General features: G+C 37.4%; 4 protein-coding genes and 2 long non-coding RNA genes across 9 annotated transcripts; 3 read left to right on the top strand and 3 right to left on the bottom strand.

The window, feature by feature from the left end:
* The first annotated feature begins 36,781 nt into the window (after positions 1-36,781).
* Positions 36,782-38,975, top strand: LOC113114510 (uncharacterized). The gene is made up of 4 exons (XR_003293753.1): positions 36,782-36,914; positions 37,570-37,587; positions 38,029-38,123; positions 38,731-38,975. It is a non-coding gene; the product is annotated as an uncharacterized LOC113114510 (long non-coding RNA).
* Positions 38,976-75,976: 37,001 nt separating this feature from the next.
* Positions 75,977-83,373, top strand: LOC113114038 (alpha-1A adrenergic receptor-like). Its single transcript, XM_026280735.1, has 2 exons — positions 75,977-77,103; positions 81,878-83,373. The coding sequence occupies exons 1-2, from the start codon at positions 76,164-76,166 to the stop codon at positions 82,375-82,377; spliced, it is 1,440 nt and encodes a 479-aa protein (XP_026136520.1). The 5' UTR covers positions 75,977-76,163; the 3' UTR covers positions 82,378-83,373.
* LOC113114041 (eukaryotic translation initiation factor 4E-1A-like) lies at positions 82,797-86,584 on the bottom strand. The gene is made up of 8 exons (XM_026280739.1): positions 86,474-86,584; positions 85,116-85,219; positions 84,934-85,029; positions 84,759-84,822; positions 84,554-84,667; positions 84,304-84,443; positions 83,677-83,806; positions 82,797-83,592 (listed from the first exon to the last, which is right to left on the bottom strand). Exons 1-7 carry the CDS (start codon positions 86,489-86,491, stop codon positions 83,692-83,694), a joined length of 651 nt encoding a protein of 216 aa, XP_026136524.1. The 5' UTR covers positions 86,492-86,584; the 3' UTR covers positions 82,797-83,592; positions 83,677-83,691.
* Positions 86,585-87,021: 437 nt separating this feature from the next.
* LOC113114039 (alcohol dehydrogenase class-3) lies at positions 87,022-90,758 on the bottom strand. Its single transcript, XM_026280737.1, has 9 exons — positions 90,626-90,758; positions 89,967-90,068; positions 89,385-89,526; positions 89,187-89,274; positions 88,501-88,720; positions 88,158-88,418; positions 87,824-87,959; positions 87,331-87,469; positions 87,022-87,225 (listed from the first exon to the last, which is right to left on the bottom strand). The coding sequence occupies exons 1-9, from the start codon at positions 90,641-90,643 to the stop codon at positions 87,201-87,203; spliced, it is 1,131 nt and encodes a 376-aa protein (XP_026136522.1). The 5' UTR covers positions 90,644-90,758; the 3' UTR covers positions 87,022-87,200.
* An 845-nt stretch (positions 90,759-91,603) lies between these two features.
* Positions 91,604-94,661, bottom strand: gar1 (GAR1 homolog, ribonucleoprotein). The gene is made up of 7 exons (XM_026280738.1): positions 94,550-94,661; positions 93,958-94,118; positions 93,690-93,844; positions 93,222-93,281; positions 92,780-92,888; positions 92,461-92,640; positions 91,604-92,095 (listed from the first exon to the last, which is right to left on the bottom strand). The coding sequence occupies exons 2-7, from the start codon at positions 94,106-94,108 to the stop codon at positions 92,085-92,087; spliced, it is 666 nt and encodes a 221-aa protein (XP_026136523.1). The 5' UTR covers positions 94,109-94,118; positions 94,550-94,661; the 3' UTR covers positions 91,604-92,084.
* Positions 94,662-94,692: 31 nt separating this feature from the next.
* Positions 94,693-103,042, top strand: LOC113114042 (uncharacterized). 4 transcript variants are annotated; one of them, XR_003293669.1, is made up of 6 exons: positions 94,693-94,762; positions 98,675-98,756; positions 99,121-99,206; positions 99,304-99,354; positions 101,393-101,584; positions 102,223-103,042. It is a non-coding gene; the product is annotated as an uncharacterized LOC113114042 (long non-coding RNA). The 4 variants fall into 4 exon arrangements; XR_003293670.1 differs by lacking the exon at positions 102,223-103,042 and having other exon boundaries at positions 99,121-99,211; positions 101,393-102,029; XR_003293668.1 differs by lacking the exon at positions 102,223-103,042 and having other exon boundaries at positions 101,393-102,029.
* The last annotated feature ends 41,137 nt before the right edge of the window (positions 103,043-144,179 follow it).

The following is a 144,179-nucleotide window of genomic DNA, read 5'->3' on the forward strand; positions in this document are numbered from 1 at the left end:
ATTAAAATGTATGCCCTTGCCACATCAATTTATTCACAGCTACTTATTTCAGTCAAGGTATCAGAGTTCTTTAAAAATCAGAATTTAATAATTGTCTCCCTTGTCAATTCATGAGCTGGAATTCAAATTGAATAGGCCGTTGAATACTAATATGGATCTAAATGACGGGGATTTTATTAGTCCAGCACATTTTGTGACAAAACATAACAATAACTGAAATTTTAATTAATGTGCCTTTTTCAGTATAGTCATCAGACAGTTTTAGTGTATGCATTAAATTCTGTGAAAATTAATTTAGTATCAAAAAAATACTGAATGATATGTTCATAAATACTTTATACAAGCAGTACTCTACAATCTTTTATATACTTTTATTCAAACAATTTGAAGTACATGACAACTATTTTCATGTACATTGCATTTCAAATGTTTGGGTTCAGTAAAGGTTTTAAATAAAAGAAATGTTTTTTTGTTTTTTTTCAGCAAGGATGCATTAAATGTATCCAAAGTGACAGCAAATTCATTTTTAATGTTACAAAAGATCCCCATTTCAAATAAATGTTGTGCTTTCGACATTTCTAGTTAAAGATTCCTGAAAAAAAGGGATCGTGTGCTGAAAATTCAGCTTTGAAATCAAAGGAATAAATTACATTTTAAAATATTAAAACATAAGTGGAATAAATTGTAATAATATTTAACAGCAGTACTGTTTTACTGTACATTTGATCAAATACAGGCTTGGTGAACATGAGACTTGATTAAAAAAAGAAAAAAATCACCAAATCCCTTATTTAAATCTAAATAGTGTACAAACCTGCAAAGCTAACATTTATGTTGAGCTACATAAATTATATTAAAGGGGGGGTGAAATGCTCGTTTTCACTCAATATCATGTTAATCTTGAGTACCTATAGAGTAGTACTGCATCCTTCATAACTCCGAAAAGACTTTATCTTTCTCTTACGAATATAATAAAACTAGTCTGTACCGATTTTTCCCGGAAAAACACGACCGGCTGGAGGCGTGACGTGTGGGCGGAGCTAAAGAATCACGAGCGCGAGTAAGCTTTTGCGTTGAGAGCGTTTGGAAGCTGTGACACAGATCCAGAGGCTGAAATTTAACAAGAGCAGCATCAGCAATGATGTCTCTATGTGGTATGTACTAAAACAGTATATATTTGCTTAGCGGTTTGGAAAAAGTTCCACTTTATGTCGTCTTTTTTTTTTTTTTTTTTTTAAGCTGTACATGTGGAAAGTGCAGTTTGATGACAACATCGCATGTTGTTTACTTACGCGCCGATAGCTAAGTTAACAACACAGAGATATTTGAAGCAGTTTTACTCACCGCATGCGGTTCCAACACACGGCTGTGACCCTTTTTCGTTGGGACTGCATTATCCTTAAGAAATAAACGATGTGCAAATCCGGCGTCAAACTGGGCCTTGTTTGTAAAACAAGCATCTTCGAAATGCAGGGAACAAACAAAAACACTTGCACAACTCCATTGATGCTCTATAAAAATAAACTCCATCCACAGGTCCCTTAATGTTTTTTTTTTGTTTTTGGTAATCTGTGCAGGGTTGTCTTGCCCTGGCAACCAAAAACACACTTCTGTGACATTTTGCGACGCTCTCGCTCTGATCAGTTAATGTCTGTGCTCAGCCTCTCAGTGCTCTGCTATACTGGAGCGCGCGCTCTTCCGGGAAAAGTGCCCTTAGGACCCATATAAGGAAATTCCGCTCCATCTAACGTCACACAGAGCCATACTCGAAAAAAAACTTTCCGAAACTTATGACAAACCGGAACTCCTTCAAACGTACAAATTATTTTTTGAAACTTTGTCCATGTTTAGCATGGGAATCCAACTCTTTAACAGTGTAAAAAACTCAGTATGCATGAATTAGCATTTCACCCCCACCCCCACCCCCCCTTTAACTACTTTTAACTAATAACTAATTTATTGTACAGTATATGAATGCAATGTAAACAGCCATCAGGACATAAATAGTTTATATGTTGTACCACTGTAATAATAAATAAATGACCAAGACTCACACTGTATGTTTGTACTACTTAAAATTCTCACACATGCTCATATCTATCTGTTAGAACATCTAATTACATTTTACATTCTCTAGGAATCAATCTCAAATGTTAAACACGTCTGTCATGATCCTGCCCTCGTGTCCTTGATTTTTCCTAGTCTTGAGGCAGGATCATGACAGACCCTTGTTTTGTGTACAAGCGCATGGCCTTGTCTTTGGGCCATGTGCTTGTGTTGTCTCGTTCCCTTGCCCCGCCCCCCTTGTTATCCTAGTCGTGTCGTGATTGCCCTATCTGTGTCACCTGTCGTGTCTTAATTGTTCCCCCTATTTAGATCTCCTAGTGTGCTCTGTCTTGCGTCGGTTCATTGTGTTACTTACGTGTTTCTCAGATGTGTTCCACACTTGTGACTGTGATTGTATCCTGTATACCGTGAGTGTTTGTTTATAGTTAGTGTTTAGTGTCTTTATCTGGTCAGCCCTGTCTTGTTTGGTTATTTAGTCCTTACCCTAGCCCTTGTTTTCCCCCTCGTGGGTTTTTGTTTTCCCTTTTTGTATTTAATAAACCCTTTGTTGTTGAATCCTGTCTGCACTTGAGTTCCTCCCTTGCCAAGACCCTGACAGAATGAACCGACCACCAAGGAACTCAGCAGACAGGAGGCAATGCTGGATGGCATCAGCCAGCCAGCGAGATTGTTTTGAGGGCTCTCGCCTTGTGGTGTTCCGGGGGACCAGGGGAGGTCGTTCCGGAGCGAGCGGGCGAGAGGAGGAGCCCCAGAGGTCCCCACCTACCCAGCTGCCAACGGTTCCAGAGGGTCGTATCCTGGCCGTGGCCACTCTGGGGGATCAGGCACATCCCTCACCGAGTCCTGAGGTGCCTCCCACACCCGTCGGTCTCCCCGGGAAGCGAGGGAGACGGTTTATCGTGGGAGTCTGCCTCGGAATCGTCGGAGTCAGCCCTGCCAGAGACCGAACTCCCCCAACCCGCCTCTGACCCAGCTGTGGTCTCTGCGCCGCGCCCAAGGAGGAAGAGGAGGAAGAGGGGGCCTGCCGGTCCTGTGACCCCGTTTCCTCCCGTGCCAGCAGCGGAGAGCGCTGGCGTGCCCGTGCCAGCAGCGGAGAGCGCTGGCGTGCCCGTGCCAGCAGCGGTGGGCGTGCCCGTGCCATCAGCGGAGAGCGCTGGCGTGCCCGTGCCAGCAGCGGTGAGCGCTGGCGTGCCCGACCCAGCAGCGGTGAGCTTGCCCGAGCCAGCAGCGGAGAGCGCTGGCGTGCCCGAGCCAGCAGCAGTGAGCGTGCCCGAGCCAGCAGCAGTGAGCGTGCCCGAGCCAGCAGCAGTGAGCGTGCCCGAGCCAGCAGCAGTGAGCGTGTCCGAGTCAGCAGCGGTGAGCGCTAGCGTGCCCGAGCCGGGAAAGAAAGCTGTATGCAAGTCGGCAGTCGTGAGAGCGGAGGAGAGAGCCGCGGCCGACTCTGCAGCAAAGACTCTTGTACAGTCGGTTTCATCTCATAAGGAGATGCCTATTGTCCTAGCTGCTAAAGCATTTTCTGATTATTTGTCCCGTCTTGTCCAAATTTTAGAAATCCCCGTCAGTCCTGTCTTGTCCCCTGACCCTGTCCCCAGAAGTCCCAAATGTCCAGCCGTTGTCTCCCCGTGTCCTGTTGATGTGGCCCCGTGTCCTGTTGATGTGGCCCCCCCGTGTCCTGTTGATGTGGCCCCCCCGTGTCCTGTTGATGTTGTCCCCCGTGTCCAGTAGATGTTGTCCCCCCGTGTCCAGTAGATGTTGTCCCCCCGTGTCCAGTAGATGTTGTCCCCCCGTGTCCAGCCGATGTGGCCCCGTGTCCTGTGGTCCCCCCGTGTCCAGTAGATGTCGTCTCCCCGCGTCCCGTAAGTGTTGTCCCGCGTCCCTTGTCTGGTCCTGTCATGTCCCCTGTCAGTTGTCCTGAGACCCCTCCCCGCCCCTCACCACCCAGACCTGCCCGTACCCCCCGTCGTCAGCCTTCGTCTTGTCCTCCTAAGATTCCTACCCCACCCCCCCGCCCTGGTCTGTCCCCCATGCACTTTGTGGTCCCGCCCCCTCCCCTTCCCTGTTTGTTTTTTTTGTTATGTCACCCTAACCCTGCCATTGTGTTTTCATGTTTGCCTTTGTTATTATTAGTCATGTCTTGTTGGTTTGTGTCTGTGTCCCAGTCTGTCATGTCAGTCATGTCCCGTGTTTGATGTTCCCTTGAGGAGCGTCTGGAAGCCGCTCCTTAAGGGAGGGGTTCTGTCATGATCCTGCCCTCGTGTCCTTGATTTTTCCTAGTCTTGAGGCAGGATCATGACAGACCCTTGTTTTGTGTACAAGCGCATGGCCTTGTCTTTGGGCCATGTGCTTGTGTTGTCTCGTTCCCTTGCCCCGCCCCCCTTGTTATCCTAGTCGTGTCGTGATTGCCCTATCTGTGTCACCTGTCGTGTCTTAATTGTTCCCCCTATTTAGATCTCCTAGTGTGCTCTGTCTTGCGTCGGTTCATTGTGTTACTTACGTGTTTCTCAGATGTGTTCCACACTTGTGACTGTGATTGTATCCTGTATACCGTGAGTGTTTGTTTATAGTTAGTGTTTAGTGTCTTTATCTGGTCAGCCCTGTCTTGTTTGGTTATTTAGTCCTTACCCTAGCCCTTGTTTTCCCCCTCGTGGGTTTTTGTTTTCCCTTTTTGTATTTAATAAACCCTTTGTTGTTGAATCCTGTCTGCACTTGAGTTCCTCCCTTGCCAAGACCCTGACAACGTCGTTTCTGCTAAACACGCAGTCTGAAACAACAGCCACAGAATCTCATGCTAAAGTTCAGTTTCAGTTGTCCATTTTTTTTGCTCTTATACTCTCCTGTTGGGCCACTGTGGCTAAAGTTGTGCTGTCGCCTGTGGTACCGGAGATTTCCACTTCCCAACCATTAACATTTCAGCTGGTGAGGGACCATGTTATAGCTGCAGGCCAAGAGTGCTGGGTAAGGATCATGATTCTTCAGCAGTATGGCCTTGATTGTTTTCACAACCCTCATTACTTTGGACAAAGTATAGCTACTGGTTATACAGTCTGCACAAAAAGGCTGAAGCTCAATTTATAAGAATTGTGGACCATTATCACGCATTAAAATCTCTGGAGAAAATATCCTTCAGTGGCCTGGATAACACCTTCAGCTATGTGATGTTCCAAAAGTAATAGTCAATGACCGAAAACGGTTGTACTCTTTTAAAGATGACAGCATTACCCTGGACTACCTAGATAATATGGATACAATTATTGGCTCTGTGTAATCAGACTCAATGAAATTTCATGCACAAAAACTTCTTATCTAAAAATCATCTTATATTTGAAACATTCTGCTTCTATCATCCAAAACACTTTGTGTACTACAAAGAGATCTTCAGAATAAGCGAAAGAGCACGTTGTGTTTAGAGTTTGATTTGTTTTCCAAAGTCGTGACAGGACCAGTGTAAGCTGCTCATCATGTTGGGTTTTATCTTTCCACACACTAACAAATCACCCTCCTGGCAGATCACTCCTGTTAGTCCATCTAAGAGTTGAGACATGCATCTCTGGAAGAGTTCTGGACTAGAGCTGGTGCCAAAGGGTAAGAGCAGAGCCAAATGGTGTGATAAACGTTCTCCACACTGTGCCAAATGCTGGACTGTGTATCCAACTTTGAAAAAAGCTTAGTTAGATCAACAGATATTCTATTCTATTTTATTTTTATTTTTTTTATTTTTTTTGGGGCATAACCTGCACACCATTCTATTGGCCATTTTATCCTTTAAAATAATCTCAGTTGTTCTTTATGCTGTAGTTCCTCCTTATATTTTCCTCCAATGCAATTTGTACTCTGCACAGGGATGTGAATGCATGACATCAGTAAAATAAAATAAAAGAAAGAAAGAAAGAAAGAAAGAAAGAAAGAAAGAAAGACACACACCGAGTGAAGGTACATAGTCATCATCACATATCCACCCACGACCTAAACACAGGCTACACTCTTCAAAAGTGAAAACCACAAAAACTCCAACATAACACAACCTCTTAGAAATCTCCAACACACCTGAACAATAAATTCTAACAGCTGTTTCCCTTTACTAAAACAACACTTTCAACATTTACTCCAGGCACATGCAGAATCCTGGGAACTAGAAGCAAAATGGCAGCAAAAATGATTAATGTAGTCACAACACAAAGAGATTAGGTCAACTTCTATTTTACAAATGTAAGTGGATTGGACATAATGAGATATTCAAGAACTGTGTTGCTTTAGCTTGTGCTAATAAAATAAACAAGCAGCAAAAAAAATGGAGTACATAAGAGACCTTGTACTTTCAATTTTTTTTTAATAATAATAAACAAATAAATAATAATAATAATAATAATAATAATAATAATAATAATAATAATAATAATCAACTTCTCTTAAGCAAGTTTCACTATATCTATTCAATACATAAGCTGCAATAATACTGGAGCTAGAAAGTCTCTTTGTTGCTATCATAAGCCCATCCCTCCAGCATTCAAATAGCTTTGTTGGAATAGCTGTGACTGCAGTGCTTATATCTATTTTGAATAAGATAATGTCCCAATTTAGTGTTATATAAGTGTGCCATCCTGAGTTAATGAATTTTTTTTTTTTATTTTTTTTTTTTTTTTTTTTTTTTTCATCAGTGGGCATGATACTGCATCAACATATTTTCTTCAGTCTGTGGAGAAGTGCTCCACCAAAGCATGCTGCTGTTTCATTGTCTCACTCTGTTACACTTGACTGATGCTTCTGTTTAACATTAATTCTGGGTCCTGTTGGAGTTTTCTTCTTTTTTTTCTTTTTTTTTTCTGGAAGTGCCACATCTTTTATTCTAATGACAATGTGATCACATATTTCCATGAAGCTATCTGCTGACTCTCCATGTTCTTGTTTACGCCCATTAAACTTGGACATCTCAAATATGACATTGTTCCTTCTACACAATGTTCATCAACAACAATAGTACATCAGAACATTAACCTGGAACACGTCATCTCTCTTGTTCAGTCTTGATGTGAGACTTTACCTTTCAAAGTGTCTGATTTATCTTGGCCACTGTCTGCCATCTGTGCAGGTAAACTTATCAGGACCACCGATGTGAATATATGAATGTGCACGCTGGTGCATCATCTGCAAGCACAAAACAAATGCATGTAATGACTTTATACTCCATCTCGTCAACTCAAACAAAATGTGTTAGTCTCGCATTATTTAAGGACCACTTCTGACGCAGCAAAAATGTATTACAAAAATATTGTAATAAAAATACTGTCCCCCAATTTTTGAACAAAACTTTGAATATAATTTAAAGGAACAAAAACATTTCTAAAGATGTTAATGCATTAATACTTTATGATTATGTTAATTTGTCCATATAGTACATTTCAGTGTACATACAAAAGTGTACATGTGATATTTCATGTTAAAATATATATGAACACTAACAAAAATGAGACTGAATATATACCTTTAGCCTCTTGGAAAGTTAATACACAAGTTCTGCCTTTGTGAATCTGGAACTGGAACTCTTAAAATGGATAATGCATAATGTTGTGCACATTTTATTTCAGTTGTTTTTGCTTAGCTTTAATATATTTGCATTCCACTATTCATTCATTCTGTAGTTTGTAGCCATTACAGAAACTCAAAACGTTTGCACCGCACCTCTCTGGATTTCTGTATTTGCATGCCACTTAAGAATGCTCACATCTGTGCTGTGACTGGCAGAACCTTTATGGTAAATAGTTACTTTTCATAAACACATGCAGCACTAAATAGCATTCAGCTAAATTACTAGTGTTGCGTTCTTTTATTTATTTTTCTCATGTGTCGTTTTCATTATTTTCCTATATATATATATATATATATATATATATATATATATATATATATATATATATATATATATATATATATTAGTGCTGTCAATCGATTAAAAAAAATTAACTAATTAATCGCACAATTTTTTTTAAATTAATCGCGATTAATCGACGATTTAAACAAGTGAATAGCGCGTGTGTCGCTTTTCCCACTGTTAAGTGTCAACAACTCAACGTGGCCGGAGAAGGTGTGTGAAACTCGTTGTGAGTTATACTAAGAGCAAAATCTTGAGTATTTATTGTCTGATAAACATTAAAAACTGTCTGCGGAGGTTGAGTCGTCCTGCAGCCCCCGCTGGCTGCTCATTGGCTGCAGCATCTTTTTTCTAAGTTCTAAAAAAATACCGTAGACGGCAAGGCACAAATGTAGATATTCATTTATCTAATTAATCTATAGCCTATGCACAAAGACAATATGATCTTTTTGTCCCCTTTTTGTTTTAAAGCTTGATGAAGAGAGAGAGCGCAAGTTGCTGCAGCTGCGAGGAGGACAGTGATACACGCGTACAGGAGTGATTGACAGTTCGCGGCACTGTGTACAGAAAATACTCCGCTACACAATTATTTCATTATTTTCGTTTAAGCTTATTAACGTTAGCGTTACAGAAAGGTCTGATTTACGCACTGTTACAGTCATTGTTTTTTTTTTTTTTAAACAATGACATTTGAGTTCATGATTTTAATGTTGTTGTTTCTTGTGGCAGACTAAATGAAGAGTAATGTTTCTTGTGGCAGACTGAAGAGTAATCCGGCAGAGTTTTATACTGAAACTTTCCGTCTAAAAGTCCTTCATTGGTCTTATCCATATTTCTTTGCACGTTGACCACACATAGGCCACAACTGGAAATAAAAAAAAAAAACTGCAACCGCGTTAATTGCGTTATTTTTTTTTTAACGCGTTAAATATTTTAAATTAATCGAATGCGTTAACGCGCTAATTTTGACAGCACTAATATATATATATATATATATATATATATATATATATATATATATATATATATATATATATATATATATATATATATTCGGGTGTCTGCTCTGTTTTGCTAATGCAGAAAAGTATTTGTCAAACTACATTGCTAAATCCCTATTAAGAAGTACATCGCAAAGAGCGGAAGCCATGTAGGTGTTTGATTCCCCGAGGGCTATGCGATGAATAATATCTCTATAAGATAAAAAGATCATTCGTCACTAAAGTACAAATCGGCTTTGACAGTCTGAAGACAAAGAAGCAAAACCGAGACCGAGAGAATGTGTAACAGGTTGACATAACAGAAACAGAAAAGCAGAGAAGGAGAGAAAGAGATACAAGGTAGATAATGAAGACGGTGTTAATTGGAATGGATACATCGGGGAGGAAAATGAAATAAGACAAGAAAAATTTAAATGAGAATGAGAAGGGGAGCAAGGGAGAGAGAAAGGAGAAATGTTGAGCATTTAGATTTTAAATGAGGCCAGCAGCCTTGACCCAGCACAGCCACCGCTACTTAATGAGGACATACTAAAATTACACACACACATACTTGCATTCTCTCAAATGGCACAGGTTGCAAGGACATTACTAAACTATATTCCAATAAAAATATTCCAATGAAATGTTTGCAGAAAAAAAAACATTTGAACTGCAGAAAATGCCACATATTTGTATAATATCAATTTGACTATATAACAACTGAAAGCTGAATGGAATGTATCGATGAGATCATCTGTATATAAACACTATAAAATGCCTGTGAAAAAAGTTTGTTTAACCAAGCTGAGCTCGCTTTAAATAAAGAAACACAATTAAATAATTCATACAAAGGGAGCAACTTTGACCCTACTTTGTTATAACCGTTGAAGCATATCTTATTAGACCTGTCAATTTAGAAGATATCTTCTTTTCCTCTTTTTCATTCTTATTAATGATAGATTTGGCTTCAGCTGCCCCTTCACTAAATGAAAGCATTGGAGGCCCTCTGGGTTTTAGCAGTGGCACTCTTTTATCATTTGGTTCAATAAGATGCCATGCCATGCATTTCATATCCGAACTGTGCACACTCCTCGCTAAAGAGAATATTTAGCAGTGAGACCATGTGCAGGCACTCGCATGAGACTTCAGAGGAACGTGGCAAGGCGTAAGACTATTTTAAAGTGGACCTAATGCCATATGTGGCCAGTTTTCTTGAGACATCTATTGTTAACCCTTTGTCTTGTGTCAATAAGAAACAAATACAGCAAGCGGAAATTAAAAATTGAGTCCATTATGCATAATATGGCTATATATGGTCTCACCAGATTGTAATTTAAAACTGCAATTAGGGAAATATGGAAATAGACCTATGCATCCCTTATATGATTCATTATAAACAATTGCACCATGCTCAGACTTTTTGGTGAGCATGTAATGTGTTAGTGGAAGTGCTGGTGTGGAAAAAAGGTTTGTTTAAACCCTCAGCAGCCTCCTCCATTAAAAGAGCATTTCACAACATTTTAATACAAGGTTCATTATGTTCAACATTAAAGAAACGCCAGTGAATGCAACAGGGCATGTTTCTGTAGTCTTTGTAGAAAATGGGTTTGTGGATAATGGAAAGGCCTTTCCAAAGTGCCAAGACCCATAACTAATTTAACAGAAAAAAAAAAATAAAAAAAATAATGTTGCACATGAAATCAATTATTCTTAGAACTAATTATAATAAAAAAAGACAGCTCTGAATCTGAAATGATACAACAGTTATGCCCATTCAGATTTCTGAGTCAAGTGGATTTTAAATGCAACTTCCAAAAGACAAAAAATAGCCAAATACTATATATATATTTGATACAGTCACACCGGTGTGATTAGATTGTTCAGTGCAGCACAGCATCAGCTGCTAAATTCAAATTTGCGTTTGCACTCTGACTGATGCTGAGCCAGATACAACCGTGTCTGTAAAGCGCTGCATTAAAACCAATCACTTGCTCAATGACTGAATTATAAACAACAATGTGCAGATGTGCTTAAGAATGTATTAATTTCACAGTGTAAACAGCTTCAGTGATTTAAGTGGGAGTTTCCGAGAGTGCCTTAACTCTGGCTAGGCTTAAGTGAAAATGTTCTTTGGTAATGTAAATCTTCTTTGCTCTCTGTAAAATGAAAATGTTAGCAACTTACAATATTGTTATTAAATCCACATTAAATACAAATCAAATAACAAACTGGTGCAAAACGCATTAACTTACACATTTTTGAGGATCGAGATATTTCCTGATATAACACGTTTGGAAATATATATATATATATATATATATATATATATATATATATATATATATATATATATATATATATATATATATATATATATATATATATATATATATATATATAATACAAATACAAATAAAACTTAAGCCTATATCTGTTATACAGTTCTATTGTGTAACTGATGTAGGCTAGCCCAACAACCCAGTCTATTCTGATTTGACTTTGTTTCTTCTTTTTTTTTTCTTTTTTTTCAATTAGCAAAGCAAAATTAGACAGCAAACTGGCAATATTATGTCTAAATGAAAGTTACTCAATGTGACCATCTCATTTATTGATTCTGTATAAAAGCAATATCTCATCTGCATTGTACCACTGGTCTGAATATCAACAGATGTGATTACCTGTGGTCATTGTTGATATTCATAACACCACATCAAAGTTGTGTGATATTGATTAATTGTATGGTTTTTTTTTTCAACATATTGCTGTAAAAACCAATAAATCTCCTTTATGTAGAGCCTATAAGAAAATCCGTTAACTATGTTAAAACATGTAGCCTCTTGTGACTCTTTGCTTCAACCTAATCTGAAAATGTTTTCATGGAGCACGGGGTAAAAAAAAAATCAAATCAGTTTAAATGTGTTTTTCTCTCTTGACCTCACTTGTAACTTTTGTTCACTGGTGCAAATCCAGTCATTGATTTTAGTAACTGTCATTGCTCAACGAGAATTGCGGATTTCCTAGCAATCAGATATTTTTGTTGTTGTTTTTGCCAATTCTTATTTGCTAATGCCTCGCAGACCAATTACAGAAATTCTATGCAGTATTTAAAAAAAAAAAAAAAAAAAAAAACAGAAATCAATAGTTACTGTGTGACAATTGCCTAAGCTGTGCAGTAGAGCCTGCAAAATCCCTTTGTGTGTCCAGCTGCTGTTGTGGATCTTTAAGGGGTTTTAAGTAGACCTTGCAACATTGTCTTTATCCAGTATTTCAATATGGAGCCTCATACCTGCTTTAGGAAGAGAGTTCTCCTAAAATGGATCTGACTGTTTATTTGAGATGCTGATCCAATGTGGGCAAAGTGTTCTTATGGCAATAAGATGTTTATGGGTTGGAGGTTAGTCTGACAGAGAAAAAAACACTTTCCAGCTCCCTTTCCTTGATGAGTTTCACGTAGTCTTCTTCAAATTACATAAATCAAATGAATTGGTTACATTATAGATCTTACATGTTCTTCAGACTTGAACCTGAAATATATAACAGAGAAAGCAATTTATAGCACTGACACCACTTAAATGAGGAAGAAGAAAAAAAAAAGAAAAAGAAATAAAAAACTCTTTGAAGAGTGATGCTCTCCACTTTATAATTATTCCTTTTACTATTCTCTTTCATCACCCGATCTGTCTCTATCTGCAAAACTGTAACGTTAAGTTGTATTCCATGCCACACTTGACACAGAAATTAACATCATTTTGTGATAATTAACCCTGCAGGCAATTGTTTTGCCTTTGCCTTTCTTGAACAGAATAGACAACTTTCTCTTTCTGTTCTGCTTTCATGGATGTCTCTCTTCCTAAAGGTTATTCATGACATTATTACAATGTCCTTTTTCTAGCTTGTACTTCAAAAAACTGGGGAATTATTATGCTATTTGTTACTATATTACTCAAAGGAAATACTTGTTTCGCCCTCTCTCAAGAGGACAGGTGCGGAGGAATCATTTGTTCTCTCTCACTGAGCATTCTTCCAGTTAAACTTTTGTTTTCTCCTGGGAGTGAAGAAAGAGACAAGGGGAAAAGGAGACTAATTATTTGCAGTGACTATTATCAGTCATTAAAATGCAAAAGCTCAAAGACAGAACATCTGAGGTAACAAAAACAAAAGCCCTTTGCTTCTTTGTAAGACAGGTGCTTGCATTTTACAACCAACACACAGAAAGATACACTATTACGCATTTACAGTAAGCAATTATTGTTGCTCTCCCAGGGTGTACAGATGCCCTCTGAGGAGATTGGCATGGGACTGAAGAGGAGGAGGCCAGAGGCTAACAGCAGTCTGAAGAGAGGAGATGAAGAGAAAAGAGGGAAACAAGGAATTTGCAAGAAAGTCTGAAAAGTGGCAACAAGAAGAGATCAAGAAAATGTACTTTGCTTGCAAAATTACACTCTATACCATTTTTGGGAGATTAAGAGGAGTTATGCTTCAGAGTATGGCTGATTGTATTCTCTACATTTACCAATTTGTTGCCATATGAGATAATTTCAGATTTCAACAGAACATATGAAATTTCAGAAATACATTTGATGCTACTCTTAAAAAAAAAAAAAGAAAAAAAAAAAAAAAAACACTTTTCAGTAAATAAATTCAGTAAATATTCAAAATATAAAATATATGAATAAGAATAAATGGTATACTACATATAGACTTATAAACTTATTTACTTACTAATTTACTTTTAATTCAATCATCCTTCCTTAAATAATTTAACTTTAATTAAGCAAGGATACTTGACAGAAATTGACAGAAAAGTCATGTTACAAAATATTTTTACTTCAAATAAATGTTGTTCTTTAGAGCTTTTTATTCATCCGCAAATCTTGAAAAAAATAAAAAATAAAAATATTAATAAATAATAATAAAAATAATAATAATCATGGTTTCCAAAAATCTATTAGGAAACAACTGTTTGCAACATTGATAATATTAGAGTGATTTCAATCATATGACTGCGTTAAGATCTTAATGCACCCAATGTTTTAATAAGTGTATATATATTATTGGAACCAGTTCCTAATGATAACCTATTCTCTATTCCAAACAATTTTACAGAAAAGGTGTGGTTTTTTTTTTTTTTTTGCTCTCTCTCTCTGTCTCTTCTCTTTCTCTCCACATCTCTTTCCTCCCCTCATTCAGTCACTCTTTCGTTCTCCTCTTTCTTCCCATTAATCATATTTGTTCACATTACCGAGGAGAAGGCAGAGTAACACTGCAGATAGGAGTCTTAATTACCAGGAGCGATCTAACACACAGCACAACCTGTGTGAAGATCAAACAGCCTATCTGCTTACCGTTCAAATATCCCTGTCATTTAGCACGGAGAGCAAATTAGATTTCTCCAGCATTTTGTACCTTTCCCGGTAATTGAATTGTGCACCTCATAACTAAACGTTCCCTCCGCAAATAGGACGCCACTAACACGTTAAACCACTTAATATCATATGTGTTGGCTTGTGACCGAGAGCGTTTAAAGCAGTCATGCATGTTTAGAGGTGTGGACGCCATGGCGACTTCGCAAATGTAATGAACTAAGTGCTCATAAATGATTAGCAGGGCCAATTAATGCTTGACAGCGTATATGTGTGCGCGTGAAAGGCCGTCTTCACAGCCAAGAGAAGTCAGACTGAATTAGAGTTACTAACAGATACACAAATAACTCCGCAATCATGGCAGGGCGTTTCAGCTAGCTAAGATTAGGTCAGCTAATTGGCACACTAACATGATTTAAATAGCTCAAATTAATGTTGGACAAAATTAGTGAGGTCTATTTAAATGAATCCCATTTCAAGCTTATTCCTTTCAGATCCCCCTCTTTTTTTTTTTTTAAGCCTAGATTTCATTCTTCAACTCTCTATCAGCGTCTCCCTCACACACGCACACTTTCGCGACCCTTTATAATAATTTCAGAACATAAAGCCTCTGGTATTCAGTTGATTTAAATATTTCAGTGATTAAGTATATATGTCAACGCTGATTTCTTGAGACAGGAGAAAGGCATGATTTATTTATAGGTGGTGGGAGGAAAGGCACTGTGCGCATGCATCTCTAAAAACAGTCCAATACACGTTTCACTGTTCACATGTGAAGCGTATCTGCATATGTGGCATCCAAACATAAAAGTGAACCTAATGAAAGCCAGAATCAGTCATGCCATATTCTAAATATATTCCCCCGCCTGTACAGCGAGAGCAGGTGACCCGAACTCATACACATCCCGCGAGACTAATTTACCTTCCTCTAAATCAATCACCCGGGCCATCAAATCATCCGATCGCATTGTTTGTTACTCATAGATGCTCACACATGGAACGAGCTTTCATTTCGCTCTGTTTATGAGGCATAATAAAATGTAAAATGAACTGCCAGAGGGAGTAAAGATGGGGAGAGTACTCACATCGAGCTTTATTCAACGATGTTCACAAGATTACGTTTACTCGCGTTTACGTTTAGCAATATCGCAGGAACAGGACCCCCTGGCCACAAATCAAGCGTTCGCAAGTGTATTCAAGGACGTTAGTGCCGCTGAACTGCTTCTTCTGTGAAGTTGACTCTTCACACTATTGTTCTAAATAAAGTGAGTGAACAAATTCAAAGTATCCAAATGGAGGTGTTGAGAGAAATTGGCCCCTTAAGGCGAATCCTCCGTATTAAGGCTGAAGTAGATGATTTCTCAACTTTTGGCTGCTAGGATACACGCAATATTTCTCCGCTTTGATCAGATTTTATTGATTCCAAAGTGAGCGCCGAAAGAGATATAAAAATAATACGAAATCAGGTCTCTTAACTGTAAAACTGGATGATTTTTGAAGTTATAGATGTAAGTTTCCAAAAAATAAACTACACACTTGTCAATTACAATTTATACAGGAAACATTTGTATATTTAGGATTATCTAGTAACTTTAAAATTGCATGTGAAGTGCAGTGCCTTTTGACTGCCATTTTGTAATCCACAGCACAAATCAAACATTAAAGGTATAGTTCACCCCAAAATTCTATCAATTTCCTTGCCCTTGTGTCATCTAAAATCTGTACAATGTTCTTTATTCCATGGGACAATAAAGAAGATATTTTGGACAATATACTTTTGTGGTGCATGACAGCCCCTGGTCAGAATCTTTTTCTGATGTATGAAAAAAAAAAAAAAACAGTGTGGACATTCTATTACACATCTCCTCTTATGTTCCAAAGTGCGGGAAAAAAATCCCACTGGCACGGGATTGGAGAAGAAGATGACAGAATTTTCATTTTAGGGTGAAATATTCCTTTAAAGGTCACATTGTCCCATCCAATACAAATTCAATAACCGTGAAGAAAAAGAAAAACATCTGGTATCTGTTCTTTAATAACCCTTCGGTCAGCCTGTTTTTGGTTGCTTGGTTTTAGAGGGTTTCTGGCCCTGTGTCAGCTGATCAGAAGATTGACTGGGCATCCTGCTGAAATTGACAAATAATAAAATATATGCAATATAAATCATATATAAAAGATAAATCATGTTTAAACCTGTGCAAGTTGGTCTAGCCTTTCTAAAATGGTCTTTAGTTTAGTCTAAGTTGCTTAATGTTTGATGTTGTTTAAGCTAATGCAAAACAGCTTTTGATAATGTAATCACATAAAAAAAAAAAAAAAAAAGATCCCAATAATTTAATGTAAAACAAGTCTAACAACAGCCCTTTTTAGACTATTTCACTATACAAAATCAACCGTAAACTTCCGATCCTTGATATATTAGTTGTGGATACTGTCATGAAACACAAGCGAGCGTGTGTTTTTATTCTCTTCCCATTCACGGTCTCCTATAGCAGATTTACCTCAGATAATAAAAGCGCTCCTCGGATAACCTTGCCATTCATCAAGCCCTGAGAGCTTTTTACCTGTGTCTTCTGCATGAGGCTAGACAGCCCATAAAACATGACTAATTAAATGCTGCTTTGGAGCTGCGCCTGACCAGGTTTGAGCGTTTTCAGAAACTGTCAGCAATGTTCACGTAAGCATTACAATAACGCAACGCTACGATGAAAAAGAAAAGAGCCGAGCCCAAGAGAAGTGTTTATAGTGTAAATTAGTTCACGCCGCTCCTCAGCACCCCGTAAACAGTTGGAGTTCTCTTCCCTCGCATTAATCTTTATGATTATCTCTATTATCATTTCTCTTTATTCTCTTTCCATCCCCTCAGGCTTTGGCAGTTTAACAGGAAAGCAGCAATTAAACTCACTCAGGGGTTAGAGGCCGAGAAGGCCAGCGGGAGCACAAAAGAAATGGAGAGCACAGAGGGAAGAAAGAGAGACACGGAACGAGAATGGGTTTTGCTGTAGCTCTATTACACGAGGCTTGCCATCTCAGGGACCCATCTCGTCAGCAGGGTCACAATCCAGAGAGAATAAAAAGCTCATTTTCTCTTAATGAAGAGATGGAGGAACATTTGCTCTAGGTCGCTCCACCCACTACTAGAGCAACGACGGCTCAGTCTGAGAGAAAAAGCGAGGGCAGGGCAGGTGAGATGCTACTTTTTGCCCACTACTGCAGGGCCAAACCCAGGGAACATGTTAGGTTGGCCACCTCTAGTCCATGACAGATGCGTCGTACCATGAGCAGCCCCACGGCCCTACAGCGCAAAGGCCAGAAAGACGAGGTTGAAAGAGGCTGGAGAGGATCTAGAAAAGACGAAAGAGAAAGAAAGAATCAGCCAACGGATTTGAAGGGATAAAGTCAGGCAGGTGACATAAGGATGCAATTTGGAGCAAAGCTCTGCAGCTGGGCGGTGAATTCAAAGAGGTTTGCTGCTAGATGTTTGTTTTTTTTGGCAGTATATCAAATGTTGAGGGATATATTCAGAAGCTATTTTATTGTCTGTAATCATTTGTAACTGTTTTACAAATCGACTTTCATCTATTGTCATGTCGAAATGTCGCACGTTGTGAATTGTGAGTTCCAGATCAAGATTTATAAAAAGATGCTAAGCTGTGTGGCAGAACAAAGGAAGATTCCAAGCAAATAAATGATCTTTTGTGTGGTGTACATCTGTCTCAGTGTTATGACACCATTTCAAACGACGAGTCTGAAAGCATATCGAGAAAACCTATATTCACCTTACTATCTAAATGGAAACTTCCTATCGACTTCTGCTGTTCTTCTATATCATTCTCTTGTATGTTATGCTTAATATGTTTACTACTGACTAACCCTAAAATAGACTAAATTAAAATGTATATTTTCAAATGACAAATAACAAATAAATGGGCAATATTGCTATTCTATAAAATACTGTAAAACATATAATAATAATTAATTACTATAAATAAAAGCACAACATTTAAAAGTGTTCATATATATAATTAACTGTAAGTAGATGACCACAAAGTTGGTAAAATAGGCAGAAATTATTAAACGTCTGATGTTGAATGATACTGTCTAATATGGACCCAAACCATTGTGACAGTGATTTTCTAGCTAGTATAGCTAGATATTTCATACACACAGAGCCCATTACACTGGCTGAAAGACATGCAGTGAGCATCATAAATGGCTAAATGAGGGCTGGACAATCTCCTATCTGTGTCCAGCATGCCATCCGCTGGCTCCCCAAACACTGGGATTGGACCGTGTCTTGCAATCCCACCCAAAAGAGAAACCCTGACATTTGAGCTAGCCCAAAATCCTGAAAAGCAATAATAGCCAAAAAGCTCAGTTTAGGAATGGAAGATTCATTTAACGCCAGGCCACCCTCACACATAGACACGCTCACACTAACATGCACTTAACCAGAATTAATTCAGTTCTTTTACTTAGTCTAAATCATATAATTTCCCCTTCTCACATACACCTTTTAGACAGCGTCATTTGTGTCATGGCGGCTGAAACTGTTTGAGTTATCATTTGGTTTCATTAGCACATTGCCATTTATCAAGAGATTCAGATAACTTATATGCTACAGACCCACAATGCCCCCTTCTGGCCACTTCTGAAACTTTTTTATTGGTTCCTCAGGAGAATGGCCTATTGTGGACTAGCTACTGCAGTCAAATGGCATCATTCAGAGACCTGCATCTGCACATCCAATGATGACAGATTATACAGTCAATACTGACCCTGATATCATGGCCATAAGGAATCGTGGTAAAGTGATATCTCACACAACATTATGTGAACATTATAGACACATTAAACTCACCATCAGCACATAATGTTTAAAGTTTCATGCTAAAACTAGAGCTTTCCCTATCTAACAGACAGTTACCACCCATTTCACGAAACAGATTGCTTTACTCTCAAGGTTTTGAGCTCCATGAGGGCCTTTTAATTTCCAGTGGTAAGTATGCTAGGGTTGAATATATCTTTTGAAGGTAGCTCTCCTGGTGATACAGCAGTGTTCAAATCTGGAATGGATTTAACCACAGGTTTCAAGCGTATTTCCAATCAGAGATTTGTGTGACACTATGTGTCTTTGTCCACATACTTGACTTTTGTTGCTTTCAAAGTCCCATTAGTCCAAATCACTCTGCTGACCAGAACAAAAAAAAAAAAAAGATATTGCATTGTCCTAACATGTTCTCTCTGTCTCCTTTGTTACTTTGTTATAGTTTTTTTTTTTTTTTTTACTTTTTGCCAGGGTAGGAAAAATGTCACAGCAATGCAAGAATATTTGCCAATGTCTGTGTGTGAGAGAGAGGGGGAAATGAAGGGAAGTGTGTGTGTGTGTGTGTGTGTGTGTGTGTGTGTGTGTGTGTGTGTGTGTGTGTGTGTGTGTGTGTGTGTGTGTGTGCGTGTGTGTGTGTGTGCGTGTGTGTGTGTGTGTGAGACTGAACAGAAGCTTTGATGTTTCACACCTTCTGAAGTGGGCCTTCTTCAGGTGTCTAAAGTGGAGAGGTCCTAGAACTAGAGGGAGAGGCGTACTTGTTCAAAGACTCACTCTCTCACTCTTTCTATCACTCCCTCTCTTTTCCAGGAAAAGAAAAGTATCATTTTGACTATTCACTGTAGCCTGTGGCACATGTACCCAGCAGCAGTTCTGTTCTGTCAAAATATCACCAGGATTGTTAGACTCTTTCACAGTAATTAAAGGTGCAGCTCTTTCTCACTTTTTTATGTTAAAATAGACACAACTAAAACAATTTCGGGACCATGTTTTGGAAGTTTAAACATACTTGTGGTTCCTTCAGACAATCATTGTTGTCAGATGTTTCAATATTCTCCAGCTCAAGAATGATTAGTGAATCAAAAAAAAAAAAAAAAAAATGCAAGGATGTTAAAACTAGTACCTCTGGTGGTTCCTGTGCCATCCATCCAGAAATGGATGTTGAGATGGATGGGATGGATTGCTCTCTCCGGGATGGTTCTATCCAAGTATTACAGAAGTCTTTGAACCAAACAATGACAGTGTTAGGGAAAGCTGTCTAAAAGCAATTAGACATTATATTTGATTTTTATTTTTATTATCATTTTTTATAAAAATAATAGAAAACAGTTATCTTAGTAATAATATATCACATTATCATAATTTTCACTGTATTAAAATTAAATCCTCATTCAATCTCTAAGTTGTGTTCCCTACTCATTTCAACTTTGGACACAGACAACCTCCACTCAAATACTGTGTTCTCAATCCCTTACATCACTCACAAACATGCACCCATTAAATGTGAAGCATGTGATTATGAGATAGATTTGCTTTGTAGAAACCTGTCTGATAGAAATGAGAGCAGAGACGCTAGCTCATAAACAGGCTGGCAGTTTTTTACGCTCTTGAATAATTCATTTCATTTCATGTGTTGCCTGTATATTAACTATAACAAGCCCAAACCTGTCACAGTCAGAATATTTCAAAGACATCACAATGAGCTGTTGAGAGACAGCAACCCAGACTAAATGACTCATCTGTGTGTGTGGCAAAGAACAAAGAAAGAGATCAGATGCAGGTCTCTGTGTGTGACCTACAGCACAGCAGGTCTCTGGTTCTATGGCTGACTGACTTAAACATGTGCCACCTGTGCACACATACTTGCGACCATACATGCTTACACGTTTGCTATCATGGTCAAGACTTTGCTTTGACATCCTACGAGAACCACTAAAATACCGCTGAACCAACATTATACTCCTTGTTACAAGTATGGTAGAACTATCACTTCTACTACAAAAGACGGCTTTGTAAGTAATCTTCTTGATCCATCTCAATTCCTCAGCATATCCAATAGCTCAGAAAAACTTGATGATGTAATGGAAACTATGGACTCTCTCTCTCTTTTCTAGCATTTTAGATACGGTCGCTCCTTTACGCTAAAGGAAGATTAAAGGGGTCATATGATGCGATTTCAAGTTTTCCTTTCTCTTTTGAGAGTTAGAAGCTGATTGTGCATAGATAAGATCCCTAAAGTTCCAAAGACTAAACTCTCAAAACCAAATAGATATTCTTTATCAAAGTTAAGACTCTGCCATGCCCCCTAAAATGGTTCATTCAAACATGCCCCCACATGTCTACATCACGATGTGAAAATATTTGTGTAATGCCACTCAAAACGTCGAGTTTTGTGCGTTGTGTGTGTGTATGTGTTTGTGTGCATGTGAGTGTGAGAGAGAGTGAGAGTATTAAACATGATATTGAATTTCAAATCTTGCTAATTGCTTACTTATAAAAGCCCTGAATGGTTTAGCACCTCAGTATTTGAACAGACACTTATTGCATCATAGTCCTAACCATCTGCTGCATTCTCAAAACTCCGGCAATTTGATAATACCTATAATTTCCAAATCAACCGTAGCATATCCTTTTCATATTTAGCACCCAGACCCTGAAATAATCTACCTAACATTGTTTAAGAGGCAGACACACTCAGTTTAAATCTAGATTAAAGACTCATCTCTTTAATTAGGTAAACTGGACCCAGAAACACTTCCCATAACACCCAGTGTACTTGTTACATTGTTAGAAGAATGTCATCTATGCTTATATTAGTCAAGTTCTTTCTTATTATGTGGTCACCATAGCCACCACATCCAGTCTGTATCCAGATCAGATGGTCACTGCAGTCACCCGGATCCAGTACATATCCAGCCCAGATGGTGGATCAGGACCTAGAGATGAATGTCAGCAGAGACCAGAACAACTAGATGAGCCCCAGAGACAGATCCCCAGTGAAGATCGTGTCTCCTAGACGGCCATCGGGACAAGACCACAGGAACCAGATGAGTCCTCTGAGCCTGGATTCTTTTTCCATTCTGTCACAGATGGAGTCTTGGTTCTTTGCCATTGTTGCCTCTGGCTTGCTTAGCTGGGGAAACTTATTTTTCAGCGATATCGTCGAATTGATTGCAGAGATATTATTTAAAATTAACTGCGCTGGATGATGACATCACTGAATTCAACGATGAACGGTAAAGCTTCTTTGATGCAACCTGTAATTTTAAAAGCGCTACATAAATAAAGGTGACTTGACTTATACTTAATTTTCATACCATCTGAACAATTCAAGCTAGAATTAACGCCTCAATGTGAGTTCACAGTCAGCCCAGCTCCAGCTGCTATTACTGTAATTAAGTTGATATTTAGTGTTTATTAAGCTGTTTTCCTTCCAACATTCCCCACAATAGGCACAGCCTACCACCCCCAACCCCCCCCCCCCCCCCAACCACACACACAAACATGCACACTGCTTTCATCATGAGTCAATATATTCTCTAGTCAATGGAGCTAGATTTGCAGACACAACATATCTTACAATGATGCAGTAAGCTTAAATTCAGTGCTTTATGTATGTGCATATTTGTGTGTTTGTATGAAAAGTGTGTATATTTCAGATTTGAGAGTGGAGATATCGGCCAATTCAATCTGCCAAGACGCATGGCAAACCTGCCAGGCTTGATTAAGTTATCTTATAAATTGCACAATAAGCAACCCAGACATGTCTGAGTTCAGTTAACCCCTGAAACACATGAAGAACTAATATAAACGGAGAACAAATAATATTGACTGCTTAGAGGATGAAAATAGAGATAAAAACAGATTCACATTAGTGTGTAAACAACAAACACGCACAGACCTTGTTTACATATGGTATTAACGCATCAGATTATATTAATGTGTGGATCATTACCACATCATTGCATTGTTGCTGTGCAGCTAGTACAGTGCAGTCACATGCATTTCTGACTACCTCTGAATGTGCTTCAAGTGATCGGACTCCGCTTACACACATATTGGTCATTGTGCACTTGTAATCGGTCCACTAAAGACAAATAGTGAAAGAATAAATCACATAAAAAAGGCAGTTCTGTTCTTATTTATGCCTTTCAAAATAGCTTGGACGTGCTGCACCATTCAGTAACGGTGAATAATGACCATGGCTCTCTCAAACTAAATGACCAATGTATTACAATTTAAATTTCAGTCGGTTTCTCACACAAATCTATTTTATGGCCATAAAAGTCAGTAAATGGAGTGAAACTTGAGTCATATGGACCAATTCTATGGCACTTTTTTATCAATTTTTTAACTTGACAGTCCCTGATCTCCATTCACTTCCATATACAGTAGATGAGATCAGCTTAAACAAACATGTTGCTGACCAAATATATCACCAGATAAACAGCATATTCAAAGGACGAAGCAGAAAACATGGGAAATGGGAGGAACAATTGTATTTGGATAATTCTTAACATATACACTCTTAAAAATAAAGATTCCAAAAAGGAGGTTTCACAGTGATGCCATAGAAGAAAAACATTTACAAAAAGTATTATCTTAGCTTCACAAAATTGTCGTTGAACGACTGATGTCACATGGACTATTTTAATGATGTTCTTATTAACTTTTTTGGGCCTTGAGCGTGTCAGTTGCATTGCTGCCTATGCAGGGTCAGAAAGCTCTCGGATTTCATCAAAAATGTTTTAATTTGTTTCCGAAGATGAACGAAGGTCTTACAGGTTTGGAATAACATGAGGATGAGTAATTCATTACAGAATTTTAACTTTTGGGTGATCTATCCCTTTAAATGTATCTAAATACCTATAATTTTTACTCAGAGGTCCTGGAATATTTGTGTGAACTATCCCTTTAATACCACGTGCGAAAGAGGTCACAGGTTGTCTGGCTCTGTAGAGTTGCTGCTGTCAAACGGCACAGCACACTAGTCATCTCAGAAGAGCGCGAGTGAGAAAACCAAATACAGCATCATATTCAGAGGAAGAGGAAGAAGAGATGAGAAATGGGAGAATAGATTACATGGACAGAGAGATGGAGAACTTTTATCTCTACCTTAAGGGGACTGACATGCTAGGGGCTCCGATGAGACAGCTCCTCGACTGTAGTCCATTTGTCTCCCTGTTCCAGTCTGTCTCTTACCCAGCAGGCACACAACGTCATATGACGTTACTATTAGATTAGATTTAGGTCGCGACGTCAGGTAACCAAAATTCAATGTCAAGCCAACGTCTAATGACAACGTTAAATTGACGTCCAAGACCAACATCATCTGACGATGATATTAGGTTGTTTTTAGGTTGTGTTATAAAATAACCAAAATCTAACGTCTAGCCAACGTCTCAAGCCAACGTCACATTGACATCGAATACTGATATTTAGTCGTCAGGTATGGCAACCAAAATCCAACGTTACCTAGACGTCATAATGGCAACGTCCAAACAACGTCAAATTAAAACATCATTTGACGTTGATCTGTAGTTTGTTTTAGGTTGTGACATTAACTAACCTAAACCCAACGTCGAGCCAACGTCTCAAGCCAACGTCACATTGACATCAAATACTGATACTAAGTCGTCAGGTATGGCAACCAAAATCCAACGTTTTCTAGACGTCCTAATGGCAACGTCCAAACAACGTCAAATTAAAACATCATTTGACGTTGATCTGTAGTTAGTTTTGGTTGTGGCATTAACTAACCAAAATCCAACGTCGAGCCAACGTCTCAAGCCAATGTCACACTGACATCAAAAACTGATGTTTAGTCGTCAGGTATGGCAACCAAAATCCAACGTTACCTAGACGTCATAATGGCAACGTCCAAACAACGTCAAATTAAAACATCATTTGACGTTGATCTGTAGTTTGTTTTAGGTTGTGACATTAACTAACCTAAACCCAACGTCGAGCCAACGTCTCAAGCCAACGTCACATTGACATCAAATACTGATACTAAGTCGTCAGGTATGGCAACCAAAATCCAACGTTTTCTAGACGTCCTAATGGCAACGTCCAAACAACGTCAAATTAAAACATCATTTGACGTTGATCTGTAGTTAGTTTTGGTTGTGGCATTAACTAACCAAAATCCAACGTCGAGCCAACGTCTCAAGCCAATGTCACACTGACATCAAAAACTGATGTTTAGTCGTCAGGTATGGCAACCATAATCCAACGTTTTCTAGACGTCATAATGGCAACGTCCAAACAACGTCAAATTAAAACATAATTTGACGTTGATCTGTAGTTAGTTTTAGGTTGTGGCATTAACTAACCAAAATCCAACGTCGAGCCAACGTCTCAAGCCAACGCCACATTGACATCAAATACTGATATTAAGTCGTCAGGTATGGCAACCAAAATCCAACGTTTTCTAGACGTCCTAATGGCAACGTCCAAACAACGTCAAATTAAAACATCATTTGACGTTGATCTGTAGTTAGTTTTGGTTGTGGCATTAACTAACCAAAATCCAACGTCGAGCCAACGTCTCAAGCCAATGTCACACTGACATCAAAAACTGATGTTTAGTCGTCAGGTATGGCAACCAAAATCCAACGTTACCTAGACGTCATAATGGCAACGTCCAAACAACGTCAAATTAAAACATCATTTGACGTTGATCTGTAGTTTGTTTTAGGTTGTGACATTAACTAACCTAAACCCAACGTCGAGCCAACGTCTCAAGCCAACGTCACATTGACATCAAATACTGATACTAAGTCGTCAGGTATGGCAACCAAAATCCAACGTTTTCTAGACGTCCTAATGGCAACGTCCAAACAACGTCAAATTAAAACATCATTTGACGTTGATCTGTAGTTAGTTTTGGTTGTGGCATTAACTAACCAAAATCCAACGTCGAGCCAACGTCTCAAGCCAATGTCACACTGACATCAAAAACTGATGTTTAGTCGTCAGGTATGGCAACCATAATCCAACGTTTTCTAGACGTCATAATGGCAACGTCCAAACAACGTCAAATTAAAACATAATTTGACGTTGATCTGTAGTTAGTTTTAGGTTGTGGCATTAACTAACCAAAATCCAACGTCGAGCCAACGTCTCAAGCCAACGCCACATTGACATCAAATACTGATATTAAGTCGTCAGGTATGGCAACCAAAATCCAACGTTTTCTAGACGTCCTAATGGCAACGTCCAAACAACGTCAAATTAAAACATCATTTGACGTTGATCTGTAGTTAGTTTTGGTTGTGGCATTAACTAACCAAAATCCAACGTCGAGCCAACGTCTCAAGCCAATGTCACACTGACATCAAAAACTGATGTTTAGTCGTCAGGTATGGCAACCATAATCCAACGTTTTCTAGACGTCATAATGGCAACGTCCAAACAACGTCAAATTAAAACATCATTTGACGTTGATCTGTAGTTAGTTTTAGGTTGTGGCATTAACTAACCAAAATCCAACGTCGAGCCAACGTCTCAAGCCAATGTCACACTGACATCAAATACTGATCTTAAGTCGTCAGGTATGGCAACCAAAATCCAACGTTTTCTAGACGTCATAATGGCAACGTCCAAACAACGTCAAATTAAAACATCATTTGACGTTGATCTGTAGTTAGTTTTAGGTTGTGGCATTAACTAACCAAAATCCAACGTCGAGCCAACGTCTCAAGCCAACGTCACACTGACATCAAATACTGATATTAAGATGTCAGGTATGGCAACCAAAATCTAACGTTATCTAGACGTCATAATGGCAACGTCCAAACAACGTCAAATTAAAACATCATTTGACGTTGATCTGTAGTTAGTTTTAGGTTGTGGCATTAACTAACCAAAATCCAACGTCGAGCCAACGTCTCAAGCCAATGTCACACTGACATCAAATACTGATATTAAGATGTCAGGTATGGCAACCAAAATCCAACGTTATCTAGACGTCATAATGGCAACGTCCAAACAACGTCAAATTAAAACATCATTTGACGTTGATCTGTAGTTTTTTTTAGGTTGTGGCATTAACTAACCTAAACCCAACGTCGAGCCAACGTCTCAAGCCAACGTCACTTTGACATCAAATACTGATGTTTAGTCGCCAGGTATGGCAACCATAATCCAACGTTTTCTAGACGTCATAATGGCAACGTCCAAACAACGTCAAATTAAAACATCATTTGACGTTGATTTGTAGTTAGTTTTAGGTTGTGGCATTAACTAACCAAAATCCAACGTCGAGCCAACGTCTCAAGCCAATGTCACACTGACATCAAATACTGATCTTAAGTCGTCAGGTATGGCAACCAAAATCCAACGTTTTCTAGACGTCATAACGGCAACGTCGAAACATTGTCAAATTAAAACATCATTTGACGTTGATCTGTAGTTAGTTTTAGGTTGTGGCATTAACTAACCAAAATCCAACGTCGAGTCAACGTCTCAAGCCAACGTCACACTGACATCAAAAACTGATATTAAGATGTCTGGTATGGCAACCAAAATCCAACGTTATCTATACGTCATAATGGCAACGTCCAAAAAACGTCAAATTAAAACATCATTTGACGGTGATTTGTAGTTAGTTTTAGGTTGTGGCATTAACTAACTAAAATCCAACGTCGAGCCAACGTCTCAAGCCAACGTCACACTGACATCAAATACTGATGTTTAGTCGTCAGGTATGGCAACCATAATCCAACGTTTTCTAGACGTCATAATGGCAACGTCCAAACAACGTCAAATTAACACATCATTTGACGTTGATTTGTAGTTAGTTTTAGGTTGTGGCATTAACTAACCAAAATCCAACGTCGAGCCAACGTCTCAAGCCAATGTCACACTGACATCAAATACTGATTTTAAGTCGTCAGGTATGGCAACCAAAATCCAACGTTTTCTAGACGTCATAACGGCAACGTCGAAACAACGTCAAATTAAAACATCATTTGACGTTGATCTGTAGTTAGTTTTAGGTTGTGGCATTAACTAACCAAAATCCAACGTTGTTTAGACGTCAAATTGGCAACATCCAAACAACGTCAAATTCAGTGTTAATTTTGACACGAAATTTTAATTTAGTTTTAGTCTTAGTCTTTTGACTATAATTCTTTTTAGTTTTAGTCAAGTTTTAGTCATCTGATTTGTTTTAATTTTAGTCTTATTTTAGTCGACTAAAATTGCTTGGTATTTTAGTCGACTAAAATTGCTTGGTATTTTAGTCGACTAAAATAAGACTAAAATCAATAACAGATTTACTAGACATTTTTTTTACAGCTGGTATAGGAAACAAACTTAACCAAAAATATATAAAACACAAATTTCAACTTTATTTCAACACAACTGTGTCTTTATTTCGATTCAAAAGCTTTTATGCAGCAACAAACACTGTCATGATAATGTAAAACAATAACTAGCTGCCAATTGACGCATCAATAAAAGAAAAATAAGGTTAGGTCCAGGACCTTAAGCTTACAGCTGAGCTGAACAATAAGTGCATACATTTAAAGTAAATATTTAATAAGTTGGCAGCTAGGTGGATAAAAAAAGTAACAAGATTTTATAAGGTATTCATTTGTCTAGCAATATTGTATGTTTTAAATACTACAATATTGCTAGATTTGTATGTATAATGATAGGATGTGAACATTCATGTTTCACATGACTAATATAGAAATATTTCTAGACGTCATAATGGCAACGTCCAAACAACGTCAAATTAAAACATCATTTGACGTTGATCTGTAGTTAGTTTTAGGTTGTGGCATTAACTAACCAAAATCCAACGTCGAGCCAACGTCTCAAGCCAACGTCACACTGACATCAAATACTGATTTAAGTCGTCAGGTATGGCAACCAAAATCCAACGTTTTCTAGACGTCATAATGGCAACGTCCAAACAACGTCAAATTAAAACATCATTTGACGTTGATCTGTAGTTAGTTTTAGGTTGTGGCATTAACTAACCAAAATCCAACGTCGAGCCAACGTCTCAAGCCAACGTCACACTGACATCAAATACTGATATTAAGTCGTCAGGTATGGCAACCAAAATCCAACGTTTCTAGACGTCATAATGGCAACGTCCAAACAACGTCAAATTAAAACATCATTTGACGTTGATCTGTAGTTAGTTTTAGGTTGTGGCATTAACTAACCAAAATCCAACGTCGAGCCAACGTCTTCGCCTGTTTATGTTTTGCCGGGTCTTTGTTCATTCCTCGCATCTCTCCCGTCTGCTGATTTGATTTTCGTCACAGTCTATTTTCGTCTCGTCCTTTATTCGTTGACGATAATGTCAATCAATTTAGTCATAGTTTTAGTCTTCATCAGTGCCTTCTATTTTAGTTCTCGTTTCCTTTTCGTCCGCAAAAATATATTCGTGACGAAAATAATGACGAAAATATTTAGTCAACGAAATTAACACTGGTCAAATTAAAACATCATTTGACGTTGATCTGTAGTTAGTTTTAGGTTGTGGCATTAACTAACCAAAATCCAACGTCGAGCCAACGTCTTAAGCCAATGTCACATTGACATCAAAAACTGATGTTTAGTCGTCAGGTATGGCAACCAAAATCCAACGTTTTCTAGCAGTCATAATGGCAACGTCCAAACAACGTCAAATTAAAACATCATTTGACGTTGATCTGTAGTTAGTTTTAGGTTGTGGCATTAACTAACCAAAATCCAACATCGAGCCAACGTCTCAAGCCAATGTCACATTGACATCAAATACTGATATTAAGTCGTCAGGTATAGCAACCAAAATCCAACGTTGTTTAGACGTCAAATTGGCAACATCCAAACAACGTCAAATTAAAACATCATTTGACGTTGATCTGTAGTTAGTTTTAGGTTGTGGCATTAACTAACCAAAATCCAACGTCGAGCCAACGTCTTAAGCCAATGTCACATTGACATCAAAAACTGATGTTTAGTCGTCAGGGATGGCAACCAAACTCCACCGTTTTCTAGCAGTCATAATGGCAACGTCCAAACAACGTCAAATTAAAACATCATTTGACGTTGATCTGTAGTTAGTTTTAGGTTGTGGCATTAACTAACTAAAATCCAACGTCGAGCCAACGTCTCAAGCCAACGTCACACTGACATCAAATACTGATATTAAGTCATCAGGTATGGCAACCACAATCCAAAATTTTCTAGACGTCATAATTGCAACGTCCAAACAACGTCAAATTAAAACATCATTTGACGTTGATCTGTAGTTAGTTTTAGGTTGTGGCATTAACTAACCAAAATCCAACGTCGAGCCAACGTCTCAAGCCAATGTCACACTGACATCAAATACTGATATTAAGATGTCAGGTATGGCAACCAAAATCCAACGTTTTCTAGCAGCCATAATGGCAACGTCCAAAAAACGTCAAATTAAAACATCATTTGACGGTGATTTGTAGTTAGTTTTAGGTTGTGGCATTAACTAACTAAAATCCAACGTCGAGCCAACGTCTCAAGCCAACGTCACACTGACATCAAATACTGATATTAAGTCGTCAGGTATGGCAACCAAAATCCAACGTTTTCTAGACGTCATAATGGCAACGTCCAAACAACGTCAAATTAAAACATCATTTGACGTTGATCTGTAGTTAGTTTTAGGTTGTGGCATTAACTAACCAAAATCCAACGTCGAGCCAACGTCTCAAGCCAATGTCACACTGACATCAAAAACTGATGTTTAGTCGTCAGGTATGGCAACCAAAATCCAATGTTTTCTAGACGTCATAATGGCAACGTCCAAACAACGTCAAATTAAAACATCATTTGACGTTGATCTGTAGTTAGTTTTAGGTTGTGGCATTAACTAACCAAAATCCAACGTCGAGCCAACGTCTCAAGCTAATGTCACACTGACATCAAATACTGATATTAAGATGTCAGGTATGGCAACCAAGATCCAAAGTTTTCTAGCAGTCATAATGGCAACGTCCAAACAAAGTCAAATTAAAACATCATTTGACGTTGATCTGTAGTTAGTTTTAGGTTGTGGCATTAACTAACCAAAATCCAACGTCGAGCCAACGTCTCAAGCCAATGTCACACTGACATCAAAAACTGATGTTTAGTCGTCAGGTATGGCAACCAAAATCCAATGTTTTCTAGACGTCATAATGTCAACGTCCAAACAACGTCAAATTAAAACATCATTTGACGTTGATCTGTAGTTAGTTTTAGGTTGTGTTATAAAATAACCAAAATCCAACGTCTAGCCAACGTCTCAAGCCAATGTCACACTGACATCAAATACTGATTTTAAGTCGTCAGGTATGGCAACCAAAATCCAACGTTTTCTAGACGTCATAATGGCAACGTCCAAACAACGTCAAGTTAAAACATCATTTGACGTGGATCTGTAGTTAGTTGTAGGTTGTGACATTAACTAACCAAAATCCAACGTCGAGCCAACGTCTCAAGCCAATGTCACACTGACATCAAAAACTGATGTTTAGTCGTCAGGTATGGCAACCAAAATCCAATGTTTTCTAGACGTCATAATGGCAACGTCCAAACAACGTCAAATTAAAACATCATTTGACGTTGATCTGTAGTTAGTTTTAGGTTGTGGCATTAACTAACCAAAATCCAACGTCTAGCCAACGTCTCAAGCCAATGTCACACTGACATCAAATACTGATTTTAAGTCGTCAGGTATGGCAACCAAAATCCAACGTTTTCTAGACGTCATAATGGCAACGTCCAAACAACGTCAAGTTAAAACATCATTTGACGTGGATCTGTAGTTAGTTTTAGGTTGTGGCATTAACTAACCAAAATCCAACGTCGAGCCAACGTCTCAAGCCAACGTCACACTGACATCAAATACTGATATTAAGTCGTCAGGTATGGCAACCAAAATCCAAAATTTTCTAGACGTCATAATGGCAACGTCCAAACAACGTCAAATTAAAACATCATTTGACGTTGATCTGTAGTTAGTTTTAGGTTGTGGCATTAACTAACCAAAATCCAACATCAAGCCAATGTCTCAAGCCAACGTCACATTGACATCAAAAACTGATGTTTAGTCGTCAGGTATGGCAACCAAAATCCAACGTTTTCTAGACGTCATAATGGCAACGTCCAAACAACGTCAAATTAAAACATCATTTGACGTTGATCTGTAGTTAGTTTTAGGTTGTGCGCATTAACTAACCAAAATCCAACATCAAGACAATGTTCTCAAGCGCAACGTCAGATTGACATCAAAATAGATGATATTTAGTGTCCGGTATAGGCAACCAAAATCCAACGTCTACAAAGCATCATAATGGTCAACGTCCAAACAAACGTATAAATTTAAAACATTGTCTTGACTTTGATTCTTTAGTTTGGTTTCCAAGGTTTGTGTTGATGATTATTAAACTAACCTAAACCCAACGTCAAAGCCAACGTCTCAGGCCAACGTCACATTGACATCAAATACTGATATTAAGTCGTCAGGTATGGCAACCATAATCCAACGTTTTCTAGACGTCATAATGGCAACGTCCACACAACGTCCAATTAAACATCATTTTGATGTTGATCTGTAGTTAGTTTTAGGTTGTGGCATTAACTAACCAAAATCCAACGTCGAGCCAATGTCTCAAGCCAACGTCACATTGACATCAAAAACTGATATTAAGTTGTCAGGTATGGTAACCAAAATCCAACGTTTTCTAGACGTCATAATGGCAACGTCCAAACAACGTCAAATTAAAACATCATTTGACGTTGATCTGTAGTTAGTTTTAAGCTGTGGCATTAACCAACCAAAATCCAGCGTCAAGACAACGTCTCAAGCCAACGTCAGGTTGACATCAAATACTGATATTTAGTCGCCAGGTATGGCAACCAAAAGTCATAATGTTAATGTCCAAACAACGTCAAATTCTAACGTCATTTGACTTTGATCTTTAGTTTGTTTTTAGGTTGTGACATTAACTAACCAAAATCCAACGTCGAGCCAACGTCTCAAGCCAACGTCAGACTGACATCAAATACTGATATTAAGTCGTCATGTATGGCAACCAAAATCCAACGTTATCTAGACGTCATAATGGCAACGTCCAAACAACGTCAAATTAAAATACATTTGACGTTGATCTGTAGTTAGTTTTAGGTTGTGGCATTAACTAACTAAAATCCAACGTCGAGCCAACGTCTCAAGCCAACGTCACACTGACATCAAATACTGATATTAAGTCGTCAGGTATGGCAACCAAAATCCAACATTTTCTAGACGTCATAATGGCAACGTCCAAACAACGTAAAATTAAAACATAATTTGACGTTGATCTGTAGTTAGTTTTAGGTGGTGACATTAACTAACCAAAATCCACCGTCGAGCCAACATCTCAAGCCAATGTCACATTGACATCAAAAACTGATGTTTAGTCGTCAGGTATGGCAACCAAAATCCAACGTCTTCAAGACGTCATAATGTTAATGTCGAAACAACGTCAAATTATAACGCCATTTGACTTTGATCTTTAGTTTGTTTTTAGGTTGTGACATTAACTAACCTAAACCCAACGTCGAGCCAACGTCTCAGGCCAACGTCACATTGACATCAAATACTGATCTTAAGTCGTCAGGTATGGCAACCATAATCCAACGTTTTCTAGACGTCATAATGGCAACGTCCACACAACTTCAAATTAAAACATCATTTGATGTTTATCTGTAGTTAGTTTTAGGTTGTGGCATTAGCAAATCAAAATCCAACGTCGAGTCAACCTCTTAAACCAACGTCAGATTGACATCAAATACTGATATTTAGTCATCAGGTATGGCAACCATAATCCAGTGTTTTCAAGGCGTCATAATGGTAACATCCAAACAACGTCAAATTATAACATCAATTTATTTTATTTTTTTTAATTGTTATTTAATATAGTGGTTTCACTTTATTGTTATGGTTCCTTTTGAAATTTATGTTGTTGCGTTGTTGCACCTACAGTCGTGGCCAAAAATATCAGCACCCTTGGTAAATATGATCAAAGAAGGGTGTGAAAATTCATCTGCTTTAATCGTTTTGCACTTTTATATAAAAAATTCACAAAAATGTATCCTTTCATTGGATAATAAGAATTTAAAACAGGGGGAAATATCATTATGAAATAAATGTTTTTTTTTTTTTCTAATACACATTGGCCACAATTAATGGCACCCTTTTATTCAGTACTTTTTGAAACCTCCATTTGCCAGATTAACAGGTCTATTTTTTTTTCTATAATGCCTGATGAGGTTAGAGAACACCTGACAAGAGATCAGAGACCATTCTTTCATCCAGAATCACTCCAGACCCTTTAGATTCCCAGCTCCATGTTGGTGCTTCTTCAGTTCACTCCTCTCATGTTCTGTAAGGTTCAGGTCAGAGGACTGGAATGGCTATAGCAGAAGCTTGGTTTTGAGCTCAGTGACCCATTTCTGTGTTGTTTTCGAGGTTTGTGTTTGGATTATTGTATGGTTGAAAGATCAAAACATGGACCATTATAAGATTTCTAACAGTCACTTACTGATTTTTTATCTGTTGGTATTTGATAGAATCCATGATGCCATGTTTCTAAACAAGATGTCTAGGGCCTCCAGCAGAAATATAGGCCCAGAAAAAAACAAATACAGCAGTATATTTCATTGTGCACATGGGTTACTTTTTTCTCTCTGTGTTCACCTAACCCATCTTGAGTGTTTGCTGCTAAAAAAATCTCATTTTTTTGGTTTCATCTGATCATAGAAGCCATTCACATTTAAAGTTCCAGTCTTGGCTGATAACTGAATTATGCTTTAGTTTGTTTTTGAATGAGCTAGGATAATTTTTCTTGTAACCCTCCCAAACAACATGTGTTGATGTAGGTTCTGTTTGACTTTTTTTAAAAGGTTTTCTGAACCAGAGACTCCGCTATTTGCTGCAGTTCTCCAGCTGTGACCTTTGGCGAGTCTTTAGCTACTCAAACTCTCCTTCTCACCACACATTAGGACGATATAGACAAGTCCTCTTCCAAGCAGTTTTGTAACATTTTATGTTGATTGGAGATTCTTAATTATTGCCCTGATGGTGGAAATGGGAATTTTCACTGCTCTAGCTCTTTTCTTAAAGCCACTTCACCAATTTGTTAAGCTCAATTATCTCAATTATCACATCAGAAATACATTCTTTGGTTTTTCTCATTGTGATGAATGATTAAGGGAATTTGGGCTTTGTTTTCCCTCCTCTTTATATTTCTGTGAAACAGGTAGCCATAGCCATAGCTGGATAATTTCATGTTTATAATCAAGCTTGAGTGCTCAAAATTGTGAATTTGAATGGGAATATACTTCAGAGATATTTTACTCATAAAAATTTCTAGGGGGGCCAATAATTGTGTCCAATGAGCATTTGAGAAAAAAACTTTTCATTTCTTATTATCCAATGAAAGGATACATTTTTGTGAATATTTTTTTAAATAAAATATCAAAAGGATTAACAATGAATTTTCACAACCTTCTTTGGTCACTTTTACAAAGGGTGCCAATATTTTGGGCCACGACTGTACCTGCTTTCATTAGAGTGTTAGAATAAGTTGATGTTCTTGCAAAGTTACTTGTAGTCAGTCAAACATATTCTGGGAGAGCATCAGAATTAGAAATTAAGCAGACAGTCTATTAGTACTATAATGAGAGTTAGTTGACATGTAAGTGCAATACTTATATTGTCAATAGAATATTCAAAAGGGACTATGAAAATAAAGTGTTATGACTTTAATTTGACCCATGACCATTCATGAACCATAACAGTTTATATAAATTGATATCCAATCTGTCACAGTTTTCTGTCTTTCTGTCACAGTCTTATGTCTTTCTGTCACAGTCTTCTGTGAGTGTTGTGTTTGTTTGGTGCCATGTGCTTTTGTCCTGTCTCTTTTCTGACCCCGCCCACCTTGTCACCTCAACGTCTTGTAAGTGTTACTGGTTCTCGTGTTTTTTTGCATCTTGGTTTTGTTTTTGCCGTGTTGGCTTTTTTGTTCTTAGACTCCAGAGGGTTAAAGTTAATCTTCCCTGCATTTGGACCCAGACCCTGTTCTTTCTTTGCTGGCCCGTGACACAATCTTGTTTGCAATATAATGCAATTCAAACACTCTCAAACATGTTAAGACATATTTAGGAGGATCAAAACAGTATTGCTTACTTAATTCTGGGCTGGAAACATTGTTTATCAAAACATAAACTTGTTGATCTTTGTGTTGGAAAGTAAAGTGAGTGCATGCAGACAATGCAAGCATTACTGTTTATTGTACAGTCTTATAATTATGCAATATAAATGTCTAATTCCTTTGCTATAATTTAGTCTGTTCTTATATATGTTTTTTTTTAAATATATAAAATAATTGATCAGATTGATTGCTGCTTCTTACTTGCATTTTTCATATTTAAAGTACATTCTAGTTAAAAATTTAAAATTACAAATTTCATATTTAAATGTTGATCTCATCCATCAATGATGAATATGCTTCAACTTTTTCTGTGTATGGATTTTGTGAATAAGCACTACAGAATAATACAAGTTAATTTAAAGTATATTATTGTTTATTTTATTTGGATTTTTATTATTATTATGATTATTATTTGTATTTTTTTTTTTTTTTTGCCACCCCCCCCCCATAATCCCACGCCCAAACATAATGCAACACGGTGACATCGCGCTATTGCGCCATTTTGCGACTACTTGGCGGTCTTTTTTGGATCGGCAGGCATCAGTTTATCAGGCGGCCTGCGGTGCACTTACAGCTCAAACTGTGGTGAGTATATCTGGATATTAGATCATGTATAACGTAAAAGTGTTTATGCCCCCCTATATAATGATATTACTTGTAATACGTATCAAATACATCGAAGTGTTTTAGCTGCAAGACCGATGGGTAGAGATAATTAATTAAAAAATGGTAACGTTAACTGTTATATCCCTGAAATAAAAACGCCTGAGTCATTAAAGCCATCTAACTGTTAGCGCTGAAAAACAGTTCAAATAAAGTTTAAACTTGAGACATATGTTTTTAATTATTATATTATTATTATTATTGTTTCGAATAATTTAACGTTAAGCTTTTCATCATGAAATTTGTTCGATTCATTGCTTTTTTTTCTTCAATTGTGTCATGCGAATTAGTTATACAGGTGTTTATAGTAACTTAATATTCTGCTGTAGTTTAATAATTTTGGATCTCCTTTAGCTGTCAGATTTCTACACACGATGTAAAGAGGCTCCTTTTTTATTTATTTTAAGCAAAAACAGCCTTTTCTTCTACAAGCTCTAGTTTTATATTTGGGGTTCAAGTTTATCACTAAGGTATAGTATTTAATATAGTGTGAATTTAGGGGCTATACTATATGAGGTTATAACTTTTGTTTTGTTTTTGCTTTGTTTTGCATTTATCTCTTTGCCATGTTCTGAAGAAGCCATATTGTTGTAAGGTATGTTTTTTTGTTCATTTATAAAAGAGCCGCTAGAACAATCTGCTTTAATATATTACATTAATTAGATTAAAATATTAATAGATTGAAGGTAGTTAATCTGATTCTTCTGGTTTTCTTGTGTGCTCTTCTGTTATCCTATAATTTTGCACTTTACAGTTGCTAGCAAGGAGAAAATGAATGAAATTAATATTTACAGGCCAAGTTGTTGAAATAGTGTTGGTTTTAAATTTTGAAATTGCACAATATCAGTTGTTTTGCAATAAGATAAAAACCTGCCAGTTTGGGTGAGCCTATGACTTTTAATCTAGTACCAACTGGAGGACCTGTATGATATCTGCATTATACTAGATATGATGAACACGTAACAGAAACTATAACACCTGCCTCATAATGTGTCATGTATAATTAATTATTTGGGCATTACTCTTGTATCCACAGGTTGATGAAAAATGAGGTCATGGCCTGTTTCAGTATGAAGTGGGGGAAGGGGAAGCTTGCTTTCACCAAGATCAATCTGTACACTGTTGTCACAGGTAAAACAAAATTAACATATAATACAAATATTAGCATAATATCATTGTGACATTCAGCGTTGTTTAGTTTCTGTTTTAGTTGGTTTAGTGAAAACCAGTAACCTCGTATTGTAGGTACTCATCTGTCACACAGAAATCACACAAACTTCCATATATACACTTCTTATTGATTGGCAGGTCATTCCTGTTGCCAGCCTATCTTTATTGTTCAGAACTCTAACAATTGTTTTTGCATTCTCTAACAATTGTTTTTGCATTTAATGTATTAGACATTAAATGTTAATTTACCTTAAGACACTCTGCAAAAAAATACTGCAATGTGTCTTTGTTGTCATGGTTTTCTTTTGCTAGATTGTCTGCTTAGTGTTTGTCAATTGCATCACAAGCTGAAATATATTTTGATGACTTATAGCATGTAATTTACATTCATGGCTCTTAAAGCTAGGGTAGATTTTTATTTTTTTCTAAGAAACCAAATCAATAGTGTAAGTGGTCTAAATGTATTCTGTGGAAGGCATAAAAAAGTGGTTAATGATTACATTCAGTGATTACTATAGTGCATCATATCCTATACTTACACATTTTCTTATTCAAATATTTCTTACAGAGAGTGTCCAGAAAACATCAAAAGAGACGGGGCAAATACTGCAGCAGCCACTGCCTTTTGTTTAAAATATGCCCCAGCAGAGCCGTCGCAAGGAGGGTGAGAGGCCCTGTGCAAAGTTGATGTGCGAGGCCCTCTACAATTTTGCGTGTGTGTGTGTGGTGGGGGAGGTTGCTGTAGCAAGGCAAGGCAAGTTTATTTATATAGCAAATTTCGAACAAAATGGTAATTCAAAGTGCTTTACATAAAATTAAGTAAAATAATCATGAAGAACAAAACTAAAACAAGCAATTTTAAAACTTTGGAAATTATTTAAAAATTGACTTGAATTTAAAACAGTTAGAAATAGAAAATGATCTTACAGTTAATACATAAAATACAGTGCAATCAGGTCGGACATCGCACAGTGCTCATTCAATAAATGCACAGCTAAACAGATGAGTTTTGAGTCTAGATTTAAATGTGACTAGTGTTTTAGCACATCTGATCTCTTCTGGAGGCTGATTCTGGAAGCAATGTATTTTGGTCCTAGGTCTTTGAGTGACTTCTAGACAAGTAGAAGTACTTTAAAATCAATCTTAAATGTAACTGGAAGTTAATGAGGACTGGTGTGATATGCTCAGATGTTCTAGTCAGAATCCTGGCAGCAGTGTTCTGGATGAGCTGCAGCTGTCTAATGGTCTTTTTGGGAAGGCCGGTGTGGAGCCTATTACAATAGTCCACCCTGCTGGTGATAAAGCATGAACAAGTTTCTCCAAGTCTTGGCTGGAAACAAAACATCTAATTCTTGCAATGTTTTTTAAATGATAGTATGCTGATTTAGTTACTGCTTTGACATGACTACTGAAACTAAGGTCTGTCTCCAGAATCACACCACGTTTCCTGTCTTGATTTTTAGTTGTTAGACCCCTAGAGTCAAAGTATGCATTCACCTTAAAAACTTCATCTTTGTTTCCAAATGCAATGACTTCAGTTTTTTCCTTGTTTAACTGAAGAAAGTTCTGGCACATCCAGCTATTAATTTCATCAATGCATTGGCAGAGGGAGTCAGTGGGGCTGTATTCATTTGGAGATAAGGCTAGGTAAATCTGGGTATCATCAGCATAGCTGTAATAGGCAATTAGGTTCTTTCTCATTATTTTACTTAGAGGAAGCATATACAGGCTAAACAAGAGCGGTGCAAGAATTGAACCTTGTGGGTCTCCACATATCATGGATGTCTACTTAGACTTATGCTCTCCTAGACTCACATAATGATCGCTCCTTTTTAAGTATGACCTGAACCATTTGAGTACCATCCCAGAAAGCCCGACCCAGTTTTCCAGTCTCTCTAGTAGTATGTTATGATCGACAGTGTCAAACGCAGCACTGAGATCTAGCAATACCAGCACTGATATATTGCCAGAGTCACAATTTAAGTTAATATCATTTATTATCTTAATGAGTGCTGTCTCTGTGCTGTGATGCGGTCTGAAACCAGATGTTTAAGTATTTATTCAGCTGATTAAAAACTACCTTTTCTATAATTTTGCCTATAAAAGTAAGATTAGATATTGGTCTATAATTGCTCAAAATGGTGTTATCAAGATTGCTCTTTTTCAGGAGGGGCTTAACAACTGCAGTTTTCAGGGAGTTTGGAAAAGTCCCAGAAAGAGATTTACTTCTAAACAGTTAAGCACACTTTTGAAAAAAGATGTGGGAAGTGTGTCAATATAGCAAGTTGATGATTTTAGTTGCTGCACTATGTCTTCCAAAATGTTGTTTGTTTTCTTACTGACTATTATTGGAGCAATATCATTAATAACATTCTTAACTTTTGAGTTGAAGGAATCAAGGAGAATATCAACAGAGTCGGCAAAAAATACTTGGTGTTAAAGATATGGCCTCCGTAAATAGTACACTAGTGTTCTTGTTAGGGCTGCACTATTAATTGCATGCAATTGTCATGCATGTCTCGTCAGTAAAGCTGGTTCTGTGATTAGCGGTGATTAGCGGTTGATGTCAATAACCTGCTTTCAAATGGAGCCGCACTTAATAGACAGAGCCGTAGTTCGCTGACAAGCTACGCAATATCACGTTCATAACCGCATGAGATTCTTCTGCGATTTTGAACGCAATAATGCACCACTTGTCAGCAAACTACGGCTCTGGTTATTAAGTGCGGCTACATTTGAAAGCATATCCTTCTGACAGAGACAGTTCTAGAGTAAGTGGTAGCAGAGATCAATATATCAAAGAAAATACAGAAGTGATCAGATAGTACTACGTCCTTAATAACAATGAATGAAATGTTTAGAGCCCTACTGATGATTACATCTAGAGTGTGTCCACCTTTGTGTGGGTCCATGCACATGCTGAATCAAGTCAAAGGTATTTAGAACTGTTATCATTTCTTTTGTAGTTTTGTTTTCTGCATTGTCTATGTGAAAATTAAAATCCCCTGCATTAGCAAAACAGTCAAACTCTGAGGAAATCATTGATAACATTTCTGTTACCTCAACAAATGCTGAAGAGTATTTTGGAGGCCTGTAAATAATAATAAAAAGAATGTGTTGAGCACCTTTTAGCACAATCCCTAAATATTCAAAAGACAAGTCATGACCAAATGACACTTGTTTGCATTGATAGACATCTTTAAAAAAGCAGCTCCACCTCCACCTCTCCTAACAGTCCTGCAAACACTCATGGAAGTGAAGTTAGGAAGGACTGCTTCATTGAGGACTGATTTAGTGAGCGAATGTTTAAAGATGCTAACTTGATGGCAGTGCTTTATGTCATTACATCAGTTTTAGTTTGATGCATATTAGATGAGTTTGCCCTTCGGCTTAAGATGGCCTTAAACTTTCTGTCACATGATAAAAGTGAAATTGAGAAAGCTACAGGCACACTGGGTTCCCACTTGTTCTTTAAACATTTGTGAATGTTGCGGTTATAATAGCAGGGACCCGACACATATCACTGAGAGCTTCTATCAGTTGTTTTTGGTTTGATGTTTTGGGACCCTGCTGTTTTCTTGTTGACATTTGCGGGCTTGCAGCGAATGAGTGAGAGAGTTTAGTCCAAGCATACACCAATTCTACCATTTTCAGTGAAAAGCACAGAAGTGGAGATGCTGGAGAGAGGAATAATGTGTCTGGTGAGATGGGTTGTGTCTCTGGTGTTTCTTGTGGCTGTGATATGTTGTCTTGGCTTCCCCGGCTGTCTTCAAGAAAGTCATCCTTGAGTACTGAGTCTTGTATCTGTTTTGATACATCACAGTCTGTCTGTGAGGAGCTCTGAGGGCAGGTCTCTTCCGGGATGGTGTCCATCAGCAGTGCTTTTTGTGGCTGCATGGTGTTATCAGTTGGGAGTGGTCCACTGATGAACGACTGAACTTGGAGTCTTCAAAGTGTTTGAAAGAGTTCACTGAAGTCCTTCTTAAGGATGTTTGACTGCTTTTTGAGAGTATCATTCTTCCCCACATGGATTGATAATTAGATTTGTAGTCTTGTGCTTCATTTTCTGAAGTTCCTTGTTCACATAGGAGACCGTTGCTTGAGGAAGGCAGCATGTTATTGTAGTCCTGCTACGGATGTTTCTGATAATAGAGTCACCCACTATCAGTGTCCTAGGCTCGGCTACGCTCTGAGCTGAATGTCACTGTCTGTTTGCAACGGTGTTAGCTGCTAATCACATTTGGGGATTCCTCACCCGCATTCATTAATTCTTCAAATCTGTTTTCAAGATGTATAGTGGGAGGTAGAATACTGGTATTTACAAGCCTTGTCATAGTTGAATCTGGGGTAGAGAAAGCTACGGCAGCAATACGAGAAACTCATGACAATCTGATGTCTTGTGTTCCTCTGGGTCTTGCACCCTGTTTGTGCCATCGATTAGTGTGATGATCCGTTTCGGCTTGTTCCTCTACACTTGGTACAAACTGTTGAGATTCAGAAGATTCATGGGACTCACCGGCTGTATGCTGAGAGGGTCCATGACGACAGTCTGCTGAGTGTTTCGCCTGTTTTGGAAGTCCAGCAAGTAACTTTGTTTCAAGAATCACAATTCTTTGTAGAAGTTTGCAGCAGTTCATGCAACAAGTAGATCCAACAGGAGGCATTTTCTCTCTCTTCCATTTGAATGTAGGCAGTTGTTTTCCCATCTCCAGAATGTAAGCTGCTGGCAGTGGGAGGCAAAGTCTTCTTTTGTAGTATTATTCCAGTCAAAAAAAGTTTTTAGTTTTAGCGTTTGTGCCAAAAATATTTTGTTTGAGCACTGTGCTGATCTGCTGAAGTAAAAAATCGTAGAAAAATCTGAGAAAAGTACAGAAATAATAAGCGAAGTGCAGAACAGTAGGCTAGAACGTCCGAACGGTAGCAAAGCCAGAACCGCAACAAACTCAACTTTAACATGCATCTGTTCGATTGTGATGCCTTGCTCACTGACATGCTTGCGCACAAATCATGGCCACACACTAGCTCATAAGGATCTACAATCATAATTATAATAAGTTAATAAGAATGCTTAAATTAGTTCTAGGCTTGTAGACAGTTATATATGAAGAGTTCAGATGGAAAGAGCGATCCAATATTTTCTCATCTTCCTATGTTTATGTTCAGTATTTCACTTTATTGGGAAAGAAAAGAAACTGTTTATTGCTATTAAAGTGAAATTAAACGGTACTAGGTTTTTGCAGCTGAATTTTACATCTAAAATCAATTTGCACTATTTGAAAATTATATTTTCTTTTAAAATGTGCACTCTCACTCTTATTCGTATGTTTAATAGTCGAAAACGCAAATGTCTATTGTCACATTTATTTTATGTTTTACATGAATCATTAACCTATCGCATTTTTTCAATTCAAAAGGGCGAAATTTCATAAAAGGTTGAGTAGTTTGCATCTCTAGATAGTCTATTATGTTTGGTCGCTGAACATTTCAATCATAAAACAGTTCTCTAATACCGTAGGCTACTGCTTACATTTTTCCACAAACTCTAGTTATGTTGTGACAGTAAGACCCACATTCTTTGATATGATTGGCCATCTCGACCACTGAGGCAGACCAGCCTAGAGCCTTGCACGGACCTCAAATTTAAGCCCTATCCCTAGACCTAGATTTTTTTTTTATGGCCAAGCGGCCAGTGCCAGACAGTGAACCTATGGATCAGTTTAGCCTTCTTAAATCATCACGACTTGCCTAAAATAAAATCTATATATATATAAAACAGTTCAAGTATTTTTAAAAATTAAACCTAGATAAATGTGCGCTATATCCAGTAGTTTGTGCGGAGAGTGCAAGCAAAAGCGTGCTGGCCAGTGCAATCACTTGCATTTTTTTCAGTGGATATGCAGTAATTTTTGCTCATAAAGGTAAGAGTAATACATCATTCGTAACTGTAAATTGTCTACTTTAATTTGTGTGCAATCACATTATCAACAAATCGTTGTGCTTTTATAAAAAAAAAAGAAAATAGTCATGATGCGCTTTCTACCGTCTCGTCTTGAACAGGAGCACTTAACAAAAATGAACCAAAGCTCAGTGAATACATGACTCACGGACGTGACAAATATATCTATAGAAAACTTTAAATGACTACTTAACAAAATACAACACATCAGAAACAAAAACTCATTCATTATAAAGATAATCCATAAAGATGAACTTTTCTCTTAAGGCTTGTAAAATTAAGAGTTGGCGAGTCAGGATTAGCAACATCATCCTTGCTACACCAACTCAGAAAACTATTTATTAGTAAATAATTCAATCTCATTCCTATTTACCCCATGACTCATTTATGGTAATAATTTTTTGAAGATGCTTTATGTCAAGCTTAAGCCTATTGCGTGCATTTAAAAGCAGAACACTGATGCTGCGGGACACTTAACACTGTTAAGCCGCTATTGACAGTCATGTTAGCACGGTCTCGTGTTGTTTCCCTCAGTGCGGCAATTTTTTCATCACTAATTGATGGATGTCTTAAATATAAAAATAAGGAGAAGCCTTAAACAGGCCTAAGGACAGCCCGCATCTGAACTATGATGTGGAAATTGGCCCGAAACCCGGCCTGGAGTGTAAAAAAAGTCAGGGTGAAATGCAGGGCTCTAGACCATTTAAAAGTTAAACTTTATAACTTTTTGTCGTCCTATCAACAAACAGCTTTACTCATTCTTATACTTAGAGTCTTGTACTGTCTATCCGCTATGACTATTTTAGTCTACCAAAGGACAAGATGGGTGGAAAAAATAGTAATAAAAATGAGATATAAATGACATAAAATGCAGGCGAGGCCCTCTAGAGGTGTGAGGCCTAGTGAAGTTGCACACTTTGCACAGCCCTTGCGACGTTACTGTTCACCAGACAGGGTGGGTGGAGGTGGCAGGAAAAAAAGAAAGATGTTAATAAAATGTATGTTAATGTTTTCAAAACTATTCAGTTCCAATAATGTTGATGTTAAAATGTAATTATTTTGTAAATGTTCTGTTCCATGTTAAATGTAAATGATACAACATGTGAATAAATAAATCATATTTGTTATAATCCAGTTCATCTCTTAGTCATTTTTCTGATAAAACCACAAAACATTTGTGTATTCCATTTTCAGACAGTCTGACGTTAGATTCTGATGTCAAAAAGATTTTCATTTTCATCCAAAATGCAACGTCTGACCAACGTAGCAGACTGACGTCAGTCTGACGTTGGGTTCAGACATCAACCAGATTTTCATTTTGATCCAAAATGCAATATCTGACTAACGTTGGAGATTGACGTCTGTCTGACGTTGGGTTCTGACGTCAACCAGATTTTCATCCGAAATGCAACGTCTGACCAATGTAGCAGACTGACGTCAGTCTGACGTTGGGTTCAGACGTCAACCAGATTTTCATTTTGATCTAAAATTCAATATCTGACTAACGTTGGAGATTGACGTCAGTCTGATGTTGGGTTCTGACGTCAACCAGATTTTCATCCGAAATGCAACGTCTGACCAACGTAGCAGACTGACGTCAGTCTGACGTTGGGTTCGGACGTCAACCAGATTTTCATCCGAAATGCAACGTCTGACCAACGTAGCAAACTGACGTCAGTCTGACGTTGGGTTCTGACGTCAACCAGATTTTCATTTTCATCCAATATGCAACGTCTGACCAACGTTAGAGATCGACGTCAGCCTGACGTTGGGTTCTGACCTAAACCAGATTTTCATTTTCATCCAAAATTCAACGTCTGACCAACGTTGGAGATTGACGTCAGCCTGACGTTGGGTTCTGACGTCAACCAGATTTTCATTTTCATCCAGAATTCAACGTCTGACCAACGTTGGAGATCGACGTCAGCCTGACGTTGGGTTCTGACGTCAACCAGATTTTCATTTTCATCCAAAATGCAACGTCTAACCAACGTTAGAAATCGACGTCAGCCTGACGTTGGGTTCTGACGTCAACCAGATTTTCATTTTCATCCAAAATTCAACGTCTGACCAACGTTGGAGATCGACGTCATCCTGACGTTGGGTTCTGACGTCAACCAGATTTTCATTTTCATCCAAAATTCAACGTCTGACCAACGTTAGAAATCGACGTCAGTCTGACGTTGGGTTCTGACGTCAACCAGATTTTCATTTTCATCCAAAATTCAACGTCTAACCAATGTTAGAAATTGACGTCAGTCTGACGTTGGTTTCTGACGTCAACCAGATTTTCATTTTCATCCAAAATTCAACGTCTGACCAACGTTAGAGATCGACGTCAGTCTGACGTTGGGTTCTGACGTCAACCAGATTTTCATTTTCATCCAAAATGCAACGTCTGACCAACGTTGGAGATTGACGTCAGCCTGACGTTGGGTTCTGACGTCAACCAGATTTTCATTTTCATCCAAAATTCAACGTCTGACCAACGTTGGAGATCGACGTCAGCCTGACGTTGGGTTCTGACGTCAACGAGATTTTCATTTTCATCCAAAATGCAACGTCTAACCAACGTTAGAAATCGACGTCAGCCTGATGTTGGGTTCTGAAGTCAACCAGATTTTCATTTTCATCCAAAATGCAACGTCTAACCAACGTTAGAAATCAACGTCAGCCTGACGTTGGGTTCTGACGTCAACCAGATTTTCATTTTCATCCAAAATTCAACGTCTGACCAACGTTGGAGATCGACGTCATCCTGACGTTGGGTTCTGACGTCAACCAGATTTTCATTTTCATCCAAAATTCAACGTCTGACCAACGTTAGAAATCGACGTCAGTCTGACGTTGGTTTCTGACGTCAACCAGATTTTCATTTTCATCCAAAATTCAACGTCTGACCAACGTTAGAAATCGACGTCAGTCTGACGTTGGGTTCTGACGTCAACCAGATTTTCATTTTCATCCAAAATTCAACGTCTGACCAACGTTGGAGATCGACGTCAGTCTGACGTTGGGTTCTGACGTCAACCAGATTTTCATATTCATCCAAAATTCAACGTCTGACCAACGTTGGAGATCGACGTCAATATGACGTTGGGTTCTGTCGTCAACCCGATTTTCATTTTCAACCAAATTACAACGTCTGACCAACGTTGGGATCCAATGTCAGCATGACGTTATATTGACGTCCGGTGCCTGCTGGGTAGGAACAAAATCAATATATCTAAACTTTTCAGCAGCCGGAGCCTTAACGCACACACCCTGACACACACTCTTCACCTCACCTTGCCGCTGCTGAGTAAGATTTAGTAAATCACATATCACCTGCTACTGTTCATCCAGAGACATGGAGCTAGATAGCACGTATATGGCTCAACACACACACACAATACATGAGAGATGTACATATGCACAAAGATGCAGAGAAAACGCAGAGGCACAGTGCCATCTGTAGGTCATTAAGAGAATGATGGTTTCAGCATGGGTGGCGATAACAGGCTATCAAGTTTTGCAGAGGAGGACGTCAAGTTCTTTGGATCACACAAGAAAAGTCTCAAAGAAATAATTGATTCTTTTATCCATTCAACAGTGATAAAGCTGTGGTTTAATCTGAGAACTTCCAGATTTTAGATAAAATGCACAGTCTTAGTGTGTATCTGATAGCACACAAGTGGAAAGAAAGTGTTCCCTGTTAGAAGCACAGACTGCTATTAGCAAGTTGATTTGTAATCTTCATGGTGTCATTCTGCTCATTAATATGAGAGCTCTGATATGTGCATTATTGGCTGTGGATGACGTGCATTAATCACTGTTTTATGATACAGGCCCACATCTACACAGCAACAAAGATGGCTCTCAAAATCAGCACAATCCTTCATTATGATCCATTGAGGAGAGGATACTAGAAACCTCTCAGACAGTCTGTCTGTATGTAAAGTACACCATGAGACTGAAGACCTCTGCTTGGGTGTCAATCTTCCTTGCTACTAAATCATGTGGGTCACAGCTGTGACCTATCTGCTAAGTGTCATTGCAATTAGCAATGCTGAAATTGAATGTCTTATTACTTACAGAAACACTATAAAAAAGACATCATTAGTAACATGTATAACCTTACTATGCTGCCATGGGGTACAATAACTGTCAGAAAGCAGTTACAAAGTCAAATGTAACGCCATCTCATAACCAGAAACAATGTGATAAGATCCCAACGACAATCAATTTGTCTGTCCAAACTAATAGCAACACAGTTACAAAACGCAACAAAAGTAAATATTGCAGCCAATTAGAAAGATGTGGATGGGATCGCTGCAAGCCCAATGACTACACTTGAATCCAAATGGATATATACATAGTCTAACTATATATATATATATATATATATATATATATATATATATATATATATATATATATATATATATATATATATATATATATATATTAAACCATTTTAATATTATTAAAAAGTGACTGATGTGTTTGCCATTGAATGCAGTTGTTTGTTCACATCGTGTTTTTATTTTAATTTATGTTGAAGATATAAGGGAAAACATCTATTGGCACTTTTCTCTTGCCTAAAAAATGCCATGCAAAATTATATTCCCACACTTTTAACACTGAATAAAGCATATACTCATTACCTGAGATAAGCACAAATGCCTATTCACACACATTATATGGTAATGTTGTGGGATTTTAGTAGGCTACATAATCAGCAATATGTATAATAGATGTACTCAAATAATTTGTTTGCTCTGAATGTCCATGGTGGTTTTACAGACAACATTAATTTTGTTTGTGCAACAGAGTATTAAATAATCTAAGAGATATTGCTGTGTATATTTAATATCAACTGAATACCACTGCTGTGCGTGGCTCTCCTTCTTCACCTTCCATATTCAAATCTTTAACTGCTCTCTCTAAATCGACTGAAAGTCCACAGGATGCAGATTAAACACCGTTTTTCTTTAGAAGCTCTAGATGAAATTACAATGACAGCAGATTATATTAGAAATATCTAAAATACACATAAACAGATGATTCAGTCAGCTGATTCACCTCCCACTGATGGAGATGTCAGATATATGTACAATCTTTCTATGCCACTGTGCTTTGTTTTGTAGCACCACTGGAAATACCATTTGTCACACTGATTATGTTAAGGCAATTAGATTAAATTATTTATTATTAAATATGATGAATTCAGTTTAAGAAGTCTTTAAGAAGTTCTGTTACAGATGAAAGTTAATAATAAATAAACACATTTCCCCTAAAGTAATCTTGTAGTGGAACGACAAGTGTGTGACAACAGTGTGTGTGGTTTATGCTTTGCCTATATTGCAGAGGCATTCGGCCATTAAAACCTGAAATCACCTACATTCACCTACACAATGGTTCCCACAAGGAATTCACATGCTTTTCTGAATAAAGTATTGGTTTTGGGCATACATAAAATATGTGGTTTGACTAAAAAGTGACAAACTCTCAGGGCCAGCAAATATGTAAGTGTCGAGACCTTCTAGTGGGCATTTAGTTACACAATCATCAAATATCTTATTTACATAATTAGAGACACAATTTGCTAATTTGTTGATTGCTTAAGACGAGTTTACTGAAGTTTAAACTAAAGTCCATCTTAAAGGGATAGTCTACTTAAAATTGAAAATGTTTAATTTACTCAACCTTGTGCTGTTCCAAACCTGAATTTCTTTATTTCTTAAGAGAACAAAAAACAACATATTCTGAAGAACCTTGGGATTTGAACAACATTGGACCCCTTGGACTTTTCAGAATTTGGAATGACGCAAAAGTCTGTAAACCACAACCGCATTTTCAATTTCAAATTCAAGTAATCAGTGTCATGTCATGATGTAGTTGGTGGTTGTATTTGAGGGTTATTTTTATTTTTTATTTTTTTAAATGTCAGTAGATTATTTGGTACTATAAATTGGCTGTAAAATACTGTGATTGCGATACTGTGTACGATTTCCTTATGGTGTATTATTCATTGTGACAAGGTGTTTCATAACAGCATGAATCGCAATGAAGGCCCAGACTTAAAATGCAAATTCATGGGGTGCCAATGACTGTAACCGCTTGTACACTAAGAACTTGAAGCAAAATACTGTCATGCATGAGTGTTTTTCTTTGTTTTACTCAGAATATTTTGTGCCACTTTCGCTTGGCTGTTGCTGAGGTACTATATATTTTTTTTCAATATTGGTTTAGTGTTACCTCCCTGTAGCTATCTATTTTCATTAAATAAAAAAATAAATAAAAAATAAAAACACCTCCAGAGACATTAGCTACGGCTGAGTGAAGTAATTCATCACTGCGTGCTCTTCAAATACACAGGAGTTGCGTAAAGCAACATTAATGCATTGTTCACCAAACACAATATTCTCATTTTTTAAACAGTAACTCTGTGATAAACCTCAGTGACCTAAAAATACATTGTGGGCAGTATTACAGAAACGGTACTGTTGAACTAGGATCAGTAGAAAATGAAAGAGAGAGAGAGAGAGAGAGAGAGCAGCCTCAGTTGTGCCTGGGTGAATAGACACGTTTGAAGGAGTGTGTGGGTCGGAGATGACAACGGGGCATTTTCATTTGACTTCTAAGTGCTGGAAAATGCAAGATGCAAGGCTGACAGGTCATGTAAGTTATGAGAGGGTGAAAAACATCTCAGAATGTTACTGCACCAACACACATACACACAAACCAGCCTGAGAGAAACAAACACACTCTCCACACAAATATTAGCATGCACAAACAATTCCCGCCCTGTGGTGTACGTCCCCAGTGACAGAGAATTGATGAACGAAATCATGATTCCGTCACCATAACATCTGGCTGCAGATCCAGCTTCAGATCTGTGTTTTTGAACCAAATCCGTCTCACCTATGCCTCAAGGTGTCATTGAAAGAGGCAGGGTGTTGGTATATCCTGCACGTTTGGCTCACAGCACTCCACTAAAGAGCCGTCAGTGCGGAACATTCTGAATAAAGAAAGTCATTTAGCTGCATTTTGCTGCCGGACAGAGAATAAGTGATTGCCCTGGGCTCCTCTCTACTTGCTCTCAAAAACAAAGTCATAATTGAGGTCTTTGTAGAGGAGAACATTAGACTGTGAAACATTTATGCGCGTTCGCCTGCCGAATAATAAGAATGCCGGCAGTGTTGTCTTTTTAGTAATAAAAAACACAAACATTTGCATAAGTTATTTTCCTTTATTACCAAATGCAATAATGAGATGTTTGTGCTACCAGATGATTCTAAGAGAGTGTTAACAATGTCAGATTTACAGAAGTGAGTAGGGCCCCATGAAAGCAAAATTTGAGCTACAAAAAAAAAATTAAAATAGAAAAAACAGTATAATATGGATTGTCATGGAATTTGGCATATTTTGGATGAATACATCATAAATTATTATTATTATTATTATTATTAAAATTTAATTAAAAAGGAATCCAGGACACTTAAAATGTCAATTGTTAAAAAAATTAATACATCTGTTAAATTTTGTTTGTTTGTTTTTTTTAACATTCTTACGCATTACTGAAATGTAATTTTACAATAAAAATGTAAATCCAAAATAAATACCTGACTTAATAAATAAAAAGGAAAAAAACTTAATTAAACTAAATTAAAACAATAAAGGGAAACAAAGCGCCTAAGTCAGATATTCTAAACTAAATCTAGTAAAAACTAAAATCTAAACTATTGGCTGTAAAATGTTATATTTAATGAGTCAGAAGCACTGAAATAAACATAAACATATGTAAATATATTGATATATCTTATATCTTGTCTAAGAACCAGTAGCAAAGTCAGTGGACGAATACAGGGATGATTTTCTGGTAGATGTTAAGAGAAATAAACACCTAAAGGTTATACTGTCGAAGAAAAAAAAAAAAGTCACGGATCTCTGTGTTTATCAATTATAAATTGCCAATCACAATAGTAGAAAACCAAAGTCATAGCTCTTAGATATACACCTCTTATTCAATCCTATTTCATTATCATTTATAGCACAATTGTTTATACAATTTTTTTTATTTATTTTTTTTGTCTGCGTGTTGGTGTCTCTGTGTACTGGAAGCTTATGTCACTAAAACAAATTCCTTGTATGCGCAAGCATACTTGGCAATAAAGCTCTTTCTGATTATGATTATGATTCTTACATCTACTGTTTTAAATGCATGCTAATCAAAGATACTTAAGAGAATACCATAGTAATACTGCCAAAACATATTAGGGAGAGAGGGGGAATTGTGAAAAGAGAGGAAATGATCACGTGCAAACATCCAATATTAGCAAATAAATTAATCTAATATAAACCAAAACCAAAATCACTAATGTCTCTAAAAAAATATTAAAAATAAATGAACAAACATGTTATTGTTATAGTCCAAAACACTATAATAATACCATGTCACATTTTGGCTCTGTGTCTATATGCTGTATGTAGCCTTCATTATTCAGTTGTGGAAAAGAACTAATCTTTAAAACTTTAGTGGGAGATCCACATTAGGACAGCAGCCGAATCTTAATCTCAGTTTTAAAAGAAGCTGTCTCTAGCACAACCCTGTTGACCGCTTCACTAGTGAAGTAGGAAAAGGAATTAAGACATTATTATAAATTCCAGGTAAACAACCACTTTTCACACATGCATAACAGTGTTGTGGAGAGGTGTTGGATGTAATGACAGCATTTACTGTTTAAATGCTAATATTTACATAGGCGAAAATTTCATTAAACTAATTGAAATCTTTTGTTTTAGCCATTTCATATGTCATGTAGCATGTAACTCCTATGCTGTAGGAGACTGACATATGACAACACTGATTGGTCGATGGCACCAAATGACCATGCACAAGTCTTCCAATCCTTCAACTGTTGTGATGGCAAAAGGCAGCAGAGAAGAAAATTTAAGTCCATTTCATGCTTTCAAGAGCCTTTAAAAAAAAAAAAAATGGATCAAACACCTTCAAAGCACATGGGTACTTCTGAAAAACTATCAATAGAAAAAGATGCTTTTTGAATAAAGATGGTTACGACATGACATTTGCAATGACAACGTAAGATGCAACTTCTCAGAAAAAAAGTACAAATTACCAGTTCAGAAGCATGTGTCATCCTAAACCAGACGGTAGACTCCAGACATCATCAGTCTAGACAGTGTTATTTTTTTTTCTTCCCTAAATCAGGAAATACTCTTGCATTATGGACATGATAAAAAAGGACATGACATTTTGGTAAATTATAATGTGTTTTAGAAACTCTGTATTGAAATGTATAATTCAGAAACAGCCATAGCAACATATGTAATACATAAAATATATTTTTTTTTTTTTTTTTTTTTTTTTTTTTTCATAGACACATTAATGGGGAAAAGCCAATGTTATAAATGGACATCACATCACATATTATAGGATATTTGTGAAATATATGTAACTGTCAGGACTGAAATGCAAAAATCATAAAAGCAACATTTGCTCTAAATGAAGACTGAACTAAGAGGTTACTAATATATAGGAAGTTTCAGCTATGAATGTTGTTTGTGTAACATAAAAAAAAATACAGACTAATTAATTATGATTAAGTATTACACAAACACTAATTAATTGTAATTCTAAGAGGTCTTACATTTGCAGAAGGAGGAATTGATACAGCCTAATGTATTAATTAAATAAAAAAATAAAGAATAAAAAAATAAAAAATATTGAATTAAATATATATGAGCGCTGCACATTTTAAAAGTAAAAAACATGACACTGTTTCATGTTCTACATCCTTGAGGTTTCAAGGCAGTTTGCAATCTATCGAGCATATTATTATTTATTTATTCATATTATTATATTATTTATGTATTTCTGTATATATCTTTTTTATTTATTTATTATTATTATTTTGACAGCCATTTCTCTTATCATTCTTTTTTTGTCCAAACCTTCAATAGGTACAAATATGGTAAGGTACTTACAGCAATTATTCCTATTTATATAGGACAAATATGTTGTCTTTGCACCTTTTCTTCATGAAAGCTCCTTAAAACATGCCCACTTTGAGACAAACACCCCTTAAATTAATAAAAGACTTATTTCTTTCATACAATATAATCTGCATATTGGTCAACTGAACAAAATAGGCGGGACATTCTCTAAAGCCGTGTGAAAGCCAAGAAAGAGAGAGGGATTTCTTTAGAATGAAATGTGATCTGTATTGCTTTGTGAGTAATGGAGGCAGATTCAGTGTTTCATTAAGTTGGCCGAAGTGATGTATCATCCCTCTCTTCTCAGTAACGTTGCATTAACTTATTAGCTTTACTCTCTCAAACTCGCGCTCCCGTTTTCACTTGTTCTCTCTTTCCCCTCGTCTGTCATTGAAACATAATCACCCTGTAAAAGCAAAGATAATAAAAGCAGAGGGAATAAATGACCCTAAGAGACACAGGGAAAGAGGGAAAGAGACAGTTTACAAGATATTTGCTTCCTTAATTTTGTCACTATGACTCAATAGGCAGACTGACAGTGGGTCATAAATGTGGTTGTGAAGGTTGCATCTGATATGTGTGTGTGCGTGTGCGTGCTAGTCAAGTGCACATGTGTGCACATTTGTATGTGTATTAATGGCTCTCTGCATGAATGCAGACAGTTCATTACTGAAGCTGTCCTCTATCCAATGATAAAGCCTTTTTAATTATGCTTCATGAAACAATATTAAAGATTATTGGGGTGTGCCTAATTTTTCTAGACAGTGCCACTCCTCTCCGGGATGGATGCCACCGTGGGACAGATGAGAATGACTGATGGCGGAGTGAACTTCAGAGACATGGCAGGCAGGCGCTTGAGAGAATTAGGGCTTACTCAGCTCTTTTGGTCCATCTAGATGAGAAGCAAGACGTTACTGGCATTTTAATACCGACAAATACTTTTAGCAGTAATGCGTGAGATGTAGTGTACAGTCAGTCAGTTTTTATGGAAATTATTTTTGCAATAACGATAACTGATTGTACATTATCCATCAATACACTGTGACTCAGCAATTACAAATGCAGACATTACTGTAGCGTATCAGACCCGAACCAAACAAATTAAAGAGTCGATCGGGACTGTGGTTGGAACATGAGTCGAATTCCTCAGAAAGACAACAGGAGGTTGTAAATCATTCCTATTAGAACAATTATTGTCAATTTCAATTCGGAGAAGAGGTTGTCAAATTTGGGGCAAGTAATCAAGATGCAATGCCGGCCAGCACATGTAAACCTATGAGAGTAATGCACAAGATCCTTGGATTGACTTCCCCCACCTAGCAGAAACAGACTGAAATTCCTTAGGGGACCTTTTAACCTCTGGTCTCCACAGAAATCTTTATGTCTGAGAATGGCACAAGAACTGTCTTTTAATGAACTCAAAAAGACTTATAAATGAATATCAGTCCATTGCTTAACTCCATATTCATTTATATGTAACCCACACATTTGCCTATCATGTTTATAATCACGTATTGTGTATGTCTTTTAAATAACTATTGGATAGCTCAAGGATTCATATTCATGTTTGGTATATGTGTGTTTGAATCTGTTAGCTTGAAACAGTCCTGACCATCAGTTATTTGTCAAATGTATCATATTCTTGTTATAGGAATCATCTCCAAAATTAGACCCTGCAAGAGCGGGAAAATTCAGACCCTGTGCTTGATAAGATAACATATGATTTATGATGCCCCCAAGCAAAGACAATATCTAATTGGTCAAGACAACATTTGAGGTGGGGCAAACAGGCCAGTTTAAATACTTAGGACACCATAAAATCCTGCTTTTAGCTTTTAACTTGCGTCTAGCTTCTGACAGTAAGCGTTCTTTGAACAGGGTTCCAGCGTGCTTCGGCCTGCATGCCTGCTGCTACTTAGCCACGATGAGAAGAAACACCTCCTAGTTTCGTCAAACTTTACTTCTGTTCCTTTACATTAGTTTTTTTTTTTTTTTTTTTTTTTTGAGAGTTTCATGTTCTGAGTTAAGTTTTGTAACTGCGTGTCACTGAGTCTGACCTCGAGTGCCCGTTTAACTTCAACCAGCCACACAATCCGCATTGTCAGCCAACGCCCAACCACGGGCTTCCCAAGACGTCACTTCAACGACTGAACTTCCAGCCAATCAGCAACATCGGGAAACCCCCTTTCAAAGACAACAAAGGAAACCCATTTACACAGGAGACACAAGTAACTCGGTATATCTAACGGTATAGCTAATATAATTTTAACCTCATTGAGGAACTCAATGCGAGCGCTAATTACGTGATTGATGGCTGTTCATGTCTATGCAATTTAACGCACTGCTGTAAACTTGGGATTCCACATTTTCATTCTCTTAAACTCATCTTTCCCTAAATTTCTATCTTCTTGCAACTTGTATGAATGTGTGAGTGCGTGTGCTTATGTGTTAGATTAGTTTATATGTCTTATATTTATCTAATAAAGTCTTATTCATATTGAAAAGAGATGTATATTGTATTTTGTGCTTACAAGTTAATGTCTTAAACTGCCGATCTTGTTACTGTGCTAATTAATAGTGTTTTCACTATAGTTTGGATATTAATACTCAGTGCAGATTTGATGTTAAACGGCTCGTTCAGTGAATCGCAGGGCGTCTCAGTGATCAGCCGTGAAACAGTGATTCTGTTTAAATTCCCTTGAAATCTTAAATGATTCCCTTTGAGCTAAATTGACAAGTTTCCCTTACATTACATATGAATTTTAAATGTTTTATGATCAAAACAATAATACATAAAAATAAATAATAATTTAGAAGTTACAGTTTCACTGTAAGAAAAAAAAAGTGTGTAATTTTTATTGAAAAAAAAGCCAGTGCTGCAGTAAAACCTATTAATTAGCTAAAGGAATAGTTCACCTCAAAAATGTCAATTCTGTCATCAATTGCTCATCCTCAAGTTGCTCTAAACCTGTATGAATTTCTTTCTTCTGCTAAAGACAAAATATATTTTTTAAGAAATACAAAGTTCTGACATTAAATTCTAGATGGCGCTGGCCGACAGGTTCCATACTCAGCTGTAGCAGTTGCATTGCGCTTCAGAAACCCTACACCTTCCCCAGCTCCACCTGTATAGATATGCTACATGGTAATCTCATGTATGCTATATATGCAGGGTCACAGCAGCATGATCTTTAACCTGTTAATTGTATTTTTTATGTAATTTTATTTATTTATGTTTTTTAGGGGTGCAATGATAAATCGATTCGTGGATCGATTCTGCAATTTTCAGAATGCATTGAGTTTCTCTCTGGAATCGATTCTAAGCTTAGTTTGACAGTTTGACTATAGATAGAGAAAATTGGAAGATAAAAAATAGGAAAATGTTGGAGGAACAAAACATTTTGAAAAAAGGATTAAGACCAGACAAGAGGTAGGACACACGTAAATATCAGAGCAGAACTCAAGGAGAAAACTCAAGGAGCAGGAAGGGCTCGAATCGGATGCTGAAGTTGGGTGGCTTCTTTTTAATAGGTGAGTAACGTTGATTTTGCATCGTTTCACACAACTTATCTGTGTTGGCTAATGTTTGAATGCTTGTGTGTCATCTCACCCTTGTTTCCATGATTGTCATCAGGGTTGTGAACGTATGTGTAGGGTGAAGATAGAAAAAAAGGGGACAAATCATGTTGGGGTATGGGCGCGTTTCTTTTGGTGCTATCAAATATTAACATTTAGCAAAAATCACTTATAGTGCACTTTTAAGAATGTCTGTTTCTAAAGCACTCAGTTCCATCTGCTGTTAAAAACTAAGCTCAGAATCTATTCCAGAGAGAACCGCGATGCATACAGAAAAATCACAGAATCGATCCACAAATCGATTTATGGTCACACACCTAATTTTTTCAGTAACGCTTACTGGGGTGTCTTTTGTTACATTTTAGGTTATTTGTTTAATTTGAATTTGGTTTCAGAAGAGTTTTTAGTTACCCTGATGGTGTTTTGTCTGTGTATAGCCCCTTTCACACTGCACGTCGGACCCGCAATATTCCCGGAACATTGCCGGGTTGCCTTCTGTGCGAAAGCAACCACGTCCCAGGATTGATTACCGAATTGAACCCGGGTCGGGGACCTAGTAACATTGCGGGGTTCGACCCGGGACGAGCGCTGTGTGAACAAAAGCCAGATCTAATTCCGTGTCTAAGTGATGCCTTATCGCGCGACTCTTTTATCGGCCGTTTTGAAGGAAGATCAACATTTGCGACGAAAACATATGTGCAAACTGTAATGAAGCAGAGATCAGTTAGTTCCTCACTTTCCGCGCTGACGCGGAGATCGTTTGCTTGCTTCAGTGAAAGTATAACGTGCCTAGCGTTTTCGACTCGTACATTACACGTCACGCGCTGATGTCACGTGTCGTTATGGGATCTGCATGGGTTGTGTGTGAAAGCACGCACATATACCGGGTCATCACTGGCAGTCTGAAAGTGCAAAATCTAGCGACCTGGGAACAATTGGAGGAACACTTCACCTGTGTATTTGCCGGAATGGTAGTGTGAAAGGGGCTTATGATCCTGTGTAACATAAACATACAACTACAGACAATGTTCTATGGACGGGCCACTTACAATGAGCTCTGATTCATCATGTGGCTCTCTATTGTACTGGTGGTTATTAGTGAAACAAATTCTGGTAATTCTAATAGACTGGTATTTTAACAGTATATCAGTTAAGATTTTTATTTTATTTTATTATTATTTATAAAAAATACAGAACCAATGAAAATGTCACCAAGACAGGATATTTTTTAAAGTGTGTATATTATCTTACATTTTCTGAAAAGTTGATCACAATGTATAAAACATCCAATGATGCAGCAATATTACAGTTACTATATATATATATATATATATATATATATATATATATATATATATGCATACATGCATACATACATACATACATACATACATAATATTAATCAGTTTGCTACGAACATACTACGAAAATTTACTTTTACTTCATGTCCTTGTTTGTTTGCAAATGCAAAGCATGCTCAATGCCTTGAATACATTTAATTGACCAATTCACTTCAAATAATAATAATACAATAAGCAGTTTATTAAAGAGGATCCACTTGAACAGTGCATTTCAATGGGAATTCATCTAGCAAAATATCAAACAATTAAATAAACTTAATCTTAGTTATTAAAATAAAGAGTCAATTCAGAACAAATTCCTTTTCTAATTAAACGTGCTGATACATAATTAGTCTTTTATTAAAAAGAGAATGTCCGCAAACACTCATAAAGCCTGACAGAGAGAGGCTGGATAAGACGTGGGAGGGAATGCGTGATTTTTATTATTTTTTTATTTTTTTTGCTTTCATTTTATAAATGTGATTACCCTGGACTTATTTCAAAACAAAATTTTCTCAAATATTAGCTAATGTGAATTATCTCTCTCTCTCTCTCTCTCTCTCTCTCTCTCTCTCACTCTCTCTCTCTCTCTGGTGTGTTGCATGCTGGGTAGCGAGAGGGTGCGCATGTGCGAGTGTGGTGGAAGAGTGGAGTGTGTTGGTTTGAGCGAGCGAAAAAACTTTTCTTCTTATCTAATTTTTTCTTTGTTCCCCTCTTTGGTGTTAAATTTAATTATTATTTAGTAAAAGTACTTTTGTATTTTTAGCCGCTCGCGGCTTTTGTCGCGTGACGGTATGGCATCTGACACTGCACAGGTAAACCCACACGTGTCCATGAGAAATGGGTGCAGGTGTGTGGTCGAGCCCGGTGTTAGCGTGGAGGATGTTCTCGTGGTGGTGGGAGAATTGATTGGTTTTGAGAATATTCTCTCAGCATCACGAATGAACAAGGCGATTGTAGTGTTTTTAAAAACGGAACAGTTAGTGAATCAGCTGACAGAGAGCGGGATTTGGATCAATGAAACTTTTGTGCCTGTGACTCCCTTGGCGGCTCCGGCCACGAAAGTAACAATTTCAAACGTGCCACCTTTTATCTCAAATGAAGCCATCATTAAAGAGTTGATTCGTTATGGAAAAATTGCTAGTCCAGTTAGAATGATCCCGCTGGGATGTAAAAACACGGCATTGAAACACGTCCTTTCGTTCAGGCGGCAGGTTTTGATGTTTCTCACTTCTCCCGAGCGCACTTTAGAGATTTCGTTCCGCGTGAGTCATGGAGAAAGTTCATATATGCTGTATGCGAGTACTGATAATCTTAAGTGTTTCGAATGTGGAAATTTGGGCCACAAACGTTTCTATTGCCCGCACAAAAAAGTGGACAATGAACAGCCTTTGCCTGTCGTTTCAACCGAGAGCGGATCGTCAAAAGATAACAACAGTTCGGATATCGTGGAAATTACAACGGCAGGAAAAAAAGTGACAGAGAAAAGGCCTGCTGAACGAATCATCGGGGATAATGAGGTGAGTGAAAGCAATGGTGAGAAAGCTGGATGTAGTTATGCTGTTGTCAGGCATTCAAATCATGAAGTTGAAGATGTGGTTGAGAATGTGACACAGACAGATGTACAAACAGTGGAGGAAGGCTCAGTAGATGAGTTGGATGGAATGTCTCAATGTACAGATGATAGCATGAAAGATGATGATCAATGGGTGGAAGGTGTAGATATGCCAAGAGTGGCGAAGGAAGATTTGTATACTGTGGCTGAAATCAGTGAATTTCTTGATGAAACGAAGGGTAGAAAAGTTGAAGTTAGTGATTTTTTTCCAGACTTGGAGAAGTTTATAACATCTGTTATGTGGGCAAGGAGACATAGCAATCATGAAGAGCTTTCACAGCAGAAGCGTTTTAGACTAAGAAAACACATCACTGCAATTCGACATAAAGGTAAAACTGAAAAATTTGGACCAAAGAGGGGTAAAAAATCTAACTAATAATCACTATGGGTAATACGCTTTTCTTATTGTCTGTCTTTTTTCTCTCTCTTCTTCTGATGGACACTTTACGGGTGGGATCCTTAAATGTTAATGGGATGAGGGATAGGAAGAAGGCAGGAAATATAATAGAATTTATCAGGTTGAAAAATTTAGATGTGATTTTCCTGCAAGAAACTCATAGTGATATGAATAATGAGGTTGACTGGCGACTGTGGTGGGGTAATGAGTGTGTTCTTACTCATGGGACTAACCTGAGTGCAGGAGCTGCAATTCTTTTTTCTCCTACCACTAAAGTTAGAATTCTGTCAAAAAAAGAAATTGAACCAGGACGGTTATTGGCAGTTAGAGCTGATATTAATGGTCTGTTTTTTGTTTTTGTTAATATATATGCACCTAATATTGGATCTGATAGGATAAATATTTTTAATAAATTGAAGATCTTCTTAAAACAACAGCAGGTTAATGATTTGATCATTTTAGGAGGGGATTGGAACTGTACACTTGATCCATCTCTTGATAGAAATGGAGAAGAACCTAATTTTCAGTCACCTACGGTTTTAGCTAACATTGTAAAAATTTCTAACTTCACGGATAGTTGGAGAGAAAACAATCCTATGGTAAAACAATATACTTGGGTAAAGGTGAATGAGGGGAGAATTTCAGCTGCACGTTTAGATAGATTGTATTTATCAAATAATATGAAAAATAGAGTTGTACATACAGCTATTATCCCCACATATTTTACTGATCACAAGCTTATTACTGTTGACTGTACTTTGATATCGAGAAGAAATAAGAGGTCATATTGGCATTTTAATGTAAAGTTACTTCAAGATAAGTTTTTTTGTGAATCCTTTAAGCATTTTTGGGAAACTTGGAAAAGCGAAAAATGCAGATATGAAAACATAATTCTCTGGTGGGAAATTGGTAAAACACATATAAGAGAATATTGTCAACAATATACATCTTACTCAACTTTGTGTTTGAAACGAACTTTGGAAGGGATTGAGAAAGAAATTCTAGTCATTGAAGAGAACATGATGAGAGATCTTGATGCGTATGTACAAGAGTGGAGTGATAAGAAATTAAAGTTGAGTTCTGTTTTAAATGAGAAAGTTAAGGGTGCTCTTGTGAGGAGCAGGTTTATGTTATTGAAAGATATGGATGGGCCTACTTCTTTTTTTTTTAACTTGGAACATAAAAGTGTACAAGAAAATAAAATGCTTAGTTTGAAAAACAGTAATGGTCATGATACAAGCGATCCCGTAGAAATGCGAAGATTGGCAGTGGACTTTTATTCTAAGTTATATTCTGCTGAAAACACAGATGAGAAGAGCCAGAATGAACTTTTACAGAACCTTCCCTGTTTAAACGCTGAAGATAAAAAAACTTTGGAATCAGAACTTACCTTTGGTGAATTAAGTGCTGCGGTATCAGGACTTGCCTCAGGTCGTACCCCAGGTATAGATGGTCTACCTGGTGAGTTTTATAAGCACTTCTGGACCTTAATTGGAACTGATTTCCACGAAGTACTAAAAGAAGTTTTTCGAATAGGTTTGATGCCTAAAAGCTGTCAACGAGCAGTTTTAACCCTACTTCCCAAGAAAGGTGATCTTACCTTAATAAAGAACTGGAGACCGGTTGCACTTTTATGTTCCGAATATAAACTAATATCAAAGTGTTTGGCTAACAGGTTAAACAAGATAATGCACAGAATTATACACAAAGATCAATCCTATTGTATAAAAGATAGATGTATCACTGATAATTTGCATTTAGTGCGTGATGTTATTGATTATGCCTTGGAAAATAATGTTGATATAGGAATTTTATCATTAGATCAGGAAAAGGCTTTTGATCGAGTTGATCACCAGTTTCTTTTCAAGGTTTTAAAGGCTTTTGGTTTTGGAGACAAGTTTGTTTCATTGATAAAATTGTTGTATAATAATGCCACATGTATGATAAAAATGGCGGGTGGACTAAGTGTTCCTGTTAAGGTACAAAGAGGCATAAGACAGGGATGCCCACTCTCAGGGCAACTATATAGTTTGGTCATTGAACCTCTCCTCTGTAAATTGAGAGAAAAGCTAACGGGGTTACAGACAAATGTTCTAAATTGTAATGATTGTGTGAAAATCTCAGCATATGCTGATGATATCACTGTGGTTTTAAGAAATGGATATGATGTTCAGGTTTTAAAAGATATTTTGCTGAGTTATGGGAAAGCTTCATCTGCCAAAGTAAATTGGGATAAAAGTGATGCACTATGGTGTGGTGTGGATTATAATGGACCGCAGCTTCCAGCTAGATTACAGTGGGGAAGGGCTGGGTTAAAGTACTTAGGGGTATTTTTAGGTAGAGAGGAATATAAGAAACAGAATTGGGAGGGCCTGATGGAAAAGGTGAGTGCAAGGTTGTCTCACTGGCATTGGCTGCTCCCCCAGCTATCGTACAGGGGAAGAGTTTTGGTCTGCAACAACCTTGTTGCCTCATCCTTATGGCATAAAATGACTGTCTTAGAACCCCCTGAGGAATTGGTGGAAAGTGTTCAAAAACGTCTGGTGAATTTCTTCTGGTCTGGTCAACATTGGCTGAGAGCATCTGCGTTATATCTACCTAGACAAGAAGGAGGCCAAGGATTGGTGGACATTAGAAGCAGAATAAAGACTTTCAGGCTTCAGACGGCAAAAAGACTACTTTATGGAAAAGATGTAAGCTGGACTGGAGTAGCTTGTGCCCTCTTAAGAAAAGCAGGCAATATGGGGCTAGACCGACATTTCTTTCTAATGGACACTCAAGGAATGGATTTGTCTGGACTGACACCTTTTTATCAGTCTATGTTGAAAGCCTGGAAAATATTAAATGTATCAAGGAATCTCCAGGATGTGAGAGGCCTTTGGATGAGAGAGGAACCCCTGCTGTACAATCCTGTTGTGGACTTGGACAATTTGAAGTCATCAACAATGAGGACTGTTTTAAGGAATGTTGGAATAACAAAGATTGGACATTTAATAACAACGAATGAATGGATGTCTGCTGAGATGCTGGCCGCTAAGCTGGGGGTGAGGTCAATTCGCTTGACACAGAGACTGTTGAATGAGCTCTTTGAACGTGTGCCAACGGATTTTAAACGTGGTTTGGAGACATCAAATGAAGATATAGATGTTCCTTTCCCAGAGTTAAAAATTGCACCTGCTTTTAATGCTTTTCAAGAAAGGGAAGGGATTTTGCTTACCTTCAAGACTCCTGAAATGGAACTTTTCAGTGAAACTGGGAAAAAAGCACTGTATGTCACATGTGTCAAAGTCTCACATATGAACTCTTTAGAAGGACTAAAAGAATCTAAATGGCAGGAGGATTTTGGACCAGGCACTTCCCCTAAAAGAAGCTGGGGGACCTTGTACAAACCTCCCATTGAAAAAAGGTGCGGGGACCTTCAGTGGAGAATTGTGCATGGTTTAATAGCCACAAACAGATACAGAGCACACATTGATCCACAGGTAGGGGAGGAATGTCTATTTTGTGGGCAAACAGAAACTGTTTTGCATTTGTTTTTTTACTGTGGTAGACTTGAAGCTTTGCTATCTCAAATAGAAGAATGGTGTAGAATTTTAGGAGAAGTGTTCTCACCTGTACTTTTTATTTATGGACCCATGTATAAAAAAAATAGAAAGCAGATCCACGTGATGCTAAACTTTTTGTTTGGGCAGGCCAAAATGGCAATATGGCTGTCACGTAAAGGTAAACTAAATGGTGTGGGGTCAACCGATGCAGTGGCTATCTTAAAGGGTTTAGTCAAATCAAGGCTAACGGTGGAACATGCGTACTATCAACTGATTAAAGACATAGAAACATTTAAATATACTTGGGGAGTGGAAAAGTGTTTATGTGAAATTGATATTGATGGTTCTCTGCAAATTAATTTCTAATTGTTTTTATTTCTCTTAAACAACGAATGGTTTGTTTTTCTGATCTGTTTTTAAACTGTGAGGTGTTTAGAAAATTTTTAAATTGTAATATTTATTACGTATGGTGTGGTGGAATTTGTGTGTAGTTATATTATGTGTAGTAATGTAATTATGTAATTTGTCCGAAAAATGGTAAATTAAAGGATTGTCAAAGTCAAAGTCTCTCACTCTCTCTCTCTCTCTCTCTCTTTCTCTCTCTCTCTCTCACACACACAAGCACAAGCAAAGGCAAGCCACACAAAGATGGTCTGCACTGATGCATTTAATCAGAGGGGCATTTTCAGTGGAGGGAAAGTAATCATTTTTGCACAATAAGGTCCATCTGAAAACGTCCACTCACATTTGTGTGGTGGCAGCATGCAGCCCAGTGGATGCATTATGTATTCCAGTGATAGATTAGACTCATAGTATGTGTGCTACCCTCTTGATGCTGAATGTCACCTTCTTTAATCATTCTTCCTCAAACAAACAATTTGAGTCCACTCTATTCCAAAAAAAAATAATAATAAATTAAGCCCAACTGAAGAGAAACCACTCCACTAGGAGTGCTGTGTCATTTAGAGAATGAATTGCAATCGCTGACGCAACAAAAAGTGATAGATGCATGTGAGAGGTTCCTGGAATGAAAGTTCACATTACATTATTTTTATAATTATCATAAGAAAATCTTTCAGCACCACTGGATATGATGGTGCAAATTTTATGTAATTATGCACTTCCTCAAATAAGATATAATTAGAGTTAGCCCCATTCCTTGCAAAAAGCAAGAAAAAAAAAAAAAGTAAAATGTTTATTGTATAAAATATCATAGACTAACATAAAATTAACCTATCAGTGTAATTGCCAAAAGGCTCACTACTATAAAACACAGACTGACATTCACGACCATGCAAGCACAAAAGGATTAAAAACTGTGAAATCAGTAGGCCTTCTCATTACACATTAAGGGGTTTACCAGTAGTTTGTACCAGCCCACCATAATAATATTTTCATTTTTATTAGCAATACGTTTTATATTTGTAAGAAATATTTGAAGAGTTCATTTGCAAAAACAGATAACTCTTTTTTTTTTTTTTTTCAGGAATCGTGTTTTTTTTTTTTTTTTGTGCATTACAAGTATTATAAATCAAACTGCACTTAGGTTGTTTTGATTAAAGGGCTGGTTCATTGCAATTTCTCTTTTTTAATGTTAGTGTGTAACATTGCTGTTTAAGCATAAACAATAACTGCAAAGTTACGAATCTAAAAGTTCAAGGCAAACTGAGAAATCATCTTTCAAATTCTGTCAGTTTAATGCCTACAAAAATGGCTGGTAGGGACTATGAGTTACTTCGCAACATAACAAACCCAGATAAATCTTAAGGACATGCTGGAAAGAGGAAGAGGAAGAGAAAATTAACGTACCTGTAAAAATCTATTTATATATTAATTGTGATTCTGTATTTATTTATTTATATATTTTTTAAATGCTGTCACTATGCCCTCCATATCCAAAGACTAACGTAGGTTCTGTTCAATTTTGAATTAGTGCCAGTGCTGACAGCCTCTCTTGACTCATTGTTGACCTGAGGTATGTTTTTATTATATTTACTAGTTTTATTAGTTGCCAACTAATTATATTAACTCAACTTATATAATTTAGAAGAGCTAAATAAACAATGTCAACTAAGTGCATGTAATGATATTTATTTATATTGATTTGTGTGCTCCACACTGGCAGCAAGACACAGTACCCAGTAAAGCAAACTAATCATGGGTGACATGGGTTTTCTTAATGAAAAGTCTGTAACATAGTTTGGTTAAAATCCCTCAATGGTAGTGTAAAAAAAAAAAAAAAAAAAAAAAAAAATTGTGACATTGACATTTTCTGACCCTGTCAAAAACAGCTCTTTTCAGTGCAAGCCATTTTGTAGCATTTTCCTTTAAATGTTAATGAGCTCTGCTGACCCCGCCCCTCTCTTCCAGCTGCTCTCAGAGAGACTGTTTACTTTAGCCACATTCATCGTGAAACCTGCTAATTAGCACATTACTAGCAAAGGCAATTTGCAATGATTCATAAATAAAAAAAAACTTATACTCCTGTTGGTGAAGCTGGATCACAAATGATTCGCGTAAAGATAAAAGCATTTACGTAGATTGGGGGCACAGTCACTTCAGAAACAAATTTAATCCACTACATTGTTGTCAGCTCAGATGTAGGATGTAAATGACAACCGCTATGTTCAGTATTACATCTAACAACTGAACACCTCAATCGCTTAGGATACATTCTTGTCTACATCTGGTATGTCATCGAAACAATGGTGGACTGGTGACTAAGGTAAGACACTAGTCCAGTCTGTGCTGAAAAGCCACTGTCAATCAAACTATCATGGGAGGGGCTGTGTGTTGTCACAGAGACAGGCATCTGAGATCGGCTCGATTTGAGAAAGAGGGTGGATTTTAACATTATAGGGTGGTTCTGTACACGCACTACCATCACACATTTCAGTGCAAACAACTTGTAAAAGTGCATGTAGCATCTGATGACCCCTTTAAAGCACAGCTGTTTTGACATTGGCTTGTCAGATAGTTTGCTTCATCCATTGCTATCTTATCACCTTCAATAGTGGTTAAATTTGGCGGATTCAACCGCATAATTTTTTACACTTACGTTTGTCATTCCTGGAACAGTATACTTGGACGGTCCTCTGAAACTTTTCTTTAAACTGTGAATGTACTGAGACACCAAGCAAAGGGCGCTTGCATAGTGGTGCAACTGTCCGAGCTTGCTCACATGAAAACTGCTCATATAATCAATAAATAACTACACAATGACTAGCACATCCAGTGTAACACGAGAGGGGGCCCCCTAGGGGGGATGCAGATATATGGCTTCATGTTATATTAATAATGACATTTCCAATTGTTCAAATGGTCAGCTGTCGGGGGCCCCAACAAAATGCGGTGCCCCAGGCAATTGCCTGCCTTGCCTGCCCTATTGCTACGCTTCTGATTAAATGTCATGGATCTTGATGGCTTCATGAGCATGCTGCCAAAAATGGAGGAAGTTCAGGAGTAGGGGAAACAGGACTGAGAGCAATGGTATGAAATTGGTCTGATGGACTGCATTCTAAACATCAGAAAATCCCAGTACAACAGAGGTGGAGAATGAAAAAGATCTAAAGATTGAAAGGATGAAATGACTGGTTCTCCCAGAGAGCATCGCATGTGCCCTGAATTCACTGATATGCTCCCAGATGTCATGGGCTACCTTCCTCTGATTGGCTGCAGGAGACTCATTAGACTGTGTCTGTGAAATGCTGTCTTGCTGCCAAAGAGGACACCTAGAACTGCTCAGAATACGAAGATCAGAAATCAAAGGAAACAGACTGTTATGAAAATCTGTGGATTTTTCTTTCTTCTTCTTTTCTTTGTCCTAATAAAAGTTTACTTTCACATTCCTTCTTTCCTTTTTCATATTTCATAAAAAAACAAATGTATAATTAACAAATGTAAATATAGATAGATAGATAGATAGATAGATAGATAGATAGATAGATAGATAGATAGATAGATAGATAGATAGATAGATAGATAGATAGATAGATAGATAGATAGATACCAATATTGCCACTAGATGGAAGCATTGTGCACATTAAAGAGCATATATTTAATTTTATGTTTTCCTCTATCCAGCATGATCTATTAATTAGATTGGATTAATAATCGCAGGTTATTGTCAGTTATTTGTTTGAACTTTTTAGGCGCACCACTTTAATAAAAGCATTGATTCAAATATTAGACACTGCATATTATTTAAAAGAAGCACTGCAGTGCAAATGGCTTATAAAGAAAACTTATAGAAAGGAAGAAAAAATGAAGATGATGAGCAGGAGAAAGCATTATCCTCATTATGTCCAGATTGACGGGTCTCAAGACACTTAACATTTCTCATGATGAAAATATCTCTCCTTCCCCCTTTGGATTTAGATCTTGGCACAGGCAGATATCAAGAGAGCCATCCCCACTTCTCTTATTCCGGGGATGTTTATAAATTTCCTTAAATGTCCATTCAGCCACTGTCACTTGTTTGCTCCCAGAATATCTAAAGATCAATTGCAGCGGATGTCACTCTGCTCCCATAAGCATGTTGTACACAGATTAAGTATGTTACATAAACCAGGGCTTTGCCGCTCTTCTCCCAAGAACACATTTCTCTCAGAGTGATGAGTATATGCGGTGGAATAACCTATGCTTCTGTGAGTACAGTTTATTTGGAATAAAGAGATTTACTTCATAATGCATGCTTGTCAAACAAATAACTCACTCAAACCAGCCACCTTACACAGACAGCAGAGGACACTTAAACCGATTGTGACAATTTGAGAGAGAGAGAAAAAATCTTGTGTTTCTATAATACAGACACACAGGAAGTCCTAAACAAACTTGTTTGCACTACCGTTCCCAGAGGAGTTGGAGTATGTTGTTAAATCAAGTTATTCAGCAAGCGCTGAGTGTCCCTCTGTGCTCTCAGCAACTTGCCTGTGTCCTCACTGTTGAGAATATGAAAAAAAAAAGAACAGACCAGAACAAACTATTCTTGGCACAACCAGCTCCCAGTGCTTGTATCACTTTTTAATCTACTCAAAACCATGTATTAATATAATCATAAAAGGTTAAAAGGCATGTAGAAGTGTTATTTCATCACCATCAAATTGATCAAACGATTCTAAAATTGAACTTATATGAAATGTAAACAATGTAAAAACCCCTTTTAAGAGAGGATCCCAGCATGAAAGATGCTTTGATTTGCCAGAGTACACTTGAAAAGAGTACCGGTTAAATAAAGTCGCTGGCATTAGTTCCTCTCTATCAGGATGAATGCTGCTTTCAAAGACTGGATTCCTACCTCAGCCACAACAGATAAAGACACCATGTGTTTTACATTCAGCGTTGCACAATGTAAATGTGTATCATACAGCTTCTAGTAAAAGGCTCATACTGTGTTAGGCCTCAGGGAGATGGAGGCTTTGCTTTGACCTGCATGCCCGTCAAGCTCTCGGTTGCTTTTCTTCCTTTCAGATGCTGTGTGTCACATGGACAAGATCATAATGTGATATTTTCCATAGGTTTATTAAGGTATGGTCACATTAGAGAAATTGTGTTCGAAAAAAAGGTCCTTTGTCCAGTGTCAATAGTTTAGCAATGTCTAAAGTGATAGCAATTTACAATAAGGTCCTATTAGCGAACGTCAGTTCATGTATTTGTTAACATTAGATAAAGAAAATACAACTGTTCATTAACTCTAATCAGTTGCTTAAAAAAAAGTGTTGGTCAAAAAATCCAAAACTTTTCTTATCTACATAAAATCCACAAGATCCACGTCTGTTAATGTTAATAGGGTTAACAAGTTAATAGAGTTAAAAGAGTCCATGACACTTTCTTCAATGAAAAAGTCCAACATTTTTTTTTTTTTTTTTTAGAACTGTTTTAAATTGCTTTTGCTCATAAACAGTACTTGATATGTGTATATTATATTTCTCTGCTGGTAAAGACAAGACTTTTTTCAGTGAAAAAAATACATATTATACAGGACTCAAATTACTTTGAAGCAATTATTTGAAGTTAAAAGCATCTTTATGGATGTGTTTTTTTTTATTACAAACATGCAGTTATTTGTGTCACAAGATGTAAATCCATTGATTGGAGTCATGTGGATTATTGTGATGTTTTTATCAGCTGTTTGGCACCCATTCACTGCCAGAGTATCCAACTGTGAGCAAGTGATGTGATGCTAAAATTCTCCAAATCAGTTAGGATGAAGAAACAAAAGCATCTACCACATTTGACCAACTTGAACCCGATGTAAAGTCTGTATAGGCAAATATTTCAAACTATTGCAGATCACATGGATTCCTGTCGAAATAACTGGGTTCCGCCCATGAAAATTCATGTTCAATGTGACCACACCTCGCTGCTTCTCCAGTCTTCAACGCCATCCAAAAGGACCAAACACTAATGTACCCAGACACACATTTCAGATCGGCTATTTCTTCCAGAAAGCCCTCTTTCTTTCCTTTCACAGCTGTCAGCTCAGACTGACTGTAATTCAGACAAGCATAGCTGACACTAAGAGCACGAGGGCATGTTCAGCCCGAGCTGCCCAAGACTTCCTCCTTGAAGTGTAAATGAGATTTGTGGCTCTTGGGATCCACATCATGTCTGTAACAAAACTGTGTTGGTGTCTGTTTGACCTGAGATGGAGGGTAAAGCCACATCAAGAGGTCTGCAAAGATGCCGGGGTTTAAATAAGGTGCAAAGCGAACATCGTGACCAAAGAGCAAGGTGCTAAAGAGCATTTTACCCATGAGACACAGCAAGTCTGGCTGTACTTAAGGCATTTGAATATGATTTTACAAAGGTGCACTTTGCAAAAGGAAATGCCAAAGACAAGTTTTATTACATGCCCCTAGCCATTTTATTTTTGCACAAAGGAAATGTTAAAATGACATGCTTTATATTAGATAGAATTATGTGAAGTCTTTGTGTGAAATTTGCATAATGTACCTAGCACAGGGACTTTATTTCTGAAAGTGAAGGTTAATTTATGTTTACTGCACTTTAGCTTCCAAAGGTTTTGTCGAGATAAATCATATACATTTTAATAAATGTCAACGTGTAGAAATGTTACGGTGGCTTAGAGAGCTGTAACAGCGCTGACGGTTTGCCTACTCGTGGAGCTCTCAAGTGTATCTTATAGTCTGAAGAACAACAATATACGGTGAAAAAGAAACAAACATTAATCTGACACCCTTTTAATATGAACTTTTCTAGCTAAGAGGAAAAAGGGTTGCATTTAGACTAAAGCAGTTCTGTGCTCATCACAGCATTACTTAGTTGTCAGAGGCTAAGTAATGAAAGCAGGAGTGGAAGGAATTTGCAAAAGATAAGCTAACAGTAATGGTATTCCTGATGAATTAGAGGAATACCAAACTCATATTTCTATAAGTGCATGTTTCTTCAACATTCACATTTTGCCCTCTGAAAAAAAAGTAAACTGTCATAAAAAGCACTTTTCACAGATGAACACTATCATTTTTGTAAACATCTTTTCAAGATATATATTTTACACTACATCTCATATTACATAGATACATATATCATTTTTAGAAGTGTCAGATGCCTGTCTCTTGCTATAGTCTACCTATAGGCTTAAATAAATAAAAGTCACCATTATTTATGAAGCACTTTTTACAATGCAAATTGGGTCGAAGCAGCCTTACATTATTAAACAGGGAAATAGTGTGTTGAAATAGTGTACCGTTGTCCTCTGGTCAGACGAAACCAGCAGTTTAATTCTAGGTTGAAACAAAGACAGATTGTGCAGAGGACTCATCTGGTTCCCGTGGTCTTGTCCCGATTGGCGTCTAAGTGACAAGACCTTCGAAGGGACTCTGTCTCTAGTTGACATGTTCTCTGCTGACTTCCAGAGCTGTCGAAAGCGTCTCTAGGTGCTGATTCACCATCTGGACTATTACGGCTTGTTCCGGGTGGTTGCAGTGACCATCTGATCAAGTTACAATCAGGATCTGGTGGCTATGGTGACCTCGGATTAAGAAGAATCAGACTTATATTAGCATAGTACATTGTGTGTTATGGAAAGTGTTGCTGGTTCTGGTTGATCTAATTAATACAGCCTAACAATCCTTTAAGGGATTTGAATATTAGAAATGTGTTAGTGTGTTATGTATAAGTCAGGTTAAAGAGATGGGTATATATATATATATATATATATATATATATATATATATATATATATATATATATATATATATATATATATATGGTAACAAGTTATATTTACCTTCATATTTCTTCACACATCACATCTTATGTTTGATTATTCTAAGATATTTAATATTATTCTAAAGCTTCGACTTCAGAATAAGGTTAGAATAATAAAAAGCATCCATAAATGGCATTTGAAAAGAAGCCAAAATAAATTATGTAGGCATGGTGAAAAGTCTCCATGACAGTTTTAAGGTTGAAAAATGTTTGTTTTAATAAAAAAAATAAAAAAAATAAAAAAAAATCAACCTCTGCTATATAAAAGTGTCTGACGTTTATGAAATACTGAGATGCTAATTAACCAGAACAGACCTGGTCCTAAATTATTCATCTAGACCAAGAAGTTCAGAAAAATCATTTTAAATATCATGTATAGTAAACAAAACCTCATGGGAAATGTAAAAACCCCATCTGATAAGGCATTTAAGACTATATCGTGGCCCAGAGGTAGTGGCACGTCCCCTTTATCAGCTCGGGTACTTTCCCCATGCCGAAGAGAAGGTGATGCATTCTTAGTTCCCACAGTCGGATGATTTGGCTATTAAAAAGTCCCTAGCCTCTTTTAAAAACTCCTCTCATCTATGCTTAAGCTTGACATGCTTACATATTTCAAAACCCAAAACCAGAGAACATAGACTACTGAAGTCAAATATAGCTGAGTTGCTGTAAACAAGCAATCACATAGTTTACTCTAACTGGTGATGGAGATGTATTTGATCTGTTCTGTAAAAGAACACAGAACATTCCTTTATACCAAAAAACCTTATGTGTGACCCTGGACCACAAAACCGGTCATAAGGGTCAATTTTGACCCTTGAAATTGAGATTTCCATTGAAATAAGATTCCCATTAAATTAGAATTACATTGATGTATGGTTTGTTAGGATAGGATAATATTTGGCCGAGATACAACTTCTTGAGAACCTGCAATCTGAGGGTGCAAACAAATCTATATTGAGAAAATCGTCTTTGAAGTCATACAAATCAAGTTCTTAGCAATTCATATTACTAATCAAAAAATAAGTTTTAATATATTAACAGTAGGACATGTACAAAATATCTTAATGGAACATGATCTGTACTTAATTTCCTAATGATTTTTGCCATAAAAAAAAAATAAAAAAAAAAAATAAATAAAATAAAATAATTTTGACCCATACAAAGTATTTTTGGCTATTGCTACAAATATACCCCAGCGACTTAGGTTTTGTGCTCCAGGGTCACATTTTGAAAATCGTCTTTAATGATGCTCACTATGATGGTCATTATGAGCTGTCACTAAAAATGAAAAAAATATTTTGTGTCCAAAGGAAAAATCATATGACGTAACGGTGAGTAAATAAGGACAGAATTTTCATTTGGGATAAACTTTCACTTAGAGTCCATGAAACTCTACGGTTTGATCGACTGTCTCCTGCAGGGAAGTTTATAATGTCCGAGCTGCCGTTCTCCCCCAGGCTTTTAAGTCAGTCTGTCTATTTCCATTTAAAGCCACTCAATTCCACCTTAACTCTATATAAGACTATGTTATGTGAGCAATGTTTAGAAAAAAGATTATTTTCAGAGTTATCTCAAGGCATCGTAAACTGATTTTAAGTGAATGGATTTGTGTTCTTATTTTGGGCACCAGTAGATGCCATGGGTTTGATTAATAACCAGGGAGGTCAGGGGGTTGCAATGTTCCCTTGCCGAATAAAACGCCTTCCAGGTGCATAGACAACCAGAAATATCTCTATCCGAATATGTTCCCTGAAAAATGACACAGGAGGTACTTTGCTGCTCTCTCATGCCAAGTATTAAATGTACCTGATATTGTCTGATTTCACACTTCAAGTATTAAAAAAATATCGTCTAATCAGGACTCAGATGTTCCATGTACATAGAAACCCCTATCATAATAAAATCATTCTGACATGAAGAACAATGGGGGCTTAATCGTTATGCAATATGCAATATTTAGTATGCAGGAGCTAGTAAAAAAATAAATAAAGAAATAAAAAACCCATGCAAAAACATTTTTTGTAAGCAACATTATTAAGGTATATTAATAAATTAGCTTTATGATCATAAAAAAATATTCATACCCGTTAAATCATTATGTCTCTTTTTCGAATATGAAGTAATATCGGACACCTTTGGGAGTGTCTATACAACATGTTACTAACAACACCAAGGATTTGGGTTCAGTTCACATGGAATGCATGAGCTGATAAAATCTATAAGTTAAATGGAACTTAAGATGTTGTAAACTAAAAATAAATAAATAAATAAAATTAAAAAACAAATCAAAATTTGCTGATTCAAATTTTTATAATAAGGACCTAAAAAAGCTCTATATTCCTGACATGTACACTTTGGGATTAAAACCTCATGCCTACAACCCAATGAGCTCATCTTCAAACTCCACGGGAGATAATAAAGGCAATGCGTGAGACAAAATTGTGTAACAAAAGTCACATGTTTATGTGGTTTTGTCTGGTTCAAGTGTAAAGTATAAAGCTTTTATGCAGCAAACAACCTGTGATGTCACACTAGTTTACTGCATGCTTCACAAAATGTTCTTCTACACTTGAATTTTCCTTGATGGCTTGAAAAAAGAAAATAAAAGTAGGCAATAACCACATTACCATATTTAAATAAATAAATAAATAAATTCCAGAGGTGGATTGACTAATGACTTTGGAAGAAGGGCATTTTTGGAGTGCAAATTTCTACCTACTGTATTTTAACTGACAAGCTTCAGTATGATTCTTTTTTTTTTTTTTTTTTTTTTTTTTTATCCAATTTTTAAATAATTGTATGTCTGTTGTTAGCCCATTTTGTATGTTTTTCTATTGTTATACTTTTATACTACTATTTAGTAGTCAGTTCAGTTTCAGTTTCCCTAATTTTAAAATGTCATATTTATATCAATGTTACTAACTGTTTCTTTGCAATTATAAATGTCTTCTTGAATTGTTTTTTCTTTGCCAATGAATTTTTATAACATCAGTGTAAACTTGAGTTTGCAGACCAATATGAAAATGTTATTTAAAAGTCTATGGCATATCGAAACTCTTCAGCATCTCCTATAGTCTTGTGTTTGCTTTTTCAGTACTCCTCTGTTTAAATAAATCAACATTTCCTCAGAGTTTGGACTGAAGCAGGGATGGGCGGTATTAACGCCTTACCCCTGAGACAGAGACTCTTGTTTTCCACATTGAGAGCATCATCAGAATGACATCATTGCTCATCAGTAACTCGTTTAACGTTCTAGTCAATTAATAGCAACCTGACTAAAGCAGCCAACCAACGTGTCAGCGATGGAGATTATTTTTTCGCCAAAGTGAACCAACAAAATGAAGATGAAGTCACACAGTCTTGGGGAAGCAGCTCTTTGGATGCGTGAAGGGACAGGGAAGTTTTCAAACTCTTCCGACTTAAATAGCACAGAGCTCGAGCCTCTCCTCCTGTCGCGTGCAGTCCCGCTCGGCTTGGCTTTGGGGACTTTCATTATCTTTGCGGTGGCCGGAAACATCTTGGTGATACTGTCCGTGATGTGCAATAGGCACCTGCGATCTCCAACTAACTATTTCATAGTTAATCTCGCTATTGCCGACCTGCTCCTTGGCACAACCGTGTTACCCGTATCAGCCACATTGGAAATATTGGGTTACTGGGTGTTCGGGAGGATTTTCTGTGATGCTTGGGCAGCGGTTGATGTGTTATGCTGCACCGCATCCATCATGAGTCTGTGCGTAATCTCCATTGACCGTTACATCGGAGTGAGCCATCCTTTGCAGTACCCTAACATCGTGACGGGACGCAGAGCTCTGTTGGCCATGCTGGGGGTATGGATCCTGTCACTGGTCATCTCCATTGGACCACTGCTAGGATGGAAGCAGGCTCCGTCGCCGGACGAAACAGTGTGCGTAATAACCGAGGAACCCTTTTACGCGCTCTTCTCATCGCTCGGCTCCTTCTATATTCCGTTAATTGTTATTCTAGTCATGTACTGTCGTGTTTACGTGGTGGCTAAACGGACCACGAAGAATCTGGAAGCCGGCGTGAAGACGGAAACGATGAATTCAGGTGAAATAACGCTGAGGATTCACAGGGGTTCGCAGGTGCACGAGGACCCCGGCGCGGCAGCCAAGGGTCGCCCGCATCAGGCGAGGAGTTCTCTGACGGTCAAACTTCTGAAGTTTTCCAGGGAAAAGAAAGCAGCTAAGACCCTAGGGGTTGTGGTTGGCATGTTTACGTTGTGCTGGATGCCATTCTTCCTCACTTTACCAATTGGTAGGTATTTCTTGTACACAGTTACACCCCCCCCCCCCCACCCCACATAGACCTCTTCATGTGTCACACAATGAGAAGCATATAACAAAATTAAATAATAATAATAATAATATTGCTATTAATAATTGTCCAAATTAAATTACAGTGGTCTTAGCTGGTTTTTAAACAGGTCTTTTTTTAAGGCTGAACATCTAAAACCCTGCTTTCTTTCTTTAAGCAGGAAAACAATACAGAAAATCAATAAATTTTATAAATGTAACATGTAACAGCTTGTCCTAATTAAAATGTGACTACCTACCCAAACAACATATAGGGCTATTAAATATACCAGTGTTGTTGTTGTAGTTTTTTTTTTTTTTTAAAGCTTTTTGAAGCCCACATGCACAAATATATCTAGAGAAAACACACACACTCACACTCACAAATCATTATACCAGTCTGATATGGTCTGCCTTTATAATGCGTATAAAACTGACCAACAGATCAGCTAGGCCAGGCTTGGAGACCAGCAAACCACCTTACGATATTGTTATATTATTTCAGCTAATGTTAGTAGTGCAAATAATACTGAAATTCTTCAAATTCGTGATCCGCAATTACATCCTGCCCTTCATTTTGTTTGCCCTTATGCACTCTGATGCCTTATATATTGTATATGCCTGTCAATATTGTTCTCATGTCATCACTTGGGATCTAAGAAAGGTTAGCAAACATCAATTTAGATGAAACAATCCTCACAAGGAGTAATCATTGTTAATGTTTAATTTAATGCTTAACAAATAATAAAACCATTATAATAGCTCTGATTGCGTCTTGAGAATTTGGTAAGATAAATATAAACATATTATATATATATATTTTTTTTTTTATTTTTTTTTTTATTAAATCTCGCTATAATTTTACAGGAACACCACAAAATACAGAACAATTAGGATGTTCCCATCCCAATAGGGTTATTATAATAATATAAAATAAATAGTTAAAATAATAATAGCTAATAATAATATTAATAATCATGATAATTTTAAAAAGTTATAATAAAATAAGGAAACTGAACTTAAAATACAGTGGAAGAATGCATTCTGCGTTATGTTATATCATGTTATTAAACTAAATTGAGCGCCTTTACACCCACATGAAGTACACACAAGTGATTTATGCCTTAAGCCTTCTGCAGCTGGATATCTGTGGTCAGTGGGAAGACCACAGAGTAGAGGTTAAGACAGAATAAATCTTTTTGCACTTGATTTCCTCCTCCCTCTCATGGGGCTCCCAGTGTGGGGTCTGCCGCATCCGCAGCTTGGCTGTCACAGCAGGGAATATGAGAACGAGGCCCTGGACCGCAGCCATTCAGACTCAAAGGCAGGTTATTATTAATGAATTAACATACTGGTCATTCCTGTCCCAGACAGGGTTATCTCAGCAGGGCAGGGAGCTTGGAAGTGCTACATAATTAGGCAACTGTGGCTTTCTTAGAATTTTAGAAAACAAAAACTTGTGGAAAAAAGTTGGGATTTTACAGCACCGAATTATTGGAGCTACAGAGGTCATATTTACTTGAATATATCATGATACAATGTTTTAAGTTAGCAAGTCTGTTTAGACAATGTCAGTCTGTTTACATAGAAACTTGAAAATAATTTGAACTCAAATCAACATTTCTTATTTATTAATTTGACGAGTTCTGTAATTGTTCAGGAAGGAATTTCCTGTGCTGGTTTCATGTCTTTAAAATCACTCCCCTCTAGCTTTCTTTAACATGGAAGCATGTTTCTACAATGGAAAAATAAATAAAGGTAACTGCGATTTTTTTATTTATTTCACAATTCAAACTTTTTTTTTTTCCTTGCAGTTGTGAGATTCAACACATAAGGTATTCTGAAAAAAAGGTAGAAATTTAGAATGAAGACTTCCCATCTTGCAGAGAAAGAATATTACAGATATTGCATTGTGCAATTATATTTTATTTCAGCCACAGAATAAAAAAAAAAAAAAAAAAAAAAAAGGTTTTCTTCTTTTTATTGTATGGCAAAACTAAGCATCTAAACTGTAAACATAATTAAAGCAAACATCTATATTATTATAACTGTTTGATTTATCTAGGCTGTATTTATATAATAAATAATGTAGCTGATGTTTATGTAATAGATTTAGCGATACAGCTTGAGAAGACCTGCTCATAATTTTGGCTCATTCATTGCTGAGGAAAAGAATACACAACATACACAAGCTAACAGGGTTTATAAGTTATGTCACATAAATCGTTGATATTTTTCCAAACCTGTCATACTAGATAATGGAAGACAACCCAGTGAGCTACTGACTGCATAAAATAAAAAAATAAAAAAAAACATTGCAAACTTGTTTGCTTCCTCTTGAGATCCTATTATTCTAGACCAGTTACATTCTAGAAAGTCTTTTACTATTTAAGTGAGTGAGCTGCTTTGGTGTTGCTAACATTAATTAATGCCTATTTAAGGTCTTTTCATGACTTCTTTTGAAATGTTACAGACTTCTAATAGATCATTGTCACTTTTATTCTCTTTTGGCTTTCATTCATGGATTCGTTTTTTTTTTTTTTTTTTTCTTCAGCCAAGTCTCATGGTTCCCATGGTACTTTGAATGCAGTGGGTCAATGCACTAGAGCTGCAGCATTGAGATGCCTCTGCTTTATACACCAGGGATCTCACTCTAAAGCAATTAATGGCACAGATCCACAGCTCTACCACTGAAATGTACTGAAAAGGGAGTAAAGGAACTTTTTTCTTGAAATCTTACTAAATATGAAACAGAAGCAGCTATTTATATAAAGGTTATTAATTAACGGCAGATATCCAATTTATAAAGGCATTCATACATTTGTATATGAAAGTATTATTCAAATCTAAAATAAAAGTTTGTGTTTATAAAATATATGTGTTTGTACTGTGTATATATAAACGTGTGTGTATTTATACATAAATATAAAATACACAGTACACACATATATATTATATAAACACAAACTTTTATTTTGGATGTGATTAATCGATTTGACAGCACTAATATGGATTGTGGGCTGTTAAACAACCAAGTAAAGATGTATTTACTCTGCTTATTAGATAAACACTTGGATACTAAACTCAACAGGTTAGTTCTAGACTTACATGTAGGTTATGATTTGTTTTTTTTGTTTTTTTTACATGTTATTTACATAACTATGTAAAGCTGGAAATAATTGTAGTTGCAAATCATATTATAAATGACAAACATTTCTAAACAATCAGTCACTTTGGCAAGTGACACCGTTATTTATTTATATTTTATTTTATTTAAAATTTTTGAAAAAAAAAAAAATATATTCAAAATAATTATCTGAAATTCAGACAATTTAAATATTTAGAAATTTTATTTCAGAACATTGTGTTATTTGTTATATTATTATTATATTGAAAGTGAAAGTGACATGACATTCAGCGAAGTATGGTGACCCATACTCAGAATTTGTGAACTGCATTTAACCCATCCAAAGTGCACACACACAGCAGTGAACACACACACACACACCTGGGCAGCCATTTATGCTGCGGTGCCCGGGGAGCAGTTGGGGGTTCGGTAACTTGCTCAAGGGCAGTCGTGATATTTCCGGCCCGAGATTCAAGCCCACAACCCTAATGTTAGGAGTCAAACTCTCTAACCACTAGGCCACAACTTCCTCAGTATTTTCCCCCATATTGCCACTCCGAATAATTTAAAAAAATATCCCTTTGCTGTTGATTGAATTACATCAATTACATAACACAAACTGTGTAGATGTACTGTGAAATGTTATCTTTATTCTGCGGTTTCTAAAAGCATAAACTTATTCATCCAAACATCGTTTATTGGTATGTATAACCAGTGTGTAATGCATCGCTTGCACTTTCTTTCAAGTTCAAAGAGTAAACACAAAACTTATCTGTACTGTGTCACTATAGTAATTAAGAAGTATTTATTTTATGAATACATATAGTGTTATCCCATATAAATGCAACACTTGGGATTTAGTTTTAAATTAACTTTTTTTCACTTTTAATTTCCAATTTCTCAAAAAAAAAAGAAAAAAAAAGAAAAGAAAAGAAAAACATGTATTTACATAAAATATAAAACAATTATTAATGTAATTTTTTTTTACATGCTATGTCCAGCTGGTAACTTTGTTCTATTTTTTACATGCTATGTATATCTGGTATTCAATCAATTTTTGGTTTCAAAGTTTTCACACCACTTTGCAACAAGCAAAAAAATTGACAGGCAAGCATTTCTGCCGCCTGCTGGATGCTAAAGTGATGACAGACCTTTAAAAGAAGCACCCGTTGTATCAGCAGGAGCACAATCATGAACAGACACGAATTGTGCCAGCAGGGGGCACACCAGTTATATTGTGTTATGAGAGAGAGAGAGAGAGAGAGAGAGAGAGAGAGAGAGAGAGAGAGAGAGAGAGAGAGAGAGAGAGAGAGAGAGAGAGAGAGAGAGAGAGAGAGATAATCCAGTGTTATGGTTTATTCAGGGACAGTAATTTCACTCAGAATCACAGAAAAAGTAGTTTCACACAGCATCACAGAAAATGTAACCAAGTATTCTCAGGAATGTACTTCTAAACTTAAATTTTCTCTGGAGAAGGTGTCATTTTCAAATTCTTAGAACTTTATGAATATAAGTAAAATGTGAATCTGGCTTATAATCTGAATAACTTGGAAAACTGATGTTAAAGTATTAGGAGTATAAAACTCACCAATGTGCTCTCTCCTTGCAGTCGCGTTCAACCTCAGCCTGCGGCCTCCTGAAACAGTCTACAAAATCATCTTCTGGCTCGGTTACTTCAATAGCTGCCTGAATCCCATCATCTATCCCTGCTACAGCCGGGAGTTCAAGCTAGCTTTCATCCGCATCCTGAAGTGCAGATGTCACCGCAGAAGACGGCCAGGTTGGAGAGCGTACAACTACCAGGGCTCCCAAATCAGCTCCTTCTACTCACGGCAAGACTCAAAGGACTCTGTGAACTATGGTAGTTACCTAAATGGGAGCCAGAGAACCCTGTCCTCTGCCAACCACAGCCCTAGTTATCATACCAAAGGCCTGTCGCACTTCCAGGAGGACGGACCCAGACATGCCCGGAGCAGGACACCTTCTGTGTTATCTGAGAGTACTTTGGATCATCATCTTGAGCCTGTGGAGGAAGATCCAACCCAGTCTGTAGGCAATCCAGATCAAGCTGCTTTCAGAAATTGGCCTCAAGAGCAACTGAAAGAGTGAGGACGTCGAACTATAAGTGGCACAAGACTACTTTTGTTTTTTTCAGTCGCCTTAACTATTTTCATGGACAAGAATAGTATGAAGAAATCATATTTCTTTCTAAACTATTTAAATCTAGTATACAACCTGGCGTTAATGTACAGCACGGTGTGAATACTCTGGTATTCTGTAACAAACACAGCATTAAAGCAATTGTGCTGAACATTTTTCATTCATTTCCAATACAAAATAACTGATTCCTTGATTTGCATGTTGTATAGCTGCCTTTTAAGATATACGTTACACTGAAATATTGTTCTTTCAAAAGAACATTCTTTTTCATCATATATGATTAACCAAAGGACATTAATACATTTTACAAAATGGGTTAGAAGCCTTCTAGAATGGAATGAGAAAACAGTTCCCACATCTCAAGAATCTAAGAGAGAATTATTTATTTATCATCAACAGATGCAATTCAGAGGCTCTTCACTGGGTATAGACAATGCACTGTACATTTTATTTACATTCATTTATCATAAGCACCCATGTTCAAGAAAGGGCTTCTATTATTTTTTGTTACAAAGAATCCAGGCTACTCAATGAAACCCCTTAGGAGATGGTAAGAACCAGAGATCGGTTATCAATACTGCCTTGAACATTTTACGTTAGGAATGGAAAACAAGACTGCACGAATACACATTTATACAACAGTCTTTGAACAGAATCAACCTTTGACAATCTCAAGCCGCAATACAAGAATGATCTGAATAGTGTAATTAGAAACATCATGATCGGTTTACGGTCCAAATCACTTAAACACTAAATCCAAAGCAGAAGTGTAAATGTCTAAGTAAAAAATAAATTACACTTAAGATTTAGTAGCTGCAACTCAACATAAAAAGGCTAACAGAATTTGAAAGAGAAATATTCATAAATTGAACTGAATACACTTCCCATCCCCACCAGCAAAAGAGCAGTTAATAGTATGCTGCTAACATTAAAAAAAGAAAGAAAGAAAAAAAAAAAAAAGAAGAACGTGGCTCTGTTTTTTTTTACACTGTACATTTTCGTAAATATAATATTCCTCTGATTAAACCCTTCCATCTATAAATCTGAAGGCCTTTAATTTCCTAGTGTTTCCCCTCACAGCATCCTGTGAAAGGTCCCAGGTCAGTTTTGTCACTTCGGATGAAGATGTGAATTTGCTAAAGTTTCTGACTGTTGTCGCAGCATCTGAAGTTAAATTAAAGCATGAACAATTTAAGACAGGATATTAAGTATCAAAATAACGATACGTTAACTATCAGACATACTCACTGTTTAAAAGGCTCCTTAAACAACAAACTTATTCTTGGTGGTGGAACCACTTTTGGTGGCTGTGTCTGCATGTGACTGGTATCCAATGATGACTTTTGGAGGCACACCTAATCTCTCCTTATACACATGCCTGTGAATAGACAAAATACATGCAAATTTATAGATGTATTCAAGAAGTAACATTAGGTTCAGGATTAAGGCTGCAATGTCTCATAATAGCCAGAATAAAGGATGCCTGCGCAGAACCATGTATCAACATGTAAAGTTGTAATTGCTGTGCAAATGCATGCATTGCACCTTTGAGCAGCATTAAACAATCTGGGTAAATAAGTGCCACTTCAGAAGCCCTTCTGTGCCACCTCTGCAGTGTTAAATTGGAAAATCTGTCTAGTGCTCTACCTAATAACCACAAATGAAAAGAAAGCGAAAATTAAAGTCACACTGAAACGCAAGTAGCAGAGGTATTTTTCTTCTGTATTGTGATAAACATCCAAACCTTACAGATGATTGGAAAAGGAAAAAATGTAGTGCTAGGACTTGCTTCTATGCGTAGGTTTTGATTGAGATCTGGGTGATGGGCAGATGAACATGAGCTTGAAGGGTTTATGTGGACTGAATGATTTTTACCCTATGTGTACAATGGCATCTTTGTTCTCATAATCTGTCGTCCATATCGCTATTTTGTCTCCCTTTGTTCGGATGTTGACGACAGCACCACAGACATCATCACTGTGGTCATCAAACGCTTCTCCAACAAGGCACAAAAGCTGAAAAACAAAACCAGAATTTATAGAGAGAACATCTAAGCTTTTATGATCCATGAACACCGTATAATTTTGCAGCTAATGCAGTTAAACCGAGCGGAGTATGGACTTACCGTCTCCAACCAGAAGCGGTCCAGGTCGGCTCTGCGCTGCTGTTTGGACAGGGTGATCAGCCAGCGGCCGCCCCGCTTGTTTCGCTCATCTTCCCACATGGGCTCAATGCCATCCTGCTCCGAAAAGAGCACACGGATCAATTTGAATGAATTCGAAAAAATGTCGCATCATGCTGTAATGCTATATTGTGGTGCTATATCTTACCTTGAAGAGGGAGTAGTCACATCCTGACATTAAGTTACTTGATAACTGAATGTGATTGTATAACCTGGGAAAGAGCATACAAACCTCTGTTAGTGGCACAGTCTGTTTATTTAGTCGGTGGTTGGTGAATCTCTCATGCTGTCTGTGCCGTTTCAATTCTCTCATTATTACTCACGCCCAGAAGTCTTCCACTGTGTCAAATTTTGAGATGAGACGGAGATTAGCTTGCCACGTTTTGCTTTTGTCATTTTTAAAGAACCAAAGAGCCCATCTGCCAAAAGAAAACAACCCTTGATAACTTTTTTTCAGAAAACACACACACAAAGCATGAAATGCGTGTGGCCTGGGTGGCTTTACCGGTTCTGCAGAGGATGTTTAATATAATCTTCAAGACTCACTATCTCTTGCTTATTTTCATCATTTTTTTCTTCTTCTGAATCAGTTGGATTTGTTGAAGTTTCCTACAAGCACAGAACAAAACATGTTATTATATTTCCAATACTTTCATCTGAAGTTTTGCAAGCTGAATGGGACATTTCAAATAAAACACGTTCTTTCTTTTTTTGAAGGGAAGTAGTTCTTGACATTTTGGACTCTAATACCACTGTCTGCAACAATATTCACTGGACTTTTGCAACCGTTTGTTATCTATTATTTTTACAATTTAGGATTTTTTAAATATATATAATCCACAATTTATACTTAAAATTGACAATAAAAAAATAAAAATAATAAAAAATAATAATATATATATATATATATATATATATATATATATATATATATATATATATATATATTTCAGTATAGAAATGGTAATGGAGTTATTAGAATTACTTAACATGACTTTTCCAAGTCTGTAAGTGACACTTTTAAAATGAGGAACCCTCATATTAGTATATTGCTTTGTGTAATTTGAAATCATTGGAAGTTTGCTGAGGCCCCACTGTGTTAGAGTAAATGTTACATATCGCATCAGGACAATTCATAAAATAGTTAAGGTGCATTTATTATTTCAAAGTGCTATTACTTCTACTAATTAAAAACTATTGTAAATTTGCTTTGCTTATTCCAATACCTATCAGCAGAACGAAGGAACTTAAAATATATATTTCAAGTCTTGTCTTATGACACAGTTAATGGTGAATATTTAGAAAAAACTTTGACAGTAGCTTCTCAGAAAACTGCCCTTTCTGAAAGTGTACATAAAAGTTCACCAAAGGCAGTCTGAGGAACCAAAAAGTAACTGTAAAACTCGACACTTTCATTGTTATTGACAACGGACCAAATATATATATATATATATTGAGCTACAGTATGCGATGTGTCCACGCAATGATTAAAAACAATAACATTATCCATATTTTCAGTGACACATCAGCAAAAAAATTGTCTACATTAAAGGAACAGACACGGTTTAACAAACATGTTCAATTACAGAAGAAAACCTAAAATACGCTCACAGCCCACCTCTTCAGATAAAAACATAACATGTTTAACACTTTTGCACAATATCCTTCAAACGCATATGTGCGACAGTCAAGACACATGAGCTCACTTGACTGTCTGCTGTGAGAGATATTAGTCCACAGCAATACAGTGATTCACATTAGCTTCTATAAAATCCCTGAACAACACGAAACACGTATGTAACAGTAATAACTAGAATTGGTGTCATCACAATAGTGTTTGTAAGAGCACTTTAATTTACTCACCGGTTCAGCAGTCGCCATCTTCTACAAACGTGAAGGGTCTTTCCGTGTGTGAAAACACCATTTGATTGGCCCAAATCAACCGAGCACATGTGAGTCAACGAGTAGCACGCGTCTGGACAGCGACCCCAAGAGGCCATCGAGAGAAATGGACTCCCGCCGAAAACGGATATGAATCATTCATATATAGCACGCTATGATACATTAATACTTCACTGCTCGATTGAAGTGCTTAATTTATGCACACAGTATAATAAATGGACCATTCGAAATGTTTGTCACTGTGTATTTTAAAAAAAAATTAATCACAGAGTAGAACGTATCAGGGAAAATAATATTTAAAATTTAATCACAGAGTAGAATGTATCAGGGAAAATAATATTTATGGATCATAATTTTACTAGTATGAGATTAACTGAATTGTTTGCATCACAGCTTTATAATAGCCAAATAATGTATTTGGTCAATTTCTATGACGTTCAAGTTTTATACAACAGAATATATCAAGCTATTAATATTTTGACAATTAAAAAAAGAGAGAGGACAGAAAGTTCTTTTTTGAAATCAAATTTATTCAGGGTGTAACAAACTCTACACACCGATAACCATTATCAGAACAGCCTCTAACACAACAGACAGCACAGTAACTACTGAGACGAGGGTGTTAATGATTAGTATGATTGTTTCATGGCTGGACAAGGCAGTTAGGACTCATGTTTGAACTTGAGGCTTAAAGCTGCAGGACGGTTCGGATACTGTGGAAGACACACAAAAGAATGTTTGCATTTAGATACCAATTTATTTCCAGTAAAGCAATCAAATGACATTACAGATACCACCAGATCGAAGCAGGCATGTACCTCTTCCCAGCATGCATCAGGTCAAAGGCCTCATTGATCTGGGCAAAGGGCAATGTGTGAGTAACAAACTCATCCACCATCAGCTTCTTATTCATGTAGTCATTCACTAGCTTCGGGACACTCTCCACACTCTTCCAACCTGAAAGACAGAGCAAAGAATCCTTCTCTTATAAAGTGAACTGCCCGGCATATCATAATTGATATGCTAGATGTCATTTGTAAACGGTAAAATTTTATTATAAAAGTGTATTAATAAAAAAAAAAGAAAATGAAAAGAAAAACAACTACATAATAATTATAAATATATACGAAAGTGTTTATATTATCAAACAAACAAATAATAGATTGATAAACAAATCAAATAAATTTTTATTAAAAATACAAATTAAAAAAGTGATTATTTTTTATTATTATAAATAAACTAATATACAAAAATAATATAAATGCAATGAAAAATCAAATTAAATACAATAAAATAAAATTAAATCCCCACCACCAAAAGCTGTGCCTTTCCATGTGCGCCCTGTGACCAGCTGAAAGGGGCGGGTGGAGATCTCCTGCCCTGCTCCTGCCACACCAATGATGACACTGGTTCCCCAGCCTTTGTGACAAGCCTCAAGAGCAGCTCTCTGAATTCAAACATGACAACAAGAAAACGCTTTAGTACAAATAGTGATGATTATTCTAGTCTCTTAATTTTGAGTTACCATGGAAGCAAATATTCTGAGGAACACTGCCACCTTCAGCTACGCAGTAGACAGCTGGGTGGCTGTATTTGCCTGCTTTTGTTCATCCTTAACTAAACAGCTGATGTTTCTGCAGCTCACCATAATGCCAACATTGCCAATGCATTCGAAGGAGTAGTCAACTCCTCCATCTGTCAGCTCCACCAGCACCTCCTGAATGGGCTTGCTGTGGTCCTTGGGGTTCACAAACTCAGTGGCTCCAAACTTCTTGGCAATTTCAAACTTGTCTGGGTTGATGTCAATGCCAATGATCCTGGTGGCGCCGACTGACTTGCAGCCCATTATGACTGCAAGCCCCACTGCTCCCAAACCGAACACAGCACATGTAGAGCCGGCCTCAACCTGGCAGGGGGAATACAAGTTCATAAGACATTCTGAGGCAGCAAAATGTAAAGTAATGCATGTTAATAAAATCAAAACAGACCTTAGCAGTATTGATAGCAGCTCCATATCCAGTGGAGATGCCACAGCCCAGCAGACACACTTTGTCCAGGGGGGCATTTTCATCCACTTTGGCCAGAGAGATTTCAGCCACCACGGTGTATTCAGAGAAGGTGCTAGTACCCATGAAGTGGAAAAGCTGCTTTCCTTTACATGTGAACCTGGAGGTCTTATCAGGCATTAGACCCTGACCTTGGGTAACCCTAAAAAAAAAAATATATATAACTAAATATCTACAGACCAAACTATTTCAGTTAGCATGAACAATAAAAAGAGCTATGCTACTGTTTAAAAGTTTGGGGCTGGTCTTTTCTGCTCAGCAAGGCTGCGTTTATTTGATCAAAAATAACAGTAAAAATAGTGATATTTTGAAATATGAAGACTTTTTTCTATTTTAATATATTTTAAAATGTAATTCATTCCTGTGATTGAAAAATAAAAATTCCAGCAGCCACCACTCTATTGAAAAAAGTTCAAAATAACAGCATTGCTTAAAATAACTTAAATAGTTAAAATTGAGCCAACTTAAATAGTTATTTTTTTATTTTATTTTTTTCAATTTAATGTGTCCTTGCTGAATAAATGAATATTTCTTGAACTCTTACTGACCCCAACTTTTAAATGGTAGTGTATTTTCAAGAAGGAAAATGATAATGAGATGATTATTACCTGATTTTCTGACACAGGTTGGTTTTAGGATTTTTACAGAACTTGCACTCTCCACATTGAGGTACATAAAGCGGAATAACAGTATCCCCTGCACAAAAAGTAACAGAACTTCAGGATTTCTGCATAACTCCAAAAGCTGCTCACATTTTACACTTTAAATGTCATTCACGTGAGGGTAAATAGTCTATTTTGACATGCCTGGTTTGAATTTGGTGACCCCTTCGCCAACACTCTCAACAGTGCCTGCCCCCTCGTGACCCAGGATGACAGGAAACAAGCCCTCAGGGTCACTTCCACTCAGAGTGTAAGCGTCAGTGTGACACACACCTGTGGCATGAATCTAAAACATACAATCACATAAGACTTCTCACGATTACAGATTTTGAACAGCTATGCATTATTGTTAGTTGTTTTTTTTTTTTTCAATAAATGACTTGATTTCTTAATTATTTAAATAAAGAATGCAAACACTCTTCTGCATAATCATGCTCAAAACAAGACAGCAGGGTCAAAACTGAACATCGGTGCACCTGCCCGGTGTAAATCTGTCACAAAACATGGTGCTTTGACAGGGTGCAGCTGCAAGCCAGTTTGCTACAACTTGAGTAGAGTCAGTGCAATTAGAAAGTGAAATATTGATGCTATCAGTTATGCAAAGATCTCATAATCTTCTAATATGTCAGATTAAAATGTTAAAAACAAAGGTTTTATAGAGCACAGTGGTACTCTGTGTCATCTACACTTTTGTCAAGAGGTGCAATGTTCAGATTAATGGTTTACCTTCACTCGAACTTCATGGGCCTTCGGTGGAGCTACTTCTATTTCCTCAATAGAAAGAGGCTTACCAGCCTCCCAGGCCACTGCTGCCTTGCATTTTATCACCTGAGGATGAATTGAGCAGATATTGGTTCATACATTTACAAGTAAAGTTTTGGTAAATTTCCCCAATAAAATGAAGGTTATGTAAGCTACTGCTTTGCACGAATTCATACAGATACAGTGCAGTTCGAGAAGCAATTAGACACACAAAACCAGGTGATTTTTAATACAGTTAATGCACAGTATAGCAAAATTGGCCCACTATATTGTGAATCTCTATTTACATGTTGTAATAAATCTATGCTTAAAGCCCGTTGAATGCATTAATAAAGAGATTAGACTAAGATGTTTCTGATTTTTCATGCATCTATTCCACATTTCTGAATCCAGAAAACAAGGGCAAAGGAAAACGGGTCAAAGGAGCAAAATGGATCTTTGTATGCATTCCTGTCATACACAAGTGCTGCTGTATTTGAAAACGTTTTTGATCGAACGTCTTGACACGCAAGGTTTTTCACAAATATTGCAAAATTGCGTACATTAAAAGCGCCCAAGAGCACACTGTAAATACTTCACGTAGTCCAAATTGTGTAAGCAAATTTCGCTGTAAGAAAACTTACTTTCCCAGTTGTGTCCATGCTTTTCTTCTACCAACACGAGAGGAAGGGAAAGAGGGGGGTGGGGCAAACTGAAGAACTCTTTCTTCAACCAATGAGAGACTACGATGTGTCTACGCTTGCGCAAAATTCGTTGTTTTTCTCAGCGCAAGCACCGCTTTTCCATGTTATTGGTCTGTTGCTAAACGATGTATCTGTTGAATAGTTAAATAATAAATCAAAGAGCAGGCTTTGCTTCAACTAGAAATAGGCTTTAAAAATAATTATGCATGTACACTGTAAACTAGTAATCAGTTATATGAATTACCACATACAAAGAAATTGTTAAAACTTTTTTTTGTACTTATTTTTTCTTCCCTTAAAATAGAAGAATTTATAAATTAATAAAGTTATATTGACTGATATAACTGGACAGTAGGCACCATGGCTGGAAATTTAACTTTACCTCATGTAGCTTCTCATTGTCCGCAATCCACATGCATAACTATCAGCATAGTTTAAACTTTCAGTAGTTCAAATAGGCCAGTGTATTTGTATAATATAATAAATCACAAAATAAATTAGAAACTGTGGAATATAGTTATCAAAATGTCATTTAGTAATATATGAAATTTTCTCACTTTTTTTTTTTTACATTAGACATGGAAATCCTATTTATAAGCATCTTCACATTATACTATACATATATATAAATGTGTGTGTTATTTTAAGCTGTAATCGGTGACAGCATTGTTTTTCCAAGAATAGTCAAGGCAATTTCCCAACACCATTTGGTTCCACATTTGGAAGAACCCTGACTGAACATTTTGTCCAGCTGTTGATAAGCAATCTCTGACAGCTTTGCAGAATCATGAATCTCCCCCATTCAAAGACGCTGTAACTACCCAGTATCTACACTTTTTCCAATTTTTTTCAAATCTGTGAACAAACAAGTTGGCAAATCACAGTAGAATTTGTAAAAACAAGGGGACCATGTTAAAATTACAGTAAATATACCATCAATTTTATTTTTCAAGTCCATGGTGGCATCTGCAGTTCAAATGAAACAAACTGCTATTATGTAAATTAAAATAGCTTTTTTAATCCAACAATGAAAAGATGTTTTACTTTATTATCTGTGGATTTGGTTTGACCATTTTGTCACACTACATAACCTTGATGTCATACAAGTCTATACTGGTCCAGCCGTCGGTGGATGCTAACCAACCAGTAAAGGTTGGGGAGACACTCGTCCTCTTTTTACACAGGCATGTGGTAACTTAAAACATCAGCCCTATCGGTATACCAAAAAAAACCTACTGCAGAAAATACACATATGGTACAAAACAAAGTAAAAAGTTCAGCTGTACAAGAGAGGCATCAGTTAATAGTCTAAAGACTAGGCCCCAAATGCTGCTTCTGGATTCTCACTGGAAGTCTCCCCAGCAGATGAAAGGACACATCCCATACTGAGAGACCTTCATCATCTTCCACCTGCAAAGCAAGTAGGAAAAATGTGACATGTTTCTCCTACTACAATAAAGAGGTTTTACCTGAATGAAAAAAGCAGATCAGATATATTATATTGTTCACATAGAATCATCTACACTGAATAGCAGTGTATTATATGTAAATTATTTTATGCATAAGCCTTGGTGATCATAAGAGATGTCTTTCAAAAACATCCAAACCTTTTAAAATTAATGTATATTCAAAATATAAATTTTGTTTGTGGATTGGTAAAGACATGAAGGTAAGTACGTGATTTAATTGTTTTGGATAAATTCCTCCATTAAACTGAATTCAGTACTTTAATCCAATTTCTTCACTATTTTCTGATGATCAACAGAACTAATTACCTCTGAATCCACCTCCACCTCTGCCTCCTCTGAATCCTCCCCCACCTCCTCCGCGTCCGCCAAATCCTCCCCCACCTCCTCCTCCGCGTCCACCAAATCCTCCGCGTCCACCAAATCCTCCACGACCACCAAATCCTCCGCGGCCACCACCATTGCCACCACGACCTCCACGGAAGCCACCTGCAAATACATCATACACTTTAGGGTCTATACCTTCAAAGGTAAACCGCGATGTTTAAGTTATGTAACGGTTAAAACCAGATTTGATGATCAAACGGAATCAATCAGTATACATATGACGTTTCTTGTGTGATCTTACCTCCTCTCCCACCTCTTCCTCCTCTACCTCCACGGGGCGGCCCCTTCTCACCTGGAGGCCTAGGGAGGAATCTCTGGAGGGGCAGCAGCTTCATAGGGTCAATGTAGAACTGATGCAAGAGGAGAGAAAGAGAAAAGCTAATTAAAAATATCTGCATAATACTCTAAGTCACATCCTAGTGTATTGATAAGAAAAATTGCTTGAAGGCTCTTAATCTCTTTGATATTCCGAAGCAATACATGCTTCTTAATTATGGATAACTTTAATGAACACCCATTGATAGGTTGTCTTATATTGGAAATAACACTGATAAGTGGTGGGGTGTTCTTTAAAAAATATAACTGCAACTGCTTAAAGTAAGACTTACTTTTAAGTCTCTTGTGTGTGTGTGTGTGTTTTATTATAATATACACATCAACGAAACCAAAAAGACTGAACTTACCTTCTGTAATTTCTTGAAGGATGATGCCTTCATATTTTCAGAAAGTTTGACTGAAAAATACTGAGGAATTTGTTAAGGACTTATTTACGTGAGTACTGAAATGTAACTCATCAACCCTGCAAATTAACAGTTTTATTATAAGTAATCAAAATATTTCAAAACTTGAAAACATTTGCATTAATTTAGAAATTTTAAAAGTTGTTTATACAATTTTGCACTTTTAAAAATCCTTAATTTAATAGCAAAATAGCAACAACCTGAAAGTAGACTTGAGAAATAGCTTGCTAAAAATATGAACTATAATTCAGAGGGCATGTATTATAGTGAACCGTTTTTTTCAGCAACTTGATCATGCTGATAATTTAGAGGCCTTTGAAATTCAATAGGGTTAATTATACAAGAAGATTTCAATTATTTGTGGGATCTAACGGCACTGTCAGGATCCCATGGAATAACATGTAAGGATACAAAATCACGAAGCTGCCCAAAGATCTCGTCCACTTTTCCAATTTGCTCTTTGTTTTCCAGGTATACAGGAGCGTTGAAGTAGGGGACTTTATTGTCTTCTGTCACACATTTACAGACAATATCATCCTCACAGGGGTGCACAAACTCTCCCAAAGCTGAGAAGCGAAGAACATGAACAGCCATTATAATCTGACATGCAGTCTTGCAGTGAAAACGCAATCTAACGAAAATGGAAAGAGAAGCATTAAAGAAAACCAAGGCACCTTACCGACAACATATTCTGGTGGGCCATAGTCTTGGTTTCTGTTAAATCCTCCTCTGCCACCTCGACCCCCTCCAAATCCTCCTCCACGACCACCACCTCTGTTAAAACCACCGCCACGACCTCCTCCTCGACCACCACCCCCGCGGAATGACATGACAGAGAACCTGTAAAAACACATGTAACCAATTTCTGGCTAATTAGGACAAGATAAAGCTCAAAGAAGAGAAAACTAAATGAAGTCTAAACATCGTGAACGAAACAAACCCTGACTGAAAGAAAGACTCAATCTCCAGGTTTAATGCAAGTAGTTTTAGGGTAGAAAACTAATAACAAATAAATAAATGAATAAATACAGTTTCCTTATAGTAAACCATAATCAATGATTCGGGAAAGAAATGCCCTTGTAACTTAGTGGAGTAACGTTACTGTCGAATCGAGCATATGGTTAACTAAGGTGGTTAGCTTTTTAGCATATCTAATAACGTTACTCCCGAATGCAAAACAAAAAAATACAAAAAAATTACCATGTTAAAGTATTCTTCTCAAACATACGTTAATATGAAACTCGAAATGAAAAAAGAAAAGCACAATTTACCTTAAATACGGTTGGCTGGACGATCAATGAGCACGCTGTTGACTCTGGAAACACATGTGCCTGGCTGCACTGCCTGCCGTAAACGAACACGGGCTCACAGACTGTCGTAAACACGGAAGTCAATACCATGTTTGGGCGATAGAGGGAGATGGGCAATAGCAGAACCTAAATAGCAGCTCTATGAAAGCAGCACGTTTTGCCATCCAGTATCAGGTAACCCTTCTTATTCTTGTGCGAGTTTTTTTAAAGAAAATATTGAATTGGAAAACACTAATCCAGGTAGGCTACACACTTATTCAGAGGGGTTTGTTTAAATTGCGCAATTTACACAAATAACTACTTCTGACTGGCCCATTTCTGAAGATTGTGCCAATGTAGTTTAAAATAAAGGATTAAAAACAAACAAACAAACAAACAAACAAACAAAAATCTTTAAATTAAATATATTTTAGATTGACATTGACAGCTGTTTGGGGATTTGTGGCTATATTACGTTACAAATGTTGTATTGTTTGGGCAAATTTGAAAGTTTTATTAAGTTTTTGTTCCTGAAATCCACCCTTCTGATGGGTTCATTTAGAATAACCCTTTGTTTTTGTTTTTTGTTTGTTTTTAATAAAGTAGGCTATCCCAGTCTTACTAAAATGTTTTGAACAACACAAACTGAGGATAACAACCTATTTTCAAGATTTGGTGCAACCCGATGGCCAAAATCCAATCAGATTATTTTTGAACAACTGGCCCCAGACTATTACAGTTGAGGTGAGAAACATTATCAATTCTTGTTGAGAGAATATATTACAATAAATATTTCAAAGCTATTATACCTTTTTAAATATACTGTAGCGTTCTCGAGACAATAACGAGGCATTTAGCTGTGTTTAAGGCTGTTGTCAGCCACAGCCACGTCGACACCCGACTTATTTAGAGCAGCACACAGCAGGGAAATCTTCTGCCCCTCTTTCCCCAGTACTCCCCTCACACACACCCCCAAGGCACGGGGCTTGTCCCAGCTCACACAGAACATTTAATAACAACAAAATAATGTGCAACATTAGCATGAACACATTCCTTTAGCAACAGAAACCTTGTGAAAATGTGAATTCATTAGTACATTTTTGGTACTATGTTTAATTTCTACAAGAGTTTTTCCCTTAAAGAGAACACACACAAATCATTGCCATATTCATATTAAAGTTTTAATTTTTTTTCTGAAAAAGACTTATATTTTGAAGAAAGTCTATAGAGTCTAAATGACCTGTCACCCATGTAAGAAATATGAATGCATGCACTGAAGATACAGCAGAGGTCACTCTTGACACATGATGAGCTGAGCGGCGTAGATTACAGTATTTCTGAAGGGGGTGTAATGATAGTGAGGGAGCAGAACATTTGGATTCTGATCAGGGAACTGCTGGCTCTCCTGGGTCTACCCAAGAGAAGGCGATATCTGTAAATAGAAGTCAGTTTCCCCCGAATCTACCTCGTTTTTTTTTTTTTAGTTTTTCTTGAATGCCGCAGGCAACTGTCAGAATCCAACATGGGAACTTGAGTAGTGTACCGAAGAAGAGGGAGAGAGCGCTAGACAGCCAGAGAGAGAGAGTACCCTACATCAAGAGGAGTGCCGCAGTTTATGAGGAGCTTATTATAACCTTGTGTTGTATAGCTTGTACCACAAATACCTTTACACTTTCCTTAAACCTTTTAGAAAATAAATCCTGCCTTTATACCTGCACGTCCTCGAACTCAACAGTGACTGGAATTTAGACTTTATCTCTACTTGTCTGACTGAGAGACACTACGGCATCTGAATGTCAATATTTGATGTTGGGCTAGCACACAGATGCTCAGAAGCAATACTGCTTTCCATTGAGGAGATGGAAGACATACACAAACAATGTTTTGTATGTGCAAAAAAATGTGTCTGAATGAATGACGCGGTTTCAAAACAGAACTGAAAAACAATACTTTGTTCCTATCACACTTTATATTCAACGTATACATCTATGCACATGATGAGAGCTTCATACTGTGTATGAAATGTTGAATAATATTGAATTAAAAATTGAATAAAATTTGATTCATCAAGGACAAAAGCATTCAAAAGTCAGGTGTCTTTAAAATGCTTGCCAATTTAAATTCTTCATGCTTACTCTTGCCAGAATCGCAAGTTCTTCACCTTGGAAGACTTGTTAAAAATTCCTTTTGCTCCTTTCAGGACATGAACCATGTGATTTAACTGCACTAATGTGGAGTGGTTCGTATCCTCTCGTATCGATTTTGTGGTTGGGTAATCCGTGATTGCCACAATGGTCAGTCAGATTACGAGGAAAGAAGGCAATGTGGCCTTTTAGACTGTAATGGGGGGAAAATCTGTTAATTGCCCCTGACTGCTAAAAGTAAATTAATTATTGATTGCTTACGCTACTCTTTTTCTTCTTCTTTTTTTTTTCTTTTTTTTTTTGTACTTGCATAGTTTTACAAATCCTTTTATCTTCCCTAAGTGTAAGTACATTTCCGCTCTGACATAATTATACACGGAAGGAAGCCCATGGACCACCGAGCACCTCATTAGCTCCAAAAAGTTGTTTATTCTGGATTTGTTTGGGATGCTTATACCAAAAGATGTCTCTTACATATTTTGTTCAATTTCGTAATGGGTCTTATTTGGTAACAGAAAAAGCTATTTTTTGTGTTTAAAGGAATTCTAAGTTTAGCAATTTAGTAAAAAAAAAAACTATATATATATATATATATATATATATATATATATATATATATATATATATATATATATATATATATATATATAGTTTTTTTTTTCATTTTAATTATATTAATTTATTCATTTTTATTTATTGTTTTTTTTTTTTTGTTTTTTTTTTACATATAGGCCAAGTATATTTCTAGTCATCAACAACTCCTGATATATTTATTCATTTATTTATTTAAATAAACAAATACAAAAAAAATCACGGGTTCCACAAAAATATTAAGCAATACAATTGCTTTCAACACGAATTATACAGTATAGCCCAGCACCAAATGGTCATACAGGTATTAGAATTATTTCATTATTTCATGTGACAATGAAGTCTAGCTGCTAAAAATTCACGAGTGACACTTTGTTTTTTGTTTTTTTTGTTTTTTTTATTACTCTGCTCAAGATCCTTTTTTGCTGCACAGTACGCAACTTGGCCAATTATGAGTGAAACCCTGTGTCATTGACTCCTTTATTCCTCTCCCTTGGGCTTCTGTGCACAAATAGGCCTACTAGCGTCATTACCTGTGGATATACGTGCGGAGACAGAAGAAGACAGAAGGAAAGAAAGAACGTACCTGAATGAAATTACTTATGTGGGTGAGGGTTTGCATCCAATCTGTTTTCAGAAAGACACTGAATGCAAAGCACAGATCCAAGCCAACCCAAGACTGCATCATTATTCTGGCCATTGATTTTCCACTGGGCCTCCAAAGGGCCTTGTACTCTTAGAACGAAGTATAAACAAAATACGAGCATGATATAACAGCACTTTTATTCTCCTTCAGGAGGCAGCAAGCCCGATGGATTAGAGGTTTCACTCAAAGAAACACAAGTGGTGTGCATGTGTGTGTCCATTTCAAATGGCACACTGTTCTCTCAGCCCGTGTGAATGACACTCGTTCTGTGATCAGGTTGAGTCAGTGCATTCTGAGTGGGAGAGGAGAACTGAGCGTTCAGGGACATCTGAAGACAGGTCATCTGATGCTTAGAGCCAGGCTGTGATGCATTCTGAGTTGGCATTTCACCTCTCGAGATGAGAGACGATAAGAGATGGCATTATGTTTGGTTTCCTTTAATGCTTTGACAGGCTGGGTCCGATTTAATCAAACTGAATGAAGTGTTAAGACCAAGAGTGGGAAGAACGGTAGTGATAAAAGTCATTTCTGTTGAGATCCCAGAGGTATTTGTTGGTTTTGTGTCAGCAGCTGAGTTTATTGTAGTTTACAGTTTAAAAAGGCATTAAAAAGGAGTCTAAAAAGTCAGATTTTTGACTTTTCTACATATTCAGTGTCTGTATCCAATCCATAGTCAAGAATTTCAATGAGTCTGTAACCATATTCATGTTTTGTTTTTCTTCTCAGGCGGACTCTTTGATTATATTAAGAGAATATCACCATAATGGTACAGCTACAAATGGGAAACTAAAAAAGGCCATGCCACAAGGTCAGATAATTGTTAGACAAATCTCTCTATTTTTTTTTTTTTTGGTACTTTGATGTTGGTAAATCAAATACTTTAATGTATTGTAATTGGTTCTCTTTGATATCAGACAGATTTACACATTCCATCTTTGCCTCCACACTTTTTTCTCCATTCCATTCAGCGCCACAACGATGACCAAGATTATACCCTGAAAGCACCTATACATACAAATAACAGTGTCATTAGAGCTGAGAGGTTTTCCATGCTCTCCCTGCCCCTACTGTTCATCCACACAATCCTTTCAACAAAATCAGAGACGATAATGTGTATTATTAGGTTTCCCGTTCTCTTTAATAAGTGATGGAAGAGTGCATTTTCTTTCCAGGTATCAGACTGGTCTGCAGGGTGTTCTCAGGTGCCGTCACTGGATAAACTAGACCGAGGGACTTTTGAATTCTTACATGGCTCACGGTGGGGTAAATAAATTGTTAATCCTTAAATGATAATTTACAGTTTCCTCACCCTTATGTCATTCCAAACTTTCTTTTTTCTGTGGCAAACACAAAAGGGGAACTGACTGGGGATGCAGTCTCCAAAAAGAACACAAATAACCTTAAAAGTAAGTTATTCATATGACCTGTGTAGCATATTCCAAGTCATCTGAAGATGTACGATAGATTTGTGTGATGAAACAGACTGAAATTTAACTTGTTGACTGAATCTTCTTTTTGAACACTCATTAAGACCGGCTTTGTGAAAAGCGCAATTTGTTAAAAATGACTTATTATTCTTCTCAGAAGAACACGCTAATAGGGGCTTGGATGCACTAAGGGATTTATTTTGTCAATAATTAATTATTGTTCTGTTTCTCAAACAAAGCTGATCTAGAGTTTGTTTTATTTTTATTAAATGTGACTTTTTTTATTAATTTAGTCATTTTTGATTAATTTATTCACATGCTTCATACCTTTATCATAGCATGGCAATGGTCTTTTTGTGCTCTATAGAAGAAAGTATGGGTTTGACATAAGGCTATAGTAAATAATAACAATTTTCAGTGATGGTTGGACTTTCCCATTAAGAATCGTAAAGGTTCAATTATATATTGGTGAACCTTGATGTTGAGAGCCACTGAGGACATACAGTAGCATAGCTTTACCACAGTTAAGGCCTCGAGCAAAGCACTTTACTTGTAATTAGTGTAGTGTAAGCTGCTTGAGAAAGAACCAGCTGATAAATGTCAAGGAACTGCGTGCCATGATTAGATATATGTTTACACTGAGAGGATCGCTAACATTTAGAAAGAGAGTAAAGTTCAAGGTTTGTTTCTTTAATCTCATCCGATAGCAGAGAAACACACACATACTTCAGGAGGTACACCTTCTTACAGAGGTTAATTCTAACTTTGCTTCAAGACACCTGCATGTATTTTTTGAGTGAACCCCAAAACCTTAATTTACTTATTCAGATTTTGATTGAATTTGGATATAATGTCATTACAAAATGTAGTCATACATTCTATACAGCATGTATGGTAGGTACCCATGCCCAATAAACAAAAATATGTCTCTCATTTCTTGAATCATACTTCTTAAACTGTGTATTGCGGCTGGTCCTCCCAAGCCATTTTGGAGAAAAATACCTCTCCCCCCCCCCATAAATCCTCATCACTTTTCCGTTTTATGTCACATCAATGTTTAAATAGACACTGTGTTTGTGCCCAATATGGTTCCATTTATATTTAATATCTGCTTTATCCAAAATATTCTGCCGAGGATAGCAGTGCTGATTCATGCAGTGCCAGGAGCAGAGCCCAGCAGACACAGCAAGACTTGATATTTCCTTATACCTGCTGATGGGGTGTTGTTTCTTTACCATTGAGAGTTTTAGTTGTCAACAAAGAATCAAAGCTGAGAATTCCAAAGCCATGCCACCACTGACACATTAAACAATTGCTAACATTCTTACAAGACAAAATCTTCATTCAGCATGACAGATCAGTGAAAGATGCAGGAATAATGTGAGGCATTATTTCTGTGGTAATGCGGTTTAATTTATTTTATATCTCTTTTTTTAATACATTTTTATTAAAATGTATTATTTATTTCACATTTTTGTTAAATAAATCAATTTATTGAAACCTATATGAACTTTCCATGCCACTCACATTATAATTATTAAGATAACAGTGGATAGTAGTATCCAGATATAAGTAAATGGCATGCAATAATATTTAAATTTGCATGTAGTGTGTCACTGCTACCCTCCTGCCAACACCAACTCATTATTAAAGGAGTAGTTTACCCAAAAATGTATTTCACTGATGTTATTATGAACACTATAAGGAGAAATAGTGAGAAAGGTTTCTGAGATCTGCAGCAAAGGGCAAGGATTTTCAGAGACCACAAAACAAAATATCAGTTGGATCCTCACACCAAGCTCAATGGGTTCAGCATATGCTGTAACGTACATGTCATGTGGAACTTTTATGGTTCTTTTAAAGTGTTTTTCTGTTCTTTGTGGAGCTTGACAGCTGTAGTCACTGAACTGCTGAAAAAGTACCTGAAAAGGGTTTCACAGGAAAAATAACAGCATTCAGGTTTGGATCAACATAGAGGTGAGTAAGTAATGACAGAATTTTTACTTTTTTTCTGCAGTATGCACAATGCTCTCTCACACATGGACTGGATTGCACAGCATGCTTCAAAGATGACAGACCAAGATTCTGAGAAACTCACCAGACCAGACCTCAAAAAATCCCTGGCTGCAGAACTGAGCACCAGCAGAGATGACAGATTTCAAATCAACTGAGATGAATGGCATTGCAAGACCTCCTAATGCTGGCCTAGGTAAATTTGTCTAAAAGAGAGAAGGCGGGGGTGAACAGAGAGAGAGAATATGGGGTTCATTTAAGCACGGACACATCCACCCACACTGATACTGCAGCAGCTCCTCATCTGCAGTTCAATGTTAAACAGCATCATCCATCCTTCCCCTCACCCTCCTCTCTCTCCATCTCTGAATTCTGCCCGTTGTGTCCACAGTTTTTTTATTGCAGTACTTATAAAGTGTCTTCTGGAACTCTACCTCTACCTCATGTTTGTTTTGAAAAGTGGACGAAGAATTCATCCTTTGATATGGACATTTGTGTAACTTGGGCTTTCTTTTTTTTTCTTTGAAATAATATAAAGAAGAATAAAACCCACACAGTACAAACACATGGCTTTATCAGATACAGTTTTCAGAGAAAAGAAAGAGATGGTCCTTGCATAGAAAACAGCGTTATTTGCATACAGTCAAATATTCCCAGTATATAATATATATACTGTATAGCGCATTTCATTATATGCATGTGTTGTGATGATTTGCAGTTTGATTCATTATATGCATGTGTTGTGATGATTTGCAACACTTGTGTTGATGAAGATGTTTTTATTTTTTATTTGCTGGTGTTTTTTCAATTTGCATGTGTTTTCTTAAATTGCAGCGCGTTGAGCTATCTCAGCCACCATAAAAACCAACCACCAATGGATCCTCTGCAGTGAATGGATGCCATTAGAATGAGTGTTCAAACAGCTGATAAAAACATCCTCAAGTAATCCACAACTTTAATTCCATCAAGTAAAGTTTTGTGAAGTGAAAAGCTGTGTGTTAGTATGAAACAAATTAATAATTAAGGTGTTTTAACTTTAAACCATCACTTTCAGTTCATAATCCATAATTACTCTTCCTCCAGTGAAAAAGTCCATACCCCGTTGCCCTCTCAAATCAAAAACCACCAACTTATTTGGTTAGATCGGTTTTTGACCATTTTTGCTTGTAAAAAGTGCTTTTATCTGTGCATTTTTGTCTGCTGAGATGACTTTTTCTCTGGAGAAAGCAATATTATGGATAGAAGACTTTTTCTATCCACGTAGTTTAACTGGAAAACAACTGGCCTGTAGGGTGAGCAAATTAATAGCAAATTTCAGTGAACTAAAAAAAACAAAACTTTTTATTGTAATGGTGCGTCCCAATATGCCTACTAATACTATGCCCTTAAAGTATGTTCTCTTTTGGTGAAGAAGAGTGTGTAGTAGAAGAGTAGGCAAGCTTTGGGACATTACTATCACATCACAGAATTGTGTCATTCACGGACCACTCTGCCGCATAGTTACACGCACCCTGTCACTGTAAACTGGCCTGTCAATCATCTTGTCATGGTTAACATTCTCCACATTTCATTTCATATAACTTCCCAATACATTGGGAAAAAAAAGTTGCAGCACTTGGTCGCCAGCTGTGGATCTTTATGCGGATAATTTTTATCCAAGATGGCCAAACAGATATTTAAAAAAACATTAAAAATTAATAAATGCATTTCTTTCTTTCTTTTTTTTTTCTTTTTTTTTATCAGGTTTAAATGTTAATTATTACCTCAAACCAGTTTATCAAGTCTCTACTTGAGTGTCATTTGCGCACATCTGCCATGTTCGTAGTTTGTTCAACACTTTTTAATTGTGTTTGTGGTTCTGAACCGAATACTTCAGTAAAGTGCAATGTATTGTGGGCAATATTATCCATTAGAGTGTGCACGGATCCACACTTCAAAAATCAACCTGAAATAGTAGACCATCAGGGGACTTTTGGCACAGTCTTTCAACGTACTATGCTTTGGGATTCTAATCTCACATATTTAAAATGGTTGTGTGAACACACACGTTTGCCATTTCTTCTCATTCTCACATCTGTGTACTCTCTTTTTTTGTCTTCTCTACATAGCGCAAGCTACTGGTTGTCTATATGTGTATATCCTGACAACCAGTTCTGTTAATTTCGGTCTTTCCTCATTCACATATATACTGGAGCTTATGTGCCTGTTTCTAACATAGAAAATAGCTGCTCAAGGTATTTCAAAGATGTCTGCTGAGTGTTATAAATATTGGATGTATACATAGAACATACATGTATAAACAGCTTCTCAAACACCCCCCCCCCCACACACACACACACCCACCCTGCCTCATATTTCTCCTGTGCAGTCCCTTTGCATAATTCATCTGTTTTATCGCCACGCAAAGAGCTCTCGTCAACACCGGCTAATTTTAGCGAGGGACAAGAGGAGGCTTTGTGATAATGCGAAAAGCTGTGCAGTGTCTTTTTCTCCTCAGACTTCAAGTATATGTGGATATGTGTGTGTATGTTTGCGGTTTTCCTCTCAGAATTCTATCACTTCAGTGCTTTAACGTAGCTCATTTTTATCTCTGCTTCACCTTTTTTCATTATTTTCCCCTTTTTGCCTCAGTTTCTCTTTACATTTCAATTTCCCCTTTGGTTTCCAAGAATATTTCAGTTGATCGATGCTCATTCGAGCTAGCATACTGCTGTAGCGCATTGTCTTTACAGTGACAGGCATGTCAGTGCATAACAGTAGGGGTCCTTGTTTCTTTGTCTTGCCAATTATGCCCTGCCTAGCTGCCTTGCTTTCTACTGCAGATAGTGGTAGCTTCATATCGTATGGAATGTTTTATTAATTGGAACGTCTGGAAAATATTGACCCCGGTATTTGTCCAACCTAATCGTGTTTACTGTGCTTCCCAGCGGCATGTAAATAATCCCAAATCAGCTTTAATGAGTTAGGAGAGTTTGAACTGCCTGCAAGCATGAAGCGTGGATGATTCGAGCTTTCGGAAAGGGGAGCGGTTGGTTTCTATCGTGTTAGCGCCAGTGCTATATAGCACATGTTTGTAAAAGAAGAAGCAGTGGCTGAGAGAGATGAAAAGGGTTGAAATGAACACGAGACTGCCATTTCGTGTGCACATGTGTTCATGTGGGAGTGTGCTGGGACAGTGCGGATAAACGTGTTTCATAACGAACTCATTTGATCTATGATGTGATCGTTAGCATTCATGTTATAATTGATTTGGTCAGCAGAAAGAGGGAGAGAAAGAAAGGCAGAAATACAGAATCTGGATGTGTGGGTGTATAGATAGATTTTTTTTTTTTTTTTTTTTTTTTGTGCATATCTGTTCATATATGCTAAGTACTGTGGGTCATAACCAAGTGCGAACATCGTGAAGAAAATCTAAAGGTTAACTCTGCTGATTCTTGGAAAAGTGATGGATTCACTTTTCTGTGAACATGTTGAAGAAAATGCAAAGGTTAATTTGGCAGGTTTTTAGAAAGTGCATTTGGCAGAACATTATATGTCTCATAATTCAGTGCATCCATGTTTCTTTTATTATATATATATATATATATATATATATATATATATATATATATTCCTGCTTTTGACAAATGATCTTCTCATACATGTCAATGACATAACATTATAATGCACCTAATGATCTAGGTGATCATATTTATTTAGGCGTTTGTCGTTCATTTCTCTTACTGACAGCTTCTTAAATCTACGCTCTAAACACAGACTCAGCAAATCTAGGAATACCCAGGCATATAAGATTCATGACCACATTAGGGCGATCACTAATGTGTGGGATGAGAAAAGGATAAGATAGAGGAAATGCATTGGCAGTTGAAATGTAATTTGAAAAGTATAATGCATCTTTTAACGCAAGCTTGGTTTGAGGAAAAAGATTATAACGATGGATCATTTTAGTCACTCTAATGTACAAAATCCAGAGCATTACTATGCACATAAGACTAAATAGTCACTGGATTCTTACTAACATGTAATGTAATATAATGTAATGTTTGTGGTTAGTGAAACACTGATGTAAGTGTTAACAGTGCCAAAAAAAGATTTGAAAAGGAGCTAGAAAAATGGGATTTTAGAAAACATTGTGATGCTTTGGAAAACACGTACTATGAAAACACATTTAATTAAACAAAAAGCTGTGTTCTGACTGGTATGTTGTGCATTAGAATTAATTGGCCGTAAACCAGTGAAGTTATGGAGGTGTACTAAACTAATGCATACCTTAGAAGAAACCTGGGCCAAGTTTAACAAAACCCTCAGTCATAATTTCTCAATTTCAGTAAATAACATTTAAAATCATTCAATGTCATTTAAATGTTTAGGGTTGACACTTTTTAAATGTTTTTTAAAGTCTGTGAATGCTCCCCAAAGGTGATGATCCTTAAGAAATCATTGTAAGATAGGCTACTGATTTGGTGCTCAAGAATTTTATGTTTTTGTCAATGTTAAAAATGGTTGCGCTACTTAATAATTTTTTTATCTTTGATGAATGTAAAGTTCAAATGAAAATTATGTATTTTATTATTTATTTTTTTGTAACAACATATATGTCTTTACTGCCACTAGGGTAGTGTATATGTCATTTGAATGGAATAATAAATGTCTTAAGTCGCTGGGGTATATTTGTAGCTATAGCCAAAAATACATTTTATGGGTCAAAATTATTATTATTATTATTATTATTATTATTATTATTATTATTTATGCAAAAAATCATTACAATATTAAGTAAAGATTATGAAAAGAGAGGTGTGCTCTACTCTTCACTGCTCAAAACTCATGTTTGAATCATCAGTGGCAAATCCTTTAAATATGAAAACGTACTTACAGACTGTGAGTCAGAAGCGCTGGCATTTTAGTCATCAGGAAACAGTCCTCCATAAAATGTTCTGCACACATCTGAATATTTAGGTTGAACTGTTCTGAAACAGTGTTGTAAGTACAACGTAACCACGGATTTCTATTTGTGTCCTCTTTTGGAAGGCCAAACAAAGTATTTTTGCTTTCACAATGAAACACACAGTGTCTTCACAACATGGCGGCTGTGTTGGCAGCAACAATGAAGTAACACCTTCTTTCTTTGGAGGAACATTTGGGCGGCATTATGCAAAACGTGATTCAGAAATGTTGGATGTGTTTAAACAAGGCATTTTATGAGCGCGTGGACGAGTCTAAACTTTTATAAAGAATATCTCTTCGGGTTTGAGACTTTAGTCTTTGCAACTTTAGGGATCTTATCTATTCAATAAAAGCTTTTAACACTCCAAAGAGCAAGGAAAACTGCAGAATATGATCCCTTTAAAGTGATATACAAAGGCCTATATAATTAATAAAATGTTATAGTTTATCCATAGATGCATCTCATTGATTCCGTTTCATTTGTCTGCCATTATTCAATTATTTAAACTAAACACCAAACTGTCAAAAATCATAAACTTAAATAGAATATTTAATACAACACTTTACATTAATGACTCATTTTTCAAAGACAATAAATGCATATTCATAAATATCTAAATTGTAGCATTTGTGCACTGGAACAATGTACATACAGCCATCAACTGCACTATCAGCAGCCACATTTCATCATTGTAAACTCCCCTTACTTCAAGAAAAGTGCAGTATTAGAAACCACAGATTTTCCAGTGTGCCATGTGACTTACAGAGTGAACTGTGACCTTTCATTTCCCTTTTTCATCTCTGAATAAAGACTTGACCCCATCTGTAGCCACTGCTGACACTTATTACAGTCCTCCGCAAGGGAATCGGCCCTTGGTTGCCTCTCTGAGGAGCACGGACCCGAGGTGGTGAGGCCTCACTTCAGTCCGTCATTGAGGCGACCTGCGTGAGTGTGTTTATAAGTGGCGGGTGTATTAGTGGGTAGGTGGATTTGAGCAATGACTGTATTTTAAACAGCCCCGTGGACGTGTACGTGTGTGTGGGCTGAGGGGTTACAAGGTACAATTCAGGTGAGATGGAGTTACATTGTGTGTGAGTGTGTGTTCTGTGTGTATCAGCAGTACTGAAGAGCACCTGGAGTGTAATGGAAAGCGGTAAGCAGTGTTGTGATGGACTACACTGGAGCAGCCGGTGGCGTTCACCTTCAGACAGGGGTCACACACAGCCTCCACAAAGAGCCTGTAATAACTGTTCTCCCAGCCGGAGCTTACTGGTACAAAACAAAGCTAGAAAACAATCCACATGGGTGCTTAAACAGAAAAACTTGCACCGAACCCCAGGAATATCTTTGTGTACGTGTAGAAAGAATTCATTGATCGGATTTTAATTGGTTTTCACTTCTTCCCGTCCGGCTTTTGTGAAGACTGAGTCAGGCAGATGTCAATTAGACTGTAGTAAGCTGGCACAGAGTGGGCAAGTGTGACGGTTCTGGAGATGATACCCTCTTCACCTCTCCAGGAACAGCTGGCCGTTGTCAAAAACCTCATTAGGCGAGTGGCGTGATGCAGAGCTGTTCCGGCTAGGTCAATGTGACGCATCAACACTCACAGTACTCCTGCTACTTCATCATTCAGCAAACAAGTCATTGCGTCAGCTGATCTCTTTTGATCTCTGGTAAGCAGGCCTAAATTAATCCTATTTTCAGTCTGCGTATTTAACAATGGGAAGATCTTTTAATGCATGCTGATACATGAGGATTGAAATCAGAATATGTGCCTGGAGTGAGCAGTGTAAAGCTGGAGCATCTGTGTTCTCTCTCGTTCCAAAATCACTCTGATATTGCTCCATCATGAGTGCAACACATCAGCCCATAATGCAATTGAATGTCAACTAGAATTGTCAACAACAGACTATTGACACTCAAATTAAAGGAATTTGTGAAATTATTGGAAATAAATTTCATGGAAATGACGCAGAGAATGATTATGAATGAATAATCTTGCCAAACTAACACATCATAATACATTTCAAGGGATAGGGATAGCAATAAATGTCCTGTCTTTTCCAAGCTTTATAATGGCTTTATAATGGCATGGTTGAGATTTTGATTCCTAAAAAATTGCCCCCTTCGGCTCTGAGAATGTAGAACATAGGCGCAGAATAAGCTTGAGGGTAAGTCATGAGGTGATTTTTGATTTTTGAATGCACTATTATTTAATATGCACCATAGATTTGCATGTCTAAACATGGCAACTGGACATTTATGGAAACATAATTTAAGTAGTATTGATTAAAGTAGTAGTAACATTTAAATATATTTTATTATTACTTTGATATAATGCATAAATAAATTAAATAAATGTGCTTAAAACTTGAATTGTGAATTGAATTGAAATCCCAAGCAATCATATCATCATACTAATCCTACACTAATGTAATAGCTTCATTGTGGAACAGTAACTGGGTGCAAAGTGGTGGAGTTTTCTCACAAATGAGCATGAAATGGAAAACCTGGATTGAAGTTAGAGTGGAGTTATTACAGAACTCTGATTGAAAGTATACATAGAAAGAATGGAAGGCTTAAAGCTAATCTCACAGCAGAACTTCCCTCTGGCCTCTTTCCTATCAGTCCAACACAATGAACCCTCAATCCCATTGAGCATACTAACCCAAACAACATTTCATTTAATCATCCACACCCCCGCCTCTTTTCTCCCTCCACTTTGTCTACTTGAAGAATAGACATGTGCCTTGTGGAGACAAGTCAGGAACTTTCCATTCCCAAAATGTAATCCCATCAGCTGTGGGTAGAAGACCTAGCATGCCCCTTCGAATGCATTCACTTCATCAAAACTCTTCCCGCGTCCGGTTCCTACTTTTGTAGTGAAAGTGCCCATCAAGAACAAAGCCACTGTAATGGCGTATTTAGTAGTGTGGATGGGGAAAACGGACAGAATTGCATTTCAGTGCCACTCTGCTGGTAAAACTTTCAAAAAGAGCCTTTTGCTCCCTCTTGTCTCTGAGGTTTGGATCATGTCCAGACATATCACCTGCTCATTATTTTATCTAATTGCGAGGTCCATCCATATAGAATAATTTTGCTTATTAGTATACATAAGCCATCTACGTGGTTGCAATGTTCAGTCGTGTTATTTTTTTATTTTATTTTTTTAACGCACATCCTTAATGTCAGTAAAATAACTCCGTATGATAGGTTCAATCCAGAGAGGCCTGCTGTAACACCAACTGAGTATTACTTTCACATCTGAGCTTGAGAGCCATGAAATGGTTTCCCTCTTGCCTTCCAGCTTTACAATCTAACATTACACCAGGTCCTGTAACACATTCTGTGAATATATCACAGGGAAAATAGACAAAATCAACAAGATCACAGGCCCCTCGAGGGCAAATGCAGGCCTGATTGCATCATAGAAAGAGTCCACTGTCACCGCACTGCTCTTCTCCACCGCCGGAGTGTGTGAAGTGTCTCGCCTTGATCCACTGGTTGGCCTCTATTAAATCCTTCAGCCTCAGACAGAGGTAGGCTAGTTGTCGTTTTACATGACACTACCCCCCATGGGTGAACTACATGGCAGTTTTGAAAAAGCTGCCTCAACAAGGCTGTCTTAACAGTAAAAGAAAGGACCATCCTTACAGAAAGCTGCTTTCAAATGTTGTTTCAAGTGTAGCCACTGTGGTTATATTTTCAAGTAAGTGAATGACATCAGATTTCAGCAGGTAAAAATCAATATTTATGGAACCAGTGAAGGAAAATGACCTGATTTGTAAATGTTAAATTAAGATAAACAACATACATTATGAGAAATACATTTACAATAAAGACACTGTTTATTGGAGAGGATCACATTTCTGATTCTTACCCTTTGAGGATTCCAGCGAGCCAAGATAATTTTTGATTGGAGTAGTGCCTAGCAGATTGTGTTTAACTTTGCAAGGCTCATTCCAGTGGTTTTTATTTTATTTTTTATTATTATTATTATTTTTTTTTTATGCCCTTCACTCGGATGTACGTCATTGATTACATTTCATGAGTGCCGACGGAACCCTTGCAATTTGCTGTAATCAGTGTTGGGTAAGTTACTTTCAAAAAGTAATTAATTACTATTACTAATTACATCATTAATATTGTATTTAAATTGTTAATATTGTATTTAAATTGTTAAAGTGTTCCTGTAGCTAAAGTGCTTGAGCATTGCGGTAGCAAGGGCAAGGTTGGGGGTTCAAATCCCAGGGAACACATGTAAGGAACAATTGTTAGACTGAATGCAATGTAAGTCACTTTGGATAAAAGCATCTGATAAATCCATAAATTTAATTTAATTTTAAATTACTTTACTAATTACTATGCGTGGAAAGTAACATAGTTACTCATTAAGTAACAAATTGCTAATTAGGTATGTCACAGGCCGGAGCGGACCACCAATTCAACGGGTCTCGCTCCTCCCTCTAACTTCCACCTCGAGGAGGTCCCACAACACCCCAATGAATGGACGGACAACCAAGATTAAAATGTAACAATTTTATTTGTTTAAAAGTTTGGGGAAAGGGGTAAGGAAGCTTTAAAACTAATGATGACTCGAACTATTCTTTATCCACAAATACGGATTCCCGTCTCAAGAACACTCCTCTTCAGCCCTTCCTCGACAACACTCCACTTCAGCCCTTAACTTCCCGCCGACTCCACTCCAGGTAAGTTTAAAGCAAGAGCTAGGCAGTTGACGTGCAGGGGTTCTAGCTCTCAGGTAAATACAGAGTTCAATACACAGGTGAGTATTCACAGGGCTAAGCTGTTAGCGTGCAGGGGTTCTAGCTCTCAAGTAAGTACAGTGTTCCATACACAGGTAAGTATTCCCAGGGCTGAGCGGTTAGCGTGCAGGGGTTCTAGCTCTCAATGTAAGTACAGTGTTCCATACACAGGTAAGTATTCACAGGGCTGAGCTGTTAGCGTGCAGGGGTTCTAGCTCTCAATGTGAGTACAGTGTTCCATACACAGGTGGGTATTCACAGGGCTGGGCTGTTAGCGTGCAGGGGTTCTAGCTCTCAGGTAAGTACAGTGTTCGATACACAGGTAAGTATTCACAGGGCTGGGCTGTTTGCGTGCAGGGGTTCTAGCTCTCAGGTAAATACAGTGTTCGATACACAGGTGGGTATTCACAGGGCTGGGCTGTCAGCGTGCAGGGGTTCTAGCTCTCAGGTAAGTACAGTGTTCGATACACAGGTAAGTATTCACAGGGCTGAGCTGTTAGCGTGCAGGGGTTCTAGCTCTCAATGTAAGTACAGTGTTCCATACACAGGTAAGTATTCACAGGGCTGAGCTGTTAGCGTGCAGGGGTTCTAGCTCTCAATGTAAGTACAGTGTTCCATACACAGGTAAGTATTCACAGGGCTGAGCTGTTAGCGTGCAGGGGTTCTAGCTCTCAGGTAAATACAGTGTTCGATACACAGGTGGGTATTCACAGGGCTGGGCTGTTAGCGTGCAGGGGTTCTAGCTCTCAGGTAAGTACAGTGTTCGATACACAGGTAAGTATTCACAGGGCTGGGCTGTTAATGCGCTACTCACCACTGAAGATATTCAGAGGCCTGTATTCCAAGCAGATACGGGTTTAGTCGATGACTGACGGCTGGTGGGCCTTACAGGTGAAACTGCAAACAATACTGGGCTTCCCGCCCAGCTTGACAAGGGGGCACACGGGGGAGGATCGGCTGTTGTCCTTCGAGGGATTGCTGCGTGGGCAACGACATCCAACCTCCTCCAGAGGCGCCTCCAACACGTCCGAGCTCCAGCTTACTTAAGGTAAAGACTGTGGTTGCCACCAATACACTACTCCTCTCCGTCAGGCCTCTTCCTACGACCAGGGACACAACCACGGACAAACACCACACACCACAAAGGCACTACAGTTCTTCTTGTGTGTACACTTCAATATAGCAGCACTCACCACACTCCACACACTCAGTGAAAGAAGATCGGTGGTGTATTCCCGTTTCGGGCTCAGAGTCCTGACAGGGCGGGTCAGATGGACAAAGGCAGGAGGGCAGACCACAGCAGGCAGATATATCGTACACCGGAGTCTCTCCGTCTTTCCCAGCGATCTCCAACGCAAGGCACTACTATCAACACTGAGTAAACACACAAGCACTGAGGATTATCAGATCAACACAAGAGGGGGGGGGGGGATTTTCCACTGCTACGGAGAGATATGCAGTCGGAATCCTTTCTTAAAGGCGGTTAGTCTCCCTCCACATCCGTCATTCACTCTCCACAATATACAAGAAATGTTCGTAAAGTCTTCACCCACCAGTGCACAGTGTTGTCCTCTCCCAACACGAATTCAATGATCTCCTTCACTCAGGGGCCTTCCAAACGTAGGATCGCTCCTTCAACTCAATCCACAATAAGAGGTAAACTCAACATACAAAAGGTCGATCACTTAACTTCCTCCGCACTTCCAATATCCATTTCCCTTGGATTCTCCGTTGCAGCCCGTAAATCGCAACATCCACGCCACACCAGCCACTTCCGTATCCCGTGGTACAACAGCAGAACAAAAACCCCCTCCTGTTCATAAACCAGCCCCTTTTATATCACTGCATCCTTCCCGATCCTCCAATCGGTATCCAACACGTCCTCTTCCCACACCTGACATGTATTTTGGATAATTTCCCCGCCTTGGGCCAACCGGAACAGCACTTATGTTTCACTTAAATTGGTCCGGGCGGAAATATTTCCCACACTACAGTTCCGCCCGGATTAGTCACCCAGTGACATCCTCCCCCGCCAAATCGTTCTAGTCCCTAGAACGTGGTTGTTCAACCCAATCCCCATACCTCTCGGGGGGCCGTCCTTGGTTCTCTCGTTGGGACCGTCTAGGTGGTGATCCGGGGTCCAGTCCCCTTGGTTCAGCCTCTGGGAGCCTCGGAACTATGGCCCATGCTTGCAACGGCGGAGCGCACACAGTCGGAGCTGGTAATGCCTCTAGGGGAGGTCTAGGGTAGTTCGGGCATGGCCGAATCAAGTTGCGATGTAATACCCGTTCTGGTCCAGCCTTCCCCTCAGGTCGAAGTACATAGACCGGCTGCCCCAGCCGCTGCTGGTGCTGCACCACATATGGAACAGACTCCCAACGGTCACTCAACTTCCCTTTCCCGTGTCGCCGGTTGTCCCGTACCAGCACTCTCTCTCCTGGTAACAACGGGGCTTCTCTGGCCGTCCGATCATATATCTGTTTGTTCTTAATTGCGGCAGCATTTATCCTCCCCGAGACTTGCTCATAGGCAGAGTGAAGGCGCTGGTGGTGGCATCTTACCCACTCGGTCAAACTCAAGGTCTCTTCCAACGTGGCCACCCCCAATACCAAGTCTGTCGGCAACCGCACATGTCTCCCGAACATCAGGTAGGTCGGAGCGTACCCCGTAGTGCTGTGGACGCTGTTGTTATAGGCCTGGACCAGTGCAGGAAGGTTACTCACCCAATCGTTCTGACGTTCCTGGTCCAGCGTACCCAGTAGGCTCAACAGAGTCTGGTTGAAGCGTTCGCAGCACCCATTCCCTTGGGGATGGTAGGGGGTAGTATGGGTCTTAGTACATCCATACACCCGACACAACTCCCTGATCACTCTGGACTCAAAGTTCGGCCCCTGGTCACTGTGCAAGAATTCTGGGCATCCGAAAGGCTGAATCACTGCCCTCCATAAAGCGGTGGCGGTCACGTTGGCTGTCTGATCCAAAGTCGGGATGGCCCAAGCATACTTGGTAAACAGGTCGGTGACCACCAAGATGTTTTGGTAGCGGTCCATGGGCCTGCCCAAGGTTAGATAATCCATGGCCAGGATATGCAACGGGGCCCTGGCCTGTATCGGAACCATCGGGGCCTTCACCTCCTTCCGAGCCTTAAACAGGGTACATCGAGGGCATGCTTGAATGAACAAACTCACAGCGGCCTCCATCCCGGGCCAGTAGAAATGTCGCCGCAGAAGCGACAACGTCCTCTCATTCCCCTGATGCCCCAATTGTGTATGGTAGGCCTCTAACAAAGCCTGCACCTGGCCCAGAAACTTCACCTCCTTCCTCAACAGGTGGCACTTCTCTGGCTGCAGCTTCAACCCATACTGCTCCATGGCCCGAAACACATCCTCCAGATGTCGCAGATGGGACTCAAAATCTGGGGAATAGACGATGACATCATCTAGATATACCAGCGTAGAGTCCACCAACTGGCCACCCAGACACCGCTGCATCAGCCGTTGGAACGTGGCCGGTGCATTACATAGGCCAAAGGGCATACGGTCCCACTCAAAAAGCCCAAAGGGAGTGGTGAAAGCAGTCTTCTCTCGGTCGACCCCCTCGACCTGGACTTGCCAATACCCACTCGCAAGATCCAAAGTGGAGTACCATACAGACCGTGTCAGGCTGGCAAGAGAGTCCTCTATCCGCGGCAGTGGAAAAGCATCTTTCTTTGTGACTTGATTTAATTTCCGATAGTCTACACAAAATCTCCAAGCTCCCGTCTTTTTCTGGACGAGGACAATCGGGGCCGCCCATGGGCTACTGCTCTCCCGGACAATCCCCTTGTCCAACATTCCCTGCAGCAGAGTACGAACCTCCGAATACAGAGTGGGTGGTACTGGACGGTATCTCTCACGACTAGGCAGGGCATCGCCAGTGGGGATCTGATGTTTCACTACACCGGTACAGCCATAGTCCTCATCATGTCTGGAGAACACATGTTGCCACTTGGTAAGGAGATCCTGCAATTGTTTACTCTGGCTTTCCTCTAGCCCTTCTCCCTGCAGGGACTCTCTGGTCAGGTGAACAGGCACCTCATTTCCGAGCTGTTCCAGGGATAAGTCCACCTGAGCCAAGGTCACTTCTACGACCGTAGGACACACCTACCGGAAGCTGACTTCCCGGCCCTCTCGCACCTGGTGGGCATCCACCATGGTCACCAGGACCAACCGCTGGTGACGATGTAAATTGACAGGGTAAGGGTTCTCGTTCCGTATCTTCACCGGGACTCGGCCTCGGCGAACCACTGCCAATCCATGGGCCACTGCTACACTCTGGCAGTCCATATGGGGCTCGACCAGCACCCTGCCGACTACGCCAAAATCTGTCACAGGCCGGAGCGGACCACCAATTCAACGGGTCTCGCTCCTCCCTCTAACTTCCACCTCGAGGAGGTCACACAACACCCCAATGAATGGACGGACAACCAAGATTAAAATGTAACAATTTTATTTGTTTAAAAGTTTGGGGAAAGGGGTAAGGAAGCTTTAAAACTAATGATGACTCAAACTATTCTTTATCCACAAATACGGATTCCCGTCTCAAGAACACTCCTCTTCAGCCCTTCCTCGACAACACTCCACTTCAGCCCTTAATTTCCCGCCGACTCCACTCCAGGTAAGTTTAAAGCAAGAGCTAGGCAGTTGACGTGCAGGGGTTCTAGCTCTCAGGTAAATACAGAGTTCAATACACAGGTGAGTATTCACAGGGCTGAGCTGTTAGCGTGCAGGGGTTCTAGCTCTCAATGTGAGTACAGTGTTCCATACACAGGTGGGTATTCACAGGGCTGGGCTGTTAGCGTGCAGGGGTTCTAGCTCTCAGGTAAGTACAGTGTTCGATACACAGGTAAGTATTCACAGGGCTGGGCTGTTTGCGTGCAGGGGTTCTAGCTCTCAGGTAAATACAGTGTTCGATACACAGGTGGGTATTCACAGGGCTGGGCTGTCAGCGTGCAGGGGTTCTAGCTCTCAGGTAAGTACAGTGTTCGATACACAGGTAAGTATTCACAGGGCTGAGCTGTTAGCGTGCAGGGGTTCTAGCTCTCAATGTAAGTACAGTGTTCCATACACAGGTAAGTATTCACAGGGCTGAGCTGTTAGCGTGCAGGGGTTCTAGCTCTCAATGTAAGTACAGTGTTCCATACACAGGTAAGTATTCACAGGGCTGAGCTGTTAGCGTGCAGGGGTTCTAGCTCTCAGGTAAATACAGTGTTCGATACACAGGTGGGTATTCACAGGGCTGGGCTGTTAGCGTGCAGGGGTTCTAGCTCTCAGGTAAGTACAGTGTTCGATACACAGGTAAGTATTCACAGGGCTGGGCTGTTAATGCGCTACTCACCACTGAAGATATTCAGAGGCCTGTATTCCAAGCAGATACGGGTTTAGTCGATGACTGACGGCTGGTGGGCCTTACAGGTGAAACTGCAAACAATACTGGGCTTCCCGCCCAGCTTGACAAGGGGGCACACGGGGGAGGATCGGCTGTTGTCCTTCGAGGGATTGCTGCGTGGGCAACGACATCCAACCTCCTCCAGAGGCGCCTCCAACACGTCCGAGCTCCAGCTTACTTAAGGTAAAGACTGTGGTTGCCACCAATACACTACTCCTCTCCGTCAGGCCTCTTCCTACGACCAGGGACACAACCACGGACAAACACCACACACCACAAAGGCACTACAATTCTTCTCGTGTGTACACTTCAATATAGCAGCACTCACCACACTCCACACACTCAGTGAAAGAAGATCGGTGGTGTATTCCCGTTTCGGGCTCAGAGTCCTGACAGGGCGGGTCAGATGGACAAAGGCAGGAGGGCAGACCACAGCAGGCAGATATATCGTACACCGGAGTCTCTCCGTCTTTCCCAGCGATCTCCAACGCAAGGCACTTCTATCAACACTGAGTAAACACACAAGCACTGAGGATTATCAGATCAACACAAGAGGGGGGGGGGGATTTTCCACTGCTACGGAGAGATATGCAGTCGGAATCCTTTCTTAAAGGCGGTTAGTCTCCCTCCACATCCGTCATTCACTCTCCACAATATACAAGAAATGTTCGTAAAGTCTTCACCCACCAGTGCACAGTGTTGTCCTCTCCCAACACGAATTCAATGATCTCCTTCACTCAGGGGCCTTCCAAACGTAGGATCGCTCCTTCAACTCAATCCACAATAAGAGGTAAACACAACATACAAAAGGTCGATCACTTAACTTCCTCCGCACTTCCAATATCCATTTCCCTTGGATTCTCCGTTGCAGCCCGTAAATCGCAACATCCACGCCACACCAGCCACTTCCGTATCCCGTGGTACAACAGCAGAACAAAAACCCCCTCCTGTTCATAAACCAGCCCCTTTTATATCACTGCATCCTTCCCGATCCTCCAATCGGTATCCAACACGTCCTCTTCCCACACCTGACATGTATTTTGGATAATTTCCCCGCCTTGGGCCAACCGGAACAGCACTTATGTTTCACTTAAATTGGTCCGGGCGGAAATATTTCCCACACTACAGTTCCGCCCGGATTAGTCACCCAGTGACAGGTACATCTTAAAATCCCAATAAACCTTAATAGAAATTAAACTCTTTATTCTTTCAATTTGAGTCAAACATAGAATAGTTTAGCCTTTTAGCTTTAAAACAACTGTAATACTTAAATAATTTTATAAAACATTTAGCCTTCTCTGGTTAACAAATAGAAATGCTCTGAATAACAATATATCTGAAGCACGTCCTGATTTTGCCAAGTCCGATGTGTTCCTAGGTCAACATATTTTGTTGACCCTGGAACAACATTTTACTCCAAAAATATATTCTTAACCATATCCCTACACCTAAACCTAACCTTAACCATGAGTAATCCCTAAAATCAGAGGAAATGATAGATGAATTACACTGATGTACAAGCACCAAACACTGATTTTAAGCATAAACTTCACAAAATCTATAAACTGGTTCTTCAAATCTGATTGGTTAATCACAATGTTGTTCCAGGGTCAACAACGATGTTGTCCCAGGAACATGTCTCACTTGGTAAAATCAGGTTAGGCATATCTGAACAACAAAAAAGCTTAAGAAAAGTTAAACAATATATTTCACTGAACGATCTAATCACACCAGTGTGATTGTATCAAATATAAAAAAATATGATTCACCTATTTTTGTCTTTCGGGAGCTGCATTAATAATTCACTTGGCTCAGAAATCTGAAAACTTTGAATGGACATGACGCAATCTGAAGTTAGTGATAATGTCAGTTCATTTCTATATAACGTTGCTATCATTTATTCACTGTTTGAATAACTGAATAACAACATTTCTTATGTTTTTATTAAATTGTAATTGTATTGTTTCCATTTTCCCCTTACAAATGTATATAGGTATATAGGCATGCCTGGGCTGTTATAAAAGTAAAAAAAAAAAAAAAAAACATCATAATAGACTTGTTTGGAGTGAGGATAAATAATACACGATCTGCGATGATGTCATAATCGTGTTGCATTGTGGTCTATGGAGCGGCCTGAAGTGTGCATATGTAGCAGATTCTCTCCCTCTGGCAAAATTGAGGGTTTGAGGGTCTGTCCATAAAAACTTCCCTCGTCCACTTTGCGGAGTGGAATGCATTTCAAAATGGCAGCGGGGATTCCCCCGAGGGGAAGTGCTAAGGGAAGTTCACAAGTGCACGTCTAAAAGTGATATAAACTGTATAAAATGCCAAAAAGGTGATAAATATTCACTTGTATTCATGACATATTCCATCAGCGAGTAGTATACAGAGGCGATTGTTTGGAGATTTGCAACGATTGATGAGGATTGATTGCGAGCTCACATGAAGAGTTTCGTTTGTGTCTCAAATTCGTTGATGAACCATGGAACGTAAGTATTGTATTTGCTTATTTCATAATATAATATGCTATGAAAATTGTATGCAGTGGGAAAACTATTTGCTGTGTAAAAGTTCAGAAATGCTTTTCCCGTTGATTATCAGAGGGGAAATACAGCGCTAAGTAGGTCCTCTGTGAGATCCGGATCTTGTCATTAATATTATTGTTTTATATTGAAGTATAATTCTTTATTTTGAAAGTTATGAAAGTATTTTGTGTTCCAAATTCAAAATTAATCTTAGTTTTGCCTTATTTTGTAACATAACACATCCTCAACCCCCCCCCAATTAATCGTAGTTTTGCCTTATTTTGTAACATAACACATTACTATCTGAATATAGCTGATAATGAATTAACTTCTAAATATGTGATGGATGGATGGATGGATGGATGGATGGATGGATGGATGGATGGATGGATGGATAGATAGATAGATAGGTAGATCTCATCACGTTTTGAAATAATAATCTTTGAAAAAATAGAAAAAAACGATCTCTTCGATTAGGGGCTGCAGATAATTCATATTCAAAGGGGACAAATAAGATCTGACAGAAAACAACCAAGATTCATTGTAAGATCCACTGCTCCTCTCCCAGGAACTCAAAACCATCTCAGCAAAATAATGTGATAGGATTCAGCCAGAAAGAGGATTCTCCAGTACCCCTGACAGAATCTTCAGAGCTTGATGTAGAAAACAGCAGCATGTAGAAAACAGCGGGTGAGAAATCAGGACATCTAAATGGGGAGGCAGAACATAAAAGGACAGTAAATGGGCTAGAAATCGCTTGGCAGCACAGGACGGCACTTCTTAGGTAGAGTCTCCTGGAATATAATGGCTACCTGAGAGGAATAAAAGATTGAAATTGTTTTGTGTTTTAACACCATCAAAAGCTTTTCATTTTTTTTTATTTCGAAAGAGAGTTCTCCTCACATGACTTCAACTGTAGCAGAGGTAATGCTGAGTGTCAAAGAGAGCTTGTACAGCTTTGAATGAGCTATCTTGCTGCCGACGATATTTACATAGCCCCCCTACAGTTCTCTAAACTGAATGATGTCACAACGCTGTTCATTTTTCAGGGTAATTAATTTCACCACCTGGCAGATAGAAAAAATAAAAGTGGAATTTATTGACCCATTTTATATTCTTGATGCAGGGATGAAGTGGTTTGTAAATAAACAAACAGTCATTATTATAAGTAGAACTGACAGATAATGGGGTGCTCATCACATCTAATGTTCATGTAAGTGAAGTGACATACAGCCAAGTATGTGTATGCACAATGTGGGACATTATCTTGGATCAACCTCTTTGTTTCTTTTTGGAACAACATTTTTGATCAATAAATAGCAAATAAAATTGGTTGTTACAGGACCTTGTTCTACTGGTGTAAATTAAGTAAATCTTGAAGCTGCAGTAGCTTTGGACCTTGTGGAGGTTATTTTCTCTATAAAGCTATCAAACAGGTAACAGTTCTCAACAAGTAATAATAGCTATGATTAATATAAAAATAATTACATGTATATATTGCATTTTTAATTACAAATGAATAGAATAGAACTTCTAGCCAGTATCTTTCCTTGTTTAGCATAAGAAATGTGAGGATTAAGAATGTGACTTTGATACCAAAATATGTATTATCACAAAGGGTTTCTGAAAGTTTTTTGAAGGGAAATGTAAGATTTATAAGACCTTTTTAAAACCAAGTAAAGACATTTACATGAGTAGAGAGCATAAATGCACTTAATTTTCTATAAAATCCTTCAGAAAACAGGACATATCTTTATTTTGCATTTCAAGTAAATGTATCTGGATTCAAATATGTTTACATACTTGTACTAAAAACAAGACAATAATACAACAATACAGCAGAATATACAGTATTTTATTTATTTATTTTTGCAATGCATGCAATATCTAATTCACTGACCTTGTGAATTTATGACTTTCTGCTCTGATTTAAGATCTTTTTGGGCCATAATTTGTGGAAGGGCGAATTAAAACTTTTTAAAGCCATGCAAAGAGCAATTCAGAATTAAGTAAGCTTTGCTGGTGTTGTTAAATCAATCCATCAGTCTCTATAGCCTAGTCCACTCATTGCATAGATACCCACTGTATCTTTTGCATTGTCATAATTTTTGCTCGGCATTGACACAGTCCTCTTCTGGGCTGTGAAAACAATTGCAAACAGTATTTCAAACTTGTCAGGCCGAAGTATCTCCCTTCCCCTTCACCCTCTCCCTTTTCTCTCTCTCTGTCCCAGAAGTCCATGCCTCATCCTCCTACAAGGGCCTTAGTTGTGGATAATGAGCTGGGATTGAGGCAGCAGCACTGCGGTGGAGTTTGAATCCTCATGCCTACAAGCAGCTGTGTCTCTATCTGCCTCTCCTATGTTGCCTTGACTACTGCTTTTGAATTATTGTCAGTGTGGGGGAATTAAAAAGAAAAAAAGTTCTTTGTTCAAAACCAGCCGTTTCCAATGCGGGCGACTAACAGTAAGATCAAATGTCAGCAGGCAGACGTACAGCTGAGGCAACTGTAGAGAAACATGTCCCTCGCAGACTGCAGGCAAATTTACTGCTGAAGAAAAGAAAGAGGGCAGGGAAGACAATGCAGAAATACAATGCATCATTACAAGAGCTAATCAACTGTTATTTGTGTGCGTGGAAAAACTTCACATGATTAAGAATGATCAGTGAGCATTAAACATAACAAGCTGGCTTTAATTGATCATTTCCATCTGACAAACATTCCCACTAAAGACTTCCTAGGCTTCTCTTGTTTATTGAGCTTCATTTTATGAGTCCATAATTGTATTACTAACAGCAATGTTACGAGGCCGTTATCACTGCAACGTTAATCTGCTGTGTGATAATTCGTTAGCTTTGAGCAAACGTGGATCAATTCTGAATGGTATTGGCTGCTCAGTTTTACCTCACTATGCAGTAAACTTTATGGCATACACGCTTTTCACCCTAGGCAAAATAACAGTGCCCCATCTAATAATGGCTCCCAGTTCCCTTGTATTATTCATTGTGCTCATCATACCTGCACTGAACATTTTTGTTCTTCATACAGGTACAAAAGGGAACATGACATTTGGAGCACATCTCTTAAGTGGGAAACATGGGAATTGTTCAGCCCACTGAGCAGCATCTTAGTTTTTCAAAAGCTGCTTTAATCCATTAGAATGCTTTGAATTATCTGCTGCTATATATATATATATATATATATATATATATATATATATATATATATATATATATATATATATATTGGATCATATATGGGTTGGTTAAATAAACAAAAGAGGTTTAGGTGAATTAAAAATAAATAACTACTAATAAATAACAGAAACATAAATACATACACGCACAGAAAAAATTCATTAGGTTTTTTTTTTTTTTTTTTTTTTTTTTTACACAAATATTGATTTCGCTCTGTCAGAACTAACAAGACAAAATAGAGAATTTTTAACAAGAATTTAGGATTTTATTTTTTCCTCACAATTCATACATTTCGAATCCTGGTGTTTTTCTGTTTTTGTTTTGCTGAATTGCGAGAGAAAAATTATGAGAAAAAAATAGATGCAATTACCTTTTTTTTTTTTTTTTTTTTTTTATCCACTGGTGGAAACAAGCTTCCATTAAAACGGTTACAGGCTGAAATGGTAGATTAAACACAATTTAAAACATTAGAACAACACCCTATAATGAATCGTACGAAAGAGCAAAGGAACATAGCATCAGATTTGGGAATGGGGAAAAAGTCAAAAAGACACGGCAGCAGGCGGTCTTCCTCCCCTCGGGCCACAGTTCTGAAGACAGAGGCTCCAGATGCGTTGTCATAAACGAAATCATTTTTGGAGATAGATGGGAAGAGGGAAAAGGATCACAATCCTATCAAGATGGATAGATGATGCTGGATGTCGGCAGGGAACAGTAGGCATCAGATGTTTTTTGGAGAATCATTCCGCTGTATTAAGGTGCCGCCCCACCAGCTGACTTGTAACAACTCGATTTGGGTAGGGGACGTCACACCTACTCACTGTTTGTACTGAAAGCCATGTTGACATTTGTTTTCCTAGTAACAGAAGGTTCTGGAGGACATACTGTAATGAAGTCCTCATGGATGGATGGATGGATATATTTCTAAATGGATCAAAATATACTAAGTTTACTGACATTGTTTTTTTTTTTAACAACTTGGTTGAGTAAATGATTCAATGAATCACATAAAGGCACTTATTTTGTTTCACTCATAAATTAATAATCAGTGTTTTGAATGATTTGGCTAATGGCTAATGATTCACTGACACTAAAAGTCACTTGGGACGGGGCCAACTACTGGTGTAACTGTATCTTTCAGAAAAAAAAAAAAAAAAGAAAAAAAAACCCCGGACCAAAACTCCACCACTAAAATATACAAAATTTTATTTTTCTTTGTAAATTTGTGACAAACCACTGAGGTCATTTTGTCATTTACAGGTTTCACCATGTAATCCTGGTGAAAAATAAATAAATAAATAAACGAAAGATGAATTACAAGTGAAAACAAATGTTTTCTTAAATGGCTTGTACGTTACTCATGTCACATGAGGGTAAGACTAGACTAGACATATGATATGATATGATATGATATGATATGATATGATATGATAAATTATATGATATGATCAGAGTTTATGTCTTGTAATTCTGAGTATGTATCTAGCATTTCTATAAACTCTTTAACTCTAAACTTAAGAGAAAAAAAGGTCACAATTATATATATATATGTGTGTGTGTGTGTGGTGGAAACAGTCTTCTATAATGACAAAATCAATGGCCAACGTAAAGAAACAATTAGCTTCTGACGCACAAGCCATGATAGGAACAAGTGAGAGAATGGATAAATGAACAAAGGTAAGAACAGAAAACCTTGATTTGGTCCACATGAAACAACAGTAAGCACTTTTCATTTTATTTTGACCTAAAGAAATCACACTCGAAAAGATAGCAAAAGCAATTTTCCACATCCATCACTGGCATTCATATCGTATCTGTCTACTTTGCTTTATCTTCTCCTCAGTTACTCTGAGTAAAAGACTTTCTTTAGTTCAATGACCTCTCATCTATGCTGTCAGAGTTACTGGTTCAATAAGACGTAAGCTCTTCATAAAATTTGTTTCACGAATATTATACCCAGTGTTAGTAGAAAGCTGAGGGGATGAATTCCAAACACTTTTAAAGATGCCATTGAATCAAATGCAAGAGCTGCTCCACTGAAGCTCTTTTAAAATATTTGGAAACATATTAAAGTCTTACATTTTTTCATTTAAATGTTTCATTGGGTCATAAAATAAATTTCACTTCATAACTCCATGTAAAGGCTGAGATAAAAAATTTTTGTTTTCTCAAAAAAATAAAAATAGTTTCATTGCCAGTTATGCACTCATCTGTTTTGACAGGCAGCAATGCATGTCAAAATGATGTCTAAGTTAAAACACCGAATGTCATTCATTACTGCTTTACCCTTTATCTTCAAAGAATAGCTGAAGCCCTCATATGTAGAGAAAGAACACATGAAAGAAGCCAAATGCTCTAGTCAGAATATACAGACTCGTTCTGTCACATCGATTTCATCTCAATTATTAGAGAACATGCAGTTGCCTGACAACTGCAGGACTAATGAGAGAAATATTGGGTTTTCTCTCTTTGTTACAGGGAAGCTTCTGTTTTCAGAATATGTTGAATTTGTAAACTTTGTACAGATTCTCCTGTAATGATGATCTATCAGTGAGTGACTGAAATTGAATTAAAAATTTACAAAAAGGTTTTCAGTTTGCAAAGGACCAATTCTCACTATACTAGCATGCATATTACTATTGGCTGTTCTTTAGTATTTATTAAGCACATATGCATGTCTTATTCTGCATGACCATATTCCAGATCCTTTAATCCTACCCAATACTTAACAACTACCTTGCTAAATGACAATAAGCAACCAATTAAATGTTTGTTGCAAAAAAACAAAGATCAAAGTTAATGGCTATTAATACTGTAATATAATTTCTATCAAGTCACAACAACTGGTAAAGGAGCAGATACATGTACTGTAACTAAATTTAATGACTCTTTCCAAATACACATTATTCTTTATTATACTTGATTATTTTTACTATGATTTAAACCTGTGATTTGATTGTTTTCTTTAGTGGTTTACAATCCTGACATCTCTTGAGCTGAATCCAGCTTTGACATAACATGCCAAAACTGTCATATACTCTTTAACTCATTTAAACATTTGTGTTAGACCACCAACAACTACAGTGAGGATTATAGGAGTATTCTTGGTTTTTATTTTTATGAGGTATTAATGTGTCCTCTTTTAAGCAATTATAGACACAAATAAAATCCAGTGTTCTTGAATGTGGTCAGCTAATGCCATTCAAAATACTGCAACTAAACTAATTGGTTACCACATACAGAAATGTTGACAGGGCATACGTACAAAGACCAGTGTATTTCCATGCTGCACAACCCCTCCACAAACTCATTGTGACACGATGACACACTCAAGCACACGCAGTAAACAAATTAAGAGATAAAAGTTTGCCTCTCATTACAACCCGAATGAGTCAGTAAAACACCCACGGTCCCTTACAAAGATGCTCCTCTTGAATTCATCTCTGCTACAGTTTAATAGCATAGTTTTGATGTACGTAGATTATGCAGCTGACTTGATTATATCAATGTTGCCTGTTCTATTTCTGTATAATTCAATTTTCCATCATTCTGTGTTACCTGTTTTGCTAATGTTTACCCAGAATTGCAGCTTCATATATTAATGTTTGTTTTTCTCACTAGTGCTTTGATTTGTACTTTGATTGCTCTGCCATTGCATTGTTTTTATACACCAATTCTACACAAATCTGTATGGTCTTGTGGAACTCTCACAAGCAAAAAAAAAAAGAAAAAAAAAAAAAAAAAAAAAAAAATATATATATATATATATATATATATATATATATATATATATATATATATATATATATATATTATTATTATTATTTTTTTTTTTTTTTTTTTTTTTTTTTTTTTGCTTGTGAGAGTTCCACAAGACCATACAGATTTGTGTAGAATTGGTGTATAAAAACAATGCAATGGCAGAGCAATCAAAGTACAAATCAAAGCACTTTTTTTTTTTTTTTTTTTTTTTGGCCAAGATCACAGGCGAGTCAGAACTACTTCAACATAATCAACACAATTTAAACTAGGGAGGGAGGAAGTCATTCTCTGATTCAGCCTCCACACCACCTTTCTGTCTTGATCTTCTGTCTCGAGAGCCAAAAGCCTCTGTTCTTCACCTTTATCTCAGACTGTGTCTTTCACCAGCTTCCCCTTGGCCACGCTGGGGCTGGCACTGAACACATCTCAGTGATACCGGTGCTCATCAGCCACAGAATTAAAACAGGAGGGTGGAAGGAGGAGGAGTGCATCTCCAGAGGAATTGCTAGGAATAATAGTCATTTTGCTCTTCTGCAGTCTTCAGTCCAAGGGCACCTCACCACATACTCATAGATTAATTTCTGCAAGTAATAATTGGAAATGGTTCCATTCCCTTGTTCTTTTTTTTTTTTAAGAGATAGTCAGAATCTTTGATGTGCATTCACACGCGGAATGAAACAATGAAGCAATATTCCTCTGAGCTGCCGAGTGTATTGTTTTGAACCATCATCAAAGTACAAAAGTGTTTCTGCAATAACTTCACGCCATAACTTAAATTTAGGTTTTATGTTATAAAATATACATTTTGACAGCTTCGAAAGTCTTTGAAATGCAGTTTAATCACATAAATCGCTTGAAAGAAAATTACCGTTCGAGTTTCACATTCCAATCAGATGTCAAAACATTGTTTAAATTACACTGAAAATGTTTGTCAAATATAATTCATATTTATTTATCAAGGACCTTATTTACCATACTTTTCCAAACCCAGCTAACAGGGCATGTTCTCGGAACTTTGAGAGAACCTAGTCAACGTTACGAAAAAAAAAAAAAAAAATGCTTCCATTGGAAGTTATTCAAACATTTTAAACATTACTATTTGCTATAGGTTCAAATAGAAAAATGCTTCCATTGGAAGTTATTCAAACATTTTAAACATTACTATTTGCTATAGGTTCAGATGGTTCAGAGAACATTTCAAAGTAGCATGTTCATAGTGTTTGCAAAATGAAAAAATGAAGGCTTCCTTGTTTTCTCAGGGCACAAAGAAGAAGAAGAATAAAAAGAAGAAAAGTTTCTTAACTGTTAAGCTGGATGTTTAGAACATTTAGAAATAATGTTATCATAACTTAATGGAAACATCAGCAAAATGTTTTGAGAACATAATTTTCTTAGCTGGATAGAAATTGCCAACAAGAAAAGCTATACCTGAAGAAAGTAACGTTATTATTTCCATTTACCTCAAAGGTATTTAAACTAGGGACTAGTTTTGTTAAATAAGTACACTAGTTTTGTCCCCACGAGTTAACTATGCAAACCCAGCAACAGTAACACAAGCCTAATCTACAGTTGTATCCCACCAACACCTTGCACTTTAAATTGAGTCAGGCTAAAGGTATCTAATGAGTCATTGCATGAGATTTTGATGTATTATGTGAATAAACATCACCCCACTGATGTAACTGCATTATTCTCAAGCTGCAGTCTTTGTGACAGTTTATTAGGTTTGTTATTGAGTCCATGTGTCATTGTCGGTGGGTGTTCTTCAGGCCCGAGCGTTACATCTGTCACTTGTGATTGCTGATGTAAGCTATGCTGAAAATGAATGCCTGAGCACTCTAGCATTTGTCTTTCATTTCTGTATATAGAACGGAGCTTGAAACTCTCTCCTTCTTTAGAATAAAGAACATGAATTCCAACAGCTAACCAGGAGAGATTGAAGTTCTATGCTGAATGTCACTTTTCAAGGCCAAGTCCACAAACTCCTGAAACTCAGTAAGTTTGATACAGCTGAGTTCATTGCAGTAGGACAAAAAAAAAAAAAAGACATCTCTGAAAACTGAATAGATAGATGCTGTCAGGTCTGCTAAAATGGGAATACGTTTTAAATGTTACATTGTCCCCATTTACACCCAACAACCATCTCAAACGAAAATTCAGATGTATTCAGAAATGCATGTATCTACAGTGCTTTTGTAGTGTACATGCTAATCTACCCTGATGCATTCTTGACAAGTGTGAAGAACTGCTCACAAATGCATTAAAAAACAAAGCTCAAACTACTGGTTAAGTGGTTGAAAACAATCCAATTGAAAATCGCAGAGAAGCCCAAACATACACAGACTTCTTCAGTATGCCATATAGTGAAACAGATCATTTACTTTGGATAAAAGCATCTGCTGGATGAATAATTACTGAAATATGAATGAAAGCCATGTGAAGTGCACACAACTGAACTGCATTCTTAATTTTAATACAAATACTCTAAAATCTAATACAGTTATGCTCATTAGCATTCCACTCAAAGTGGCGTGGCATTCAGCCAAGTATGGTGACCCAAACTCCGTGCTCTGCATTTAACCCATCCAAAGGGCACACACACAGCAGTGAACACACACTTAGAGCATTGGGCAGCCATTTATGCTGCAGCACCCCCCTGGGGTTTGGTGCTTTGCTCAAGGCCACCTAAGTCACGGTATTGCCGACCCAAGACTCGAACCCACAACCCTAGGGTTAGGAGTCAAACTCGGTAACCACTAGGCCACGACTTCCCACAAAATGTCAACTGTCGGCGACATTGCAAGAAAGACAAAGACTAGGTGAAAATTTGCAAATTATGTGACAAATAAAAATATAATTTTCATTTTCAGAAAACTATCTTGTACTACTAGTATGTTGAATATATATATATATATATATATATATATATATATATATATATATATATATATATATATATATATTAATTTTCATTGCAATTTTAGTTAAGTTATTTTTTTTTTTTTCAGTATTAGTTGTAGTTATAGTTATAGTTAATAGTTAATTTTGTAATAGTAATAGTTAATTTTGTTTTAGGTTTATTTAATGACAACATCAATGGTGTAAAACATGGCCCATTTGGCCCTGCAAATCATTTCTTGTTATCTGTAATTGCTATATTCAGTTTTCTGTTTCCCTGACTGGCCATATATGGCCAGAGTATCAATAGGGCTGAGGATATACAGCCACTGAGTCTAATCCTCCAAATCTTTCATTAAGTACATTTCAGAGCCCCAGTCTTCCATTCGTGATTTCCAGCAAATCTAGTCTTATACCATCAAAATATCCACTGAACTCCAGACTTTGCCGCATGATTTATAGTTTGGAGCCTCCTAAAAATTGAAGCATTTTTTACAGTATATTGCTAAAATCACTATATATGAGAACATTTGTTTTACTGTAAATAGTTTTTTGGCAAGCTTTTTGAAAGCCATGTTATATGTGCCATCCCTACAACTGCTGTTAAACACACATTAATACCCTGACCACAAACTTATTTACATATTAATTAAACAGCATTATCATTATTCCAATGTATTCATTTATTTGTGCATTTTATCTATAATTGCTGATAACTGAAATTAAATTATCCTCCTTCCCTTGAGTAAAGTGCTATGTGATTCCTTCTGATCAGCATGTGTTTATAGATATTGTTATCAGATTTTTTTTTTATTTTCTATTTCAATAATTCTTGGCCTGCTTTTTTTATTTTCTCACAGTAACAATGGCGAGCCTCCTAAAATTGTCCAATTGAAAGCTACTGAATAGATTTAGAATACTTGGGGATATCAAATACTTAGGGGGTATGAAATACTTTCAAATAACAACAAACCAAAACAAAGCTTCAGAAATATAATGAGCGAATCAAAGGGAGATATAATTTGGTCACGCTGCATTTAAACCAGTTTGCTAAGGACATCTAATGAGTTTACAATTACTAAGCCAGTTATACTTTAATTAAAGAGATAGATGGAAAAATTGGTCACCATTTACTCAATGTCATGTTGTTCTAAACCTCCATGGCTTTCCATCTTCTGTGGAACATAAAATATGGTTCATTCCGCAGGGAACTATCCATTTAAGATTTAAAGTATATAAAACAAAGGACAAATCTTTGTCATTCAGGGTTGACATTATGTGTATGTGAACCTTGAGGCCTTTGTTTGAAAAAAAAAAAAATAACATCTCTCCACTTTTTCTCTTTCTCAGGAGCCACTAAAAAATATTTCAGGTTTGTATCACAGAAGAGATATCTACTCTAGCCAGTTCTTGTTGGGCCTTTGTAATAATTCACTATTGATTTTTAGCTTTATAAGCTCTCAGTTCTATTCCGTGACATTTTCAGCAGAGAATGATTCTTAAAGAGGAAGCCTGGTGCACATTCATCAATAATCTCTTCTAAAGTGCCCCTAAAGACAGAGCACCTTTATTATTATTAATAAACTGCACACACACACACACACACACACACACACACAAACACATACAAAGCATCACCTTAAACCAAAGTACTGTAGTACACTTCTTTTAAAAAATAATTTAATTGTGATACTGTAAAAGAAAACCAAGCAATGTGATTTTCATCTCCATCTTTCAAATTTGGCAGTTTGATATTTTATACAGTATGTTAAATTATATAAGATGGAGACTGACCCCTTTCACATCACTCCCATCACATAAATATCTCACATTCACACTGACAGAAGGAAAAGTAAATCTAGCGCTACATACCTGATAGCAAAAAAAATGCAAATGTAATATGTATGCATTGAGGAGATAAGTGTGACCCTTCATTTCTTTAGAAATGTCAGTTCAAAAGAGTTTCTTTGTGCTAGAAGGAGGAACAGTTCTAAAGGATCTGCATTTGCATTCCGCTTGCAGAACTTCATATGACGATGATGATGCAGGGTCGAGAGTATTTTAGCATCAAATGACAACATATATAAAATCTGTCAGAACTGACAACTTACCCGTGCATTTGAAAAAAAGAAAATAAACTTAATATGCTGCATTAAAATAAAAAGAGCCTGAAGCTGCAGATCCCTTAGAAATGTTCCTTAAGACTTCATAGCTGTGAATTACATTACATTTATTCACGTCTGATTCTATTACTCATGCAGGGTGGTCAGCATTCTGGTTTTGTCTTATTACATGAGCCATGGGCTTACTACTCTTAATCTGTGTGTGTGTGTGTGTTTGTGTGTGTGTCAGGAGCCACTTATTGCACATCAGAAGCTGTGCTCGATTAGAGCAGTGCCATGGGGCAGCCCTGGGGCAAATGATAAGCTTGGTTTTTCTGTCACGAGGTCTCATAATAACATTTAACAAGGAGAGGACTGCTGTATCACACTGGCAAAATGTAATCAAGTATAATATTATGTATGTATGTGTGGAGATTCTGTTGTAAATCATTTTTCATGAATTCATTTTTAATTATATAATAATAAAACAGAAAAAAAAAATCACTAGATTTACAATAGGATCTGCACGCTTAATTATAACTTTTGTTATAAGAGAAATAACTTGCAATATTCTTTCTGGTCCTCAAATCTCAGTATGATATTAGAGTGATAACAGAAGTCCAACAACCGTTTCAGCATTTGTATCACTGCGCTTGCGGTATTTTTCAGAGTGGCATGATGGACATCTAAATCCACTATATAAAAAAAAAAAAATAAAAAAAAAAAATTATATATAAATATAATATCTTCTGGAATTTGCCACTGGCTCTGATGTCTCTATATTTCTGACTTCAATGCTGTATATCAGAGCTCTGCCTTTGTACTTTTGAATTAATTGACTAGCAACTTTTATGATGTCCATTGTTGCTTATCAAATATTATTATTCAATGAATAATATTTTATATAAATTATAGTAGTAGCCTATTTAATAATAGCCTAGTATTTAATATTGAGAAACTGTATGTGTGTGTGTTCGTGATGGGGATTTACGTTACATAGTTCCGCCATCAGATGACAACAAGAGATGGCAGTTAAGACTCCTGTATTGAAAGACACTGAAAAGCTGTTGTAAACAAGGAAGTTATTTTTATTTTCAAAAACAGCTTGAAAGGCACAGCCAACAAATACACTGAGCAGCGCTGTCATCAGAAATCACCGTTAACAGACAAAAGGATAGTAACAGCAGACATTGAAAATAATGTTTTATTGTGAATATTAGACTGAGCTGAAGAATAAATTCAGATACAGGTAATTACACTTTATCAGCTTATATATCTCTCATAATACTCAACTCCACATAATACACTGTTTTAAATACAAAACAAATAAGCTTTAAATGAAGCAACTCAACATACCTTTGTTAGTCTAAATTGATGTTCTGTATTGTAATTACTAACGTAGGCTTGGGTTCAGTGGTTAAACTGGCAAACTGGCAACACTGAGATTTGAATCTGTGGTGGAATGAAGTAGTTCTGCACAAAAGAGGGATTTTAAGCACACTTGTTTGTTGTTTCTTATGTATTTACACACTTGTGCCTTTGGAACTGTTGTATAAATGCAGTATCACACTCATTGCTGTGAGATATGGCTGTACATTGGTACACTGTGTGTACCAACGACTGTGCCAATATATGCTCATATATAACCAAGGGTCAAAGCTTGATGTATAATAATGTGCCTGCTGTTTTCCATCATTGCTATGAGGAGGACTTTGTAGACCCCCATTGCTTAACTCCAGGTCTTGTTTGAAGCAGTGCTGTTTCTGTCAAGACCCCCAGAGTTGTTGTCATACTTTTAATGTCTCGGTCATTTGCTCTCTGTGTGTGTTGTGTTTACTGGTCAATTCTCTCTGGGTTTGCTCAGGAACGGCTATCCAGCCCTCGAGATCTTACATTGTGAAGATGTATTAGGTGAAATGACTGCAAAACCTAAGAAAGAGAAAGAACTGGTCGACGAAGGAATCTTGACATCATCCCTCGAGTGATGAACTGCAGAGAATGTGGTTTAACCTTTCTTACAATGGGCTCCCCATGTATGCTTACCATTTGTCTCTTTCTTTCGCTCTCTGTCTCTTATTCTGTTTTTCTACATTTATCTCCTTTGTCTATTTCTTCTTTTGTTCTTCTTCTTCAGTGTTTTACTGGTATAGGTAATTTGAAGCTTTCTAAAGTCCTTCGTGTATAAACCAGGTTTGAAAACTAAAAGCAAGTTAAACAAAAGTTAATGTTTGTCCCTTCAGTCCGATTAATTTCATTATCATGTATACAATAGGGGTGACATGCAGTAAAATGGCTCGTTTGACTTTATTTTCTCCCAAAAGTAAAATAGAAAATAAACAACACTTTCTTTTAAAAGGATACCCAGATAAATAGTTTGGAAGAGAAGGAACACTTGAAAGAAACCTTCGCCTTCACAGTGGATAATGGTTTTGTACAAGTCAAGGGGTATGAATTGCAAGATATGTAAAAATAATTTATTTTCTCCCATTTGTGTTGCCCTGGCAATTTTCAATAAAAATAGAACTAAAGAATATAATAAATATATTTTGTGATTGTTAGACACTTAAGAAAAAAATAACTGCCTTCTGTCATTGTACCATATTCAAGTCTTTTCATTACTCCAAATGTCCCAATTCATTTTACAATTTATCTTACTGTCGATAGCCACACACACACACACACACAGACTTCTCAGCGGCAGCTAGAACAAGGTTTCTGCAACAACACATCACAGTGCCACAACAACCTACCCTGTGGGTTCCTCAAACTGTCGGATTTTCGAAACAACTCACTGGCGTATGATCAGTGGAAATGTGACAGGCTCGGGCATCTGATTGTTCTATCACAGCTAGATTTATCTGTGGAGAACTTTTCTAAAAACTTTGTGGGCTTCAGAGCAGCCTTTCAGAATAGAAGTTCTTGTAGGTTTTAAAATGTCAACCTTGTCTTGACTCTGCTCAGATAACAATATAAGACATGACTCAGCAGGAAGCCCTGAGGTCCATTTAGTTCAGTCTAAACTTAGAAATTCTGGGACATTGACATGACAATAAATTACCTAAACTTTTGTCCAAGGCACAGTTTGCTAACAACGGCATTCAGCAGGATCACACACAGCACAGCAACAAAGAACAGTCTATTTATTGAACACACGCTGAGACCTTTTCAAGTAATGCTCGACCTTGAAGTATTAACAATGCAATTTTTAGCTTCTAAACTCTTTCACAGCTCAGCAAACAGAAAGTAGCCAACACATTTAAGCAGTTTGTCAAAAGTCTCAGACAAACAGAATGTTTTACTGATTTCATTTTTTATACTGAGTGATAGAAGCCAATGTTTGCCGGCAGGGTTGTGCAAGTTTCAGAATTGAAGAATTGACTCCATTTCAATCAGTCAATCCATCCATCCATCCATCCATCCATCTTTTAAACTTAAAGGCTTCTTATCCATCCATATATCAAACATCAATGCTTTAAAGCTTTTTCAGAACTTATAAGCTCAGTTGCTTTTCCAATTAAAGATGACAGTTATATGAATGTCGATGAGTAACAATACATTTTTTATTTGTTTGTATAATTGAATTCAAAATTGCAATTTTGCATCGTTTGCTACCTAAATCAGAAAATGTCGAATTTAAAGCAAACTGTATGTAAATTGTGTAAATCACAAATTGGACGAATTTTGCAAATCCTAAAAGATTCCTCTGATATAAGCCAAAATCTGTAGTCCTGGATCACTAGCTTGACATGTTTGCAGTAGTAAGGTTTACAGCAGTAAATTCCACTCACATAACCACAGGGAGCTCCAAAGTTGCAAAAATTCACAAAACTACATATAGTTGCTTTAACAGCCATTCTCAGTTCAGTTCTAATCTGTGTTTCCAATTGCTATTCAACGCATTATGTACAAGTTTACACATTATCCCATTCTCTCTTTTTTTTTATTTTTATTAATTATCAATGCACATTTTCTGAAAATAATCTGAACAATCCTCTAATTTTAAAGTCTTGCTAACATCATTAAAGCTACAAACTGAGACACTCGACCTATATCGGAAGCAGTGAATGAGATGGGCCAAAATACAAGTAGCGCATGGAGGTGATTAGTAATGTTGATGGCAAGACTGAAATCATTATTCACCTCCATGAGCTTTACTGGGGGTGTGGCTTGCAGACTGATGTAGTAATTGGCTGCATCTGAAGTTTTTTACAGAAGACAAATAGAGGCAAAGATTCTGATAAATTGTTTTCCCTTCAGGGGCAAATTATAAGCTTTCTCTTATCTCAGGGTAAGATTCAGAATTTCTCCCACCATCTTGGGGATCAGAAATTACGAGTCAAAATACCCATGAAGCCCTTAATGGTGTTAGATCCGAAGCATGAGAAGTGGCTCCATGAAATCTCAGTAAATTTTGACACACGGTGGCTGATGATTAAAGCAAGTTTGAATCCAGTCTGGATTAGAACACTATAAGTCTGAATAATTCTGTTCATGGAACAAGGGTTTTTTCCAGGCTTCTAATTGTGCCTATTTTCCACTTTTGACACCATGTTATCGACATTTCTCATTTCATTGTCTAATGGAGCCCCATGACCTGTCAAATATGAATGCTCAGTATGCTGCTGTGTACCATAATACAGCAGTAAACATGTTGAAATGCACTATTCAGCAGCACTTATGATTTTTTTATATGTATGTTGCAGACACTACACACAATAGATCTGTGACAAAGCAAGCTGTCTCAAATTGTTGATCTCCCCTTGCTTCTCGCCAGTCCATTTCTGTTCAGTCTTTTGTCTGCCGAATCTGTAATAAACATTATGATCTCTATCTGCTTCAAAGGCCCTCAGTAGAGCTGGAACAAGCACTTAGAAGAGATAATGTAAGAGGGAGAGTGAGTAACAGTTAATGGGTCTACTCTCCATGCAGCAGTCTTTTTTCAGCTTTTATCATTGCAATAAACAACTGAATAAACAATTGCATTTAGAAAGGGCCGTTAATTCGCCTCTCTAGAACATTTTAGACATGGTCATGTGATTTCCCTTCATCGGTACATTGAAGAAATTATGCATTAGAGGCACTCACTTGTTCATGAGGCAGTTATCATTTAAATTGTCTGGTTTGGGCAAATGATGATAACAATAATAACAATAATAAAATATAGAATAAGATAAAAATCATCCTCAGCTTAGGTAATGGCTTGAATATTTCCTTTTTTCTTTTTGTAAGCACCAACTATAGGACATATATAGTGGTATGAAAAGAAGCATCTGCTCCCTATTTCTATATTTCTCCATTATAATAATAAACTAAATAGATTTCCACACATGCAGAATTTTTATTTTGTTATTTTCTGTAAACGCTACTTTCTGATAACATTAAAAATCATTTTACAAATTACTTTAATATGTCCAGAAACAATTAATATGAAAATAGTTAAGAGACTTAAATATTGGATTCAAGCCAAAACTTTTCTTTATTATTCCTTCCGATTTGGATGTGATTTTGTATTTTTGTATTGAATTCCTGGTGCATTTGGTATTGGCCTGCACTGTGGTTCGATGGAGTAAAATAACCATAGAAATGTCTTTGTAACCCTTTCCGGAAAGATCTTTATCTCTCTCTCTCTCTCTCTCTCTCTCTTTGCTTTTTCAGTTTTGATTATGGTAAGTATAGCTTCAATCCCAGTTAAACAAACCTGAACTACATTAGCTAATCAAGGTCTATAAGGAGTATAACACCCCTTGATTGTACCATTATGTGCATATAGACTCATTGTGCTGACTACATCTTTCTAATGGAAAGTTTCAATATGTGTAATTTACACTCAACAGGAACATTCCAGCTGTTCAAGCTGTTTTCTCTTGAATCAAATTACTGTACCACGACCAACATCAAAAAATCCATTGACTAAATTAAAATAAATAAATAATAATATTTTTTCCAGGTTTCCCTTGTCTAGTCTAAAATTATATTTCATTATAGGAAACTATTCCATAAGAGAAACATGCAAAGGAAGAGGAAATCAGTAATTCAAATACTTTGTTACACCACCGAATATATGAACATCCAAATGTTTTGCAATTACTATTCCAGAGACGCGCAACTTGACAATATCTGAGTTTGTTTACTTTTAAATCTGTGCTCATAATACTCTGAGTAATGCTTTTTTGTACCTATGATTTATTGAGGCAACATTTTAAGCATTCTCAACTAGATGCATTATGCTATACACACCTATATGTATAAATGTGCTACTTTCAAATAAAATATTCTGCGTCATTACCACCAGAAAACCAATAACAAAGTACACTTTCCATTTCTTTCTAAAAGCTTGAGGGATACTGATGCAGTTTGTGCTTTGCCCACTGTTACCAGTGACATCTTTAACTGCCCCCCAGCTGCTTTAGTCATAGAATGTTGAATTGATTACTGAATGTGCAAGTGTTTCTATTGTTGCCAGTGTCATTTGGCTGGATTAAATCCCTAAGATGATTAATATACTTTCTGGCCCCCGGTCTTGTGTACTGTATGCACTGAAACCCTGAGTGCTTTTGAAACAGGTCCACTTGCATAGGCCAATTATTTGGTTATGTAAAGTGGAGGTTTCATTAAGCAAGGTTCCTCAGAAGTACTTATGTGGTTGAGAGGGTAATTTCTGCCTCAGTATACTCCACTTATCAGCCGCTCTGTTGATGAACAATCAACAGCATTGCTTAAAGCACTTATTCAGTTGTAATAATGGATCAATTTCATTTTGTACTTTCTATAACAACCAGGTGCCAAACAAACCCTTCTAAAGGATTCTATATTTAAGTATTGTATTATGCGGTGCCAAACAGGAAACAATTCTATAAAAATCGGAATATATAGATGTAAATCTGAATATATAAATGTAAATTGTGAGTAGCTTATAAGTGTTTGATAGTTTTAGCGACTATCCATTTCTCCTGTCTGTCCAAAAGCCTTCAGCCGGTGACAGACTTTGAGAAAATGGATGTTATGATGGCAGCTGCAGGCAGTCAGAGTGCCCCAGCATTGGGGTTGCACTTAAACAGGCAAAATGGAGAAGCTGGAGGAAAGAAAGAGTGTCCCTGAATATTGTGATTCCTCTCACACAGCCAGAGCAGCACACGCGGCAGGGGTACAAATGCAGCCTGTGCAATCTGTCTGTGGAGAGTTACTTTCTTTTCCCCTTTATCATTATACAACTGCTTCTGTGTCTTTTTTTTCTCTCTTCTCATCCCTGTTTCCCCATCCCCATGCAGCCCCTGAGGAGGGAAGTAATTGAAGGTTCAGATCTCTTCGGTTCCGGCTTTCTCTACTTGCCGAAAGCTTACGAATGCTTCTACTGAAATGTGTGTTCGCCCCATGTGATTCATGAAATCTGGCTCATTTCTTTCTACAACCTGAACGTTATGGTGCTTCACCTGAAAGGAAACTCACATCAAACATGTACAAACTAGAGAAAATAACTCAAAAACAACAAGCAGCATGCACACACACACACACACACACACACACACGCACACACACACACACACACACACACAGGTGCATCTCAATAAATTAAAATGTCATGGAAAAGTTAATTTATTTCAGTAATTCAACTTAAATTGTTAAACTCATGTATGAAATAAATTCAGTGCACACAGACTGAAGTAGTTTTAGTTTTTGGTTTTTGTAATTGTGATGATTTTGGCTCACATTTAACAAAAACCCACCAATAAAGACCAAAAAAAAAAAAAAAAAAAAAAAAAAAAATATATATATATATATATATATATATATATATATATATATAAAAGGTTAAGTGAATTGTTGGCTTTCTGGAAAGTATGTTAATTTACTGTACATTTACTCAATACTTGGTAGGGGCTCTTTTTGGTTTAATTACTGCCTCAATTCAGCGTGGCATGGAGGTGATCAGTTTGTGGCACTGTTGAGGTGGTCTGGACGCCAAGGTTTCTTTGACAGTGGCCTTCAGCTCATCCACATTTTTTGGTCTCTTGACTGTCATTTTCCTCTTGACAATATCCCATAGATTATCTGGTTGGTAAAGCACACCAACACGATGGTCATTTAACCAACTTTTGGCAGTGTGGGCATGTACCAGATCCTGCTGGAAAATTAAATCAGCTTCTTCAAAAAGCTTGAAGGAGAGGGAAGCATGACGTGCTCCAAAATTTCTTGGTAAACAGTGCACTGACCTTGGTTTTCAAAAAAACCACAATGGACCAACAGTAGCAGGTGACATTGCACCCCAAATCATCACAGACTGTGGAATCTTAACACTGGACTTCAAGCAATTTGGGCTTTGAGCTTCTCCACCCTTCCACCAGACTCTCGGACCTTGGTTTCCAAATGAAATAATAAACTTGCTCTCATGTAAAAAGTGGACTTTGGACCACTGTGCAACAGTTCAGTTCTTCTTCTCCTTAGCCCAGGACAGATGCCTCAGACGTTGCCTGTGGTTCAGGAGTGGCTTAACAAGGGGAATATGACAACTGTAGCTAAATTCCTTGACATGTCTGTATGCCTTGACCCCAGCCTAAGTCCATTCCTTGTCAAGTTCATTCAAACTCTTGAATCAATTTTGCTTGACAATCCTCATAAGGCTGAGGTTGTCTCTGTTGGTTGTGCATCATTTTCTTCCACACTTTTTCCTTCCACTCAACTTTATGTTAACATGCTTGGATACAGCACTCTGTGAACAGCCAGCTTCTTCGGCAATTCATTTTTGTGGTTTACCCTCCTTGTGAAGGGTGTCAATGATTGTCTTCTGGACAACTGTCAGATCAGCAGTCTTCCCTATGATTGTGTAGCCTTTTTTGAAGGCTCAGGAAACCTTTGCAGGTGTTTCGAGTTGATCAGATGATTGGCATGTCACCATATTATGATTTGTTAAGATTGTTGAATTGGTGGGATTTTGTTAAATGTGAGCCAAAATCATCACTGGAAGCCCAGTTTTCTATATGATGATTGGTCAGGCTCTCAGATGGGAGTAATTTCATGGCCAATAATTGCATGTACATTACTGACAGCATTTGAAATTAAAGCACTCATAGATAGAGATATAGTTAGTTGTCTGGCATTAAATTTACTTTAGCATTCATACTTTTGTCAATATGAGTCTATTGCAATCAATTTATTTGGCCAGTACTAGAAGCAAAATAAAAAATAAATAAATAAAGAAGTGGATCTAAGTACATTTTGCCTTTGATAACTGACACCTGTGCTTTTTTCACTTTTGAAAAGCACCAGTCTCCTTTGAAAAAGCCATGGATACAGATACAAATAAATGTGAATATACATTCAATACATTTGAAAAGGAGCATGAGCACTAATTTCTGGCTTTTCTCAAAAATAAAAAGATAGAGGAAATGAGCAATTATCTCCCCTGCACCAAGTGTTCCAGAAATTCAAATAATGGGTCAGTGGTATTTAGATCTGGTAATATGGACAATTTTGTAATTGTTAAAAAGGTAATTGTGCTGTTTCCTTGAAATTGTACCTGCTGTTCAACTGCATGAGTCCTTATGTGAGCTCATATTAGCTAAACTAATATCATTATTTGATCCCTTTGGAGACATGAAACTGTAGTTGCTACATAGTACTAATTTGAAACTTCAAACACAGATTCCATACAACGGTTATGGTTACTTTAATGTATGAGCACCTATAATACCCATAAAAGCTTAGCATTCCCATTCATTTTAATTGCAGTTGATTGTTTGGAGCCAGTCAACCGAGCCATAAGTGGCATGCGACTAATTACTAAACATCATTGACACAAGTATGTTCAGAATCCCAACAACAAACATCTATTGATAGTCGAACTACTCTTACTCTATCTTTTCAGTCTTTTAAAGGGAAAGTTCGGTCATAAATGAACATTCTGTCATTATTTAGTCATACATAGTCATACATGTATGGAATGACATGAGCGGGAGTAAATACAAAAGACTTTACATTTCTGGATTATCCTCATAAGATTGCTTCATGAAAAACATACAACAAGGCATTAGCAAAAGATGTACAGTACTATTACAAGGACATTTGTTGCTAACAAAAATGTCCCTTTGGCCCATCAAGGCCACAATTCAGTAGAATAAATACCAATGTGTTCAAAATAAAACTGACTGTGAAAAAATCATAAACAAGTCTTAGCGCCATCAGTAGGGAGGGTTGTTCCTAGAGAGTGAAAGTTAGAATGAAATAGAGAGAGAAAAGGACAAGCGTGATGAAAGGAATTTGACATGCTTCCTATGAACCACAACATCCTGCAGTCAGTGGAGCCGAACGCAAGTGCGTAGGAGTTTCTCACGCTGATGCTCCTCTACATCTCCTGCAGTGATTAGCCTATACAAGCCTCATAAATCATAAACCCCACTCGGACAGAACACATTCGGCGGTCATTTGCTGACAGGACTGCCATGGGCGATTCGACACAGTGCTGATAACGTAGAAGTCTGGTGGGAATAGTCAAAGGTTCAGGGCCAGATTATTTGCCCTGGCTGCATCTGATGTAAAAAAAAGCTATAATTAATATCCTGCTAGTTAAACTTATGACAAGTCTGCTCTCCTTCAATTCCCTGTTATCAGCAACCTGCTATTAGATACTGCTGAGAGAATTCAGACGAATTTCTGCAAATAAGAAAAGATGGAATCCAACAAAGCAAGAAAGGGATTTCCACCTTTTTTCCCTGCTGCTGTATTGCTCTGTCTCATCTTATTAGTAGGCTGATGCAACTGTCTGTTTTAATACAGGCCAGCAATTTTTGTATCTTTTTTTTTTCTTCTTCTTCTCCCACTCCTCATTCTGTGTCCTGCTCCCCGCTAATCTAAGTCGCTCTGGCAGACGATTAGACAGGCCTCATCCGTTTCCCACCCCAACTCTCTCTCTTGCTCAGCTTCACGCTTGTTCCTTTAGCTATTCAACAGCCCTTTCAGGAACTTTAAGAGTGGTGAAGGAAGTTTGAAACACTTTTGGGAGTCTTTTTCGTCTTTGTTGTTTAATGTGTTATTCCTGAATCGTTTCTTAGAGGTGATATTGAGATTTTTTTTTGTGGCCCTCAAAAGCTTGAAGGCAGAGGTAGTAAAGCTACCTCCTTTGTTTTACGCACAGACAGAAAGCCGGGTCTTAGCGTCTTTGAAGTGCACAAAGCATCTGGGCTTACCGCCATCCCAGTGTGGCGAAAGGACTGATGTATAGGATGAATTCAAACCTGCAGAATTAGACGCTTGCATTAGGCTTTATCTTCACTTCTGTTTGGCGTGAGTCTGAGAGTCAGTGAGTCTGAACCTTGCATACAAATATACTGCAAATCTTCATTCTAAAGCCTGCAGATCTATGGGAACACTTTCTGTTATTACTCATGTTCTTTAATTGTTAGCGGTGGTTTGACAAGAACGGTGGGCTCTTGGGGTGGTCACTACTCTTGTGTTAACGTGCCCTGCTGGCCTCCCTTTATTTGGGTGAAAATTAGCTACTAATATTAAATCTTGGTCTTTGCAAAAGCATGTGCAACCAGAGCATATGTATTGTACCATCCATATAAAAACGTAGGGTACATTCACGCAAGGAGAGTCTTTGTTGTGCTTGAATGCAGCAAAAAAATAAAAGAGTTCTCTAAATGTATTTATCAACAACCTTTCGCAATCAAACTTTTATAAAGCAACATATAATACTCAGCCACTGTTTAAGTGATTTTAAAAGATTTTATGATCAGCAAATCTGACTGAATTTAAACAAGCAATCGTGCAATTTACCGCTACATTTTCAGGTTAGGTGACAAAAATGTCAAACAGTAACAGACCAACCCCCCACCCCCCCTTTTTTTTTTACACATCAAACATGAAATATGGATCAATATAAAACACACCTGAGCTCCTGTGCTGAAGTGCTTTAGAGACCATTTAGAATATTGCGTTGTTTTTTATTGGCAAATTCACAACGTGAGTAACAAGTAACCTTCTACAGATTCATTGTTCCTTTGCTTCATTATCTGTTCAGATTTAAACTGCTAAATTGTTTATATGTAGAGTTTTATGGTGCTGAATTTCCTAAATCTTCTGCCTTATTTTATTTATTCTCAGGTTAAGTAAAGTAAGTCAAATCTGTCTGATCTCTTACTTACAAAACAGGTCACAGAAGACTTTTCCATGGTATATTCTTAGATAAATCAATGCCAGGGGAGGCAGACTTGTGTTAAATAAGTCAGTTTATTTATTTCAATTAGTAAGTAAGTAGTACAAGTATTCTACAACTATGTACAAGTATTGAATAAAGTATAAATATCAAAAAAAGTTCTTTGCTCAAGGAAATATCAGCAATGGTTCTGGTATCGGAGATGCTCTTAGTCCCGAAGCAGCATCTGATTTCATCATCGTCTTTTATAGACAGCAGGTGGATCCAAATGTCTTGTGACATCATACTGGAAATCCCCCAAGAAGTTGTTTATAGAAGGCACTGCATCTTCTATTTTTTTCCTCGGGATTCTTTGCACTGCTGTCTTTTTTCACTTTCTCTGAAACACACTAGCTGAGGTAATGCCCACCTTTTTTTTTTTTTCAGCACTCTTGCTAATACTGTCATCTCTATCTTTTCTCAATAAATGCTTACATCAACAAGTGTGGTGTTTTACTTAAACCACTTTCTCAATAAAACAAATACAATAATGTTTGGTTTCTTTCATAATAAACCACCATCTTAATAAAACAATTACAAAAACGTGTATTTGGTTACAACACAAATGTATACATAAAAAGAAAAGGCATACTTGCAATAGGACAATTGCTTAATTTCCTTCACAACGTGCAACAGTTACATATTTGCCTGTATAAGGCCTTTCCAGGAAATATTCACCCTTAGACATAATATATAAACTAAATACATTAAAGAATAAGGCAGGGTAATTGTATTCTTATGCATATTACACAGCAGTAGCTATAGCTGATTAAACTCATAAATGCATATTTGATGCATTTGAGTGAGCTAATTAAGTGACAAGCAAAGATGTTCATCAGTTAAGGAGTGTTTAGCCTAAACAGTTCAAGATAGTAAATTCTCAATATTTATTACTGAAGTCTCTCAAAAATTTTCTCTTTGTTGACACGTACATACAAAGCATTATTGATATCTCTCAGTTTTATTTTTGTCAAAG

Source organism: Carassius auratus, chromosome 14, assembly GCF_003368295.1.
Source record: "Carassius auratus strain Wakin chromosome 14, ASM336829v1, whole genome shotgun sequence".
NCBI classification, from domain to species: Eukaryota; Metazoa; Chordata; class Actinopteri; order Cypriniformes; family Cyprinidae; genus Carassius; species Carassius auratus.

Bases quoted from the DNA above. Each gene is read 5' to 3' on its own strand.
- LOC113114041 (XM_026280739.1), bottom strand. The intron at 85,030-85,115 runs GTAAAGCCACCC...TTCTTTTGGCAG, and splicing joins AAACATCCTCTGCAGAACCG to ATGGGCTCTTTGGTTCTTTA. The intron at 84,668-84,758 runs GTAAGATATAGC...TTTTCGGAGCAG, and splicing joins GTGACTACTCCCTCTTCAAG to GATGGCATTGAGCCCATGTG.
- LOC113114039 (XM_026280737.1), bottom strand. The intron at 87,470-87,823 runs GTGGGGATTTAA...TCTGTCTTTCAG, and splicing joins GAAAGGCACAGCTTTTGGTG to GTTGGAAGAGTGTGGAGAGT. The intron at 87,226-87,330 runs GTACATGCCTGC...TGTCTTCCACAG, and splicing joins CTGATGCATGCTGGGAAGAG to TATCCGAACCGTCCTGCAGC.
- LOC113114038 (XM_026280735.1), top strand. From the start codon at position 76,164: ATGAAGATGAAGTCACACAGTCTTGGGGAAGCAGCTCTTTGGATGCGT. The intron at 77,104-81,877 runs GTAGGTATTTCT...CTCTCCTTGCAG, and splicing joins CTTCCTCACTTTACCAATTG to TCGCGTTCAACCTCAGCCTG.
- gar1 (XM_026280738.1), bottom strand. From the start codon at position 94,108: ATGTCATTCCGCGGGGGTGGTGGTCGAGGAGGAGGTCGTGGCGGTGGT. The intron at 92,889-93,221 runs GTAAGTTCAGTC...CTCTTGCATCAG, and splicing joins CCTTCAAGAAATTACAGAAG to TTCTACATTGACCCTATGAA. The intron at 92,641-92,779 runs GTAAGATCACAC...ATGTATTTGCAG, and splicing joins AGGAAGAGGTGGGAGAGGAG to GTGGCTTCCGTGGAGGTCGT.